This window comes from Rhipicephalus sanguineus, chromosome 6, assembly GCF_013339695.2.
Source record: "Rhipicephalus sanguineus isolate Rsan-2018 chromosome 6, BIME_Rsan_1.4, whole genome shotgun sequence".
NCBI lineage: Eukaryota > Metazoa > Arthropoda > Arachnida > Ixodida > Ixodidae > Rhipicephalus > Rhipicephalus sanguineus.
Window position 1 is genome coordinate 18,879,863 of NC_051181.1, and position 129,930 is coordinate 19,009,792.

General features: G+C 47.2%; 2 protein-coding genes across 2 annotated transcripts; both read left to right on the top strand.

Annotated features, from left to right (window-relative positions):
• The first annotated feature begins 11,843 nt into the window (after nucleotides 1–11,843).
• Nucleotides 11,844–95,449, top strand: LOC125758929 (probable enoyl-CoA hydratase). Its single transcript, XM_049416715.1, has 5 exons — nucleotides 11,844–12,015; nucleotides 25,211–25,378; nucleotides 49,958–50,025; nucleotides 72,807–72,945; nucleotides 95,229–95,449. Exons 1-5 carry the CDS (start codon nucleotides 11,919–11,921, stop codon nucleotides 95,447–95,449), a joined length of 693 nt encoding a protein of 230 aa, XP_049272672.1. The 5' UTR covers nucleotides 11,844–11,918.
• A 20,749-nt stretch (nucleotides 95,450–116,198) lies between these two features.
• On the top strand, nucleotides 116,199–116,636 carry LOC125758820 (uncharacterized protein K02A2.6-like). The gene has a single exon (XM_049416458.1). It carries the CDS (start codon nucleotides 116,199–116,201, stop codon nucleotides 116,634–116,636), a length of 438 nt encoding a protein of 145 aa, XP_049272415.1.
• Nucleotides 116,637–129,930: the final 13,294 nt, after the last annotated feature.

Consider the following 129,930-nt stretch of genomic DNA (forward strand, 5'->3'; position numbering starts at 1 on the left):
CTTCTACATTTCGCCTCCATCGAAATGTGACTGCCGCGGCCGAGATCGATCCATGACTTTTGGCTCGGCACTGTTGTGGCCGCCTCCAGCTTTGGCAATGCCTTGCACTATGTGCAATGCCCGACTCTTTTCAGTTACTGTTTCAGGTGGGCTCTCATAGTCGTTTATTGTCAGTGCTTGACAATGTGTTACAATGACTACACAGTGAATGTGCTTGCACACTTTGAAGTGTATCAGGTGCGCACACACTGCACATTCATTGCATCTCAAGGGACAGCAAGCAGCATCTCCGACTTTTGTCACCGTATACTAAGTGCCCTTTAGTAGACTGAGATGCACAGTCCACGTGCCGTCCTTCGTTTTAATTTGGCACAACCTGCCATTTCATTACCAGATCTGTGGTACCTTTCAACTGCACTCACTTCTTGCCTTTGATCATCTGGATTGCCCTCTCATGAAAAAATGATATGTCAATCCATGAGTGCAGAAATTAGTTTATCAACACGCTTATTTCTCTTTCCCTCCAGCATGCTGTGCTTCATCGTCCGTGCATGCTCTCAAGGTGCATGTTGGTGTTGATACCTGCCCTCGTCCTAAAGCATAGGCCCGCCTTTGAGGTCTAACTGCATAGTTGTCTTGAAGTACTTCAAAATCCCTCAGTTTTTCTTCCTCAGTGTCAAGGAATGATTGAAGATACTTTTCAAATTCTTGCTGGTCAAGGAACTCTAAAAGGGTCGCACGTTGTGGTCACGTCTGGCCTCAGTTTGTTTTTCTACAAACTCGTATCTTCTTCTGCCAATTCCTATCCACATGCCAGGTGCAGAGAGGTTTCTGCTGAGGACACCCATACTGACGACCATGCCTTGCAAAATTGTGAGGCGGCATCAGACATAAATGTCTTAGCAGCCACTTTTTCGTTGATGGCACACTCAAGAGACCTGAGAAAGCTGCCAAGTTTTCCTCATTCATCCTGTTGCAGATGAAATAGGCTATAGTATACCTTATCCCACTTCATCTAGCACTAGAAGAGTGGTCAGCTCAAACTGTTACCCTGTATTCCATGTGTTGAGTCAAGACACACAGTGCCCGTGCCCAATTCTTCTAACAGCTCTTTTTGTGGCTCTGTCATCAAAGCAAGGGCAAAATCTGTTGCACCAAAAGTACCAGTTGGGTCCACTGCACCTTGTGCCTTATACAGACAGACAATGTTTCACCTTTGTCTTACATTGCTTTCACCCACATATCTACACTGACAGCATCATTGGTGTGACACTGTTCAGAGCAGCAATGTGAAACTGCCGTTTGATGTTATGCAGAGTTATGCGTTCTGCCAAATGGCTGGCCTCAGCTTACATGCCCCCAACAGATTTTCTTATATTATTCAATATGGTTTTCATGGGCACACCACGCTCCAGGTCCTCTGCTACGTTGGTTACCCCGTTGGCCTTTTCTTTGTCACTCATCCTCAAGTGCTGAATTTCTGCTTCATGGCCATAATGCTTTCTTTGGTACCTTACATTTATGGTGTATCTTCAGGTGCCGGCTCTGAGTGTTCTCCTTCTTCGTCACAGTAATAAATGAAAGACATATCTTACCGGACTTGCAGGTACCCTGACTTTTTTCTCGACGATTACCATGACCTCCCTTTGGCCTAGCCACTCCTGATCTATTAAGTAGTAGTGGCTCCTCGTTTCCCCACTGGCCAGCTTTTTGGGAGCCGTGTGAAGAACAAACCAACAGTTCGCCTCTTCCTGAGCTTTCCATTCACTGAATTCTGTAATACAATACCACATAGTATCAGAGAGAGACATTAAACCAACGAAAATAGTTCAAAGGCCTTAGACATAGATTACAGGGCGTAGCCAAGGAAGGGTTGGGGGGGGTTCAAACCCCCGAAATTTTTTCAATTTTGCTTGCGTATATAGGCACGCACACATACAAACGCACGCACGAACATACATAAAGTATGGTTGAACCCCCCCTGAAAAAAATTTCTGGCTACGCCCCTGATAGATTAATGTCAAATGTTTTTATTTTGCTCCCTCACTATCTCTGCTTCACAAAAATAATTAAGTCCTTCAGTTACCCTTCATCTCATTCAGTGCACTGATATTCTTTCTGAAAAACTACTGAAGCATATTTTTTGACCGAGCTTACGATGTGCTATCAACGGCAAAAACGACTGGGTGATAAATGCAGTGATGCTACCGCTGCCGCTGCGCAATGCGCCAGACTGCGCCAAAGTGCCCTGGCTGCTACAACCTGCTACATTTCCTCAAAATTTGGCAATTCGGCGCCAAGCCTGCGCCAAAGGGGTGTACTCTGACTTTCAGAAATGAAACTAACTACATGAGGTTCCCCCATTGAGAGCGACATCGCGCTGTACGCGGACGTACGCGGACGTTCTCCATGAGAGTGATGAAAATGGAGACAAAATACAATATAACTCGTTACAACGGATCTGTTTACAACAGACATTCGGATATTACATACCAATTTACGCCGTTATGATGCCGACCTCCGTATTAGTTCCATTGATTGAGCTTCGTTTACAACGGATCTGGTACAACGGACATTCGGATATAATTGACTAAAATTTCAGGCCAGCAAGGTGGTCAGGACTCCTTTAGAGCGGACTTTTCTACCACGGTCATTAACTTCCGACTTCAAACATCGCTTAGCATACTTTCGGGACGGGAGCAGCGCACCGTTGATATCGACGTACCGATTAAGAACGAAGGCCGCCGATCCCCGGTCTGTCAATGATCAGCTATGCCTAGCTGTGGCGACAAAAAAACGGCGCGCAGCGTGCTTGGTGTTGCGTTTGGGACGCTGACACGCGAAATTGCGAGCCGCTGCCACCGCTTCTCCGCGCGGTCGCTGCGCGGCGAGCTTGGCCGGGGGGTCCGCTGCCGATGCGCAAAATGCCCATCCGCGGTTCTGAGGAGCCAGCGGGCAATGCGATTCGTTGCTTGAGACGAAGGACATTACGGTTCTTCGCTTTCGCATGTCCGCTAGCGCGATGTTCTTGCCCGCAAAGTTCGGATTTGGCTCGTACATCGGCACCGTGAACGGAGTTAGGCCTAACCACGACATCTAGTAGAAAGCTCGGTTGCGATGTGCGTGGCCGCGGTGCCCGATGTTTTCAAAGTACGTCATGCTCGATTGCGAGTACAAGGAGTTGTCCCGCGGTGGTCTTCGTCATAAGCTTCGAAGTGCTGATAAGAAGAACCTCAGCGGGTCCAACGAGTCAACGCTATTAGTCGCACGTCTGCGATGTTCGCGACGAGTGCGGCGCGCTATCGTAATCTGATGATTGAGCTTCCGCTTGCAGCTGCCTAACTAAAGCGTTCCAATTATCGTCGACCCGTAAACACAGAACGAGTGCGAACGCGTTACTAAGTACTAAGTAGCGCACTTTTCGACAGCCACGACCTCGCGACGCACAAGCAGCAGACGACGATCCGTAGCGAGCATTAACACTTTTGGCTGCTTCTGCGGTATTACCGCAGAAGCAGCGAAAACGTGTTTGGTACGCTTGTTACTGAATGGAGGAGCCAGCTGAACGGAGAACTTGAACGCGGAGAAATGCTCTTTACGACGAGCCCAAAATGGTGGCGCCCAGTTGTGCCGTTGCCGAGCTATAATTTTGAAAAACGCTTTTTTTTTTATATTCCGCAATTTTCGCCAAGTCGGCAGCCAAACAACGAAATTTTTATAGCACTTCTACGTAGTTTTCGTTGAAGATATCTTGGAATCAGATAGAAATGGGCTACAAAAGCTGAAAACGCGATTTTCCAAAAATCGCATTTTTGGTCCCCCGTTAAAAATAAGACCATGTTTGTGACTCGTAATTCTCTCCGGTTATAACAGACCCATTCAGTGTTTACACGAAAGTCTGTTGTAACAGTACTTGGATTTTACATACTCCCTTTACAACAGACCAAAATCCTCTTCACTATGAAGGTCTGTTGTAATGAGGTTATACTTTATCAATATGGTGTTGTCAAGCGGACGAGGAACTGCGTTTTGTGTTTTTTTTTTTTTTTTTGTAATCGAAGCATCAACTGTAGGCAACATGGCGTAGCAGCAGTCAAGCGACATGCCCATGAAACGGCACATTGATGCTACCAGTCGTCATTGAGACCTTCAGGTGGGCTGCAGCGGCCGAAAAAGGAGAGTGCTGCTTGCACAAAGTGCACAACTCATTTGCCCGCAGCTGAGTGCTGTTGGCTCGGATGTCGACGCTGCTGTGGTCGATGTTTATTACTTTTTTAAGAATTCTTCGGCTCAGAATGAATTGTTGAAGGCAGAGCAGCTGCTCCCAAAGCTAGTTTTGCTGCTCCAAAACGCAATTTTGCCTGCTCCAAAAGCTGCTCCAAAGTGGCCTAAGCCAGTAGCATCGTTAAATGTGACATGAGATGAACATGGGTTTTAACAAAAAATGGGTCATACAAATGAAGAAACAAAGTATACGGCTTAACAGCGGAGGTCATCAAAAGGTATTAAAAAAAGCCTTTAAAGGTTAAAACTTAAAAAGTAAGAACAATAAAAGTCAACAGGTTTTGCAAAAACACAAAATCTTTCTTCGAGAGCACACGTTTTCCAGAGTTTTGTGTGACCTTGCGGAGACCTTGTTGCACAGACTCAAGAAAACCAGTGATGTGCCTCCAAAAAACAGAGATGGGACAAAAACTGCTGTTATCCCATACGTGCACCAAGTGTCACATAGGATTAAGAAGGCTGCAGGGTGCGCAGGAGTCAGTGTAGTGCTTACCGCCCCCAACAAACTTTGGAGGCCTGTGCAAGCGTGTAAACGTGAACAGTGAAAGGCCTGACATGCTGCAAGAAGGACACCACGCGGTTTTTGTCTTGCAAATGTGGCATCGTGTATAAGATTCCGCTCTCTTGTGGATGTGTTTACATAGACCAAACTGGCCAGTGTATTAACGATCGCTTGCGTGAACACGCCAACAATTTAAAAGTCTGACGGCAACATGGCCTTACACTGTGCAGCTTGCGGTTGTACCCCCTTTCTTGACCAGGCTGTCATAGCTCGTGAAATATATGATGCATCATGTGCAGAACAGCTCGGACCCAGCTGTGTCAGCATGCCCTCTGTGTCACTCTCGAAGAAAGAGTCTGCGTTTTTGCAAAACGTTTATTGTTATTCTCACTTTTAAAGTGTTAACCTTTTCAAGGCCATTTTTAATACCTTTTACAGCCTCCTTTTGTTCAGCCGCATCATTGTTTCTTCATTTGGATGACCCGCTTTTTGTTAAAACCCATGTTCATCTCATGTCGCATTTATACACAGCCGTTTTTGCCGTTGATAACGCATTCATGAGCTCGGTCAAAACTTCTGTATGGTATCAAGGGTTTTTTTTCGCTTTGTCGCCCTGTTTCCATGGGCACGTTACCCGCCTGTAATCTTTAGCGAGAAAAAAAAAAAAGCGTAAGGAAGAAAAAAAATTAATTTTTTTTTTGGATAGTCTTGTTCTGAAGCACTCGATGTTACCACGTGATGAGTGTAGTGCATTAAATGTTAGTTGGAAGTAGCGCTCTAGTGTCCTTTTCACTGTCCCTGTCTTGTGCGCTCACCTGTTTCAACACATCATGTATCCGCCGGACATATTTGCTCTGCTTTGTTTTTAGAGGGGAAAACAAAATAGCGACGCAAGCGGCAAGTACTTCAGTGTGATCGAGCCAAAATTGTGAAAAATTTGTGCCTCTGTGGCATACTTGTTTTCTTTTTTTTTTTTTTTCTACGCGACAAGCACATGCGAATTATAACTAGCTGGCACAGTGAATGCACGTGGAAGCGGTCATGTGCTGTACAGCCTCACCACAAAAAATGATAAAAATGCACTGACACTGTCTTTTCCAACAACTATAAACTGAAAGGCTGTTGCTAGGGTTACGTCCAGACGTAACTGTAGTCACCGCTATCGTTACGTCCAGACTAAAGTCCCTAGATTTTTCCCTGTTGAAGAGCAGGGAAAATCTAGGGACTCTAGTCATGTGGCTTTCCACAAACGTGAGTACATTATTTTCCTGTTGCTCAGTGAAGGCCCTCTGCGCCCTTCGGGCGCGGCAACCTAATCGTGGCTTCGCCCTCGCTTCGCGAGTGCGGCCATTTCGCTAACGCTCAATGGCCGGTTGGCAGGGTCACGGTCACGCGCTACTGGCCGCTGTCGCGGCCACGCGCTGTTTAGCCCGCGCAGCCTGCCCCTTCGGGGCAGGCGGAGGCGTACGTAACCCAAGAGCCGCGTCGCGCTTCTCTGGCAAACAGAGTTCAGCAACACCCGAGAAAAAAAAAAAAAAAAAAAAAAACCACCAGCAGCGAGGTTTGAACCAGCGTCCTCGCAGTTCCGAGCACGACACGCTAGCCGCTGCGCCACAGAGGCCAATCGGTTCGGTAGGTCTAACGGGCTGTATTTGTATTGCCACGCTGGACGTAACTTTTAAGACTCGTTATTCTTACGTCCAGACGTAACTGCAACGGCTCGTACCGTTACGTCTAGACGTAACGCTAGACACTCCCTTTGGCCTAACGCTCAATGGCCGGTTGGCAGGGTCACGGTCACGCGCTACTGGCCGCTGTCGCGGCCACGCGCTGTTTAGCCCGCGCAGCCTGCCCCTTCGGGGCAGGCGGAGGCGTACGTAACCCAAGAGCCGCGTCGCGCTTCTCTGGCAACAGACTTCAGCAACACCTGAGACAAAAAAAAAAAAGAAAAAAAAAAGCAGCAGGAGCGAGGTTCGAACCAACGTCCTCGCAGTTCCGAGCACGACACGCTAGCCGTTGCGCCACTGAAGCCTTTTTTTTTTTTTCTTTATTGCTTTGCATACCAAGACTATTTACATACTCACAAAAAAAAAAGGGTAGAGCTATACAATTACAAAGTGAAAATATGAACCGTCAGCACTGAGCTGACTACAATCAAAACTTTGGCATGCGCAGGAGGATGCACCAGAGTGGATTTCACGAGTGCGCCACTGAAGCCAATCGCTTCGGTAGGTCTAACGGGCTGTATTTGTATTGCCACGCTGGACGTAACTTTTAAGACTCGTTATTCTTACGTCCAGACGTAACTGCAACGGCTCCTACCGTTACGTCTAGACGTAACGCTAGACACTCCCAAACTGAAAACAGGGTGGGTACTCACCTTTATCTTTGCGGAACGCCTGCTGGCGAATTTGTGCGCTGCGATGTGGTGCTCCACATATTTTTCCAGTGAAGACAGGCCAACGCCACAAACGTCGCATTTCATGGGAGTATTGACTTTTGCGGCTACTTGACGACACCGACGACACTTCGTGACACGTGCGCGGAGACAGCGCCGGCGGAGGTGAAGACGACACTAGGACACTAGGGACGAAATTCATCAAGCACGTGACATACTAGGCACTCCGTGGCGACACGGGGAAAAGTCAAAACTAACTTAGGGAAAAAAAGTCTTCAAGTGACGTCACACGTGAGTGACGTAGCAGTGACGTCATCTATTGTTCGCGAGAGAGCCCAGACTCCGGCGAAACGCATGTCTCAGGGGGATCGGCCAAGAGTCGGGCGGATCATAAAGTCTGAAAATTTTAAGAGCTAATAGACGTTACTGTATCAATTAGAATGAAGCTTTCTGTTTGGACAGCAAAGTAGCCTGCATCGTTTTTGTCTTTCTCGAAGCTGTGTATTTTGCCGGCTACGTGAGAATTGGAATGGGGCTAAGATGGCCGCTGTCCACTTAGCTGTCTATTTAGCCGTCTATGGTGAGTATTGGAACACACCCATAGTCGCTCCCCGTTGTGAAGGCCCGTCTACGAATGTGGTGGACATTAGTGAGACGATGACTGCAATCTCCGCCCCGTTCTGTCTTAGCTTTCCTGCCTTTTCTTTTTTCCCTTTTTTTTCTCTTTTTCTTCTCCGGCTAGGACGCGATCATGCGTCCACCCGATCAAGGGTACGGCCACAACTCATCATCATCATCAGCAACGGAGAGGGTACAACCGCCTGAGCCGAGCGGTGGCGCCACCATACCGATGCACGAGGCGGAATTTTATGGGCTGTGCAGAAATGCTCTGTAGCCCAAGCAACCCACCTCTCTTGACGACGGTTTCTGCGCACCAGACTACAGAATAGAGTCCCAATCTATTCTGTGGACGAGACTACAGGGTAAACTGCAGCTTTGTCCTGTGAACTAGACCACAAAATAAAGTGCAGCTTTGTTTTGTGGTTTTGTGGACCACACCCATGACCACACCAAAGAGACTTGTGCTGTGGACCGTGCGCACCAGACATCGCTGTAGCCCAATCAGCCCACCTCTCTTGACGACGGGTTTCTCTCACAAATTGGTAGGGTTTATTCTGTGGTCTAATTCCCAGAATAAGCACTGCGCCCTCCTCTCTTGACGACGGCTTCTCTCGCGAATCGCAATATTCGCTCGCAGCTTTGTGAAAAAGTCCGGACCAAGGAGGCCATCAGGGCCGTACCCAGGAATTTTTTTCGGGGGGGGTTCGCGTGTAGAACGGCTGCCATTTTTTAAGATTTATACTGGCTTATTTTCGTGAATAAAACAAGTACATCGCTTACTTGTAATAATTCGATGGTACTTTTCAATTATTTGTACCCAAATAAAGAAATTGGTATGTCAACCTCAAATTCTGGTTAAAGCAAGAAATAAGTTTGGACAATAGCACCACCAAAGCTGGGGACACCGCGACCAACGGCTCCTGATGAAGTAACACAATGTAACCGCGGTACAAAAACGGTATGTATGTGTTACAAGCTGCCACTCTAGCGTCGCCAGCGCAAAGTCGGCGACGGGAATGGCAGCAGGTTAGGTCGTTCCGTACGTAAGCAGAGACAGTAAAGAGATCAGAGACGTGTGAGGGGAGGCGAACCAGAATGTGTAGGTGCCATGCCACTCACCTTCCTTGGGCATTGCCCAGTGGTAAAGGCGTCACTTTGCCCAGCGTTGAACGTAGAACAAAGGTCACTTGGAGTTGCACTGCGGCCACCATCATTTCCCGGCGGCGCATGGGTGTCCTGCTTGTGTTCGTTCTCAGGTGATTCATATAAACCGGTGCATTCTCCTGAGTCGCTACAGAAGTTCGGACGCGCTTGGCTTTCCACCAGTGCTGAGGAGGGCGAAGTTTTATCCTTCTAAGGAGGCGGTTCTTCTCCGTCCGCTTCATCGGTTCGAACTTTCTTGAAGTAAGACGCAAGACTCCTTTGCTTCGTTGTTGCAGAGTGTCTTTTCATTTTGCTGCCGCAATCCTGTGCACGCACACAGAAGTGGCCAGTGGCTCCAAAAAGACGTTTGCGACTGCTTCGACTGCCTGGCGTGAACGGCGGGCGATGTTTTCTTCCTCTCTTATCCACTTTGCAGTGGCTAGAATGTAGAAGTGTGATGAACGCGCCGGCTCCCGCGTGGCGCATGTGTTTTCTGAACGCCGCTACAGCTGGTGTGCATGCAGGCCCATTATTGTACTCCAGCTGCAGCAAACTGGGTTAACGCTACTTAAAGACCTTTTCACAGAAGACTCCACGGGCACTGCATACTCCCCTTAATATACGTGAACCCCCAAGAATGCACTGCCGAAAACATTTGCACTCCCCTGGTACAGTCCAGAAAGGAGGTGTTGCTCCGTTCCTGTGAAAAAGTCACCTTTTCACAGACGGCTCCCTGGGCGCCTGCATAATTCTCTCTGGGCTGCGCTAATTAAATAGCCGTGACCCCCCAAAAATGCACTTTGTAGGCTGTGACGTCAGCCTCTGTACTCCCGCGCGCAGCCCAGCTTGGCGGCGTTTTTTTCTCTCCTGTGAAAGTTGACCGCTGGTGCCGGATTGTGTGCCGGCTGTATCCTCGCTTTGTGCGCTTTGTAGGGAGGCGCATATACCTTCTGTGTACAGAAGAGGTAGATGTCCTTGCGTGTGGTTAAAGTTGTTCGAAGTTGCTCGGATATGCCAGTCTTTCAGTAGATGTCATCTTCGACGATTCGTTTCGGTGGCGAGGACTACAGTTTGAGAAAAGTTTACCCTGCAGCCTGCGTCCTCGGAATGCGCCGCTGAGTTTTTCCGCTTAGGGGTTTCGTTCCCTGGCAAATTTGCGCACGTCGTGTTGGTGTTGCCGTTGCTGTCGAACTGTTTACCTTCACAGAAGGAGACGCGCTTTTCGTAGGAACCCAAAGCCGACACGTGCGGTCCACACAGACGGATAACTTCTCCAGCGGCAATGCCCAAGGAAAGCATCTGGAATCAATAAAGGAGCTGCTACGGGGTGAAAGACGAAAAAAAAAAAAAAAAAGACTCGAAGGAACGCGAGGGCGAAGTGCAAAGCTGTACAAATAGGGCAGGTGCGCGTGCGGGGGAGGGAGCGCTGAGGTGTTCTGGTAAAAGGGTAGGTTTGAAGAAAGGAAGAAGAGGGAAGCAATGCCAGGAAAGTTGCAGTGTAACTTTGGCAGCTGGTGGTCGCTGTGAAGGCGTGTAAATATTTTAGTATCACCCGAAAAGTTAAAGCATCAAAAAAATTTCGGGGGGGGTCAGAACCCCCTCAACCCCCCCCTAGTTACGGGCCTGGAGGCCATTTCCGGGCATAGTACGCGAGATGGAAGACGCTTATGCGTGAAAGGTTCGAAATACGAAGGCGAAGCCCACCTTTGGCATGCTTGCTGGTCTGACATGCCAAAGCAGGTAAACTTGTCGTGAATTGAAGCAGCAAAAGGAAGGCGTATAATAGCAAATGACAGCGGTTCTAAAAATTTCTGGACCTGATCTATCGAGTGCGGAACACTTAAGTCACTTTCACCACAGTACATTTGTGTCATGCAAAAAGAAAATGTGCACTAAGATCTGCACGGGAGACAAATTTTGAGCGATCCCCCCGATTGTGCGAACACAGCCACAGATCTTAAGAACAGCGTCAACGCCACCGCGAGAAGGGAATCATAACGACAAAGGGCGACACTACTAAAATACTCTGGCCCTGATCTCTCGTGTCAGGATACACTTCAGTCACTTTCACCGCAGTGCATTAGTGTCGTGCAAAAAAAAGTGCACTAAGATTGGTAAGGGGCTACTTTAGCTGTTTCTGGAAAGTTTTCAGACATTGACGATCATACGTACTCGTAATTATACGGCGCGTGCAAGTGTATCCAATTAAGTGGCACAGTGTGCTGTGTCTAGTGACAAGTAGGTTCCAGTGACTAGTAGGTTCTCACCAATCTTATTGCGCTTTTTTTTTTTTTGCTTGCCACAGGTGTACTGCGGCGAAAGTGGCTTACGCGTTGCGTACTCGATGGATCAAGGCCAGAAAATTTTATACACGCTGTCATTTGTTATTATTGTTTTCTTTTCGCGGTGGCGTTAGCGTTCTTTTACGGGTGATTTATGGCAGCGCCAATTCAGAAGGATTGCTCAAAATTCGAGTCTCCCGTGCAAATGTTAGTGCACTTTTTCACATGACACAAACGTACTGTGGTGAAAGTGACTTTAGTGTTCCGCACGCGATAGATCAGGTTCACGAAATTTTAGAACCGCTGTCATTTGTTATCATTATACGCCTTCGTTTTGCTGCTTCCGTTCACAATAACAAGTTTCTCTGCGGCTGATATTAATACTGGCATATGTCAAAACATTGGAATCTATAACGCATACGCGTCTTCAATACACAAAACGGCGAGCACATATTGAGATTCGCGAGAGAAGCTGTCGTCAAGGGAGCTCGAGCGTTGACAAATCGAAGTCTTCATGGAGTGGGTTCACAGAATGAGCCCTCAGAGTGCAGCTTTATTCTGTGGACCCTGTGGTCCACAGAATAAAGCTGCACTCTATTCTGTGGTCTAGACCACAGAATAGTCACTGCGTAAAGCGCACGCTGGAGCGGGTTACGGTCTTACTTTTGCCGAGTATTTACGCTTGCACATGAGAAATATGCAAGCACTTCGGTGGACCTTTCATAGTGCTTTGATGCGTTGCTTACGAACAGTACCGTGTCAAGCTCGTGCATCCAGTGACGCAAGTACCGCACACTTCCTTCGCGTTTTCAAACTTACGGTCTGACTATCCGTTTGTTTTATAACAAGTACTAACAAAGCTTGAGGCTGAACAATCGTGCTAACATGTGGCATGTGTAACAATAACATTCCTATGGTATTACTGCTCACGTCTTGTGCGAGGAGCGCTGGGCATTACTGTGCGCCCCCGATCTGCCCCGGTCGCTGGGATCGGGCGGCCGTGATCAGTTGAATCAAAGACTAGCCGCCCTGAACTGACTGCACTGCGTACAGGTGCGTGCGGCTTTCCTAGGGAATGTTTGGGGCAATTGCAGGCTTTGTATGCACGAAGTGGCTGGGGCGACGCTACTGTCACAATTTCTAGTCACAGCACGAACGCGCTGGCGGTGGCCGTCGTCATTGTACGCGCGACTCATGTCCGCGGTACAAAGATGAGCTGGTGCACATGCTCAGTTGTGAAGAGATTGAGTCTTGTTTTACGTCATCCAGCTGCAAGCATAAAGGAATAATAAAAAAATGAATTACGATAACCACATGGCAACTAAGAGTGCAACTGGCAAGGGTTCATGAACAGGCACCTTTGTTTCATCCAGAGCAAACGCATCGCTTTGTACATGAAGGTTTACTTACTTTAAATGCTTGGCTAACCTTTTCGCCACCAAATAGTTTTGTAATGTTTGCCTTTTGCTGGGCATCACTTGCTGTGCAAATAATTTTTGTGTTGCAAAGCGGTGCCTGTCCAAACTTGCTGTTCTTTTGATAACATTTTTCTTCCCTCGGCATACTTTGAACACCCAAGGTGAACGTGGCAAAACTTCTCAATTTCATGACTACAGCAGCACTCGGGTGAAGCGGAGCTGCATATCTTGAACATAAGCCTTTCTTTATGTGCCATTTACTGTTGAAGCCTGCGAATTGAAGTGTCTTTGGCATCTTTTTTTGCTGGTTACTTCTATATAACAATGATAGCTTTGCCTTGAAACTGTCAAAACATTTTCCATCAGAACTGTGGGTAGACACTTGTCTTATAATATTCCAGATAAGCAGCCTAGACACATGGATTACATAGTGGTAGCCTACAATCATAGGGATGTCTTCCCTTTCATAAATGATCCCCATGTAGATACCTTGAGTGCTGACTTTAATTCACCAAATCCAACATTTTTTCGAGTAAGTACTTCCAATTACTGAGTATTAATGTTGTCTTGTGCAACGTTATGCATTTGCAGTGTAACGAAAATGGCAACAATAAACTAGTGCTCACCTTATTCTCCCATTGTTGTTTGAGTTTCTGTGACATATTCGAACATCGTGCATTAATGGGTTGACTTGTCAAAAATTGCTAAACCCCAGACAAGCATGCCAGATGCCTCAGTAGCATATAGTCAAGAATGGTTGCTTGCTGGGCTAGTTGGCTCATTGCAACATATGTAACAGTGTGCAAAAGTGGAAAGAACGACGACAGAGTGTAAAGAGCACTGACGATACCAGGAGTATGTGCACACGAAGTGCCAGCGGGTAAGGAAAAGAAACAAAGCCAAAAGGTAGAATAATCAGCAAGAAATACACAGGGCTATATCGACAGTCTGAATCACCAACTTTATAAAAACCTTAGCTCATCTTTGGTCAATGCAAGCGATGGCATGCTGACACCACTGATCTCCACTAGGAGGAGCTGGATGGCGCATCGAGCACGCGGGCGTGAAGCCACCGGAAGCCGCCGTTTTTGTCCCGGAAAAGAGCTTTTCTCTTCTTTTTTTAAAGAAATACCTGCCTGTAGCGCAGTAAACTGTACGAATCGACCGGAAAGTCGTCAGGGAAGATATTTAGTGCGTAAGTACCTCAAAGCTGCATTACTTTTTACGCGTTTTGTACGTTGCAGCACTCCGCCGTATTCAGACGGTGTCGGCACGGCGTCTGTCATCTTTCGTATAGCGTTCGTCGGCGTCTAAAGTGAGGCGTAATCGCAGAGTTTGAAAAAATTAAAAAAAAAACGATCATAACAACAGCTGCCACCCGAGAATATTTGAATTGCGCGACTGAGACGCACAGGAGACGCCAGCTTCCGGGACAAACAGGAGACCTTCCGGTGGCTTCACAAGCGCCCGCCTAGCAGAGCGGGGATACGCCGTCCAGCCTTTTAAATGGAGGTCAGTGGCTGACACATGCCTCTCCTGCACGAGCAATCTCTACTGCCTGAATTATTTCCCTGACGCACTGGTCTTTGTGGCGATAAACAATGCCACTTTTCTTGAACTTGGGTTTACAAGGCCCAGTACGCCGACGTGTAGACTTATCGCCACAGTTACTGGTGGGTAAGCTAAGGTGGCCCTGGTTACCATCTCTTATATTCTTGTGCGCTATGCATTCGTGTCCGCAAGACAACAGCAAGCGATACACAACGCTCTCGTCACAAGACACAAACCGACTTTGGTGTCGAATACTGCATGAATTTTTTTCTTTGCTTTTGCGTGGGTTCGTTTTCTTACAAAGAACTGAAAGTTTTAGTGGAGCCAAAAACACGACATCGACACCTACACATTTTTCAATCTTCTTCACGTTACGGGACGTCTGGTGAATATACGGGATGACGGCTATTTTATTGCGTGCATCGAATACTGCAACATCATTCTTGTCAGCCTGCCTGACTGTTTCATTTTTTGCAGCAGGCCTTCAGCCAGAGAGACCACAAGGGCTTCCGGGTATCCCGCCTCAGACAGCCGTTTATTTTGAAGCTCTAGTTTTTCCTGGAGGATATGCTCACAAAACTTTGACGGCGCATTAGTGAAACAGTACTTAACAGTGCTACGCCTCACAAATGTGCTTCACAAGATGTCAAGCATGTTTCCAGGTGTTTGATGAAAATCCGCATTAGCGTTGTCGCCGAAGAAACAAATGGCGTCGAAGAAACTATTGTAACCCGAGTTTTTATATTTGTAGACGATTTTCTAATCATCATTGACGCCTATGCAGATTTTCATCAAACAGCTAGAAATGTGCTTGACATCTTCAGGCAAAACCTAACACCTCTAGCTTTGACGCATGAAATGCCAGATAACAATTCCATTAGGTTTTTAGAGCTTCGGCTAAAGTTGTTTGATGATCACATTTGTTAGGGTTATGAACCCAGAGCAAGAAAAGCCTTATTAACTGCTGTGTCAGCTCACTCCAAGCTTGTGAATCATAGCACTGTTAAGTACTGTTTTACTTACGAGAATGGATAACTGGGCTAGTTTGTGGGAACCCATGTTAAGGCAGGTAGCGCAAAGAAACACTGACACAAGCGAAGAATAAGAACAAGCGCCAACTTCAAACTAAAGTTTAGTTCCTGAATCCTCGCCTATTTATCAAAGATCACAACATCACATTGTCACCATGGAAAGAATGACTGATACTGCTGTGGATGTCATGATGCCAGCTCATCTTGATCAGCTCTTATACCTAAAATGATAACAATACTAAAACGCGCAAAACCGCGCAGTCAAACACTGATACAGTCGAAAACATCACAATAAAACACGCATGCTCAGAATCGAGAGCTCCTTTCATGCGGCAAAGGTAGAAGCCAGGTTGGCCGAAAGGAAAGCTATCTCACATGGGAGTAGGCTCAGTGGAGCCTGGCTAACACATACGGAATCGTTCTTGAGAATTAAAAACGCTTCTACGATATTTCTGGACAGCTTGTTCCGGTTCCGGTACATCACAGATCGTAGAAGCGTTTTTAATTCTCAAGAACATTTCCATATGTGTTAGCCAGGCTCCACTGAGCCTACTCCCGTGTGAGAAAGCTTTCCTTTCGGCCAACCTGGCTTCTACCTTTGCCGCATGAAAGGAGCTCTCGATTCTGAGCATGCGTGTTTTATTGTGATGTTTTCGAGTTTATCAATCTTTGACTGCGTGGTTTTTGCGCGTTTCAGTGTAGTTATCATTTTAGGTATAAGAGCTGATCAAGGTGAGTCGGCGTCATGACGTCCACAGCAGTATCAGTCATTCTTTCCATGGTGACAATGTGATGTTGTGATCTTTGATAAATAGGCGAGGATTCAGGAAATAAACTTTAGTTTGAAGTTGGCGCTTGTTCTTATTCTTCGCTTGTGTCCGTGTTTCTTTGCGCTACCTGCCTTAACATGACTGTTTGACTAATGCGCTGCCGAAGTCATGCGAGTATATGCTCCAGGAAACCTAGCACTTCAAAATTGACGGCTGTCTGAGGTGAGATACCCGGAAACCCTTGTGGTCTCTCTGGCTGAAGGCCTGCTGCAAAAAATGAAAACAGTCCAGCAGGCTGACAAAAATGATGTTGCAGTATTCGATGCACGCAATAAAATAGCCGTCATCCCGTATATTCACCAGACGTCCCGTAACGTGAAGAAGATTGAAAAATGTGTAGGTGTCGATGTCGTGTTTTTGGCTCCACTAAAACTTTCAGTTCTTCGTAAGAAAACGAACCCACGCAGAAGCAAAGAAAAAAATTCATGCAGTATTCGACACCAAGGTCGGTTTGTGTCTTGTGACGAGAGCGTTGTGTATCGCTTGCTGTTGTCTTGCGGACACGAATGCATAGCGCACAACAAGAATATAAGAGATGGTAACCAGGGCCACCTTAGCTTACCCTCCAGTAACTGTGGCGATAAGTCTACATGTCGGCGTACTGGGCCTTGTAAACCCAAGTTCAAGAAAAGTGGCATTATTTATCGCCACAAAGACCAGTGCGTCAGGGAAATAATTCAGGCGGTAGAGATTGCTCGTGCAGGAGAGGGATGTGTCAGCATGCCATCGCTTGCATTGACCAAAGATGAGCTAAGGTTTTTATAAAGTTGGTGATTCAGACTGTTGATATAGCCCTGTGTATTCACGCTGATTATTCTACCTTTTGGCTTCGTTTCTTTTCCTTGCCCACTGGCACTTCGTGTGTGCATATTCCTGGTATCGTAAGCAGAATATCAGTTGGATGTCAGCGCTCTTTCCACTCTGTCTCTGTTGTCGTCCTTTCCAGTTTTGCACGCTGTTGCATATGTCGCAGTGATATAGGTTCTTTGACACTTCTGTTTGCAGTGAAGCGAGACGAAATGTGCTTGTTTTTGTGTGCAGTACTTTCTGGATGGAATCTACACCAAGTAGCTTATCATATCAGGATAATTTATTTTTGATGGCAGAGAGTTGCTATGTTGCAAAAGTGCAACCATGCACTCCAGCTCGTTTTTACTATGTGAATGAGTAAGCTGTTTCCTGAGCGCCATCTGACAAAAAGAACAACTGTGACTTCTACAGTGACACTGTTCACCCCAACTTCCTTTCTTTCTAAACCTAGACTCGTACAGACAAATCTTTTCATAATTTGTTTCCACTGATACTATGTAAGGTCAATATAGTGAACAAACCTAAAAGCTTTTTAAGCCCTTCTCCAACAATGGTTCAAATTAAAGTGGACCTCGTGAGATTGCTGTGTAACGATGTAAAAGGGCAACGTTGGGAAATCCTGAGCCTTGAATAAGTGGAGAAAGTTCTTGAAACCCAGAGAATGTGTCCTACAGTATCCTTTGATGTGTCAGGTCAAGAATAATTTTTCAGTTTTGAAGGTGTACTTGAGTATGGGTACTGTTACAATCGGCTCTGGAATTCACCATGGCAGGTGCCATTGTGCGCGAACCTGTCAGTCTGCAGGGGTCCCCATGGGTCGGCGCTCAGACGGAGGCACCAAGCGCCGCATTGTCTTGGAGGGGGGGAGGGGGGGAAGGGCTTTTGCCAAGCGAGCCAGGAATGCTGCCGTGGATGGATTCCCAGCAAAACGAAGGGAAATTTCACGGGGGCCCCTTCTCAGGCTCGGTGTTGTCAGCGTGAGATGGCACCTCGAGAGAAGTTCTCAGCAAACCACTACATTCTTTTGTTGCTTGAACGCAGACATGAAGGTTTGCACGTGCTCAAGTAAGCTGGCTCCCTCTTCCCCGAGGTCAACAAGACCTCCCCCTCCCCTTTCGGACTTCCTCCTTGCTGACGTTCAGGATTGGAGTCGTTGGGTCGTGGCGTGTGAGTTGTGTGTTGCACTGGTGCTCCCCAACTGGACTTCTCGACCCATGAATGTATTGTGTGACTCATTGCTTCCTTTCTGGAGGCCGGACGCCGGGACGGCAAGTCACGGGATTGGCGGGAGCTGCGGACACCGGTTTCAAGGCCCTCAGTGTTGGCAGACTCGGGGCTTTATAAGCCGAAGACTTTTTGTAAAAAGCTTTCTCTCTCTCTTGATATCCCTCATCATGCATCTCTGTAAATAAACCTCTGTCTTCACATGCGACCGCTCTCCTTTCTGCAAAAGGTGGACGATGGGTCCGTTGACGGGGGCCAGCTACCAAGGTCGAGACCCGCCGGACCCGAGTCCCAACGACTGGACGGCAGCGGTGGGATGGAATTAACCCCGACTTCCAACAACTGGACGAATGCAGAAGGATGACATCGAGCTCATCGACTTCGGGAAGCGACCGAACGGCACTTCTGAAATGCACTACGCTGAATCCATGACTGCAAGTGGGGTGGCTGCAGATTTTCTCTGTTGAACTTTACCAGGCATATGCTCTTTGTGATAAGTAAAAGCTGGTAGAGTTTTAACTGTCGTTGTCAACTAGGTTAATGGGTAACTTGCGACAAGACAGAAATCTTGACCTAGTAGCTTTGTAAAGCTTTATCTGTTGTTCACGTCAAGGTTAACTTGTGGCAAGGCAGGAATGTGTGTAGTAGCTTTGCGAAGCTTTGTCGGTCGTTGTAAACTAGGTTAGCAGGTAACTTGCGGCAAGGCAGAAATCTGTGTGGTAGCTTTGTGAAGCTTAGCTGTCATTGTCGTCAAGCTTAACTAATTACAAGGCAGGAATCTGTGTAACAGAGAAAGTGGTACTGGAAATAGCCATGTAGTTGAAATTCCTGCGAAAGCCTATGTTGTTGCTGCTTGTGAGGGGGTTGCGTCTGGATGTTTCTGGCTCCCAAAGAAAACCAGAGCTGATAGAGGCAATTCTCGCATTAGAGGTAGAGGATGATGAGCTTTCAGAATGTGTCGAGCTGATTCGGGAGAGGAAAGAGGCGGAAAGCGCGACAAAGGCAGAAGCTGAAAGAAAGGCGGCAGAAGCAGAAGCTGACAAAGTTTGAAGCCGAAATAAAAGCGGCTGCAGAAGAAAGGAAACGTAGACACGAGGCTGAAATGCGAGCATAAGACAAAGAGCTTGAAAGGTTTCGTAAACTTAAGGCAATGCAGCCGAGTGGTCGGACATCTGTACACGTAACGCACAAAAAATGCGAAAAAGTGACAGTACAGTTTAAAGCCGAAGAGAAGGCTAGCAGAGGTCATGGCAGCAGCAATTTCAAATAGGTAAAGAAATTGGCAGCTGTGGAAGACGCTGCAGTAGCAGTAGAGGCTGTTGAAGGTCAGAGTGAGCGTGACGGGTTGCTGTGCCAGGGGAATGCCAGAGAAACAACTGAGAAGGCTGTGGACGAACTGGCACCGACAACAAGCGAGTGTGTCACGATGGATCTTGCATGTGGTGTGCAAGGTTATTTCGACTTGCTAAGCAAGACCACCAAAGTAAGCCCACAAAGGTACACGGAAGTAGAGTATAGGGAAAACGTGCAGTTGCAAAGAGCTTGCAGGTAGGTGAGCTGCCCTGTACAGGAGTAGACAGTGGCATTGTTCCCGAGACCGTTAAGTTGTCCGCCAGTCTAGCAAATGCAGAAAAAGCTACACTTGTAAATCAGATAGACTGTGTGGGCGAGAGAGTTAACGAAAGCTGCTCGGACGTTGACGAGCAGGAGGCTCGAAAATGAGCGCCAAGAAGCGGCATAGATGGAAGAGGCGTTAAAAAGACAATGCAGCAAAGATTGCAATGCGTTCGAACAGGAGGCACAAACATCGGAGTAGAATCGGGCCTGAGAAAGGTACGCGTTTCTCCGATTGTGTGCAGGTGAGTGTGAGTGCGATACTGTCGAGAAGGGCCCAGCTTTAGGTTTTTCCAGCGATAGCACCGAAGAGTCGGCCCGACAGAGCAACGGAGTGGAGAACCCGAAGGCTTCAAACAGTAGAGAAAGTGGTTCACCAGCACCCTGGAGTGGTAAAACTGCCAATGTCACCACCCAGAGTGAAGTTCATGGTAATCAAAGAAAGGGTGTTCGCAAACAATGCCGCAAAATAAAGAAGCGGACACGTGCAGCGCCGCGAAAGCTTGAGACAGGTGGCACACCACAGCCCGAAAAACATTGGAGTAGGCCATCGGGCAATTCTAGAAAACATCCTTTGTGGCGAAAAGGGGGAAATTGGGGAGAACACTGCGCGACGGAAAGCGCCGTTGACAGGTACAGCTTTGTGGGGGCAAGTGTTCCTAGACGAAAGGCCACGGGAGTGCCGAGCGAGAGCAGTCAAAAGGAGAGAACTCTTTCCCCCATGTTCCTGGTATCCCCTTCGTTTTTGTGAAGGAAGCCGTCTGAAATTTTGAATGAGGCGTGACGTCCTAGTTCAGCTAATAGCGCGCGCTCATTGTAGTCTCTGGCGATCTGGGATGCTGCCAAGACCGTGACCGCCACGTGTACAACTGAAAAATGGAAGAGAGCTGTAGGCTTGTCGGAGAATGTGACACAGAGTTTGTTGAAAGGATTTTTTTGGTGAGGTTATTTTAGTTTTCAAGTAGTATTCTTTTGTTATCTCTGCGACTAGTTTCTTTGGCTAAGCAGTTTTTTACTTTTGGTATTGTTAAGTGTTGTATGTGTTACTGTTATTAAGCCGTTGAAAGCAGTGGCCCACATCAGAGTGAGCTGACTGCGTAAAATGAATTTTCTTTGATATAAGAGCATGTTAGTCATGAAAGAAGGTTTGTACAACTGCTTATTTTGAAAGAGTGGTAGTGTTTGTTGAGGGGAACTGAATTTGACTTGTTTTGGACCTTCTCTGTGCAGCGCAAAGTATTATACCATCATTTTGCAGGAGCAAATGAGCAATTTTGAGGGAAGTTATAGAATAATGTCAAAGCGGTTTTCGAAGGGTTCATGTTAAACGCTGAATGTTGCTGTTTTCTTGCACCACTGTTAGGAGTGACAAGCAAATCTTGTCAGGCGCTCCTGATGCTTACGGCATCGAGGGTTATTTTCATTGCGTGTTGTTTTTCAGAGTGATTTAGGTTCGGATGCGCATTTAGAGGGCTGTAGCTTCTAGGGATGTGGCGTACGGTCAGTGGTGTTTGTTAATGTTACAGCGCTTTATGAATGCGAGTAGTGTAGAGCTAAAGCTCCCAGCAGAACCCAGTGCGTTCTTTATCAGAGGGGCTTTTACTTGAGGACATAACATTGACCGAACAAGCCTGTTCCCTTTACTTTTTTAATTTTCATTGAATGCTTAAGGATCGAGTGATCACTTGAGCTGAGCATTATGCATTATGTTGAGGTTAGAGATACTTTTCAGACAGTTATGAGACTTAGCTGAATCTCTTGTGAAAAAGCTTGAGAGTCTGTCAGGGCGTGACCTACTCGTAGGTGAAAACGGTAACATTTGAAGTTAGGTTTTAGCTTGCGCAAAGAATAAGCACGGACACTGTTTTTTAAAGCAGAGCTCATGCAAAATTTCTTTGTTTTGATTTGTTTGTTGTTTTTATTCACATGTGTCCTGTGTGGGCGAAAGTAAGGAAAGCCTAGTGAGCACAGTTCAGAAACTGGCTTGCTAGATTGCCAGAAGTAAGTTTATTGTAGAGGTAGGCCATCGCCCTCTCACAGGGCTACAGATCATTTCCGCTAAGAACGGCCGCCTGCTGCGTTGATGCCTCGTTTTGCAACAATATATATGTTTGAGGTACGATAGGAAAAGGGGATACTTCTTGGCAGTGCTGACAGCCTGAGTCGAAGCCCCAAACATGAGAGGCAGCCTCAAGGGTTCTGGCATTCTTTTTTTCCTGACCTAGGAAAGGGCTACTGATTATTTTTTCATACTCTTTTAAGGTTTGTTTGCGCTTGTTTACAGACACTGCTATCCAGGGTTTCGAGTTCTGTGTGCTTCCAGTGTCGCTGTTTTACCTTAAAGAATGAGTAAAGTTTGAGTAATGTGTGTATTTCCTTTAAGTGTCAGTAAAGGGGAAAATTGCCTGGTGGAGTTCGGCGGAATTGTCAGGCGCTCACTAGCTGAGTGGTTGTGTTTTCGTGTGCGTATGTGATGTCTGTTGAGCCAAGAATGAGGCAGGTGATGCACTCTGCTTAATCAGTGACAGTCTTCAGCAAGCCTGATGGCAAGGCCGATCTCTCCGGACTGTGGCTGCAAACCTAAGCCCATCGAGGTCTTCCCCCCCCCCCACTCCCCGCATGAGAAGCTGTTACGACCGGCTCTGGAATTCACCATGGCAGGCGCCATTGTGCACGAACCTGTCAGTCTGCAGGGGTCCTGGATGGAGGCACAAAGTGCCGCATTGTCTTGGAGGGGGGGAGGGGGGGGGGGCTTTTGCCAAGCGAGCCAGGAATGCTGCCGTGGATGGATTCCCAGCAAAACGAAGGGAAATTTCACGGGGGCCCCTTCTCTGGCTCGGTGTTGTCAGCGTGAGATGGCACCTCGAGAGAAGTTCTCAGCAAACCACTACATTCTTTTGTTGCTTGACCGCAGACATGAAGGTTTGCACGTGCTCAAGTAAGCTGGCTCCCTCTTCCCCGAGGTCAACAACACCTCCCCCTCCCCTTTCGGACTTCCTCCTTGCTGACGTTCAGGATTGGAGTCGTTGGGTCGTGGCGTGTGAGTTGTGTGTTGCACTGGTGCTCCCCAACTGGACTTCTCGACCCACGAATGTATTGTGTGACTCATTGCTTCCTTTCTGGAGGCCGGACGCCGGGACGGCAAGTCACGGGATTGGCGGGAGCTGCGGACACCGGTTTCAAGGCCCTCAGTGTTGGCGGACTCGGGGCTTTATAAGCCGAAGACGTTTTGTAAAAAGTTCTCTCTCTCTTGATATCTCTCATCATGTATCTGTATAAATAAACCTGTCTTCACATGCAAGCGCTCTCCTCTCTGCAAAAGTTGGTCCCTTGACGGGGGCCAGCTACCGAAGTCGAGACCCACTGGACCCGAGTCCCAACAGTACTTGGTGTTTTGGTGCAAGTTTCCTAGATGCTTAATATGTACTGATGGTATAGATACTTAATAGGTACATGAGATATAGGTATAGATACATAATAGATACTTGAGATACTTAATATGTACTGAGCCATGATATTTGATCAAGCAGCAGCTTCATCATCTCCATCAAAGGAGATGCACAAGGAACGCAAGAAGGAAACGAGAAATACTCAAGGCAGTGGAAATCAATAAATGGAAAGATAACTATGTCAGTTGCTCCTTGGGTCATTTTCTAAAAAAGCGTGCAGATACCTTGGTCTATAATCATATATTGTTTGCAGGTTTTATCAGAAATCATGTCATATCTGTGCACTTTGATTTCTTGTGTTTTTTTTTTTGTGGTCTTGGTCATGTTCACTGCTGTCACTGCGCATGTGCGTATTATTTAATATAAGGCAGGTCTTTCGTTAATGAAGCATCAGTTGCTGTACAGCGCTTGTGTTTGCATCATTTTATGTGTGCGTGATTGCGTCCTTTTGTGTGCTGCTTCATCAAATTTGCTAGATACAGTGGACCTGCACGAGCACTCCTGATAGTTTTCAACCAACCTTTATTTTAAGCAGGACAATTTCTAGGGTTTTATTGTGCAAATGGCCATATGTTCGCTGAGCAAAACTCCAGTCAAAAGGAACAGCGACAAAATTATGATGAAATTATGAGTAGTAGCCCGAAGTGTGTTGAGCCACACTTTTTTCAACAAGCATAATAAGTTGTTTCCTTTTGGTACTTCCCAAAGGATTATACATCTTACTTATAATCATACCTAAGTAAAATTTTAATGTATAAACCATACTTCCAAAAGTTAAGTCACGTAGCACACATTGTAGATTTTTGACATATACCCATTTTACCACAAATTAAATTAGATGCAACGCCAAAACAAATTTTCTACCGCAGTACAGTGATCGTCGCTGTTGCCAGTATAACCAGAAGTGTTTTCCTTCGGCACAAAGTTGCACAGCCAAAGGGTAACTAATTATGCAAACAGGGACTGTCACATATTTTGCGGCATTGGCGGCTACCAGTAATACACTGTTATTGTTAGCCACAAGTATAGCTATATTGTATTTCTTTAAAGGACCCCTGATGCCATATTTTGAAACTCTAGGTGCTTGTGTTTGGTAGTCCCGCATGCGTGGGCATTTCTGACCAATTATGAGTGACGAACGCTGCCTTTAAGATATTTTAATTTGGTTTTAAAGTAAACATGAGTGCTCATCTGAGTTTGGAGCACCTCGCGACATCGCCACTAGTATGACCGAGACAGAGGTCCTGTGTGACATTTCATGAGTAAAACGAGTATTGACGACGTCGGAGAATATTTGCGGGGCGCACACAATACCCTGACTGGCACAATACCCTGCTCTATTGTCGGGCAGCTCTCAACGTAGTTCTGGCTGCTTCGGCCAGGAATGTTTTCTTTGTTTTTTTTTTCAGGGTAGGGGGAAGAGGGTGGGGGACATGTACTTAACAATGCCAAAGCACCTGTGTCGTTTAATTCTTTACCATGTGTGGGGCCCCGATTTGACAACTGCGCTTTCAACGAGATCAAAGCTTGAGTGCACGTGATCTTAGGCGCTCCCCCGCTGTGGGGCGCTAGTTTCCTATGGTATTTCAGCGGGCGTTGTGAACTGACGCAAAATTGTTCTCAATTAACGGCGCTAGCATTAGTCATTTGGTGCATTAGAGCATTTACAACTCAATTGTGGGATTAAAAGACACAAAGCTACAAGCTACAGCAAAAAAGTCGCAGACAAAACTTCGCTGTCAGGGGTACTTTAACCTTGTAATGCCCAATGTTTGTCGTTTTGGTACTTTGGATTCATAAATGGCAAACATAAGCATAGCCAATAAACTGCCAACACTTTTGATAAGCTGGAGGGAGTTTTTGTTGGTTGATATGCAGTTGAGTAAACTAATGATTAGCTGATTGATTGGTGTATTATTGATGTTACAGCTTAAATAACATCTCATTGATTTTCTTGTACAGATGTAACAAGAAATAAAAGTGAACGAGACATTCTAATTGTTCTCTATGTCTGCTTGGGCATTAGAGGCTTAACGTGCTCACTTGCATGCAGGTTGTCCTCCTGTGGTGTGTGACAAGCAAGGGCGCATCCTTCTCGTGGGGTTGAATAGGCCCGAGAAGCGCAACTGCCTCAATGTGGCAGCTGCGCAGCTATTGGTGGAGGCCTTCCGCGAGTTTGATCGTGACAACAGTGTTGATGTGGCCGTTCTTCATGGCAAAGGTAGGTCATTTTTATTTGTAGGTAAAAGTTTTCTGTATTGCGAGGTACGGTGAGTGTCCTATTGAAATGGTTCCTGTGCACTCCAATAATTCCATAGGTCCTTTTGGTTCAGAAATTTACTGGAAATATTGCCGAATCCATAAACTTTGTAAATTTATATGGAAATAAAACGGACTTATTGGAATAACATAACGTTTCGATAGGGCGGCCTGAAGTGAAACAATGATTTTACTGTAACTCGGGCAAGTTGGTGTTATATGGATGCATTCAATTTAAGCTAGGAACTAGCAAGAAACCAAGCCTGTAGACTCTTGGCCTGATGACTAAAGTTTATTCTGAAACCATCTGTCACTACCAAGATAGCTGGTTATTTCATATCATTTCGTTTCATTTATTGACCCTAAGGGCCCGAGAACGGGCATTACATAGGGGGGGAATACAATACTTTGTACAGCAAATATACGGAAAAAGAAAAATGCAATAACAAGCAAACATAATGCAATACAATGTAAAAAAAGCAAACACAGTTCAGTAATGCAAGGTCGGGTAGAGTACAATAGTTGCGATCAATATATAGTACCATCTAGCAAAAAAAAATACATAGAATAAATGAAAATTTGGAATCAGACAACACATATAATACACAGAATAAATGAAAATTTGGTATCAGACAATTCAGATAGCTATGGAAGGACTGCTCCCTAAGGTAAGTTAGTAGGGCTGATTGGAAACTAGTTAATTCTTTAATGTTTGCAATGGTACGTGGAAGGGCGTTCCACTCGTTTATGGACAACACCAGAGGAGAGGGTAAGTATTTGTCAGTGCGAGCAAATAGTGGGCGTACCTTGTGATCTTGGTCACATCGGGCCGAAATGTTTACGCCTGGATGGATGAATTTGAGTGAAAAAGGACTGTATCTAAAGTATATGCTGTGAAAGAAGGATAATCTCGAATATTTTCTGCGTGGTAATATGCCAAGAGTTGTTTTTATGGATGATACACTATGAAAACGTGGAAGCAATAAACGTAGCGTCTTTACTTTGAATGGACTCCAGCAAGTGAGTGCCATATGTTAGAAGCATACTCTTGGGATGGTTTAATGAGTCAATTAAATGCCTGAAGTTTAGTGTCTGAAGTAACCAGACGTACGCGGCGTTTTAAAATGCCAAGCTTACGAAATGCTTTGCTGGTAATTAATTCTACATGATTGTTCCATTTAAGATTGTAATGCAGGATAACACCTAAGTATTTAATGGACGATACCGTTTCAATGGGAGAGTTGTTGATGAGGCATATATTCGGGATTTGATTGGCATCTGGACTGAATTCAACATGCTTGGTCTTTTCAACGTTAATTTTCATTTGCCATTTGCTACACCATTGGGAAAGTGTCGTTAAGTCAGATTGCAGGATTAAAATGTCGCTCTGATTGGCTATTCCTTTATATACTAAGCAGTCATCAGGAAAAGTCGTACGGTAGACTGTATGTTAATTGATATATCATTGATAATATCGTTGAAAACGTGTGTATGGGTTGTGGGAATCGAGCGCGCCCTCCCCTTTGGCGCCTCGTTCCCCAGCTAGCGCGGGTGTTGGCCTCGCGCAGCTCGAGCGCCGGGGACCGCCGCTAATCGGCAGTATGGTGACCACGGCGGCAGCGCCGGGCCTCTTTGTCTGGTGCGAGCCATGCGTCGGCCTCCCGGCGCGCGGGCACGCGTCCGGGCATGCCTCGACATGCTCACATGCTCACGCCACCAAGCTAGCTTACGTGACTGCGCGACGCCTGTCCTCATTGGCCGCCAGTGACAACCCCCTTCCCCCTTGAGCTCGCTTCTGTCTGGCGCGGGCTTGCCCGCGTCAGATGCTCCCAGGCTAGCATGAGAGGTTGACGCGCTGCTCTAGCAGGCGGCTTCTCGTTCTTGTGCTCGACTGCTGCCCTTTGTGTGATAGTCGTAGCGCCGCTGGCAAGCGTACACGATCGGTCTTGCGGAGTTCCCTTTACGGCCTGCAAGCCCGTGACTGTCGTACTGTGCTGCATCTTGGGTTAATAAACCCGTGTTGTTTGTTGACATCCTGCCTCGAGTGTCTTTTCTGTGCCGTGCCGGAGTCGACGAACCTGGCCGTAGCGTCTTTGTTCGCTGCGGCAGTGGAGAACGTCGCGTCCCTTCACGGTCGCCACGTAGGGTAAGCTTTGTGCTAAACCTATCTCCACAGGGTGCACTGAAGAAATTGACCTTATGGAAAAGAAAACTGTGTAATACTCCTTTCACGGTAAAACTGAAAGCATATAAAGCATTAGTGCGACCAAAATTGGAGTAGGCCGACATTATTTGGAGCCCTTGGCAACAATACTTGATCAAAAAAAATCGAAAGAGTCCAAAATTTAGCTTTGCACTTTGTATATTCCGCTTGCTCCCGACATTATAGTGTAACAAATCTACGAAACAGGGCAAGCCTACAAAAACTTGAGCAGTGCAGGATATTATCCAGATTAAAATTCATCTACCAACTTTATCATGGGGACTTCAAATTATCAAGGGATGAATCAGCTAGGACGAATCACAGTAAAGCTTTTAGGCAGCCACCTAGGCACATTAACGTCCACAAGTTCGCTCTCTTTCGTCGCGCAATTTTCCATTGGAATGCGTTATCTGTGGAAGCAGTGAATGCTGCCTCGATGGCTTCATTTACGAAACACATTGAAAGTACTAGTTTTTCTGATGTAAGTGATGTATATTGAAAATACCTTGATTTTAGTGCAATTCAACTGGCTTACTTATATTGAAAATACTTTTAGTTGAGTACAGTTGTGTTGTGTAACAAAAATGTATATGCACAGAACATTGACATGACATTCCAAGTGTGTACTTGTTATTTATGTATTCTTTCAATTATGCCAAGCTATCCAGTGTATTACTATTTGTTGTCTGATTGTATTGTTTGTATTTCACTCCTTCATGGGGCCGAGGAGGGCCTGCAGTATCTGTAAATAAAAAAAAATATAGATTACAAATAACAGCGGCCCTAAAACTGATCCTTGTGGAACGCCCAACTTGACTTGCATCGGTTTTGATATGTAGGAGTCAATTTTAACACACTAAAATCTTTTTGTTAGAAAGCCTTCAATCCACTGAAATGTTTTTTTATCGAGCCGGAGACTACGTAGTTTTGTTAGAAGACGTTGATGAGGGACGCGATCAAACGCTTTAGAAAAATCAATAAAGATTGCATCGAATAACAATGACCTATTGATGGGGTTGTGTAAATCGGTAACTAGCTCAAACAGCTGAGTGTGACAGGATTTATGTTTCTGAAAGCCATGTTGTTTTTCGAAAAGTAGGTTATTGGATTGAAGGTGAGTCATTATGTGGCTGTATAAGATATGTTCGAGCATCTTACAACAAATGGGTCTCAGAGAAATAGGACGGTAATTGTTAGCAATGTGATTGTCTCCAGATTTAAAGCAAGGAATGAAATTCACAATTTTGCAGTCATCAGGAAGGCACCCAGAATCCAGTGACTGCTGAAATATTAGAGATAAGAGGTAGGATGATTTGTCTGATGTCAGCTTCAAAAGCTTTGCGCTGATACTGTCTAGACCTGGACAAGTTTTGCACGGTAGTCTCTCTATAGCATGTGCTACGCTGGTTTCAGTTATCGTGATGGATTGAAACTCGTGCAAAATTGCATCCTGTGGAGGCATCGGTGTTTGTAACGGCAATTCGTCAGAAAAAACCGAAGCAAAATGCTGATTGAAAATTTCGGCGGATTGTTCTACCGACTGTAAGATACCATTTTCACATTTGAGTTGCACGCTGGTTTGCTTCTCTTTCGGGTTTATAATCCGCCAAAATTTGCCAGGTTCGGTCCTCATTAGATTGGGTAGAGTATAGTTAAAGTATTTGTTTTCAGCATCATTTATTGAGCATATTGCTAACTTTGACAGCTCTTTGTAGTTCGCCCAGTCTAAATCATTGTTTGACATCGAAGCTTTTCTAAATGCCCGTTTCTTTTTGTTAATAGCTCTGTTCACGTCACGAGTAAACCAGGGATCATCTGCTTTGGACGAGAGAGTTAATTTTGGCACGCAGTAATCTTCCAGTTCCTTAAGGAAGTTTTTAAATAAAGACCAGTTGTCGTTAACTGATCAATCAGCGAAATCATGAAGGTAACCAGCCACAAATTCCGCAAACATGTGGTTCATTTTGGTAACGTCTGCGCAAGCATAGTTAAGAATTACAGTGGAACTTCGATTATACGACTTTCAGGGGACCGCGCAAAATCGTCGTATAATCCGGGCGTCGTATAATCGAAAAACCGAGAATATAGGCAGTGACGGTCACAGTTGCCCCACAACAGCGGGCACATAATGCCTAAGAAAGTCCGCGGCACAAACCTACGCTGCTCCGAGGAACGTAGATTAAATTAATTGAAAAAATGACAACCACGCATTTTATCGGAGGTGTGAACGAACCTTTATTTCTCACCTTTTAAAAAAATCTGTGATTTTCTTCTGAGAGTTTGCCCAGCCACGACGCATCAGCTTTCTTTCGGTAGCTGCAACATCTGGCAGCAAGTCGCCGATCTCGTCGCGTGCGCAAGCAAACCGCTGAATGTGGTCGACGTAGCACAACACGTCCGCGTAAGTCGGAACGGACGCGCTAGCCTCTGCAGCATCGTCCATCTCTTCCTCGTCGGAAGTTCCCGCAGTGTCGGGACACACAGTTTCGATAATGTCATCCAGCGACACTTCACTACACACTGCAACGTCGTCGTCGGCACCAACATAGTCCGCGAAAGATCCAGGCAGCTCCAAGCTGCCGAACTCTGGTTCGTCGTCAACAGGCACTGCAGCTTCACTGGTAGAACAAGCACCACCTCTGTTAAAGCCACAGTGGCTGAAGGAGTTGGCGATGGTTTCTGGCGTGACTGCGTCCCATGCACTAGCAATGTAGCGCATTGCATCAAGCACAGAAAGCTTCTTATCCAACTGCTTGCGTTCCATGCCCGCCAGCCGACGCTGCACCAGAAACTTCCGATATTTCTGTTTCATGCACTTGATGACACCAGCGTCAAGTGGCTGCAGCTGCTAGTGCAATTGGGGGGCAGAAATACAACTTTCACATTTCTCAAATGCGACATATCTGATGGATGGCATGGCGCATTGTCAAGCAGTAGAAGAATCTTTCTGTTCTTAGCCACCATTTTGGAGTCCACCTGCTGCAGATATGTAGAAAACATAGCAGCCGTCATCCAGGCTTTCCGGTTGAACGTGTACTGGCACGGCAGCCTTTTCAAATTCTTGAAGCATCGCGGCTTCTCAAACTTGCCGATCACGAAGGCAGGAAGCTTTTCAGGGCCGTCTTCATTAGCGCAAAGCAATACGGTAAGAGTATACGTTGTTGGGCTAGTTGGTTCATAATCTTCAAAATTGGCTAGCGCGAAAATCGACAAGGACTAAGAAGGAACACTGAAGTACAGGACAGGCGCTACTCGCAACTAAGCTTTATTCAGAAACGTCTTCCTACATATATACACAGCCGAGTGGCGTGCGCAGGCGCACTGCACATGACAGTCGACAATGCTAATCAGGATCGGGATAACAAAACATATTCGCATTATAACCAAGTGTCTAAGAACAGTCTTTCCTTACTGCGCAGAACAACAGAAGTGTCACTGATACATTCACGGTCTTTCTTTTTAATGTGATAAGCCTCCATTAGTTCCCTCGCCAGCGCATTCCCACTTCTGCCCAGAATTCGAATGCTAGACAGCACTGGTTCACAAGCACAGGTCCTACAATGCGTAGGCAGATGAAAAGTCAAATTATTCTTAACAGAGTGCTCGTGTTCCCGTGCTCGATCGTTGACGTAGCGACCAGTTTGTCTGATATAAACCTTGCCACAAGTGAGTGGGATTTCGTACACGACGCCTACGGCGCATGTCACATAGGGCCGGACGTGCTTTTTTCCGCACGTCGGTTTTTTAAGTGGTCCCGAAATGCGAGGGCATAGCCCAGCCAGTTTATGCGGCGCTGAAAAAACTATAGGTACATTGTACCTATTTGCCACATTTTTTAAATTGTGTGCCACTTTATGCACATACGGCACCACTTCCGGCCTTTTTTCTGCACGAGCAGAGCCAGGCCTCTTCTTCCCCTTCAGTTTCTGAAGGAGGGTTTCGGACACAGCAGTCAAGTTCGAGCAGGGGAACCCAGCCGCCTGTAGGCGCTCAATCTGGCTATTAAAACTATCCTGAGCCAAGTGAACGCAGGACTTTGCCAGCACAATTTAAAAAATGTGGCAAATAGGTACAATGTACCTATAGTTTTTTTCAGCGCCGCATAAACTGGCTGGGCTATGCCCTCGCATTTCGGGAACCGACGTGCGGAAAAAAGCACGTCTGGCCCTACGTCACATGCGCCGTAGGTGTCGTGTACGAAATCCCACTCACTTGTGGCAAGGTTTATATCGGACAAACTGGTCGTTGCGTCAACGATCGAGCACGGGAACACGAGCGCTCTGTTAAGAATAATTGGACTTTTCATCTGCCTACGCATTGTAGGACCTGTGCCTGTGAGCCAGTGCTGTCTAGCATTCGAATTCTGGGCAGAAGTGGGAATGCACTGGCGAGGGAACTAATGGAGGCTTATCACATTAAAAAGAAAGACCGTGAATGTATCAGTGACACTTCTGTTGTTCTGCGCAGTAAGGAAAGACTGTTCTTAGACACTTGGTTATAATGTGAATATGTTTTGTTATCCCGATCCTGATTAGCATTGTCGACTGTCATGTGCAGTGCGCCTGCGCACACCACTCGGCTGTGTATATATGTAGGAAGACGTTTCTGAATAAAGCTTAGTTGCGAGTAGCGCCTGTCCTGTACTTCAGTGTTCCTTCTTAGTCCTTGTCGATTTTTGCGCTAGCCAATTTTGAACAATACGGTAAGACGCTCTTTGCTTCGCTTACCCCCGTGACAGCTCTCTCCTTTGAATGCCAATGTCTGTTCTGGCTGCATATTATAAAATAATCCAGTTTCGTCCGTGTTGAACACGTCGAACAGCTTGTATTCCCGTATCAATTCCGGCAGCAATGCAGTCCACTTTTCTACAGTGTTGGAGCTGACTGACGCGCTCTCTCCACAGCAGTGGCTGTACACAACTCCACTGCGTTTTTTAAAGCGATCCAACCAGCCATTGGAGGCTTTAGAGGAGTCCTGACACAAAAATTTTCGCCCCGCGTTTTTTTGCTGCAATGTGTTGCTGGGGGCCTGTTAGTCATAACACGGCACATCGTTTGCTGCAGCGCGCGACAGATAATTAATTACAAGCTCCTCATTACCGACACAGCCTCAGTTTCGGTTTGACAGAGCTCCAAAAACGGCAAGCCGCCGGGTGCAACTATCACCACCTAGCGAGTGAAACGCTCGGTCACGTGAGCGCACAGAACAGTGACGCATTTCCGCGCGGTCTGTTGTCGTCGGGCTCATCGTCGTTCGATGGCGACAATTTTCTTGCGGCGGGGATCGAAGGAATTTTCGACGTGGCGAATCACTTCATGTTTGACCCGCTGGCGAGGAGCGATTCGTCGGGAAGCGCGTCAAAACAGAAATGGCGGCTACGACGTCATCGTAACTTGTACCGGCTGCAACGGTTACATAAGGGAAGTAGGGGGTCACCTCGGGTCACCTCCGAGGGTGTCGATGCACTAGGTGCGGCCTATAATGCTGGATCGCGCTCGCGAACTTCAAAATTCATATAAAATACCTTCCAAGCTTTATTCGCTGCCGATATTTTGCAGATGGTACACGCACGTACACGGGAATCGATCCAGCAGGCTATCTCGGCCGCGAAATTTTGTGTCAGTACCCCTTTAATGTCGTCAATGCCGCAGCGCAATGCAACTGTCTCAGCCTTGTCCTTCAAAATTGCGCCATCCACGGCAATTCCTGAACTGCGGGCCTGACGCAACCACTCAACGAGGGCCTTCTCCATGGCAGCATATTTGCCATCTTTCGCGGCCTTCCTGTTCAGGCCGAACTTTGCCGCATTTAGTAGGATGCTGTCCTTCTTCGCGAGGATCGTTTTCAGCGACGACTCGGGAATGTTCAGGTCGCGGGCAATGCTGGCCTTTGTTGCTCCGTTCCGCTTCTCCGCCTCCTCGATTATGTGAAGCTTTTCTCCGAGCGTCAGCGGTTTTCGGTTCCGCGACATTGCGAGACGCAGCACTCGCAACCAAGAGTTCGAAAGCTTCCTCGCACACTAATGTCCGAACACAGAAAATTTTGCACGTGGACACAGCAGCTGCGGCGCAGCACAACCAACCGATGAGGCAAACACGTGAAGGAATGGCTGAATGGCAGCACGGCAGTAGGCCTATTTGATTTGCAAGCTTCGACCAATCGCGAGCGGCTAAAACACCCCAGCCCTCTGGTAGCTAGACAGCGGCGAGTTCCGGTTCCCGCGGCTGTCGCAAACGTTGGCTCAACAATCGCCGTTCAACACGTCCGGTATAACGACACGAAATCTAGTGAAAGTTATCGCATACTAGAAAGTGAGCTCGAAATTATCTGCCATGTTATCTGCTCACAACGGTCACTACAAAACCACCCAAAAGAAGAGAGAGAGAAAAAAAAAAAAGGCGACAATGGAAGTGCGCAGTGCAATGCGACAAAACGAATGCGCTCCGGCTGGCTCCGGCCAACGTTGGCTCTGGCTGGCTATGGCCGACCGCGTGTCGAAAAATTGAAGAGGCCCTGTGGTGGCAGCGCGGATACGAACTCGGTTCCTCGGTTTCCCGACTTTTTTCACCCGGCCGCAGTGTGTTTGCGTGCCAGCCCGCGTCATCGTAGGTCTTTTTTTTCTCGGACAGTCCAGCGAAGCGTCGTACGAGGCGGGGCCGGCGTAAAATTGTGTCGTACAATTGAGGTTTTTAATACATTATTTCTATGGGGGTTTTGCCGTGACCAAGCCAATTCGTCGTAAAACGCGGGTCGTCGCAGGACCGGATGACGTATAATCGAAGTTCCACTGTATTTTGGTTTCTTTTGGTTCCCTAGGGCGTGGTACTTATAGAGTGCAGTGTATGGCCTTGTGATCACTTACTTCCTCAAGAACAAGAGCATTTTTGTATTCAGGATGGTTAGTTAGTATCAAATCAAGAATATTTTCGCCTCGAGTGGGTTGTTTTACCAATTGCAACAGGTTATGAAAGTGCACCGTATGGAGAAAATGAAGCAATTCTTGGCGATTACTGTTACCCAGAACAGAAGATGCTGGCCAGTCAATGGATGGATAATTGAAATCGCCGGCCAAGAGCAGTAAGGCATTTAGGAACCTATTTGTGACTTGTTCCAGGGCGTCATTAAAAAGATTCACGAACTCGGGCTGGCTCTCAGGGGGTCGGTAGCATGAACCAAGAACGCAGTGCACGTGGCTATGACTCTTAACTACCCAAATCATTTCAAGCGGTGAGTCGATAGGAACAATAGACTGTTGCAATTCTTGTTTGACAGCAGTTATCACGCCCCCTCCCCGCGACCCCTTCCGGTCTTTGCGAAAAACAGCGAATGTCTTTGGCAGCGATAGTTCATTATCTGCAATATGCTCAGTGAGCCACGTTTTGGTACCGATAAGGATATCAGCATCGCATGTTCGAATCAGTATCTTTATGGCATCAACCTTGTTAAGTAGGCTTCGAAAGTTTGCCAGCAACAATGACACTTTATGCGCAGAAGGTCTGCAGTTAGCCACTTCGGCTGGTCATTTTTGCAAAGATTGTCTTTCCTTAGATACGACGACAGAATCAGATGAAGAGTCGTACCGGTAGATGCCATTTTGCATGTGTAGTGTGTTAAAACGGAGCGAAAAGTGCTCGCTTTCTTTGCGGTTTTGCTTTGCGAAGTCGCGAAGCTTTTTACGTGCTTGCTGTATCTTAGGTGAAAAGTCTTCTTCCAGCCATACTCTTGGTGATGCTAGGTTCTTTAGCTTGAATGCATTGTGCAGAGCTTCAGTTTTTGATTTGTAGTTCAGAAACTTAATGATAATGGGGCGATTGAATCCGCTCCGGCGTTTCACACTGACTACGGGCAAGGAAAGAGCCGATCTGTGCGCGATAGGTGTTAACATCAACACCCATCACGCATCAAGGCATAAGACACTACAAACAATGCAGGCAGGGGATCAGCGGCCAAAAATAAAACCAAGAATGGCAGGCTAGAAAAGTTTGAATGCCTACCTATAACCAGAAAACAATAGTCGATTCAGACACTTTGCTTGCTGGCCACGAAATCCCAATCCGTTGTTGCTTGGAGCACCGTTTTGAATGCTGCGGTGGCGCTCTCGTCGTCGTGATGTTGAAGGCCAGTCACAGCAGTGGATCCTTGCAGCTCAGCAGATAGCTTGATAGCTTGAAGCAGCGCCGAGTCACCCGAGATCGACGCTATCCAAGCAGCAGCAACCAGGCAAAGCTATAACCAGAAAACAATCGTCGATTCAGATACTTTGCTTGCTGGCCGTGAAATCCCAATCCGTTGTTGCTTGGAGCACCGTTTTGAATGCTGCGGTGGCGCTCTCGTCGTCGTGACGACGAAGGCCAGTCACAGCAGTGGATGCGAAAATATTGCCACAGCTGTATCTGTATGCCTGGCCATGATAACAGCAGGATGCTTGAATGTTAGGCCTAGCAGGAACTAAATTGGTGCATTCTGTAGTGATATGCTCTGCCAACAAGAGAGTGGGTGATGGGGGTGTGACACAAGGGTGTCACCTAACTGCGTGTTCACAAAGGGAGCTCTTCGGAAAGCTAATTGTTACAGAATGTGGCCCCTGGGTTTTGATGTATGAAAGTAGTTTGAGGCTCAGTGTTCAACTTCACACAGGGGCATGAGCTAAGCCCACTTAGCACCTTCACCGAGAAGCGCAGCACAAGTAAAATAGCTCTTTATGATTCTCCACAATGTCTTTGTTGTCCCTTCATATTATTGTATCTCCGTGCCGCTTCATTTTTGTCAATATGTATGAAGGGAAAATAGTTAAAAGAAACATGGCACATGACAACAAATCAATGTGTAATGGAATTTTCGTTTTAAGAACTATTATCTCTGTATCAGTTGCATAATTTTCAAGGCAATGTCTGTGAGTGTCCAAGTCGAAAGGATCGGCACTGATCTTAATTTTACACATGGCAGTTTTCATGCACCTAATTGTCTTTTTGTATGTGTATGTCTTCACTGGTAGTGGTCATTGAAATTTTGGCACAGGAACTGTAGGTGGCACCCTTTTCACGTTGTATGTGTTCGAATGTGTTTTCCCTCTTTAATGAAATGTTGGTCCATCATTTGATGATGTTCTCGCAAGTTGTTTTCTATTCACTTTAACCTAAGAAAACTAGAACAAGCTAAAATGAATTGGGATTGTGTCATTGTAAATGCATTATATTGATAATTGTGCTGTGTTGTCATTCAGAAAGCACCTCAGCAGCTCAAATGGAGACAATGATGAGGAGGTGCAATTCTCAGCCTTGCTTGCTGTGAATGTCATTGTGCAGTGACTTCGTGTACTTAGTCTATAACATGTTCTTTTTTCACTACATACTATTTCGAAAACAAAATGAAAATACAAACATCACTACCATTATCATTTGTCAGAAGGACTGCTCTTTTTCTTATGCTTGCCGTTTCCCTTGGCATAATCGAGTTGGTGCATTTGAAGCTTGCTGTTGATTCAGTCAGATGTGATAAGTTAAATTTTGTCACTAGTGAAACTCAACCTACGTCACAATGTTTTGGTTGATTTGCCTAAAGGGGTCGTGAACCACCCCTCCGTGAGAAAACACATCCTGCGTATAGCAGACACTGCTATGAACATCTCAGCCAAATGTTGCAGTCGTGCACTGCAAGGAGAGCTTACAAGCGGAGCACAAAGTTGCCATTTTCTCAGGTGCCCTCTTTTCATATAGAGGCCTGTGCTCACTCTCTTCGGAGCTGCTGGCACCTGGTGTTTGACATCGAAAAACAGCATGCTATTGGCCAATAGCTGACGTACCGTATTTATTCGAATCTAAGCCAATGTTTTTTTTTTTTGAAAAAACGATGTGGGAGAAAGTGGGGGGGGGGGGATTGGCTCAGATTCGAGTACAATGATTAAGTTTTTTTTTTTCTGGCCTTGCGAATTTCAGGGGTTGGCTTAGAATCGGGGCTGCCCTAGATTCGAGTAAATACGGTAAATCAAGAGTTGTGTTTGTATTAGATGCGCTTCTTGCCATGGGGGTGCCGGCGCCGCGCTTCATGGTCTGCTAACATGACACAGTGTGCCACACTCACACAGGAATCACAACAGCAGAGAGCGACCACGTTTCATAGCACGTGGTCATGGTGGTGACGCATGCTGAGGTAACTTCTTTCCCTCTTGCCATTCCTCTCTCATCGTGATGAGAGAAGAGAAAATGCACTTAACAAAGCGCGCGACAAATCTGCGTAACTCCACTCATTCTTGACAGATCCAAGAAATTTTTGCGGCAATTGATTCGTGAACCAATCAACTCCAACACCAAGGTCATTTGATGATTACTTAGAAAAGTGGTTCATGACCCCTTTAAAAGAAAATTTTGTTTCACTTCCTTAAACAGAGCAGTGCAGCCACACATCCGAGGAAATTACATTCATAACATAGTGAATGTCAGTATATGACCGTGTGACATTCGAATCAAATCAAATCAAATGAGATTATTGAGACGTGTTTACAAAAAAGCCGGCAGATCCCATGCAATGTGGGAATAGAAGTAATGCGAAGCAGCCAGCAAACAGCTGCATATATTTTCTTGTTTGTCATTGAGGCAAAAGAAGTCATTCATGTCGTGACGTCTATAGTTCACTATATATCGCAAGTTTGCCATGAATGCATGCACATACAGTTTGGTATATGCCATGGTAATGAAACATGCATTCTGGTACATATATACGATTCGTGATCTGCTTTATATTTGACACGCACTCAGGTCATGCCACATTGATTTTGGCATATACGGTAAAACCTCGCTGATACGAATCTCGCGGGGTTACGAAAAATATTCGTATCATCCGAAATTCGTATCACCAGAAAACATGGAAATTTAGTATGCGACAAAAGAAAGTTGACATACGTGTGGGATGCGGGTCGTTGAAGGAGGGATCCCAACATAAAACGAAACGATGTTTATTAACGTAGTAGCAGCAGCAGGGCAAGCATGCCGATGCTGCGCTTCGGAAGGTTAGAGAAACAAACATGAAACCAAGCTTGGTAGCTTGGGCTATATAGCCAGCAGTGGTGACATAAGCCTCCGACGAAACTGCGTGGCGCTGTCTTTTATCGGAAGCGTGTTGCAGCAAGTAGCTGTGTCACGCCGGGCTAATCAGTGACGAGACGGAGGCTGCATAGGTCGGTGCGCAGTGGTTGCCACATCACCCCCCCGCGGAGTGCAGAGCCCTCAGGGTCTGTAGAAATCTGGGAGGCGTACCAGACGTCCAGAGCGTGTCATGAAAGGAGTGGGCTGCGACGTCGGTGGCTGTGGAAGGACGCCAGTTGAAAGAGTGGCGCTGCCAGGTTCGTTCGCCGCGATGTATGCGGGCTTGAGTCGGTCAATCGAGACGCGAATGTCGTTCTCGTTCAAGCGCAAGATGAAGTTCTTGTCGTCGCGATGGACGACTAGATAGGGTCCGCTGTAGGGTGGCTGGAAAGGCCGGCGGACGGTGTCGTCGCGGAGGAAAGCATGCGTGCACGATGCTAGCTCTTTGAACACAAAAGGTGTGGGCTTGCTATGGTGGGCTGCAAGGGACGGGCGTAAGGCAGCGATGGTGCGTTGGAGCCGGGCGACGAAGTCGGTGGGGTCTGACGTCGTAGTGCTGGATGGCAGAGCTGCGAGAAATTCACCTGGCAGACGGAGTGGTTCCACGTAGACAAGCTCTGCTGGCGTAGCATGGATGTCCGGCTTGAAGGTGGCGCGAAGACCGAGGATGACAGCTGGGATGGCCTCGAGCCAGGTTGAGTCCGGGTGGCACATAATGGCGGCTTTGAACTGTCGGTGAAAACGCTCGATCATTCCGTTGGTGCAGGGATGGTAGCTCGTGGTCCTCAAGCGTTCAAACCCGATGGTCAATCCCAGGAGCCTGAATAGGTGAGACTCAAACTGTCGCCCTTGGTCGGTGGTTACGCGGCGGGGAGCGCCGAAACGGGCAATCCAGCCGTAGAAGAAGGCCGAGGCGATGTCTTCCGCGGTGATTCCCTCGAGAGGCCATGCCTCGGGCCATCGAGTGTAGCGGTTGATGGCGGTGAGGCAGTAGCGGTAGGGTCCTGCCGGGGGAAAAGGTGGACGTGCTCGAACCGACCTGAGGGCTGAGCGAGTGTTCCGAGTCGGGATGTGACGTGCCTGGTGATTTTTGCACGTTGGCAGTGAATGCAGGAGCGCGCCCACGTGCGACAATCCCGCTGCATGGAGGGCCAGACATAGCGGTCAGCCACGAGGCGTGTAGAGGCACGTATGCCGGGATGGCTGAGGTTGTGAAGCTGATTGAAAAGACCACGGCGATGGCACAGGGGCACGTAAGGCCTGCTTCGTCCTGTCGAGATGTCGCAGCAGATAGTTCTTGCTGACCCTGGAATGGGGACTTCTTTTAGCTGAAGTGAGGACGTGCCCTTGAGAAGTTCCTGCAGCTCGGCGTCCGTGGTTTGAGTCTCGGCGAGGATGTCTGCTGTTATTTGCACCGAGCTGATGGTGGCCACACGTGAAAGCGCGTCGGCGACCATGTCTTTCCCGCTGATGTGTTGGATGTCGGTGGTGAACTGCAATGAACGAGAGTTGGTTCTGCTGAACAGGCGGGAGTTTATCGCGACGTTGAGAGAAGGCGTACGTTAGAGGTTTGTGGTCGGTATAGATGGTGCAGTGCTGCGCTTCGAGAACGTGGCGAAAGTGCTGCACTGCTTCGTATATCGCCAGAAGTTCTCTGCAGTAAGCTGGCGAACTCGTACGGGCAGCGGTCGTGGTTTCGTCGGTGGAACTGGCCATTGAAGGGCTCACCTTCCGAGCTGAGAGTTTCCTAGAAAAGAATGCCAAGGGGTGCCAGGTGTTGTCCACGCGTTGCATCAGGGCGGCGCCAACGGCGAAACCAGAGGCGTCCGTGAAGAGTCCCAAGGGAGCGTCTGGGACGGGATGGGAGAGGAGCGTGGCGGTGCAGGGAGCAGTCTTGCATTCCTCAAAAACTTGCACCAAAGTCGGTGTCCACGTGACGGGTTAGTTTCCACGTAGACCAGCCAGGACATCATGAAGGGGCGCCTGGTAGTCGGCGGCGTGCGGTAAGAAGCGTCTATAGAAGTTCAGCATGCCGAGGAAACGGCGAAGGTCTTTAGCGGTGGTGGGTTGAGGGTACTTCTGCAAGTCGGAGATGCGATCAGGCAGGGGTCGAGTTCCCTCTGACGAAACTTCGTGGCCGAGGAAATGGACGGTGGAAGTGCCGAGCGTGCTCTTCTGGACGTTGACGAGCAGGCCGTGGTCGTCGAGGCGTTGGAGCAACAGACGAAGGTGCCCGTGGTGTTCTTCGGCGTCACGTGAAAATATCAATATGTCGTCAAGATAGACGAAGCAGAAGTCGAGGCCACGGACGACTTCGTCGATTAAGCGCTCAAAGGTTTGCCCAGCGTTCTTAAGGCCAAAACTCATGAAGGGAAACTCGAACAAGCCAAACGGGGTGATTATTGCAGTTTTCGTGACGTCGTCCGGGTTGACGGGTATCTGCGTGTAAGCCTTCACCAAGTCTAGCACGGAGAAGACGTGGCAGCCATGAATGCGATGGGCGAAGCCCTGTATGTGGTGGACTGGGTACCTGTCCGGGATGGTGCGTGCGTTGAGGGCACGGTAGTCCCCACATGGTCGCCAGCCAGCGGTCTTCTTCGGGACAAGGTGAAGTGGCGAGGCCCATGGGCCGTCGGAGCGACGGGCGATGCCTTCTCGGAGCATGGCTTCGAACTCTGCCTTGGCTATGCGCATGCGGTCTGGGGCAAGGCGACGGGCACGGCAAAAAACCGGGGGGCCTGGAGACGTCCGGATGTAGTGCACGGTGGTGTGCTGCACTTTGCGTGGCAGTCCGCTTGGGCGCGTCAAGCCGGGAAACTCGGCGAGGATGGCATGGTACGGCGAGTGATCATCGACACTGTGGACCTTGATGCTTGGCTGTTGGGCGGTTGTTCGCTGGCCTGGTGTGGAGTGTCCCATTGTCGCGTCGATGAGCCGGTCGTTGCGGCAGTCCGGAAGGAGGTTGTAGTGAGCCGGGAAGTCTGAGCCGATGACTGGCTCGGCGACATCAGCGATGACAAAGTTCCAGTGAAGGTCGCGGCGTGAGTTCTTGAGCTGGATGTGCAGGCGCAGCGAGCCGTACGTCTTGATTGTGGACCGGTTTGCCGCGCTGAGCTCGAAAGATGTCGGCGGGTGAGGGCCTTGAAGGTGGGATCGCGGGTAGCAGCAAATGTCGGAACCGCTGTCGACCAGGTAACGCTGCTTCGTGATCTGGTCGGTGACGAAGATGCGACGGCCTCCGGGTTGGCAGCTTGCGGCCGTCTCTACGAGCTGCCGTTGTTGTTTTCCGCATGTCCCATGGAACAAGGTGAACGACATTGCCGAGCTTTGTCGCCGAAGCGTCGGTAGTAGTAGCACGGACCGTTGATGTCAGGTTGCGGCAATGAGGTGGTGTTTCGGTCGCGGCTTGGTGAATGGCGGTGCTGTCGCATCGGAAGACGTTCACCCAGGTGTTGCTGAATGGAGGCGAGCCGTCGATCGATGTCATTGATGCGGCGCGCAAGCTCCGTGGTGTTCAGCGGTGCGGCGACAGCCTGGGTGGTGGGCGACAACTGCGGTAAGGAGGCCTCGGCGACGCGATCAGCGATTTCCGCAAGTTCGTCGAGAGGTAGCCTGACCTGTGCTTCAGGGTCTTCAGGTGTTCGTACGCGTTAGCCGTTGGCAGGTTTGCGAGGATATCCCGGACCTCGTTGGCGTAACGTGCGTCCAAGTGGGCGACGACGTAGTCGTAGCGGGTCTGGTCTTGGTTGATGTGCGCCAGGGAGAACTGGGCCTCGACCTGGGCAAACCAGACCTCGGGTGAGTCCGCCCAAAATGGCGGAAGCTTGACAGCAACACGCCAGGAAGCAGCGTGCGGGATGGCTTCTGTAGGACTTCTGACGTCCTCAGGGGGCCGGTGCGCACGGCCTCGTTTGTGGAAGCGTTGCGAGCTTACTGCTGTTGCTGGGTCAGTAGTTCCTGTTGGAGTTGTTGTACCTGATGGCGGAGAGCGGTGAGGTCTTCTGAGTCGGCCATGGCGGTGCGGTTAGTTCGATTTCCGGGTCACCAGATGTGGGATGCGGGTCGGTGAAGGACAACATAAAACATCCCAACATAAAACGAAACGATGTTTATTAACGTAGTAGCAGCAGCAGGGCAAGCATGCCGATGCTGTGCTTCGGAAGGTTAGAGAAACAAACATGAAACCAAGCTTGGTAGCTTGGGTTATATAGCCAGCAGTGGTGACGTAAGCCTCCGACGAAACTGCGTGGCGCTGTCTTTTATCGGAAGCGTGTTGCAGCAAGTAGCTGTGTCACGCCGGGCTAATCAGTGACGAGACGGAGGCTGCGTAGGTCAGTGCGCAGTGGTCGCCACATACGTTTTGATTTAGTGTTTCTTAGGGCCGCAGCGACGTCATGAACAGCTCTGAATGATTGCCAGTAAGGTTTTTAGACGTCAACGATCATACTTGTACTCGTAAATATAGGGTGCATGCGCACGTGTGTAATTATGAACCAGATGTGTTATGCCGTGTGACCGTTAGTGGCCCCATCCTAATCTTACTACGCTTTTCTGCATGACACTAAAGTACTGCGGCGAAAGTGACTTAAGAAGCGCTTTGCACACGATAGATAGAGGCCAAGCTCCTTCGCCAAGACCGTCCGCTTCGTCTCTTGGGGTCTTCGTCCACGTTTCATGAGACTTCATGACGGACCCGCAGCCCAAGTTTCAGTCTTGTTTCGTAGAACGTCTGATTGTGGCGACATGGCTTGCATCGACGTGGCAGGCACGTATACGTGTTAAACCAAAGACGCTGCTGCCTCGAGCACCGGAGCACAAGCCAACGCGTCGAAAAAAAAAAAGCGCGACGTCAACGTCATCTGTAATCTAAACGCTAAGGCGCATAAAGGCCTCCGAAATTTGCACGTGCTATCTCGGAGGCAACGACGCACCGTTCATGGTCGCGCCGCTCGCATGCCCGCACCCGCGCGTGACTAACCGCGTCTTCTGCGACAGCGCGGGCCACACCTGTTCGTACCTGTGCGCCAGCGTACGTTCGTATCAAACGTCGCGGAGTGCAAATCGGTTCGCAACAACCGTACTCCAACACATTGCAGGCTAATGGGCCTTGGCTGGGACCACAGAAAAATTCGTATCACCCCGAAATTCGTACGAGCCGTGATCGTATTACCGAGGTTTTACTGTATCCAGCTAACAAAACGGCCGCGAGCGCGCCATGAGCGTGGCGTCTAAATCATGCCTTAACTGACATGCGCGTCATGATTGTCATCGATATTAAATCCTGGTATTTATGGTCGCAAGACAGTCACGTTGCACAATACCAATTTTGGTGTATATCAAGCTAGCGAAACGGCCGCCTGCGCACCATGAGCGTTGCACGTAAGTTGTAATATACATGACATGTGTGTCATGATTTTCATATAAACTCCTGTTATTTATGTTCGTCACACAATCATGTCGTGCAATACCAATTTTAGTGTATATCAAGCAAGCGAAACGGCCACCAGCGCACCATGAGCGTGGCACGTAAGTCATTTTACACATGACATGCGTGTCGTGATTTTCACATTAGCCCCTGTTATTTATGTTCGTCACACAGTCATGTCACGCAATACCAATTTTGGTGTATATCAAGCTATAGCGAAACGTCCACCAGTGCACCATGAGCGTGGCATGTAATTCATGCTGTGTATGACATGCGTGTCATGATTTTCATATAAACTCCTGTTATTTATGTTCGCCATACACTCTTGTCAAGACATACCAATTTTGGTATATATCAAACTAACGAAACGCCGCAAGATTACCAAGACTGTGGCATGTAAATCATGCTGTACATGACATGCATATCATGATTTTCATGTTATGACCAGTCATTTATGTTCGTCATACAGTCATGTTATGTCGTAGGCGGCTAGATAGGCGGCTAGATAGATAGATAGACAGATAGATAGATAGACAGGTAGATAGATACGCTCAAAGAAGTTCGCTAAGAAATGCTTCGCATTTAAAATGCGCACATAATATTTGGACCAATAGCCTACGTGGCTAGTAGCTGGTCCAGTAGAGAAATACATAAAGGTTAGCAACACTCATGATTGGTCATGAAAATGATTGGTTTTATACATATGGAAGTTTCAGCGATGTACAGTCTATGTATGAAAAGGTGATTACAATTCACTAGACAAGAAAAAGCGTTTACAAGAAAGGTGAAAGTTACGCATAGTTTTTTTTTCTAGAGGCACAGTGTTCCAAGTTACAGCTCCGAAGAATTCTAACAATCGTTCGCCATAAACATTGTTACAGGGAGGAAGATTTAAATTTAACTGACTTGTTTGCCTGGTGTTTGCACGCGGGTAGTTGAATATGGTGTTGGGTAGAGGAAAGTTTGTGTCCAGTATTTTGTGAACTAGGCAAGTTGCCTTTTAATTTCTTAGTGCCGTAATTGAGAGCTAGAATATGAATATTATTGAATAGGATGCCACTGGAGTAATGAACGGGGGAGAGTGTTATTATTCTTAAAGCACGTTTTTGTAACTGCAGTATAGGTCTTAAATAAGTCTTGTATGTTAGACCCCAAGCCTCACAGCAATAGCCAAGGTGTGAATGAAACAGAGAAAAGTATATGCAACGAAGTAGAGAGCGAGGAGAATATTGGCGGGAACGGACCAGTGCATAACAGCTAAAAGCAATTTTTCTACACGCAGCATTGATCTGGTCTCTCCAGTGCAAGTGATGGTCAAAAATAACTCCCAAGTATTTGAATGTGTCGACCCTATTCAGAGTTTGGTTGGCCAGAGAAATATTAAGGCTGCTGTAGTTGACTATTTTCTTGCTTGAGTGAAATAAGACATATTGAGTTTTCTCAGTATTTATGGCTAGCCTGTTTTCTGTAAACGACTTATTTATTATTGCCATTTCTTTCGATATAGCATCTTGCAGTGAAGGAAGTGAGTCACCTGAGTAAAGTAACGCTGTGTCATCAGCATACATTAAGACTTTTGTGAACCTAAGAGCGTGTGGTAGATCATTCACGTATAAAGAGAAGAGAACGGGACCTGGAACCAATCCTTGTGGTACTCCGCATGTGACATCAGCAAAAGTAGAGCAATACTTGTTAATTACTACTTGCTGTCTACGTGCGTGGAAATAGCTGTGGATGAATTGAAGCGCATTTCCAACAACTCCATAAGACTCTAGCTTTTCGAATAGTCTAGCATGACAGATTGTGTCGAATGCCTTTCTTACATTGAGAAATATTGACACTGCAATGTCCTGCTTGTTTAGAGTGGTGTTAATGAATTGTGAAAGTATTGCAACGGCGGTTGCAGTAGATCTACCTGCAATGAAACCATGCTGCTGCGGGCAGATAATGTTATTGTTTTCAAGGAATGCATTTAATGGTAGCACAATGAGTTTTTCAAATAGGATGTTCACTGTACTGAGAATAGTTATTGGTCTATAACTACCCAGGCGGTTAGGGTCACCAGATTTGTACACCGGAATGACCTTACCAACTTTCAATACGTCTGGGTAACAGTTCTTGCTTACTGTGTGATTAAGCATGTGGCAAAGGAGCCTGCACAAGATATCAATATTGTTTTTCAGAATCCTAACCTGGATACCGTCGGGTCCAGATGCCTTATTCGCAGATAACTTTCCTACGATTGATTTTACTTCATCAAGTGTTATTTCATAAAAATGAAAGTCATATTCAATAGATCTTTCAAGCCTGGTTTCAAGCTTTCAAGCTTCTGTGTAATGAACTGGTATGCATCAGAGAAAATCAGGTCCACTCTGTTATGCCAAATGTATTGGATATCTGATGAATGCAGCAAGGTGGGCACATTGGTAAAAATGCATGATGTAAAATATGAGTACACAAATGACTTGCACGAAGGAAAATGATGTAGATGGGTCAAGTGCTGACTCTGTCTACATTATTATTAGTTTTTGCCATCTTTTACGCTCTAGTTATTTTATGTTATTGGTGCTTTGTCTGTACAGGATTTTAGTTAACATTTCAGTACGAATTCCTTGATGTCATACCCCCTTGATATGTACGCTGCAGTACAGCAGGTTACTCAAAATAGCAAACATTGATGGAAAACAGTGACTGGGAAAAAAAATGACACTGTACATAAAGTTGGTCTTTACTTGTTAGCAAATTAGAAGTGGGATTTCGCAAAAGTGTGTGTATTCCTGTTCCCTATAATGTGAATGTGGAGGCAGCATTCACAATGTATTTTTAAGCACCTCTTGAGCTATGGATCGGTAGGCTTTGTGTTAATGGAACTGTGATGGTGCTTTCGTACTAGTGAATGCATCGACGAAGGCAGTGCATAGGAAGAGATACAGCTTGTTGACAAAGGCAGCTCTAACTTTTAAAACTTTGTTTTATTGTTTGTACAGTTGCCAGATGAATGTTAGTTCCCATTGGTTTTTAATGCTTGTCAAAATACTAAACTATACTGGAAATAAGCTGGAATGGTTTTTGAAGGGACACTAAAATGTTTTTGACTATAGGCCTAGTGCGCTGCAGCTTTGAACCGAACAGGCAGCGCCACTAGACGTCCGCGGCGGAAAAGTTGGGATTGTCGTTCGTTGCTCCCGGGCGTGCAGTCACGGTAGAAACGCATGGCTCCTCGCCGAAAGGACGTAAAAACGTCGTAGAAGTTCGGTACTTTTTCGTACTTCTGTGTACATGGCTGGCACAACAGCTGTAGGAACACCGTTCGGAAGCAACTGGCTTTAAAATTCTGCCGGTTACCACAGAAGTCAGACGAAAGTGACAGACAACTCTACCGCAGCTATGCGGCGCATAAGCAACACCTCCAATTCCGTCTGCAAGTGTCCTCACTCTCTTGAGCTTTTTTTTTTCGCCTTTTATTATTTATATTAAGTGTATACACAAACTTACAAGGTCACAAGGAAATAGGAAGATAGCAGGCTCACAACGGCCACCTAGAGATGCAAGGTGCCTGTCTGCGTCTTCTGCTCTCACGCGTGATTTCTTGCCAGCCAGAACGGCAAGTAGGGGTAGCCGGTGCTGAATCAGACACGCATTTGCAGCGTCCTCTTCGTTGGGAACGAAAATAGTTCGATATGACTCAGCTCACGTAGAGTATTGAAAAATCAAAAGCTCACCTCCACTCGTACGTTGTAGTCCACAGTTTTCAATTGCACTATGCATTGCATTTCCCAATAATGTCGGAAGATTCCATCACGCACATCAATTCTTTCAGACCACACACTGACCACTCGCATGCACTTCATACCAAGTGACGAACAACTCCTTTTGAAACACGTTTTTCAATTCTACAGAAACCGCAGAACAACACACGATCGTCCCTTCTTGTCCTCACGTTCACGCGCGGGCTGGCGATGTGCTTTCCTAGCAGACGGCAGCCAGTGAAGAACTGATGGGCGCTTGCAGTCTCACTGCCTGTAAAAATGCGTGTGCGCGCGCGCCTGTGTGCGTGTTGTGAGCGTGTTTGTGTGTGTGGGGGGGGGGGGTCTACTGTTCCCCGAGTGGCGTCCAAAGGACGGAACACAACTTGTTTCCGGCGCAAGCAGCTGTGTTTTCTCTGCTCCCCCCCCCCCTTTTTAGTAGGGCTCGCAATTCGGTTTTCGGCGAAAAAAAGGACTGAGGGGGGGTCAGTCTTTCTCAAATGACTTGAGGCGAAAAGGGGACGAAGTTTTGTGGAACGCTTACTTTAACAAGAGTCGCTGCATGCTGGTTTTTCGACGACAGCTTTAAACGGCTGTAGTTTGAGAGGTTTTTCAGACAGGAAGCAAAACATAAATAAACATAAATTAGCACAGCGTATTTGTATATGCAGACAAAAAAAAAGAACTACGGTTGCCGTTCGTGGGGAACAGTGGCCGCCGTAACCGTCGCTGCTGCCTTGAAACATACAGACGGGCCAGTAGGCGACAATCCTAACAGTGCGCCGCTGGCCCGACAGAGGGCGAGAGCGCCACCATACCAGCTCTCGAGGTCTATATTTGACAAATGCATTCAGCCGGTTCCATAGGTTCTTCGGATCATTAACAGAATGATTTCAGCATTCTGCATAAGGTGCATAATGTGTTGTTATCTTCTGAACATGCACGTTGCTATTGATCGCAAGGTGCCCCCACGCTGAGTTTACAGCCGCCCCTGTTTCGGGACGTCACTCGTTCAACCAATCTCATTGGCCCCCTATTTAGCAAAAGTGATTGCCTATATTTAGTTTGTAAAGTAAACACAGCATGCACAAACGTACAAGCTTTCATTGCTACAATGACAGATGTATCTGTGCACTGCACCTTTAATCAACAGTTAGTCCGGCTTGATTCCCCCCTGGTCGACACCAGCTGTATCAATCCCCACAGGCAAATGGGATATCCATTAGTACATATAATTAGCTAATTGGCATGACAGTACTTTCCTTCTCACTGTGATAATGCATCATAGTTTTGGAACAAAATTGCACGGGCTTTTGCAATGCCTTTCCATGCTGCCTGGAGAGCATTCCCGCATTAACAATGTGTGAGTGCACTGAAAGCCATGTATCCACAGCAGTTGTCCATTACTCAGGTGACTTGTATTGAAGGGATGCTGAAACAGTTTTGACGATTTTGTATAAATGCATTGAGCCAGTAAAGCAAGTTGTAAGAATCATTTGCAGACCTATATAAGCTCCCTGCATCAAGTGTGTAATTTTTACAAGAGTTTAAACGTGCGAATCTCTACAGATTGCAGTGGTTCAGCCAAACAAGTTTTCAACTTGGTGTGTCCATTCTATGTAGAATTGTTCCATTATACGTAGCACCGGCGACCAATTCGATTGCGTATGTCCAGTTTACGTCACTGAACCTCCGCTGGACAGCAAGCATCGTCTGCCTGTGTTACAACAGTAGTACCTTTAACAATGGTTTTTCACAAATATCTCTGTTTTAAACACAGGTAGTAAAGACTACCTGTGTTTACTTGTACGAGAAATCATAGACTTCTTTTGAACCAATGCTTGCTCAAATATTGGTATTTCAGATATGGCACAATCATACAAAAATCATCATTTTTCATCTGAATTGTACTTCACATTTAAATTGGTGTTTTGCTTCCACACAGCCGGTGAGGTTAAGGTATATCCAAAGGAAAGAGTGTAACAAATGTTCCCAGTCTGCTTTTGCCTATCGCCACGATTAGTGTCAGATGTTCTTCGAGTGTGGTACGTACTGTCAAACGTTTGTATGTGTGGTTCCACTGCAGGGGGCAGCTTCTGTGCTGGCTACGATCTGTTAGAACTCGCCGAAGACAGTCCAGAAGAGTGGCCTCAGGTAAGCCACAGCAGCTTGTTCTACTTTGAACAGACAGCTGAACTCACTCGAACTAGATACATAGTTGGTTCACATAAGCTTGGAAGGAAATGCAAGAGGGCTGCTGAGACCCACCAGACAAGCAGATGGCAAGGCAAGATAACTGCAAATGGTATTCGCCCTGAGACCTTTGAGTGACGCACTCTCGCATGTGACGTCAGCAGGAGGACTTGGATGCCGCTCTTTGCGCGCGCTCGCTACGTGAAGGCTGCTCGACGCTGCCGGCCAGTCTGTCCTGCTTCAGTTATTGAAACATTAGTGGGAAAGTTCTTAAAACAATTTGCACTGAATGTTCAAGCAAAATGATCCACGAAATTGAGCGCAGTTGCTGTCAGTAGCACGTTCAGCGTCAATTGCTCCTGATGTTGTCTGCTAGCCATCGATATGTACATCTGCATTTATGGCGTGAATTTCTTTTTCCTGAGTGTTCTATAGGTCGGCAAAAAAAATTGGAGCTCACTCAGGCTCACTCACAAAATATGTTCTGCTCTGATGACTGACTCGGACTCAGACTCACCAAAATTTTTTCTCAACTGGACTCCCTCGGACTCAGACTCACAAACACATTACTCAGCCGGACTCGCTCAGACTCAGGCTCACGGCTTGACGCGAGTCTGAGTGAGCTTGAGTGAGTCGACTCATGAGTCCGTTAGCGTAAAATTAGTCGTTTCTATCATGGTGTGAATGCTCTTTAACGCCAATATCTTACATAATCGGTGCTCTACGATATGTCTTTTGATCTTGTACCGTCAAATAGGAGTTATCAGTGGTTTCAGTGCAGGAAGGGCATTTTTTATGAAGTACGTGACTCACAGGAAATAATTTTTCTGAAGAATTTCCCGTGAAAAAAGTTCGCGCGGAAGGTAATGCCCCCTAACTCACGCCTCTGATCAATGAATAATGAGGTGGCGCATGAACGCTAGTGCGTTGAGATATGTGTAATAAGCTTGAGTATAAATGTGAGCCGATATAAGGCTCATAGTAATCCTGAAAATGAGTAGATACGCCCATAGGTCGGCAATGAAAGCTGGAGCTCACTCAAACTCACTCAAGAAATATGTCTTGCGCTTAGTGTTCACTCGGACTCAGACTCACCAATATTTTCCTCAACTGGACTCATTCGGAGTCAGACTCGCTAAAATTTTCCTCAGCCGGACTCACTCGGACTCACTCACCAAAATATTGCTCACCCAAACTCACCCAGTCTCAGAATCACGGTCTGATCTGAGTCTGAGTGAGTCGACTCATGAGTGAGTTTGCCAACCTATGTCTATGACCGTGGCTCACTCAAAATTACTTGCCAGCCTATTTCTGATCACTAACTTCAGCCTTCGACTTCCGTGTCTGCATCATAGCACAATGCTTGTATACAGCGTGCTGCGCGTTTTCGGTTGCCAAGCCTGCCCGATCGGTTCAATTCCGTTGTTCGGAGTTTTAGCATATGACAAACAATGTGTGATGTCATTCAAATAAGTTAAGAGACCGTTACAGGCCTTTGATAAGATTCATGTTTTCAGAAGCTGCTGTGTAAGCGCGTTGTAAGTACTTAAAATTTGAACAAGGCAATAATAAGGTTGGGAGCATGATGAACAAGGGGATGCACAACGGTGATGTTACGAAATAAAGAGAACCAAGAGGGGTGCAGAGCATGAGCAGCAGCCATGGGCACTGGCTCGTTTAGTTGTTCTATTCCTTCGCTATAGCTAGACATCCGGGTTCGGCTCTTTTCTTTGTCCTTTCGCTAAATTCTGGCGCCGAAATCTGCCCAGTCATCTTGCACTTGACCTTCGACAATGGAATAACGCGCACACCAAGTGCCGCTTCTTCCGAACAGTCATCACAAAGGGTCTGTCAACGCTCGATGCCCTGCTCGCAGATTTTAGCACCCCGGCTGGCAAGCTCCAGGAGGTCCTCGAGCTAATCGTGGCAAACAACGCCCGACTCATCAACTTTGACAACGAGATACAGGCTGTACTTACTGCCTACGAGTACGACGAGAAGGTGAGCTACACCCAAACGAGAGTTCGCCTCGCAACCGAGTTGTGTCCTCCAAACTTTCCTGCCCCCTCCGTCTCGACTGCAAGGCCCAACAACGCGCCGTTCACTATGAAACCACAGCATGCCGCCATTTCAGCATCGACTTCAGCGTCAGTCTCTTGCATCACACAAGCTCAAGTACGATCATGGTCTCACGATTCTGAGTGCGCCCTGGAGTGTGCACTAGGAAAACAAGACTTTGATTTAGGCGAGTTGGTACATGCTTAGCTGGGGAAAAACAGCGCAATAAAGGACGAGGACGCAGGAACACAGTAGACTGGACGAGCGCCGAACTTACAACTGACATCTTTATTGCACCTACTGCTCGTTTTTAGAACGCATCAAACCGAGCACGCCATTCCAATCAAATCGCCAATCAAAAGCATCGGGTATGCAAACTACATATTCACTGAAAGCTAACACATGTACATGAATTTGATTGGCGATTTGATTGGAATGGCGTGCTCGGTTTGATGCTCAATAAGGTTGAGAGCTGGGCTAGTTGGTGACTGATCGTTATGCCTATATGGTTAGGTAGCGCACTTTCGACGGGGACAAAAGAAACAGAAAGGACACGACACTCGCTACACTCGCAACTGAATTTATTTCAGGAAAAATACTTCAATATATATGCACCCAAGCACCCCCGAGTGACACAGAAATGAACCAACCCTCAATATCACCTGATTAAAGACAAAATTTGCGCACTGCTGTGAAAGGATAAGTTATGCACGTGTGAAGATAAACCGACAGTCAATGTATTCTTATCTAGGACCAAACTATCTGTGCACACTCAAGCGATACAAAAACCAAAAGTTAACGAAACACGAGCAGCTTGTACACTATAAAAAACCATGCACAATCTAGGGTTATTGCAAGACGTTTCAACAAGAAATCAACACTCGCTTAAAACGGAAATAGGAGCAAGAATGAGGGCACAACAGAAGCATTCCTACAATTTAAGGCCCTTCCAGGAACGTGACTTCCCGATGACTTAATGAAACTGATGGTTGACTAATGCAGCAGTCTTTTCGCTTGTTAATGTGAAACGCTTCAACTATTTCCCTGGTTAGTTGGTTTACATGATGGAAAACGATGGAGGTGTCATCAAACAGTGGCAGACAGCCACATTGAGAACAGTGTCCCTTTATGTGGGAATGATCATTTTTTTCCAAGGCCCTCTTATGTGGAAAAGTATACATCGGGCAAACGTGTCGGTGTTTGAACACCAGGCTGTCAGAGCATAAGAGGGCCTTAAAAAAAAATGATCATTCCCACATAAAGGGACACTGTTCTCAATGTGGCTGTCTGCCACTGTTTGATGACACCTCCGTCGTTTTCCATCATGTAAACCAACTAACCAGGGAAATAGTTGAAGCGTTTCACATTAACAAGCGAAAAGACTGCTGCATTAGTCAACCATCAGTTTCATTAAGTCATCGGGAAGTCACGTTCCTGGAAGGGCCTTAAATTGTAGGAATGCTTCTGTTGCGCCCTCATTCTTGCTCCTATTTCCGTTTTAAGCGAGTGTTGACTTCTTGTTGAAACGTCTTGCAATAACCCTAGATTGTGCATGGTTTTTTATAGTGTACAAGCTGCTTGTGTTTCGTTAACTTTTGGTTTTGTTTCGCTTGAGTGTGTGCAGATAGTTTGGTCCTAGATAAGAATACATTGACTGTCGGTTTATCTTCACACGTCCATAACTTATCCTTTCACAGGAGTGTGCAAAATTTTGTCTTTAATCAGGTGATATTGAGGGTTGGTTCATTTCTGTGTCGCTCGAGGGTGCTTGGGTGCTTATATATTGAAGTATTTTTCCTGAAATAAATTCAGTTGCGAGTGTAGCGAGTGTCGTGTCCTTTCTGTTTCTTTTGTCCCCGTCGAAAGTGCGCTACCTAACCATATAGGCATAATGATCGGTTTGATGCGTTGTAAAAACGAGCGGTAGGTGCAATAAAGATGTCAGTTGTAAGTTCAGCGCTCGTCCAGTCTACTGTGTTCATGCGTCCTCGTCCTTTATTGCGCTGTTTTTTCCCAGCTAAGCATGTACCAACTCGCCCAAATCAAAGTCTTGCTTGAGAACATTTCTTATACGATGGGCTCTTTTCTATCTGCAAATGTTCTCTCCGACCCCGCTATTACGTGTGCGAACCTGATCGCCATTTCCACCTGCCAGTCAAGGGTGATAACCTACTGCATCAAGCAAAAACTAGTTCCAAACGAAGTCCAAGCGCTCTTCGGCTTAGTTAGGCCGTCATGGGGCCATTGCAGATGCGAATGCAAAATACTGAAGTCCGAGTATTGGAGACAAGTACTCCTGCTCCATGATTGGCTTCGTGAACTCGTGGTAATAGGGGAATCGCCATGGAAGGAAGCAAAACGCCTGGAAGAATTGAAGCGACAAGCTGCCGCTTCAACTGAGTTTTTTTGGCATCGAGCCCTTTCATCTCTTCGAGCTCGGGAAAAGAAGACAAGTATCCACAGCAGCAACGTGTCTGTTCTTGGAAACGTTGACGTTCCAGATGATGAAAGTGTTAAACAAAGGGCCAAAGTTCTGTGCTCCACCTTCTGGAGTATGATGGCCATGGTCTGGCAGGTTGCTGACCGGTGTGGTGAACAAAGGAGAGAGAGCGTCATTGTGGACGGTGTAGAGTGTTTGAAACGATGCTCTGCCATCAACACCATGAAGAAGCCGCCTCTTGCAAAAGTGTCCAGCACCCTCGAGGATCGCGGCATCGTTCTGCTTCAAGCTGACAAGGAAGGTGGTTTCGCAGTGTTGCCGAAAACACTGTTCAAGGAAAAAACTATGCGCACGATGGAGAAGAATTTCAAGCCGGTTGCATTTGATCCGAAGAAGCAGAAACGCCGTGCCCTTCAATTCTTGGATGACCTCAATTTAGTCAACCTCGGACTACAAGCAAAGAAAGAGGAAAATGGCTTCCTTGAAGTATTCTTTACGGTGAAGACTCACAAACCTGGAACCCCCCTTCGAGCCATTGTGTCTGAGAGTGGAACGTGGCAGTGCCTTGTCAGCCGGTACCTGCAGAAGAACCTTCAAGGCCTGGTGAGCAATGACCCGTTCATAGTGCGTAGCTCTTTTGAAGTTGTAGCATACTTAGAAAACATGAGTCAGGGTTCGTACTGTAGTGTACAGCAGTACCGCCAGATGGCAGCGCGGCATGTACTGCTTTCTGTAATAAGGGCTGCCAATAAACCTGACGTCACTTGTCCACCCGGAGCCTCGGCTGTCGTGTCACTTACTCGCCCGATGCGCTCGACATGGTGTCAGATGTGGGCGGAATTCATCTTCGCTGATCCCGTGCTTGCATCCTCATGACACGGCCCCGTCGCCGCCGCCGCCGCTGCTCTGCCATGACGACTACCGGTGTTGAGGGCTCCGCCGGGATGTCGGCCGCTCCGTTCTTGCAAGGCATGGCCTAGCTGCGTCCACCGTCGCCGTTCGACTTCGACAACCCCAGCTCATGGCCTACATGGCTGCTGCAGTTCGAGGACTTCTCGTTCGCTACCGGACTTTACGTCGCGCCGGCAGAGGTACAAGTGCGCTCCATGCTTTACTGTATGGGCCCGCAAGCCAGGGTTGTCCTCGCGTCGACCACGCTAGGCGAGGCGGATATGAAAGACGTCGCCGCCGTGAAAAAGGCTTTCACCGACCACTTCGTGCACCCGCCGAACGAGCTGTATGAGTCAGCGCGGTTTCACCGCCGTACGCAGCAACCAGGTGAAACGGCCGACGCATTTTTTACGGCACTCCGGACAATGGTCAAGTCCTGCAACTATCCGTCGCCCGACGTCGAAGAGCGGCTCGTCCGTTTTCTCGTGGGCTTGCTCGACCGGGAACTCTCGGACAAGCTCTGTCGGAACCCGAAAATGACGCTACATGAAGCGCTGACGTACGTTCGTCAGCACGAAGACGCAGGTAACGAGCGCAGAGCTCGTGACTCGGCAGAGGCATCTTCGTTCGCCGTCGACGCCGCTCGCCTTCGCAAGGGAAAGCAAGCGCCAGCTGATAAGACAACGCAACAGCTGTGCCCATTCTGCGGACGAGCGTCACACCCTCGCGCCGACTGTCCCGCTCGCAGTGCGTCGTGCAACTTTTGTCGCAAGAGTGGCCATTTCGAAAGCGTGTGCCGCAAAAAGAAGCGCGTAAACGGGAAGCACACACGGAAGCCTTTGGCCAGCTCCATCGAGTTGCATGCAGTTGCGGGAGAGCGCCCGAACGCGAAGTTCGTCGAGGTACTCGTCGATGGGCGCCCACTTTCCTTCAAGGTGGATTCCGGCGCCGAAGTTTCAGTTGTACCCAGTACGTTTTCCGGCGTCCCGTCGAAGCTTCAAGACCCCAAGAGCGAGCTGAAAGGCCCAGGCAACAACATCCTGCCGGTCATAGGCACTTACGTTGCTACCCTGTCGTGGCACGGAAAGCCAACCAAGCAGCTTCTCTACGTCCTAGCAACCAAGACGGTCCCGCTGCTAGGCTTCCCAGCAATTCAAGCCTTGGGCGTCTGCACGTTTGTCGATGAAGTCGCGAGGACTTCACAGCCCACTGGCGACTTTTGTTTCGATCCCAGTCTCTTCCGAGGACTTGGGACGCTCCCCGAAGCCTACACTATCAGGCTGCAACCCAATGCTACGCCTTTCTCGTTGAGCGTACCCCGGCACATTCCACTCCCTCTTCGCGATGTTGTCAAGACTGAGCTAGACAAGCTGGAAGCGGAGGGCGTGATTCGTCGAGTGGACACACCCACTGACTGGTGTGCTGGGCTGGTTGTCGTCCCCAAGGTCTCGGGCGGCTATCGGCTGTGCGTGGACTTGACTCGCCTCAATAAGGTGATTCTTCGAGAGCGTCACATGCTCCCTACAGTGGAACAATGCCTCGGATTGCTCGGAGAGGCTACAGTTTTCTCCAAGTTAGACGCCACGTCAAGCTTCCACCAGGTCAAGCTGTCCCCCGAGTCCCAAGAATTGACCACATTTATAACCCCGTTTGGACGCTATTGTTTTCTCCGGCTGCCGTTTGGGATCACGTCTGCACCGGAATACTTCCAGCGGCAGATGTCCCGGATCCTCGAAGGCCAAGCGGGTGTGGTGAACATGATTGACGATATCCTCGTGTTTGGGAAGACACGCTCTGAGCATGACCGCCGTCTCCGACAAGTCATGGACCGGCTAGCAAAGGCAGGAGTCACGCTCAACCGCAAGAAATGCTCGTTTGCGACTTCGAGTGTCAAGTTCCTTGGCGTCATGGTCAGCGCGGAAGGGATTTCTCCAGACCCAGACAAGATTGCAGCGATCCAAGCCATGCATCCACCCGAAGATGTTGCAGGGGTTCGTCGCCTGCTAGGCCTCGTGAACCACATCGGACGCTTCTTACCGCACGTTTTGGAGGTGACTGCGCGATCCGAGCACTGCTGCTCAAGAACTCTGCCTGGACTTGGGGCCCGGCGCAGCAGTCTGCCTTCTCCGAACTGAAGACGCTACTGTGCTCAGACCTCTGCGTGGCACGCTACAACACCAAGTACAAGACCACGATCTCAGCTGATGCCAGCTCCTATGGTCTCGGGGCAGTACTCCTCCAAGAACAGCCGTCCGGTGAGCGTCGAGCCGTCGCCTTCGCATCGCGCTCCCTCACATGCACGGAACGCCGGTACAGCCAAACAGAAAAAGAAGCTTTGGCAGCCAGCTGGGCGGTACAAAGGTTCGAGGAATACGTCCGTGGACTCCAGTTCTTCCTCGAGACGGACCATCAACCGCTAGTGGCGCTCTTGGGTTCCATGGATGTTGACCTGCTGTCACCACAGATCCAGCGGTTTCGCTTGAAGCTCGTGCGTTTCCAGTACCAAGTACTCTACGTACCAGGGAAGCTGCTGGCAACAGCCGATACGCTTTCGCGCGCACCGCTGGACTCCCCTTCATCCAACCGAGTGAATCAAGTAGAGCTCTTTGCCCAAGAGGTCGTCCGCTCCTTCCCAGACATTGTCTCGTCGCAGCTCGAGCACCTGCGCCAGGCCCAAGCCAACGACGGCGAGTGCAGCCTGCTGCTTCAGTACTGCGCCAACGGCTGGCTTCGGCAGTCCCACTTGCCTCTCCTCCATGTGAAGAAGTACTGGCAGTACCAAGGAGACCTCAGCGTCTGTGAGGGACTGCTTCTGAAAGGGTCCCGCATCCTTGTGCCGTCTGCCCTTCAACGCCACATGCTCAAGCTTCTCCATGACGGGCATCAAGGCATCAACCGATGCAAAGCTTTAGCTCGGGAGTCGGTCTGGTGGCCGGGCATCAACAACCAGATAGAAACACTGGTTTCTAACTGCCACACATGTGCCGAAACCAGGGTGCAGCGCTCAGAGCCCATGCTGCCCTCAACCACTCCAAGTCGACCCTGGGAAGAGGTTGGCATCGATCTTTTTCATCTCAACGGCCAAGACTTTGTTCTTCTAGGTGGATTACCGGTCACGTTTCCCGGAAGTCATCAGTCTACGTTCAACCACAGCACTTGCGGTCATCAACGCCATCAAGAGCGTTTTTGCACGCCATGGCATTCCGAGACTGGTGCGCAGCGACAACGGTCCTCAGTTTGCTGCGAAAGAGTTCTCAGCCTTCGCCAAGTCCTACGGCTTCTGCCACGTCACCAGCAGCCCCCATTTTCCACAGTCGAATGGGGAGGTGGAACGGATGGTGAGGAGAGTCAAAGACCTGCTGCGGAAGGCGGATGATCCCTACCTGGCACTTTTGGCATACCGGGACACACCTGGAGTAAATGGAGTGAGTCCTGCTCAGCTGCTCATGAGTAGGCGCCTACAGACCCGGCTGCCAAAGACGTCGCACCTGCTGGAGCCAGCCTGGCCTCCTTCGGTCACAATCACTCAACGTGACCAAGACAACCGAAGGCGCCAAGCGTCAGACTTCAACTGAAGGCATGCAGCTCACACCTTGCGGCCTCTTCAGGCGGGAGAACAGGTCTGGGTGCGAGATGTCAACTCCCCAGCAACCGTCTTAGGGCCAGCTCAACGCCCGCGCTCCTACGTGGTGGAGACTCCGACGGGTGTACTTCAGCGTAACCGAATGCACCTGGTGCCAACGACGGGAACCCCCACTGCCAACCCTCCTGGAACACCAGTGGCGGATCAGCCCGAGATGACTACAACACCTGGAGCTGACCAAGCAGCACAAGACCAGCAAACCACGTCACCTCGGGAAAGCACCTCCACTGCAAGGAACCTCAGGGTTCTGCTGCCACGCCACGCGTCTCACGGTCGCGGTACGGCAGGAGGATCCGCAGGCCGAAAAGACTCGACCTGTGAACATTGTTTTGTTTCGGACAATGAGTTCTAGTGCAGGTGCATGTGTTTTGTTAATGTTTACCGTGGGGAGGGGATGTAGTGTACAGCAGTAACGCCAGATGGCAGCGCGGCATGTACTGCTTCCTGTAACAAGGGCTGCCAATAAACCTGACGTCACTTGTCCGCCTGGAGCCTCGGCTGTCGTGTCACTTACTCGCCCGATGCGCTCGACACGTACAGTGGTTTTTCTATAGATATAGAAGACCTTTATTATTCAATTCCTCATCATGAGTTGTTCAGAGCGGTTCGAGGCAAGATTGACGATTTTGGAGAATTAGATTTTTCAAATGATGTGGGCCTATCAAGCAACAACTTCCTGGAATTGTTAAAGTTTTATTTAGATTCTACGGTTGTACAGATGGAAGACAAGTTCTATGTGCAAAGGAATGGTATATGTATCGGATCCTCGGTGGCCCCCATCCTGTGCGACATCATTTTGTCTGTGCTTAGCGCGTGCATTAGATCGAGGTTGCAAGACGGAATTGTCGTGAAAATATGTAGATACGTTGATGATTTTTTTATTGTCTTGAAAGGAGCTGCAGGCGAGAACTTCAACCGCAGTATTGCTGACGTAGTTAGTGTTTTTGAGGATGAAAGCGAGGGATTAAAATATACCTTTGAAGTCCCGCAGAATGATGAACTTCTGTCTTTGGATATTAGGCTGCGTTTCTTGCATGACCATATATGCTGGGAGTACCTTCCAAGGTCAAAGAAGGCGCTGCTTCGTTTTGATAGTGCTCACTCCAAGCTAGTTAAGAGGGGCAGCTTTCACAATCAAATTGCCCGGCTCAAGGAAGCTGGCTATCCCTCGATGGTGATTTCAAGTGTTTGTGAAGCGCTGCTGCAGAAAATTAAACGACCAGAACGCAGCACTGCAGCAGAGAAGAAAACAAAAAACGTCCATGTGATTCCATATATGTATTCACCGGATGTCCCACAACATAAGAAGAATAGCGTCCAAACACAACGTTGAAATGGTGCTTTCTGCACCCTGCAAGCTGTCTAAATTATGTGCGATGACAAATAAAGATTCACGATGGCAATGCACTACGAAGCACAGAACGTGCTACACACGATGTGTTTGCAACATGGTTTACAAGATACCCGTTACTTGTGGACGCCAGTATATAGGGCAGACCGGAAGGTGTTTCAATGAGAGAGCGAAGGAACACAGTCTGAATGTGCGTAACAAAACGGGAAGCTTTCTGGCAGAACATTGCAAACAGTGCGGATGTGCGCCCACTTTTGAGAACACGCAATTTTTAAAGAAGGCAAACAACTAAACAGAACGTGAAATCATGGAAGCGTTTTTTATCAGGGAAGCAGGAGACAGTTGCATCAGCGAGCCATCTATTTTGCTCACTGACGCTGAGATTCAGTATCTCAAAGGTTTCATTTGAATCATTTTCTTTACCAAGTTTTTTGTTGGTCATCCTCTAACTTTCCATCGACTCACTCTCAATCACTGTTACCGTATATACTCGCATAATGATCGCACTTTTTTTTCAAAAAAATTGACGCCAACTTCGGGGTGCAATCATTACGTGGGGTAAATTTTCCGTGAAACAATATTCTGAGCACCGAAAACGCAAAGAAGTCGCTAATCTGAATTCTTACGATAGCTATCATGAACATAACCAAAAATAAAAGTAGAGTAAGGCTTACCTTTGTAATAAAATGCACGCATTACACAGGAGCTACATGCATGGTACACTGCCCTTTTATTTTTGAACTCTCTGACCCCCTAACGTTCATTCTGAGTCCGAAGCGTCACTGGCGTCAGTGTCGTCGCCGCACGATTCCCTGTCGGAATCGGCAGTGTCTTCACTGTCCCACAGACGGTCATCTTCTGTCCCGTCGAGCGCGTTGGAAATGCCAGTCTTCTTAAAGCTCTTGACGACCACCTCGTCGGAAATGGTACTCCACGCTTCGAGAATCCATGAGCAGAGGACTTCCACGGAGGGTCTCCTGATTTTGCCACTTGGCGTGAAATCGTGGTCGCCCGCCGCCATCCACTCTGCGTACAGCCTCCGGACGTTGTCCTTGAACGGTTTGTTCAGTGACACGTCCAGAGGCTGTAGCAGCGAAGTTAGACCCCCAGGGATCACTGCAATTTCCGTGCGCCGCTCCTTCAGCTCGGTACGGACACTGTCAACGAGATGGCCCCGAAAGCTGTCCAGCACAAGAAGTGAAGGAAGCAGAAGCGCTCCTGCTCTTCGCCCCCAAACCGTCTTGATCCAATCGACCATGAGGTCTGCCGTCATCCACCCTTTTGCTTGAGCGCGGATGTGGATGCCACGGGGAAAGTTTCCCTTCGGAATTGTTTTCCGCTTCAGAATCACGTACGGCGGCAGCTTCCGCCCGTCTGCCGTCACTGCGAGCACCACGGTGCTCCGCACCACACGTTTTCACGAGCACACTTCGAGCACCTTTCTCGTTCACAGTAGCGCTTCGAGGCATGTCAAACGTCAACGGCGTTTGGTCGGCGTTGCCTATCTGTGACAGCAGGAAACCGTTCTTCTGGCGTATCCTCGTGACGAACCTGTGAAAATCGATCACTTTGTCTTCGTACGCGGATGGAAGTCGCTGGCACAACGACGTCCGCCGCCTCAGCGACAGTCCATTCCGCCGCATGAAACGTGTCGTCCAGTCGGAACTGGCGCGGAAGTCCTTTGTGGCTATTCCCAGCCTCCGGGAAACTGTGCGCGCCTGCGTCCGTACCATGTCTAACGACACGGCACAACCGTCTTTGCGCATGTCCCTCACGTATTCGAGGACTGCCTTTTCGATGTCAGGGAACTTGCCCGTTTTGGGTCCGCGGAAAGCCCGGCGCGTGCTGTTCGTAGCCATGAGCTTCTCGCGCTGTTTTTTCCAATATCGGATCCGGATTTCGTCGACGCCGAAATGTCTGCCGGCAGCGCGGTTTCCGTGCTCTAGCGCGTAATCAAGTGCCTTCAGCTTGAACGCGGCAGTAAAGCTCGCATACTGCCCCATGGTGAAACGGTGCTTCAACAGACGATCACAAAGCACAGCCAAAAAAACGTGGTGTCGAGTGACGCCGTGACGAGCGACTGGGATGGCGGCGACACGGCTTTTTCAGGAATTATGGGAATGCGTCGGCAGCTTGTTGCTGCGGGATGACAACAGGTCGACCAACAGGCGGCCGCCGCTGTAACAGTGCGGGATAGCAAAACAAACATGGCGGCCCACACAGCGAAGCGACCGCATTTTTTTTTCCTTCTTTTCGTCAGTCACGGTGGTTGTGAGTACGTCACGCGCATCAAAACAGTCTCTTCTGTCTAAATAAGGAATGCTTTCATTTAAATCAGTAAATTTATGGCATTAGCGTAGTGATGCCTGCTTTCAGATCACAGAAACAAAGATGGGTGCGTTCAGCTGCCACAGACATAAAACACATGGCGGGCATTCAGTGAAAACTGCGGCATTTGCCTTTACTGCAATCCTAAATGGCACGTTTCCGCCAACGGTGGGCAAAAATTACGAATATGTTTGGTGCGTGCAGTTCACTTGGCGAGTTTGGAAGAGTTATTAACGCAACATTCGACAGATGATAAACGCGATGATCATCGGCTAGACTTGGCACACGACATATCGATGCGGCAAGTTCGGGGTGCGATCATTACGCGGGGAAAAAGAAAAATCGAATTTAGACGACAAAATTTAGGGGTGCGATCATTACGCGAGTGCGATCATTACGCGAGTAAATGCGGTATTGCGGTAAGTGAGCCTGTGCCTCGAAAATGGATTGTTGATTGTTAGTTTGTTTTTTGTCGGTTTTTTCTGTTGCTTGTTCATCCTTGTTAGGAACTGCTTTTATCGGTTTGTCACTTTTGTTCTTTTTATATGAGTGTGGAAGATGCATGCACACGGTGTAATTCATGTACACGTGTTAGCTTTCAGTGAATATGTAGTTTGCATACCTGATGCTTTTGATTGGCGATTTGATTGGAATGGCGTGCTCGGTTTGATGCGTTGTAAAAACGAGCGGTAGGTGCAATAAACATCACAGTAGACTCGTCCAGTCTACTGCATCCTCTTCCTTTATTGCGCTGTTTTTCCCCAGCTAGTAAAACAAACACCGTCAGCTGAATCGCACCCGTTGCCTCAGGCTACGCAGGTGGGCTCCAACGTGTCTGTCAGCTCCCCAAAGACATTGCAGCCAGCCAAAATGTGAGGTACCACTCAGTGGAACCACGATTGCACAGCCTGATGCCAGCAAAGATGCTGCAGTGCTGTCCAGCTGCTGGATGATGTCAGCAGAGCCCCAGCTGACACATGCGTTGTGGCTTCCGTTAGGTGCAGCGCCTGCTTCTCTGGTGTCCACTATGGCACTGTCGCCCGTGTCTCTGCCACAGCAGGCTTCCTTCAAAGCTCACTTGTTTTGTCGCCTACCTCTGTCGCTGTGCCGCCAAAGATTAAAACTGACGGCAATGAGAAGCAACCGAAAAGGTCATGCTCTTCGAAGTCTCACTTGTCAAACAATGAGGGACCAACCTGCAATTCCGAGATGACCAGGACCAGTTCAAGTTCTTCTGACAACAAGAAGCGTCAAAGCCATCAGGATGAGTTTTTGCATGGTGTTAAGGTGCCCAGTAGCTTCAAGCAGGGAAGCAAGCACACCGGGTCTCAGGACAAGAAGCGAAAGATGGCAAACAACGTGTCAGCAAAGTGCTTTGGACACAACAGCCAGAATGGATCATTTCCCGCGCAAGACAAACTGCCACCTTCCCAAGCTTCATCGTCATTGGCAACGCCTTCCACTGCCCCGGGTAACACCTCCTGGTAGGTCACTCTAAACCCCACATCGCCGTTTTCTCATACGCCATAACATGCACTGTTCATCTCCAAATCACAACCAACGTCCCCGCCACCAGCTTTGTCATCGTTTTAAGACGTTTCGTCGCTCATCATGGAATACCGTCGTGGTGGTAACGAATCATTCGCATCACCAAGGACACAAAGTCGCAGTTGATCGGCAGATCCCGGTGAACTGTGCACACTTATGCCTTTGCACGTCCTGCTTGGTAAATGGGCAACCTGCTTGCCGCAAGATTCCGGTGCCGCAATCCCTCAATCAACAGGCGTCAATCTGAGACCTCGAGTGTTACATCAACAAGAGCTAACAGATCATCCGTGGAAGCGCAGGAGTAAGGAGCACTTGCTGCTTCAGTAAAACTTATTTTGGGCCTAGTTGGTTCATAATCCTAGAAGTACATTTACAGCGCAAACGTAAAGACGCACCACAAAGAAAGAAACGACACACACAAGCGCTGTGTGTGTCATTTCTTTCTTTGTGGTGCGTCTTTACGTTTGCGCTGTAAATGTACTTCTAGGACTTGCTGCTTCTGCATTCGGCCCATGAAGCAGCACCCAAGAGGTTATCACGACCTCAGGTCAGCGACGTTGTCCTGGTGCACGATAACCCACCTCAAATACTGTGGAAACTTCCTCCCGTAACAAAGCTGCTTCCCAATCGCGACAGCATCGCACGAGTGTGCTGCCTGACACTGGCGTCTGGCTACTTAAAGGGATCGGGAAAAGAAAATGAAGCTGCCCAGTTGTAATTTTCCCTGCTTCAACAAGGATTAGACATGCCGATTCCGAAATATTTCGGCGCTATATGCAGTCTATAATTAATGACGCCCGTTTGAAATCGCAGTTTTCTTGGGCTCCTAAACGACTATTAGAATAACAGAGAGCTGAGCTAGTTGGTAAGTATTCATTCTAAAAAGACAGGGCGTGCAAACAAGGACACAAGAAAGAAGTCAGGACACCACAAACGCCGTTCTAACAACTGAAGAGACGCACAACGGCTGAAAAGAAAGAAGGCACGAAAACTTATCTGCGCATGCCCATGCAACAGGCGAACCTATCAATCCTGCACGCGTGGCGGTCTACGTTGAAGATAACTGTTAAGGCATTTGATTTCATCTTTATGCAAGTTAATCGACGGTTGGCTCACGCATGCGTTACCACTATTCTCGATATGCCATGCTTCTATCATCAGGCGCGTTTCTTCATTTCTATGACGGTACAACACTGCGCATTCATCGAATTTTGGCGTGCACTTACAATCTCGGCAATGTAAAGATAGATTAGAAGGTGAGCCTCCTGTTAGCGATCTCTTATGTTCCAACAATCTCTGGTTTATGCACCGGCCCGTTTGTCCTACGTAGAAGCGACCGCAGCTGAAAGGGATCTTATACACCACACTCGTACGGCAATCAGTGAATTTGTTGGTGTGTTTTACGAAACACATATCGGTCCGCTTCTTGTCTTTTACTCGCTCATTCTTCCTCTGCACAGCGGCGCAAATCTTACCTAGCTTATTGGCAGCCGTGAAAACAACATTAACGCCGTATCTACTTCCTACTTTCTTTAGCCTGTGAGACACGCAATGAATGTACGGCGTTTGTGGTGTCCTGACTTCTTTCTTGTGTCCTTGTTTGCACGCCCTGTCTTTTTAGAATAAACGACTATGCAGCACACCGGCCGCCATAGGCAGTAACGTGTGACGTCGCGCTAAGGGAAGTTATAAACACAGCGTTAGCTTTTTTTGCTCTAAAATAATAGATTTATAGGAACCTATAAAAGAAACAAATAACACAGCAACTTTTGCGCTCTGAGTTGTATACTGTGCAAGTACAGCACTTGATCTTGTAAATTGTAATTGTGATTTTATAGTTAGTAAATGAACCTGGACGATGAAACGAGTCGAGGTATAGTATTGAATGGACGCCCAGGATTCCGAATACACATGTAGTTGACAATTTTCGAAAAACGTTTCACGACCCCTTTAATTAAGCGCCCTGTTCAGAAAGGTTACCATCTCGAAGGAAGTAACACTTGACAATTTTTTTGGCCACGGCAGTGTGTTACAAAATAACGAGAACGAAGGGGCGTAGAGCACGAGCAACAGCCACAGGCACTGGCTCGTTCAGTCGCTTCCATTCCTTCGATGTAGCCAGACGTCCAGGTCCGGTTCTCTTCTTTGTGTTTCGCTACTGGTGATATGAAATATTGAAAGGCTTTGCGGCGTTCTTTTATGCAACATATTTTACTCCTTACGTCGATAAATCGACGTTTTCTGACTCTTTCATAGTCATCTGAAAGTATGCTGAACAGAATTAGTGTACATACTGAAATATTGGCAGCGCGAACTAACGGGACACAGAAGGGGAACACAAACAGGCGCAGTTTCCCGTTAGTGTGTCCCGTTAGTTTGCGCTGCCAATATTTCAGTATGAACCTATACCAACTTGCCCGCCTTTCAACACTTCTGCAGAATTAGTGTAATCATACTAACATAGATAAATACAAAGCTTTCACATAGGAAAGTCTTAATGAGATGTATTTGCACCCTGACAGAGTGAGGTGCGACTGTAGGAAATAATATTCTTGTTACAGCACGTTAAAGAATAGCAAGAAAGGGGCCACATGGAGGGTGGCCCCCTTTGGCCGATTTTTCCTACTTTTTAAAGCAGAGCATTGGTCCGTGCTGAGTGAACAGAAATGATCATCATCATGAACTGGCGCACACTCTCGTTGTCCTCCTCTTTTTCTTCTGCTTGGCTCTCAGAGCACATGCGCCGATTTGTCTGGCACGGGATGCAGTAACTCTGATGGGCGAGAGAACGAGTACAGCAAGAGTAAGAAAGTGATAGAAAGTGTGCTCAATTCATTTATTTAATTAAAGGGGTCATGAAGCACCCCTTGAGCTTGTTGAAAAAACACATCCTGCGGAAAGCTGACACGGCTATGAACTGCTGTTCCAAATATTACAGTCGTGCGCGCCGCGTAGAGGCCACAAGCGGAGCGCCAAGTTGCCGTTTCCTCAGGCGCCCTCTTTTCAAACAGAGGCCGGTTCTCACTCTCGTCGGTGGGTTGGGCGTCTGCCAGTTTACGTCGCGGATCTGCCTGTTTACGTCGCAAGAGACATAGCATGCTTATTGGCCGATAGCCGACGTAAATCGAGAGCGGCGTTCGGATCAGACGCGCTTCTTGCCGCGGGGTGCCGCCACTTGCCGGCGCCGCACTCGCGCATGCGAATCACAGCGGGAGAGCGATCGCGTTTCATGACGCGCGCTGACGTAACTTCTTTCCCCCGTGCCATCCCTCCCTGCCTAGCTTCCAGTGCGCTCGTCGGCACGAGAAAAGAGAGAAAGCGCTGGGAGCGTGCGCCAAACCCCCGTAACTCCGCTCATTCTTGACGGATTCGAGAAATTTTTGCGGCAATCGATTCGGGAGGCAGTAAACTCCGATACTGAGGTCATTAGATCATTACTTGGAAAAGTGGTTCATTACCCCTTTAATTTGCCTCTATGAGTAGCCATTATTGCTGTGTCTTGACTGTTTTCTTATCTCTTCTTTGTAAACTTGTGTTGTCCAATTTGGCTACCAGCATCACTGCCTCTGGATTCTGTGGATGTCAACTCATTCGCTTGCATTATTGCACCCATTGTGTGGTTTTTATGTGGCTTTTGTTTTTATTTTTTTCAATGAATGCCCATCAACCATTAGAATTATGGCGCATTTGGCAGGAACTTTATAGCTACGCAGCTGGATTTTTATTTGTGGATAATTTTTATTTGTGTGTGCATACCAGTGCGTATGCAGAGGCGCGCGGCGCATACGTGGCCAACATGCCTCACGTTATCTCCGGCGTGCCACGGGAGATACGCAGCCACGCCTTCTTGGAAAATAAACTAGTTCTTGTCCCAAACTTCAAGGAGTGTAGGTGTCTTCTTTTCGCTCCTCCGTGGGGCGAGTAAGCTACAAAGTGGTGACCCGGACGTTTGGAAAAACAGCAGCCATGTCAGACGAGGAAGGCACTTCAAGCTCATCCACAACAAACACCTCGGAGTTAAAGCTTCCTCATTTCTGGCCCAAAAACCCCAGGGTGTGGTTCAGCCAAGTCGAGGCCCGCTTCCAGCTTCGACGCATCACATCACAGGAGTCGCAATACATCCACGTCGTTGCAGCACTGCCACCTGACATCGCTGACGCCATAGACGATGTGCTCGCCTGCCCTCCATCGGAGAAGGCCTACGACGAACTAAAAAGCACCGTCCTGAAACGTCTTGAGGTGTCCGAACAGAGCAGGCTGGAACAACTCCTGTCTCTTGAAGAGCTCGGTGACCAGCGCCCCTCGCAACTACTCCACCGAATGTGTCAGCTACTGGGCCAACAAGCATCAGAGGAGTGCCAACAGTCATTGCTTCGCGAGTTGTTTTTGCAGAGACTGCCACAGTCAACACGGATGATACTCGCTAGCTTGGACGACGTGACTCTCGAGCGTCTGGCTCAACTCGCCGACCGCATCACCGACTGCACCGAGCCATCAAAAATGTCTATCGTTGCAGCGGGAAGGTCCGAACATGCAGACCGGTTAGGTCGCTTAGAGGACAGAGTTGACAAACTGGCTGCAGCAGTCGAAAACCTCGCCCTGTCCAACAAACACTGGCCCTCACGGCATCGTTCGCCGTCCGGTGCTCGAAGCCCGCAGGACTGCGGCCACTCAAGCGAAGCAGAGCAGAGCGTCTGCTGGTACCACCGCCATTTCAGAGAGCAAGCCACTCGCTGTACCCAATCATGCTCATGGACGGGAAACGTGCCGGCCAGTCGCTAACGGCGGAATGTGACACGGGCCATCGCTCAAGCCGCCTCTTCTTCGTTGTCGATCGCATCACCGGCACACGCCTCCTTGTCGATACCGGAGCTGAGCTATCTATCCTACCAGCAACAGCTCAACATCGCCGACGCGGCAAGTCCATTTCCAGCCTAATTGCAGTCAATAATACTGCTATTGCATAATATGGAGTTCTGTCAGTGACGATCGACATTGGACTGAGTCGCACATATCGATGGCTCTTCGTTGTGGCCGATGTCAGAATTGCCATCCTGGGAGCGTACTTTCTGAGTCACTTCAATCTTGACGTTAGCGTTCGCGATCGTCGTTTCAAGGATAACGTCACTTTGCTCGCTGTTGTCGGACTGAAGTCTGATCTGTCCTCAAGCGGCATTTGCACTTTCATCCCAGAGTCAAACTTTCAAAAGATTCTGGCTGAATTCCCTGAAATCACCAAACCTCAGAACACCGAACTGCCAATAAAACACAAGGTGACGCATCACATTGTCACCACTGGACCGCCTGTCACCGCTAGACCTAGGAGACTCGCTGGACAAAGACACAAAGTCACCCGCCGTGAGTTCGACCACATGCTCCAGCTTGTCATTATTCGGCCTTCTTCCAGCAACTGGCCTTCTGTGCTGCACATGGTGCCAAAACAAGAGCCTGGTGACTGGCGGCCTTGCGGTGATTATCGCGCACTCAATGCTGCGACAACGGCAGACCAATATCATCTCCCTCACATCCATGATTTCAGCGCTCGCCTCACGGGAACTACCATCTTCACTAAGCTGGATCTGATGGCCGCTTATCACCAGATTCCAGAAGAACCAAGCGACATCCCGAAGACGGCCGTGACAACACCTTTCGGCCTCTTTGAATTTGTTCGTATGCCGTACGGACTGAAGAACGCGGCACAAACGTTCCAGCGTTTCATGAATGAGGTCACTCGCGGACTGCTCTTTGTCTTCGTCTACTTAGACGACATTTTGGTCGCTAGCAAAACGCCGGAAGAGCACGAAATTCACCTGCGGCTCCTCTTCAAGCGTCTTGACGAGCACGGTCTGGTTTTGAAGCCCCAAAAGTGCATGTTTGGTGTTGAAGCACTAGATTTCCTAGGTCATCGAATCACCTCGCAAGGAATCTTGACGCTCAAATCACGGGTACAAGCAGTTAGGGAATTTCCCACGCCTACCTCTTTCCGCAAGTTGCGCGAGTTTCTCGGGCTGATCAACTTCCATAGGCGCTTCATCCCATCCTGTGCACACATTCTACAGCCGCTAACTGACTTGCTGCGCCGGGACACCAAGAGAACACCCGAGTTTCACTGGTCAGCGGAGCACGAAAAAGCCTTCCAGGACGCCAAAACTCAGCTTGCCTCCGCAACACTTCTGATGCACCCGGTTTCCCTCTCGCGAACGCAGCTCATGGTTGACGCTTCAATGACGGCAGTGGGAGCAGTGTTGCAACAATACGACGGCAAGGACTGGAAACCGATAGGTTTCTTTTTGAAATGTCTGAAACAGGCGGAAGTGCGCTACAGCACCTTTGGAAGAGAGATGCTGGCCATTTATTGCTCCGTAAAGCATTTCCGTTTCTTCCTAGAAGGTCACACTTTCCACATTTTAACGGACCACAAGCCGCTGACATATGCGTTCAAGAACAACAGTTCTTCATATTCGGAAAGAGAACTGCGCCAACTTTCTTTTATTTCTGAATTTTCCACGTACATCCGCTACATAGCGGGGATCGGAAATCAAGCAGCCGACGCACTCTCCCGTATTGACACCATTTCAGCGTTCGTCGACTTTGAGACATTAGCCGCCGCCCAACGGGAAGACCCAGAGCTAACCGAGATGCGGCAGAATCCACTGTCACTGGTGCTCGCAGAGATCCCACTACCATACACAACGACTATGGTCACATGCGACACATCGCAGAAATCTCCAAGACCCTTCGTCCCCGTCCAGTTTCGGCGTGCAGTGTTTGACAGCCTTCACGAACTCAGCCACCCAGGAATCCTCGCGACGCAGGGGCTCGTGACGGACCGCTTTGTGCGGCGAGGCATTAACGCCGACGTTCGACGCTGGGCGAAGACGTGCCGAACATGTCAAGCAGTCAAGGTGACTTGTCACACGCGCACAGCACTTCAAGCATTTCGGCCACCAGAGTGTCGTTTCAACCACGTCCACTTGGACTTGGTAGGGCCTCTTCCTCCTTCCCAGGGTTACAGATACCTGCTCACATGTGTTGTGTCGACCGATACTCATGGTGGCCTGAGGCGACGCCGATTCTGGACATTGCAGCCCGGACTGTCGCACAGGCGTTTGTGGCCACATGGGTCTCTATGGCTGCCCACTGCGCATAACAACTGATCGTGGACGACAATTCCAGAGCAACCTATTCTCTGCGCTGGCAAGGCTCCTGGGAACACGGCTCCAGTACACCACGGCTTACCACCCAGCGAGCAATGGAATGGTGTAGCGTCTGCACCGTCAACTGAAGGCATCTTTAACGGCCAAATTGGATAGAGAGCACTGGGTGGAGAAGCTCCCTCTCGTTCTTCTGGGTCTGCGTACCGCGATAAAAGAAGACCTCGGATTCAGTGCAGCAGAAATGCTGTGCAGCTCTACAATCCGACTACCACGAGAATTCTTTGATGAGAAACCAAGCACTACGCCGACACCTTCAGAACATATGGAAAGGCTACATTCCTGGTTGGAGCACCTGCAACCACCAAAGCTGCAACCTGCAGCTTTGGTAGCGCCACGCGTCATGTGTTCGTGTGACGGGACACAGTGAAAGTGCCGTTGACTCCTGCGTACGACGGGCCCTTTTGTGTGCTGTCGTGGTCGCACAAAACTGTGACCATTCGTGTTTGCAACAGAGAGGACGTCGTTTCTCTCGACCGCATGAAACCGGCTCATCTCATAGACAAACTCGCATATTTGCTAGTTTTTTTTTCACCCTGGCTCCGCGGTCTGGGGGGGGGGCCTCTTGTAGCGGGCACTGATGCTGGTGATCGCGATAATTTTTATTTGTGTGTGCATACCAATTCGTATGCAGAGGCGCACGGCGCATACGCGGCCAACATGCCTCTCGTTATCTCCGGCGTGCCGCGGGAGATACGCAGCCACGCCCCTTTGTGTTGTCGCTTTCGAAGCCTGTTTTTCTTCGAAAATAAACTAGTTCTTGTCCCAAACTTCAAGGAGTGTAGGTGTCTTCTTTTCGCTCCTCTGTGGGGCGAGTACGCTACGGATTAGTGGGCACACTAACAGCTCAGATTCTGAGCAGAGGATTCAACGAAATGAAGATGATTAAGCATAAATCATAAGCTCATACAATCAATAATAAACATTTGTCATGGACTGTTTCATGTGTTGTGTTTTGTACTTCAAAATAAAGAAAGAGGTTCACACAGGCTGCACCTTATAATTCGGCCTTAAATCTAGAAAAGAAGTTGCATCCTTTATGCATGTTTTTGTACAGTAGATTTAACCTGCTTCCTGTTTTACAGATTGCCCAACTGTGTTTGCGTAATGGGAAGTGCTGTGTTTTGACGTTCCCTTAGTGGTGAAATTCAAACTGCAAAGTTCATGGAAAGCCAGGCGAATGTATGAAACTAAAAAGAAAAGGATTAGCTAGACACCTTGATGTGTCACGTATTGCTGTTTAATATTCAACTATCTTTTGTTGTGCAGTGCATACCTGAGACCAAGAAGCCAACAGTTGCTGCAGTGACTGGCTATGCAGTTGGTGCAGGCCTGGAGTTGGCACTGTGGTGCGATTTGCGGGTTGTTGAGGAGACGGCTGTCATGGGCCTCTTTGGACGGCGCTTCGGTACGGTTGTACAGTTTAGGGCAAGCAATGACTCTGCTAGAACTTCTCCGAAATTAATAGACTCTCTTTGTTTGCTGATGTAGGCGTTATTCTAAAGCAGTGATGGCTGCTTGCAGTTACAAAACAGGGAGAGTTGGTATGGTTCCATACTTATTGGACAGCGGAAAAAAAACTGACACAAAAACAACACAGGACAAGTGCTCATCCAGTGTTCTTCTTTCTGCATGCTCGTACTGTTCTCTTTTGTGTATAGTTTTTTTTTTTGCCACTTTCCATTATGTACCGTATTTTCCGGTTTATAAGTCGCACCCTTGTGTAAATCGCACCCTCCTCAAAATGACAGTTTTTCCGAAAAAAAAAAACATATATAAGTCGCACTGATGCATAAGTTGCACCGGTGTACACGAGGTACCTGCTCATCTGGCCACCGACTTTAAAGCATCGCGTCGTGAGAATGCAATGCAAAAATGCATGCTTGCAGCGGCCGCCGCTTTTACAAGTTTCCAGCTCTTGGCAGACACGTGTGCGAGCGCCTTCCAATATACATAAAAACAATACTTTCTGAAGTGTTATTATTATTCCAATAGCATGGTGGCGTTTAATCAAAGCCATCGAAGTCTTCCTCCGAGTCGCTCACGAACAATGCAGCTACTTCTGGTTGTAGTACTGCTGGCACATCACTGTCGTCCTCTGACTCGCTCGAATGGGACTCTCCAACATCGCCATTGGCAGCGCAGGGGATCAACCCGGCCTTGCGAAAGCCCGCCACAATGGTCTTCTCAGAAATTGACTCACACCTATTTTTCCACTTCGCCGAACTCTGCGCGTCTCATGCGCCCCGTTTTTGTAAAGCTGTGCTCTCCCTCCGACATCCATGTTTCCCACAAACGTTGCAGAACCGCCTTGACAACCGCCCGGCATGACAAAATGCTGAAGCATTTTGTCATGCCGCCGGGTATAATCACTGGCATACAGTTTGAACTTATCTTTTTCTTGACAATGTCGGTGATATGCGGCCGCATACTGTCCATCACCAGCATTCCTGGTTTCACGTGGAAGAATCCATCTGGTCGACGTGAAAAACAGCGGTCAAGCCACACACTCATCATTCCCTCACCCATCCAACCCTTTGCGTTCGCCTGAATCACCACTGTAGAAGGGAAAATATCCTTCGGCAAGGTTTTTTGCTTAAAAATAAGCATGGGAGGCAGCTTTGTGCCGTCTGCGCAGTAGGCGAGCACAACGGTGAAGTGGGACTTCTCATGGCCTGTTGTGCTCACCGTGACAGTTTTCTGGCCTTTCTCGGCGACGCTTCTCCCAAGCAGGATGTCGAATGTCAGCGACACTTCATCTATGCTGACAATGTGGCTCGCGCTGACATTCTTCTTCGCAACTTGCTCCCTCACGAATGAGCTGAAGGTATCCAGTTGCACCTGAAAGTCGTTGGGCAGCTTCTGGCACGCTGTCGTCCGGGCTCTCATGACCAGCTGATTCCGCTGCATAAAGTGGAAACACCACGGCGGACCACCATTAAATTCTGTAGCGTTGGTCTCTGCTGCCAGAGCCTTCGCCTTCAGGCGCAGCTGCACTGTTGACAGCCCTCTTCCTTCGTCTCGCTGTTGTAGCACCCACGTGCGCAGACTATGCTCGAGGTCTGGCCAGAGTGCCTTCTTGCCGCGGTTGGCTTTCTTTGTTGACTTCATCATCTGGAGGATGCTGTGAGCCCGGATTATTTTTTCGCTGGCATCAAATTGCCTCCCTGCTGCTCGGTTTCCACGTTGCTCAGGAAATTCAACTGTGCACAGCTTGAACTTGGCGTCATAGCTTCGCCGACTTTGCTTTCCATGTGGCACCATGGTTAGCGAGGCTCTACGCTACGACAAACAACACACGCAACACACGCAGCAACAGCGAGTGCAATGAAGACACTATGGCAGACGGAAATGACAGCATAGGAAGCGGCTCTGAAATCCAAACTTGCTTTCTATAATTTATAATTTAAAAAGTACCTCCACATTGTCACCCTTCTTTGATTCTTTTTTATCTGTGCAAAACTACATCAGCGGCATTATTTCTAGGGAGTTAACTTACCGTTAATCTTATTTTCTTCTGAAACGTGGTTTCTGTGCATGGCAGAAGTCGGCGCATGGTGAAGCGTCATTTGATGCCCGCTCAACGCAAAAAGCATGGCCACAGTATTCAAGCCACCCAAGCCACGGCACCCAACCCGATTTTGGCTGTATATAAGTTGCACTGTAGTAAGCAGTGATGGAAGTGCTGCTCCAATTGCTCCAAACTGCTCCAAAAGAGAAATGCTGCTCCATGCTGCTCCGAAGTGTAATAGTATTTGTTAGTAACTGCTCCGGACCTGCTCCGAAGTGGCGCTGGTAAACTGAAAACAATGAACTTTAAGCACATGATCATCCAGCAAGCCTAAACAAAACAAGAAACAAGCTGTCTACTATCGCGGACAATGAAGAGAAGACTGCAGAGCCAAACTACGCGTGTGCTACCGCTGAAGAATATGGCCCCACATTTGCGTCCGTGTTTTCTACGTGAGAATAAAAAACAACATTACTCCATTTTCTGTGGGACACTGTTTGAAAAGAGGCGCAACACGCACCAACGAGATATAAAATTTATATTTGTTTTACTTTACGCAGTGTCATTTCATGTTTTTGTATGTGTGAAAATGTTGCACCTTTTACGTGCACCTCACAGTGAAAATAGCGTTTTCATCTTCAGGTGAGCGCTTGTCACGCTCTAGCTTTTCCAGTGACTCGCCAAAGGAGCTTGTGACGAATTTCACTAACAAATGGCTGTCTAAGCAGACGAAGCAAATAGTATGCAATGTCATTATTCACCATGGCCGCTCGAATAATCGAACAACCGTCACTGGACAAATGGAAGGTTCACAAACTAAAACTAAATTCGAAACGCGTGCCAAACAGGACTACTTCACGGACCAGTACATGTGCAGTAGCTCCGCCCCCGTAGCCGTTCCTTCATTGCCGAGAAAAGTTTGCCAGTATAGTCTGCTAGTATGGAGTTTCTATACTAGCTCCATACTAGCATATCGACAATTCCACAAGCAGTGGCATTGTTGATATACCCATATTCGATTTAGCTGTATATTTTTACCTAACAGGCATACTATTTTGGTAAAATATGTGTGAGATTAGTTCGATATCTTACTGATTACTAACTGCTGGTGGGACGACGTGTGATGTGTGACTGATCACATTTATCACTTTTGTCAGCTCCGGCTTCATTTTTGCCACAAGAAATGGCAAGGCTGTTTTTTCAACCTATCCACACTTAGTTTCTTGTCTTTTTTTTTAAATTTTACTCTGGTGAAATATGAAAATAACAGATTGCTTTGCTCTCTTACTGATTATAAACTGTTGTATGTGATAGCAGTTTTCTTTATGATTTGGGACTTAGCTTTATCGGTTTTATATCATTTGTGCCGCAAGTACTACCCAAAAATTTAAGTGTGTAGCTCATCTTACTTAGTGTTCAGTGACCACCCATCTGGTTAATTATTTGTTTGTTGCAGTTTGCAGTGATAATTGCAGTGCAATGTGTTTACTAATAAGTATTAATACTTATGAGATGCTTAAATAGTGCTTTAAACTGCAGGAGTCGTTCGGAATATTTTGCCATCTGCTCCAAAAATGCCAATAGCTGCTGCAAACTAGCATTTTTTCTGCTCCAGAATGTGCTCCAAAAAGCTAAATGTCGCTTCCATCACTGTATAAGATGCACCGACGAAAAATTCAGAAAGAATTTGCAGCTTGTACACCAAAAAATACCATATGCTCTGTCTAGGCCATAAGAATGCAGCTGAATCCACTTCCACTTCAATGCTGGTGTTAAAGGGACCGACAACCAGTTTTAATGGCACCTGTTTTCTTTAGCACAACGGAAAGCTTACCGGTCAGAGTGTCTGATCACAGAATGGTAATGTGGAAAACGCTGTGAAACGTTTGTAATCAGAATTTTTCTATCTGCCTTAAAAATGAAGTCATATACACACGGGATCACAGTTGCTGCAAACAATGAGCACGAGAGCGATTCGTGTTCGAGCGCGGCGGTTTACTGTGCATGCGTGCACTCCGCGCTTATGCGCCGTGGCCTGACATGTTCCACTGGCTGCCGCAAAGGCAGCGCCGCTTCTTACCGTGCAACTCCTTTTACCTTGTAAGCAGCACAGAATAGGTCTGGGATGGATAATAACATACATACATACATACATACATACATACATACATACATACATACATACATACATACATACATACATACACATACATACATAATTTTGAGGACTAATTATGGCACGCCTGACAGGATCAGACTATGTGGCTACGTGCAGCAAAGTGATCGACTCCATAATCCCGCTTCAGGGGCTCTTCCGCTAGGCTGCGTGAGATACCAGTTCCTTGTTACATATAAACACGATTTAAAAATATAAATCCTACTCATAACGTGAAAAAGGTGCTGGAATCTGTCACCATATTTCACGGTTGTTTCATTTCTAGTAAGATCTAATCACACGTCCTGGCCAGTTGTCGGTCCCTTCAACAATACGCTGGATACAACAATGAGCATCCCGCTTCATTGTCAGCTTTCGTGTCTTCTGTGGTGTAATAAACCATAAAGTACATTGCTGTCGTGTCACATTATTCGTTTGTTTAATCTGCCTATTGGGTGCCATCATGGAAGCAAAAGGTGTGCACAAAATGCTGGAAAAGAAAAAAAAAGAAATGGCATGGGAGCCCCTGCCACCCATCTGATACGACACCACACGTGCTCTGCTGGTCGTACAGCACTTCCCTGCACGGTTAACTCAATGCACTTGCTTCCCATGTTCCTTCCACCCCTCCAAACATGGAGGTGACACTTACTGTGCGACGGTGAGGGGAAGTGAACGTGCTTGAGCACTGTACAGGAGGCCTGATTTTACGGCCTATGTGGCAACCACCGTCAGCCTTTTCCTCGGCCACTTCCGCCCTCGGACGATGCATCTTCCACCGCTTTAAGCTTTCTTTCAATTCCTCCTTACCTCATGATGCTGCGCCGGGCTCCCTTATAGGCTGCAGAAATAAGCATAATTTCCTCTCCCTAACCACTGTTGTTTTATGGCCTGGGCCCACTTTATGAAGCCCGAGCACTGCCCGAGCTCGTGATACGAAGCCCGCTCCGGGCCTGGAAAAGCGTGGCCGAGCCCAGCTTGAATCCATCCATCCATCCATCTCCAGCTGCCACGCAGTACACATTGTAAATAAATGCATTACAGGTTGAAAGAGCGTATGCTTGGGCATGTTGGTAATTCATGTTTCACTTTTTGAGCGCACAAAAGAACAGGGACGAAAAACGACGCGGACACAGCACTTACTTCCAACATATGCTTTATTTTCTACAATGGTAGATATATATACAACAGAAAGCAACGCACACAGGCGCATTGTACAGGAAGACTTCATGTAAAACCACAAATAAGTATGTGTGATAAGCAGTCAAACAACCGATACCGGATTTTTTCTTCTTTACAAGATCAAGAGGTCATTCCTGAATGTCACTATCGTCGAGTCACCCTGTGGGCCTTGCTTAGAAAGTCTAGTTCTTTTTACAGCGAAAGCTGTTATGACATCATTTCAACGGCCATTTTTGGCACCGTAGTTGTCCGCTGCCGCCGCCGTTGTCTGTAACCGCTATTGCAGGAAATAAGAAAAAAAAAGGAAATAAGAAAAAATTTTCAGGATGGAACGAGGTTCGAACCTGGGCCCTCTGCGTGGGAGCCCAATATTCTACCTCAGAGCCATGCCGGTGCTTGAAACTGGCTTTGCAAAAAGACCCCATACAGGCTTCATGTCGGGAAGGAACCACATTAACATATTTAATGTAGCGTGGTAGAAGATTAAAATAACAACCAAGCGTCACACAACGCGAATTCTGTAACCAGGCGTCACACAATGCGAATTGCACAACGAGTGGGTTGTTGAATGCTTCCAACCCATTACAAAGGCCTCTGCAATGACTCTTCATCGTCATCAGCCACAGCATCAACAAAGTGCACACAATGCCTTACAGGTGTTTAGCAGCTACCATGGTTCTCCACAGAATGACGAAAGATTTCATAGTGGCCGCTTCCCTACTTCACAAAAATTATGATGACTTATAGCGTAGTGGGTTCCTCGCAAGTGCACTTCTATTGGCTGCCAAAGAAGCCCATCAGGCTCCCATGATCCATTTCCTCAGGGTCTCAGTAAAGTTAATTCCCTGTCTCTTTCTCTCTCTCGCTCTCCGTTTCTCCGGTAAACGTATGTTATACAAGCGTGGTGGGACAGTGAAATAACGACTGGGCGTCACACAATATGAATTACGTAACTAGTGGGTTGTTTAAAGCTTCCAACCCATTATAAAGGGCTCAGCCATAATTCTTCATCGTCATCAACCGTAGCATCAACAAAATGCACATAGTGCCTTACAGATGGTACCTCGCTTCTCCGCAGAATAACGAATAATGTTGTGGTGGGTGTTTCCCAACTTACCAAAAATTATGATTTGTGGCGTAGTGGGTACGTTGCTAGTGTACATTTATTCGTAGCCACAAGAGAGTTTATAACGGGCTCTAGAAATGCCGCTCTTCCAGCTTTCGCTGTGACTGTGCTGCGCTTTCCGCGCAGGCCTAGCATTTTTTGGATAGGTCAATTGAAGGTGCACTAATGCACGTGTCTCCCAGACTTGCAATCTTCGCTGCTCCAATTATCTCACGTGTTGTTTGTGCCTGGCTTCTTCCTATTGCAGTACACTGCGAATATATGGGATCGCACCCACACTTCCATAGGCCAAATGTCCCACGGCTCGAGTTGGCAAGTTATTTGCGTGCTCACGCAGCCTGTCATTGGCACACTGTCCCGTCTGCCCTATGTATTTCTTGCCACAGGACAGCGGTAACTCATAAACGATGTTGTTCTCACATTTAACAAAGCTTTCTTTGTGCTTCTTCTGGCACCTGGGTTTTTCAGAACCACTGTAGGAGGCCTTGCACAGATTATAAAGCTTGTTTGGTGCTGAAAGGACGACTCTTACGTTGGCATTATTCCCTATCTTTTTCAGCCTACGTGAGACATCATGAAGGTACGGTGTGACGGCGCATTTCTCCTTGACAGGCTCCGTTTCAGGTGAAGCATGCTCCTCACCCTCGCGAGCGTGTTTGACAGTCTTGAGAAGACCTTCCGCCACAGATGTGACGACATACTGAGGAAACCCCGCCTTTTTCAGGCGGTCAGCTTGTGCCTGGAAACTACACGAACACTTGTGAGGACATGAGCAGCGAAGCGCATTCATTAGGGTTAATGAATGCCTCGACCGAATGATCCCTGTTACCTTGTAATGCGCAGCTCCCGACCAACGATACCTTACGCAAAAAGGCGCCTCCAGCAGCTGTATATCGTGTGCACTATCTTATGAATGCAGCCCAACATGAACATTTTGAGCGCTTCTTTGGTGCTGTTTCAGGTGCGACTGCGCACATTGCGAGGTACTCGAGAACTTCAGCGAGGAGGAGTGCTTCTGCTGTCGAGAGATGGGAGACCCTATGAGTGCTGCGCAGCCTGAAGGATGCATCACAGAGCACCCGTAGTTCCACCTCATGTGTAAACATAGCTGTGCTCTGTGTTGCGTACTTCGAACAGTTTGTTGACCAGTTTCTAGATTTTAAACTGCATTTCACCGACACCATCATTTGCTAGTCATACAACCCAAGGTCTAACAAAAGCCTTACAAGAGCACACACTCCTAACTCATGAAACGAGGCATCATGTTTAGCTTCCTCTCAGCCCTACAGAAATCCTGTGCACACACGGTTGTAGCCAGTTTCAACAGTCAGGTTGAGTGCCTCGTGTCCACTGGTTACCCAGATTACCTAATCCGCAGCACTTCTGCAAGCCTACGTGAGGAAATAAAATCTACTGAAAGGGAACAGCAACCCTTGATTCAACAACCACCTTAAGCCATATTTGCATTGCCTATCACATAACATCAAAATGGTAGGAGAAAGGCGCGGTATTTGCTTCATGTTTTTAGTGCCATGCAAGCTTAAAAAAGTGTGCCCTCTGCTGACTAAAGAAAAAAACTAGCAAGGCTCGTGCACAAAGGACCACAAAAATGAGTACACAAAACACATGTCGAATGTTATTTATTAAATTCCTTTGCCCTGTGGTCGGTCGTACATTGGTCAAACTGGCCGCTGCTTCAATGAACACGCGCAGGAACACAAGCCATCCATGCGCACTGGCTCGGGCAGTAATCTTGCCTTACAATGCAAGAACTGAGACAGCATGATCTGTTTTCCTCAGCTGGAAAAAACTAAATCCCTTTCTAAGGCAAAAAGGAGAACAGAAAGAGAGGTCATTGAGGCTTTCTTCATGCCAAAAAAACAAAAACAAAAAAGGAACTAAATTTCTTAGATGGTCACATAATGACCCTTCTGAGATTGTAACACGCACGTGGTCTTGCCACATTTTCGCAGCCTGTTGTTAGATTATTGCTGAAATTGCTCTCTGTCAGCTCTTATAAGTGTTCTACCTTGAAGAAATAAGCACAGTTGAAAGTCTGGGCTTCATGTGTGTGCGTGTTATGTTTCTAACGTGTCGTCTTCTTCGCAGTTTAAAAGTTGTTCTAAATTTATGAGCCAATCATCCCAACAACATGCCTTACTTAAGAAGAAGGATTGCTCAATGATTACTTGGAGACCCATGAAAGGCATCATTCGTAGGCTGGAGGCAACACTAGATCCAGAAAACAGCAGTGCTGTGGCCAAGTTAATGTTCCCCTTCGGCTTGTTGCCAACGAGAGGTTGACATCGCCATGTGTACGTGTGTGTTATAGGGCAGTCGACTCTTGCTGTGATGCGAGTCTTGGAGTGTCCAAGCTTCACAGTGCAGGCAGTGGAGAGGCATGTGTGGCAGAGGTTCAAGAGCACCATCAGACATGTATGAAAGATGATGTAGTAAGGCTTCCGTATCCACACCGTCTGAAAAAGAATGTGCAAATTGTCAACTCTCACTAATGAAAAAAATTATACATAAAAAAAGGCTGTGCAGTCATTTATTAGTGGAATTGCCATGCTCCTGTAGACAATATTACTTGCCATCCAATATGCACTAATGCCATACAACCACCTGTTCTGTTTACATTTTTTGAGTGCCATCTGAGTCTTGCAATATGAGTGCTAGGGCTCTGTTCAAACCAGGGCCGTACCCAGGAATTTTTTTCGGGGGGGGGTTCGCGTGTAGAACGGCTGCCATTTTTTAAGATTTATACTGGCTTATTTTCGTGAATAAAACAAGTACATCGCTTACTTGTAATAATTCGATGGTACTTTTCAATTATTTGTACCCAAATAAAGAAATTGGTATGTCAACCTCAAATTCTGGTTAAAGCAAGAAATAAGTTTGGACAATAGCACCACCAAAGCTGGGGACACCGCGACCAACGGCTCCTGATGAAGTAACACAATGTAACCGCGGTACAAAAACGGTATGTATGTGTTACAAGCTGCCACTCTAGCGTCGCCAGCGCAAAGTCGGCGACGGGAATGGCAGCAGGTTAGGTCGTTCCGTACGTAAGCAGAGACAGTAAAGAGATCAGAGACGTGTGAGGGGAGGCGAACCAGAATGTGTAGGTGCCATGCCACTCACCTTCCTTGGGCATTGCCCAGTGGTAAAGGCGTCACTTTGCCCAGCGTTGAACGTAGAACAAAGGTCACTTGGAGTTGCACTGCGGCCACCATCATTTCCCGGCGGCGCATGGGTGTCCTGCTTGTGTTCGTTCTCAGGTGATTCATATAAACCGGTGCATTCTCCTGAGTCGCTACAGAAGTTCGGACGCGCTTGGCTTTCCACCAGTGCTGAGGAGGGCGAAGTTTTATCCTTCGAAGGAGGCGGTTCTTCTCCGTCCGCTTCATCGGTTCGAACTTTCTTGAAGTAAGACGCAAGACTCCTTTGCTTCGTTGTTGCAGAGTGTCTTTTCATTTTGCTGCCGCAATTCTGTGCACGCACACAGAAGTGGCCAGTGGCTCCAAAAAGACGTTTGCGACTGCTTCGACTGCCTGGCGTGAACGGCGGGCGATGTTTTCTTCCTCTCTTATCCACTTTGCAGTGGCTAGAATGTAGAAGTGTGATGAACGCGCCGGCTCCCGCGTGGCGCATGTGTTTTCTGAACGCCGCTACAGCTGGTGTGCATGCAGGCCCATTATTGTACTCCAGCTGCAGCAAACTGGGTTAACGCTACTTAAAGACCTTTTCACAGAAGACTCCACGGGCACTGCATACTCCCCTTAATATACGTGAACCCCCAAGAATGCACTGCCGAAACATTTGCACTCCCCTGGTACAGTCCAGAAAGGAGGTGTTGCTCCGTTCCTGTGAAAAAGTCACCTTTTCACAGACGGCTCCCTGGGCGCCTGCATAATTCTCTCTGGGCTGCGCTAATTAAATAGCCGTGACCCCCCAAAAATGCACTTTGTAGGCTGTGACGTCAGCCTCTGTACTCCCGCGCGCAGCCCAGCTTGGCGGCGTTTTTTCTCTCCTGTGAAAGTTGACCGCTGGTGCCGGATTGTGTGCCGGCTGTATCCTCGCTTTGTGCGCTTTGTAGGGAGGCGCATATACCTTCTGTGTACAGAAGAGGTAGATGTCCTTGCGTGTGGTTAAAGTTGTTCGAAGTTGCTCGGATATGCCAGTCTTTCAGTAGATGTCATCTTCGATGATTCGTTTCGGTGGCGAGGACTACAGTTTGAGAAAAGTTTACCCTGCAGCCTGCGTCCTCGGAATGCGCCGCTGAGTTTTTCCGCTTAGGGGTTTCGTTCCCTGGCAAATTTGCGCACGTCGTGTTGGTGTTGCCGTTGCTGTCGAACTGTTTACCTTCACAGAAGGAGACGCGCTTTTCGTAGGAACCCAAAGCCGACACGTGCGGTCCACACAGACGGATAACTTCTCCAGCGGCAATGCACAAGGAAAGCATCTGGAATCAATAAAGGAGCTGCTACGGGGTGAAAGACGAAAAAAAAAAAAAAAAGACTCGAAGGAACGCGAGGGCGAAGTGCAAAGCTGTACAAATAGGGCAGGTGCGCGTGCGGGGGAGGGAGCGCTGAGGTGTTCTGGTAAAAGGGTAGGTTTGAAGAAAGGAAGAAGAGGGAAGCAATGCCAGGAAAGTTGCAGTGTAACTTTGGCAGCTGGTGGTCGCTGTGAAGGCGTGTAAATATTTTAGTATCACCCGAAAAGTTAAAGCATCAAAAAAATTTCGGGGGGGGTCAGAACCCCCTCAACCCCCCCCCTAGTTACGGGCCTGGTTCAAACTTATCTATGTATAATGTGAGACTGTAAGCAAACTTATGCTGGGAAATGCTTAAAGGTGTGCGTGTATTCAAGTTTTGAATTCGAATCGAATAATTTGATTCGACTTTCGAATAGCTAGTATTCGAAGTTTTGAATAATTTGGCAGGACGAATACTATCTAAAACGTGACAAAGGCCACATGGTTAGGGCGGGGTGGCTAAAACTAACACTAAGATCATTACAGCAGGCCTTTCATTAATACTTTTACCGATATACTGGTTCAAAAGCGAGTGCGTGTTTATTTATAAAGGAGATTATGTCATTTCCCACTGTCAAGCCCTTCACAACTTCTCTTACGAAACGATGGCACAAACTTCTTGCGTAGTTTGGTCGCGCATGCCTCAAGCGCCGTAAAACTAACTGTTTAATAATGCTTATACACATGTTATTCTAATTATTGTATAATGAACATATGTAAACCCACCCCTTATGTAATGCCCATGTTGGGCTTTTAAGGTAATAAAATGAAATGAAATGAAACATCCCGACTTTGACCCGTGAAACGCTCGGCCATTGGCTTCACATGTGAAAATTTGTTCACGCTGTGTAGCCGCCACTGCCGCAGCACACCACTCGTTTAGAAACTCCCATCGTTCCATTGCACAGTTAAAACGCTGCTGTGAACGGGCGCCCGAAGATTTTTGGGCCGGGGCACTCATGAAAATGAAACACAACATTACCGTTGTCAGATGAGCCATGTTACGCGACCATGTGGGGAAAAAAAGAGACTAGCTACCGTACCCCCTTCTATTAGCCGTTAGGAGGTTAGGAGTGCCTCTGCTGACTGGAATGGCGGCTCTTCTATCAACATGCCTGCATGCCCATAAAAGCAGAAAAAAAAAAGAAACCTTCCGAACAAGCGTGTAATAAAGCTGTCACTGCACCGTAGAGTCCCTAATTTTTTGTTTGTCTTGCCGTAACTGGCGGTACACGTTTCGTGTAAATAAGATATAGAAATAAGGGTAGCCCAGTGAGCGTATGTTTTCAACTGCAGGAAACACTGTAATGTCACGGTGAGAGAACCTGAAGCCAGGTCATGTGGAACAGGTTGTGTTTATGCATGACAATTTGTAGGCTTTCGGTAGCAGTCACTCACCACGTTATGTGTTCGAGGACATATAAGCCGATTTCATTTCTTTGTTCTTTCTTTCAATTTTCAATAAATCTTTTGTATTCGATATTTTTGGCCACTATTCAGCACTATTCGATTCGAACTCGATTCAAGATGAAATTTCACTATTTCCACACCCCTAGAAATTCTATTTCATCCATTCCGTCTATGTGACACTTGGGCTAATGTAAATTAGTCAGAGCCCGCTTACTCGTCATCCTCATCGAGTCCAGGGTCCAAGCTGACTCGTATGGATGGTATGTGGAGCCAGTGGTGTCCATATTGGTCCGGACAGGTGGTAAATTAGGTGAGGAGACATAGTTGGTCTCAGGAGCGGTTTGCTGTTGTCACTTTTATGGTGAGGATGTCAGTGACACATCGTCAATGTTAATCTGGAGGCCCTCATATTTTTTTTCTTTTATAATGAGGTTCACTTGAACTCTACGTATAGCAAAAAGGTTGACATAAATGAAACATCAATCATAACAGTATGAAACGTGAATGGGAAAGTTGATGAGCTCACCATTTTTAATTGTATGAATGCTATGAACTTCATACTACTGTTAGCAGAAATAATGCGCACCTGTGTGCTGTGACATTCACTATGCAAAGTTTCCAGGCAGTTAATTATTGAGTACAGCGGGGTTACTCAAAGCGTTACAGCACGTGTAATCTTTGGAACAATGTTTAGAGCTACCAATAAGGGAGAAAAGTGGACACAAGACAAACTGTTTTGTTTATCTTGACCCCCTGGTCTGACTGCTTTTTCAAAATGAACCAGTACCGTGCCCACTTTGCAACTATTATCTACTTTTCCATGCACAACACAACAGTTCTGAGATTATGGTGGTGTTATTAATATGACATCCAATTTCTTTTTCTTGCACATTATGAGGAAGCATGATCACGTGAACTGGGCTTACAGGGCAGTCAGTGAAGTTGAACACACTGCCTCAAAGTGGTGCCAGCCATGAGGAAACAGTGGGAGAAACTGGGCCTAGTGGATACAACGTTAACCTGATTGATGGACAGAGGTTTATTGAAGAGACTTGAAATGAAGTTAGACAGGAGCCTGCTTATGTACCTTCATGTTCCTAAAATAAGCCATTAAGTACTTGACAATATACTATAACCTGAACCTGGGTTTGAAAACATAATGCTTCCATTTGGTCATGCTGAAAGAGAATGAACATTTCAAGTTTCGTGCACGAAAGTATTAGGAGACATCTTTTCATTGTCATAGAGTTTAAACATATAGTCATGGCCAATGCATTGTACTCACCAACACTTATGCCTCGCACATGAACTTGCGCACTTTTATCATGCCCAGTGCTGCGGCCAGTTGTGCCACTTATTGCAGAGCACCGGGAAGAATCCTTTTGCTTCAGCAATCCACTGGTATTGACAGACAGGCAGCACCTATAACAGGCCCTAACCACGTAGGGAAGCATATGTAGCACCTACAGCTGCCAAAAGACAGCCTTTCAATGCAACCTCTGTAATGAACATTATTAAATGCAAAGCATTTCTTAGCGAACTTCTGCGACTTTGAGCGTGCGTATCTGTCTGTTTGTCTGTCTGTCTGTCTAGCCGCCTACGACTTTGTGGTCTCCTGGCCGTTACGTTATTGGGATGTATACCGAAATTGCTATGGCATAACATGACCATATGACAAACATAAATGACAGGTAATAACATGAAAATCATGACGTTTATGTCATGATGAGCATAATTTACATGCCACAGTCTTGGGTGCTCTTGTGGCCGCTTCATTAACTTGATATATACCAAACTTGGTATTATCTTCGTCATACACCAGAGTGTATGACGAAGATAAGTGACAGATCCTAACATGCAAATCATGACATGCATGTCATGTAAAGCATGATTAACATGACATAGTCTCGGGGCCCTCGCGACTGTTTAATTAAATGGATATATATATATATATATATATACAAAAACTGGTATGACAAAACAATTCAGTATGACGAACATAAAGGACAGGTGGTAACATGAAAATCATGACATGCAGGTCATGATTGGCATGACATACCTGCCATGCTCATGATGCGCTCGCAGCCGTTTCGCTAGCTTGGCATCTACCAAATTTGATATTGCGTGACGTGACTGTATAACGAACATAAATGACTGGTGATAACATGAAAATCACGACATGCATGTCATGTAGGGCATCATTTACATGCCACGTTCATGGTGTGCTTGCGGCCGGTTCATCAGCTTGACATACACCAAAATTAGTAGTGTGTGGCGTGACTGTACGATGAACATAAACGACAGGTGGTAACACGACAATCATGACCTGGCTGTCATGTAGGGCATGATTTACATGCCACACTCATTGTACTTTCATGGCCGGTTCGTTAGCTTGAGATACATCAAAATTGGTATTGCGTGAAGTGACTGTACGATGAACATAAATGATAGGTGTTAATATGAGAATCTTCACATGCATGTCATGTAGGGCATGATTTACATGCCACGCTTATCATACTCTCATGGCCGGTTCGTTAGCCTGAGATACACCAAAATTGGTATTGCATGAAGTGACTATACGACGAACATAAATGATAGGTGTTAATATGAGAATCATCACATGCATGTCATGTAGGGCATGATTTACATGCCACGCTTATCATACTCTCGTGGCCGGTTCGTTAGCCTGAGATACACCAAAATTGGTATTGTGTGAAGTGACTGTACGATGAACATAAATGACAGGTTTAACATGACTATCGTGACATGCATGTCAAGTAGGGCACGATCAAGGAGGTTTAAAAAAAACTTCTGGAGTGGAGGTCCCCTATACGCGCCCACGCGAGCGGGTGAAGCCTGGGAAACCGGTTGGCAGCCATCTTGCTCCAGGCAAGAGGCAGCGAGCTTGCGCGCGGGCAGCGTTATCGGGAGCTTCCGCGGGGGCGTTTCAGCATGAGAACGGGTCAGTTAGTGTCACTTATCTGACCAACTTTTTTTTTTGTCCTGCAAGATTGAAGAAGGCAGTTTTTTACGCCATAGTTCATGGGCTGAAGCGTACCTGACAACACGTAGAATTCGCTTCCAGCATTCGCAAAGTAAAGCACATGGTGGAGTTAATAAGTGGTAGATAAAATTTTATTCAGCCCCGGCTTTTATACAATTTCAAAACAAAAAAGAAACATACAATGTGGTTTATACGTGAATCGATAAAGCAACAAGTAACACAATAACTTCAAAATGCATCATAGTGCAGACAGTCACGAAACTAACCGTATGAAACACGCGTCCTTAAAAACTAAACACAGCAAAAGAACAGATATGAAAGCAGATTAATTGAATAGCTTGCTGCAGCTCTTGTTTACGCTCTTTTACAAATTTTTAAAAATAACAGTCCTTGTCAGCCACGTTGTTACTGCACTCAGGGAGTTTTAAATGCGAAGCATTTCTTAGCGAACCTTTGGCACATTCAGCGTTTCTATCTATCTATCTATCTATCTATCTATCTATCTATCTATCTATCTATCTATCTATCTATCTATCTATCTATCTATCTATCTATCTGTCTGTCTGTCTGTCTGTCTGTCTGTCTGTCTGTCTATCTATCTATCTATCTATCTATCTATCTATCTATCTATCTATCTATCTATCTATCTATCTATCTATCTATCTATCTATCTATCTATCGATCGATCGATCGATCAACCATCCATCCATCCGTCCGTCCGTCCGTCCGTCCGTCCATCCATCCATCCATATGGCTGTCGGGTCATGACATGAATAACGGAAAAATCCTGTCACGTACGTCGTCAATTATAGCCGTTTACCACGGGCCGCGGTGTACGGTTATGTGCTACAGGTGACTGACAGTTTATATCTACCCAGGAACGGCGAGGACAGACATTAGTAATTTAAATGCGAGAGCGTTAAGAAAAACTGACATCGGCAGCGTTGACCCGACGAACGGAAAGAATAAATATTAGGATCACAGCAGGAATCGAACCCAAGCATTCTGCGTGGCAATCAAGTATTCTACTACAGAGGCACGCCAGGTATATAGTTTGGAGAAGCAGCCTATGCAGGCGTAACAGCGGTGCAACGTCAAGTGTGGTTGTGGTGCTGACCATCTAATTTTGCAAGAAAGCAATACACAGTACGTATGTACTCCTACAATACCGGCGTCATATCAGTTTAACGTCTGTGGTTCCAGTGTTGACTCCGCTTTTATAGCAGTGTAATAAACATTACATTTGTATTCCTATGATTCAGCAAGCTACATTGAAGCATTGCTCGACCCCAGAGGAATACATTAACGAAAGTTACGTATGATATCCACATAGTTGCACCATAAAGTGCACATGGTTTCGATAATACTGACGTATGTACTCTGACGTGAGAGCTGACGTTACGTTGCACCATAAGGTTACCCTTTAAATGCCAGTGTTGTCGGCGTGCCTGGTAAGCCCACGATGTGCACACAGCTACACTTACAAAAACACGTTGATCCACATTGTAACGTTTGGCTCAAAGCCATAAAATACAGCATAGAAGTACTCGCTGACTGCTTCGCATGAAACCGATTCCCACAACGCATGGGATCTGCCCAATTTTTTCCGCTCGATTTCTTTTGAAATGTGGTGAAGTCTGATTTTACAGCGAAAGCTGTTGTCAGATCACAACGGCAGTGGGGTAGTTGTCTCCTGCCGCCGCAGGTGTCCGTAACCACTATCGCGCGAAGTAAGAAAAAAATGAAATAAATAAAAAGGCTCAGATGGGATTAGAACCTGGGTCCTCTGTGTGGCAGTCGATTATTCTACCACAGAGCCACGCTAGTGACTGGAACTCCTTAGCAAAAACATCCTTACAGGCGTCATGCCGGGAAAGGAATCGCGTTAAATGTGTAATATTATAGCGTGTCAGAAGAGTAAAATAACGACAATGCTAATTTCGCAACAAGTGACCGTGTTGTTAATTGCTTCAAATCCATTACAAAAGGTTCAGCCATAATTCTTCGTAGTCATCAGCCACAGGCAGCATCAACAAAGTTCACATAATGCCTTACAGGTGTGTAGCGGATACCTCGCTATCTGCAGAAAGATCAATAATGGCATAGTGAATGCTTCCCTACCTTACAAAAATTACGATTTGCCGCGTAGTGGGTACCTTGCAAGTTTACTTGTATTGGTTTCCCCAAGGGAGTTTAGAAAGGGCTCTAGAGAGGCCGCTCTTCCAGATTTCGCTGTGACTGTGCTGCGCGCTCCGTGCAGGCCCGGCTTTTTTTATGTACAACTTGGCAATATTCGACAAATTGTGAATGTGGTTATCGAGTGAATCGCAGTCCAACAAATGAGACATCCACAACACTCGCTTGTCACCAAAAGAGTGGAGAAATTCGCCATCTGTGGAACTTCCGCGCGGGCTCAAGCGACGACCCACACGTTTTCTGCCTGGAGCAATATGGCGGTCGTCGGCTTCAGCGGCGGCGCGCCGCCTCCACTCCAGAAGTTTTTTTAAACCTCCTTGGGCACGATTTACATGCCACGCTCATGGTGTGCTCGCGACTTCACTTACCTCTGAGTGTATTTCCATGGGGCAGCCGACTCCATCATCCTCAGCAATGTCCATGTAGGAATCGATGGTCTGGAATGCAAATAATCTTTGCTGCCATGACAGAAATTCAGCCAGTTTCGAGTGAACTGCCACATTTCTATATGCACAGAGGAGTCAAGCTTAGTTCGGACTGTTTTGTACCGTGGAGTACAAGATATGATACCGTAAACATTGCCAGTACCACTCTGTGGCTTCCAAAGGGTGCAGTGGTTACGTCATCCTGCGACCTCTTGCTCTCTGCAACACAACTGTCCTGGAAAGCAGAACCAATTCTCTGTTACACACATGAAAAGTTTGAATTGTTTCACATTGTTGGACGTCAAACACTCGTTCGGACCTTTGTACAGTTTTGTAATGCACACAGTCTCTTAATGCACTTCATCCCTGCAATAGACTACGTCAGCTCATGAGGACGACCTCAACTTACCCCAGTTTGGATTTCCACAGTTACACGTACCTGATCTGTTCACGTGTTTCCTGCAACCGCTCGCAGTCACGCATGAAATGCCGCAAAACAACGCCTTGCGTTTTCCTGACATCAGAATGTTCTTCGAGTGAGACCAGGTCTGCTGGTCGTACGTGCCTAGGGCCAATAAGCCGCTTCTGCCGTTTTCCTTGGGCCACTCCAAGTTAGTTAAAGGGACACTAAAGAGTAAACGGAAGTTGATCTTCGATGGTAGATGATCTTATTACGATTACAACGGTACCAATGTTACGGCGAGCAGAGCTTTCGTAAGCGAGAAAATAGCGAAAAACCGAAGGACGGGTGCTGACGCCCCTTCGGCTTTCCCGCACTAGGCGCTGATGACGTAAAAAATCACAAACGCAGAGAGGCTGTGATTGGTTGACAGTGATTTAATGCTGCTAATAGAAACGCCTGATTACATTTCTCTTAAACGTCTATAAACAGTACTCGGCTCCTATTTAAGCCGTGCCACTCAAGGAAGGACAGATTTAACGCAACTAAAATAAATAAAGAAGAAAAAACGGCATGGCGCTGCGTGCGACCGTGATGGTTTCGGTTTTGCTCCGCGCACAGCGTGCATGTTTCGCCCACTTCGCCAGCGCCGCGCTTCAGCGTTGCAGTTTCGTTGGTTTTGTTGCGTGGCTTGTTAAGTTTAGATTGATAATACCAAAATGACAGGCGCCGGTGTGCGTTGGCCTGTCGGCCGGAAACCTTTCCCACTGGTATTAGCACTGCGAGGAAGCATCGAGCCCGTCATTTGCCTAGAAGGTGCTTGGTAAGCTTGGTTGAGTGAGTGAGGCGGCCTGTTGCGCGGAAGCCCGATGGGGCAGCCGCGAACGCCTCTTTCTGCGCGGCGTTGTGAACGTGAGGCGGAGCCGCTGAAAGGGTTCTTATCACGCAGGGCCCGTCTTCACATGAACACATGCAGCTCAAGCGTTTCCAGGTGCTCGAGACAGTGGCCGTCATGGAAGATCCCCGAAGTCAATGACCCTCCGGACCACTGTCTGGACTCGACGCGTACCTCGTCGGCGGGGGTTCTCGGAATCAGGTCGCCAAAGCGTGGGACTTGTACATCGTCATTGCGTGGTGCATTTGTATACCCTATTGGGCATCTCGTCCATGCTCACCATCGGATGATACGCTAACGTGTTCTCCTCCCTGGAAATATCGGCTTGAAGGCAAACGATGTGGACGATGGTGTGAGCCGGCTGTACAAACGGCCCAAGGCGTTTGCTCAAGGGCAGCGGCAGTGTCGACCCAACTATCGTTTCATGTGGTGCCGCGCGATGAGCCCCGTCGTTCGCAATGGCTCAACGTTTTGCCCATTATTAGACGGCAGAAGGAGCCAGAGAAACCGATGCTATGTTCTCTGCACTTATTGCCATTGGATTATGTGTACAATCTTGCACTCGGGAAGGCTCTCGGCGTCTCGGCGTTTTCTTGACATCAGAATGTTTTTCGAGCGAGACCATAGTCTGCTGGTTGGGCGGGCCTAGGGCCAATAAGCCGCTTCTGCCGTTTTCTTCGGGCCACTCCAAGTTAGTTAAAAGGGGCATTGCAAAATTAACCCTAATGAATGCGCTTCGCTGCTCATGTCCTCACAAGTGTTCGTGTAGTTTCCAGGCACAAGCTGACCGCCTGAAAAAGGCGGGGTTTCCTCAGTATGTCGTCACATCTGTGGCGGAAGGTCTTCTCAAGACTGTCAAACACGCTCGCGAGGGTGAGGAGCATGCTTCACCTGAAACGGAGCCTGTCAAGGAGAAATGCGCCGTCACACCGTACCTTCATGATGTCTCACGTAGGCTGAAAAAGATAGGGAATAATGCCAACGTAAGAGTTGTCCTTTCAGCACCAAACAAGCTTTATAATCTGTGCAAGGCCTCCTACAGTGGTTCTGAAAAACCCAGGTGCCAGAAGAAGCACAAAGAAAGCTTTGTTAAATGTGAGAACAACATCGTTTATGAGTTACCGCTGTCCTGTGGCAAGAAATACATAGGGCAGACGGGACAGTGTGCCAATGACAGGCTGCGTGAGCACGCAAATAACTTGCCAACTCGAGCCGTGGGACATTTGGCCTATGGAAGTGTGGGTGCGATCCCATATATTCGCAGTGTACTGCAATAGGAAGAAGCCAGGAACAAACAACACGTGAGATAATTGGAGCAGCGAAGATTGCAAGTCTGGGAGACACGTGCATTAGTACACCTTCAATTGACCTATCCAAAAAAAAAGTAGACTTTCTAAGCAAGGCCCTCAGGGTGACTCGACGATAGTGACATTCAGGAATGACCTCTTGATCTTGTAAAGAAGAAAAAATCCGGTATCGGTTGTTTGACTGCTTATCACACATACTTATTTGTGGTTTTACATGAAGTCTTCCTGTACAATGCGCCTGTGTGCGTTGCTTTCTGTTGTATATATATATCTACCACTGTAGAAAATAAAGCATATGTTGGAAGTCAGCGCTGTGTCCGCATCGTTTTTCGTCCCTGTTCTTTTGTGCGCTCCAAAAGTGAAGCATTACAGGTACAGTTGTGGGGACAATTGTCTAACATCAGCTGTGGTGGTGGTGCTTGCCTAACGTTAATTGGGGTTGCAGTGTTGGCTATCCTCTTTCATAACAATGTAATAAACATTACATATGTACTCATGTAGTCAGGCATTGCTCAATTTGGCAGGAATATGCCTGTGAATGCTGCTAATAATGTACTATCGCGCTCAGTATGAGCTACATCATGCGAGCGCGTGGCCGAGCTCTCTGCAAGGTTGTACGGTGGCGCCGGTAATGGCATATTTTCGAGTTATCGGGAGAGAGTTTGGCTGTTCCTGCGAGCGCGCATCGCCTGCACTTGCTTTCACCCTCGCCCTCGTTCTTGCCCTGCGGTGATATCAGCTTCGAAAATGATAACTTCGAGGGTGAAAGCAAGCAAGTGGGGGTGATGCGCGCTCGCACGAGCAGCTGAACTCTCTCCCGATAACTCGAAAATATGCCATTACCGGCGCCACCGTACAACCTTGCAGAGAGCTCGGCCACGCGCTCGCATGATGTAGGTCATACTGAGCGCGATAGTACACATCAGCATACCGTAGCGTGCACTTGTAGAAGAACTTGTTTTTGGGCGAGTTGGTGCTTTAGTTTGCTGAAACAGTTTGGCGCTCTTCTGTCTCTTTCCTCCGGCCCTTTTTCATGGTCCTAGCTTCGCACCACTTACGACATGTTCAGCAAAGCGTGCACTTGGTTTCGATAAAACTGACATCTGTGCTCCAATGTGAGTGCAGATGTTACGCCAGAGCATAAATTACCCTTTAGTTGCCAGTAAGCATGCAGTATGCACACAACTAGTTGAATTACACAAACATGTATATCCACTTCTCATAATGCTTAGCTTAATGCCAAAAAATGTGTCTTAGCCAGCTACTGGCTGATTACTTTGCATGAAATCAATTGTCACAATGCATGTGATCCACTGGAATTTTCGGTTACAGAGCTTTGCTGGTTACAGCATGAATATATGTGATTTTGGTGACTGATGTTTTAAGCTGTGAATACAGCACATTGGCAGACAGTGCACGCATGAATCTGTTGAGGTCCTTCTGTTCTGCCTGTTCATCCTTTATATCCTTGCATAAGTTGTGTACAAAGTTCAAGGTGATACAATTTTAGGTGCCAATGCATCTTGCTTGCATTGGCCTGCAGGAGTGCCACTTATGGCTGGGGGTTCAGCACGACTGCCAGCCCTGATTGGCCTGTCACGCGCTCTGGACCTTGTCCTGACTGGGCGACCGATCTCAGCAAAGGAAGCCCATGAGATTGGCATTGCAAACCGCATTGTGTCTTGTGGAACTGGTGAGTGCACATTGTGTTGCCCTTGGTGCTCTGCACCCATTGCTGTTGTGAAAATGGCACGCCTCTTTTAAGCTAATTTCTTGGAAAGTTAATTGAGGATAGAGAGAAGACTAGTAGTAGTGAAGACTAATTTAGGTACTGTAGGGTGCTTCATTGAAGAGGCTTCTTATTTCTTTGCTTTTGTGTCTAAAGAAGTTCGAGGGCTAGTTTCTTTTTGTTAATTGTAAAATGTCGTTAATAGTTAAGGGTAATGAACCGGTTTGACAGTTTGTTTCTGGCTGACTTTTCCTCACTTTTCTTTTTCCTGCCTGTGCAGCGTAAAACACAAATGTACACCATCACCTAGCAGTCATGGTAGTGCAGCCATTTATATCTCTCCTGATCTTTCTGATCGGACACGACATGATTTACACTTATCTGTAACCAATTGCAAGTCAGTTTGGATTGAAATAGCTAATTGCTCTCCTATGATCGCAGAGGTTTCATATTTGGCTGCATTTACCGATCTCTTTCATCTTCAGTTGTAGATTTTCTCTAATCTTGATCATATTTTACATACCATTTCAGCAGAGAACAAAACTCATTATAATGTGTGACACTAGCATTAACCTACTCAATGACACATCACCTATCGTTAATTACACCAGTATACTGCAAAGCTACGAATATGAATGCTTAATTGATGTTCCTACACGAGAAGTTGTTAATGGTGCCGGGACCAGAGCACTGCACGGGCCTTGATTCTCGGCTCGGGCTGGCCCGGGCCCGCCACTCGTTGAGGTTTGCCCCCCAAAACCCAGCCCGGTGCATCAAAGAGAGAACCGGGCCCCGCCCGAATCCGAGGAAATATTTCACCTACTCAGCCTGGCCCGGCTCAATCACAGATCGGGCCCGAAAGGGGCCCAATTCAATAATCTAGGTGGTGTTGCCCGAACATGAAGCCAACAGCAAGGCATTTTAAGTAGCGAATATCTATGTTTTGTTGGCACATGCTAAGCCAAGAAGTACGCTTTAATCTACGGTAATTCCTTGTACAAAAGGGCCTCACTATGGTAACAGTTGACCAGACATAGTGGGTACGATGAACAGTTACTGTACCTATTAAGGCGAAAGTCTCATCAAGTGAGAAAATTGACTGTCAGCGTCCCTCTTCGGCGGCATCAACACGAGTGATGCAAAAAAATCACCATCACGTCATGATGTCACAGATTACCAAAATTTGTGACGCCATCATGATGTCACATAACCTGACGTCAAATGATGACGTCATCACATGACATCGTTGCCTTGGACTGCCTCCGTGATTGGCCCATCAATCACGGAGGCAGTGCAAAACCAGGTGAGGTGTCGAAAGCTTGCAATGCCTCCAATCCTGGAGGCAGTGCGAACTAGAAAGATTTCGGGAGGAAGAACAGTAAATTGACTGAAGAAAAAGAAGATGGCCGTCGCCGCCTTCGAGTCATCTTAGGCAAATGCAAATAGCAAAATTTTGAGTGCGAAGCGAATTCGAATATTAAAATGTGAGTGCGAGTCGAATTGAATTTTTTTCGAATAGTTGTCGAATATTTTTTAATACATCGAAGTTAAATTACAGAAAAAAAGTTTCAGAGGATCCCTAAGCATATTCTTATGAGATAATAACATGAAAGCATTTCTTTTGGCTAGAATGAAGCAATGCAGAGGCCGAATGGAATTTACTTGCATGATTTGGTGCAACCAATGTGGTGTTGACAATACTGTACATGTGAAAGGAAAAGACTGTTTTCTCAACCTCTTCTCCTCCTTCAACTTTTGTGGAGGTCCAGCTGATGTGGCGGACAAGGGCGCGCTCCCTTCGAGTCCGAAGTTCCTAATCTGTCCCATAGACATCAATGTATAAGAACATCTGAAATTTCGGACGCTGAAGCTCTTTGGCGTCCAATTTCTCTGACCTTCTGCCCAAATTTCAGGTCCAAAACGGCATTAATTAAAGCCCCCACCTCTGCCGTGTCTATCATCTCGTACGTTCAAACCAGCACTTTCGTGAGTCAATCTGTTTGCGGCCATAGCAGAGTCCGAAAGGCATAGTGAAAATCTGAAGAGGCCACTGTCACGGTGCAGTGCAGTGATGTCTTTATGGATAAGCACTGGAAACGCACAGAGGAGTGGTGGCAGCAGGCGGCAGGTGCGCCCAACCCGTATGCATCTTCAGCTAACTGCTCATTATTGTGCATGTGGCAGTGGTATGTGTGCGTATAACCCGAACGTGCCGCGCTTTATACTTTATTTCTTTGTGTAGGTGTTGGGAGGTTGGCTCTTGCTAATAAACATGTTATTGAAGTACAGCCTAAAATGTTATAAATAAATCTAACAGCTCTCTTTTCAATTTTTTCCATTTCGCTGATATTTTTTCCAGTGTTAGAGTACCAAATTATGGATGCATAATCTAAAGTAGGTTGAACAATTGCCTTAAATGCAATAAGGCGAACGGCGGGAGTGGAGAGCTTGAGAGCTCGTCTAAGATAAAATAGTGTGTAATTGCACGAGCTTATTACAGTGTTAGTATGTCTCGTCCAGTTAAGGAGTACTGCCACGAATTTTATAAATTATCGGATTGTTGCTCTAAATAAAAATACTGGTGTCAATAAACCTAAAACGGGTATTGTGGTGCCTGGGAATGCATCATATATATTTTAATTCGTCATCAGCCTGTCTATGCCCACTGCAGGGCAAAGGTCTCTCCCATGTTCAGCCAATCAACCTGATCCTGTGCTTTCTGCTGCCACGTTATACCTACAAACTTCTTAATCTCATCTACCCACCTAATTTTCTGTCTCTCCCTCACGCGTTCGCCATCTCTTGGAATCCAGTCAGTTACCCTTAATAACCACTGGTTATCCTGCCGACGTGCTACGTGCCCGGCCCATATCCATTTATACTTCTTGATTTCAACTACAGTCGAGCCCGACTATATCGAACCCGTTTATATCAAATTATCCCGTATATCGAACAATTTCTAAACACGGTAAATTTACATTGAGAATATATAGCAAAAGTTACTGTTACATCGAACGAAAATAGCAACGACAACCGATATATCAAACTCCATGTGCCTCAAAAGTGCCCCAGCAAGTTGGCTTTCCCTCGCGGTGGCGGGGAAAACTGCCGGCGCCAGCCTAGAAAAGTGGTTTAGACCCGGTTGTGCACGGGCGAACACCCCCCTGCAAGAAATGATCCTGGCCCGTTCGCAGCGCTTACAGCCAATCAGAGGCCGTCGTGCTTTCTCCGAGGCGCGGATCTAGCGCGGAGGCGGTAGAAGTGAGCGCCATTTTTTCTTTCTTTATGCTTGTGTGCCTGCTGCTGCCTGTTTTCCTCGAGTCCTCATTCAGCGTGGTCCGTGCTGGTGGTGTTGCCTGTCGGTGCTCTGTGAACTTTATTGGCGCGCTGTCGTCATGGCTTGTGCAAAGAGGCAGAATTTGCCGTTCGCCGCGAAACTCGAAATCATAAATCGGGTCAAGCGCGGTGAAAAGAAGTCCGACGTCGCCGCCGCGCACGAAATTCCAAGGAGCACCTTGAGTTCCCGGGAGCTATCGACGGATCGACATTCGACGAGTTCATCAGTGCGGACGATGATGTCGCAATCATGGGTGAGCTACAAGATGAGTGCTACGTTGCAGACGTCGTGCCGACTACGAGCCAAAGCGACAGCAATAAGGAAATTGACGATGGTCCATTGCCTACATCCTCCGACGTGATTAGTGCACTTGCGTTAGTCCGGCGCTATTGCGTGAATGTGGAAGGCTGCTCCGACTCGTTGGACAACGTGGAGGCGTGCGTGCTGTCACAGGCAGCGAAGTCGTTGACACAGAAGAAAATCCAGTACTATTTTGTTCCAAAGTAGGGCACGCAAGTAAGCCACCATATTAATAAAGTACTTTTCTTATTGTTATGTGCCTTTGTGTCAAAATACTATAGCGGGCCTATATCGAATTATGCCATATATCGAACTAATAAACGTTTTTTGGCGAGTTCGATATACCCGGGTTCGACTGTATGATATCCTTAACCCTCGTTTGTTCCCTGACCCTTTCTGCTCTATTCCTGTCTCTTAAGGTTACACCTATTATTTTCCTTTCCATCGCTCGCTGCGTCGTCCTCAATTTAAGTTGAACCCTCTTTGTAAGTCTCCAGGTTTCTGCTCCGTAGGTAAGTACCGGTAAGATGCAGCTGTTATATACCTTCCTCTTGAGGGATAGTCGTAGATTACCATTCATGATTTGATAATGCTTGCCAAATGAGCCCCATCCCATCCTTATTCTTCTAGTTATTTCACTCTCATGGTTCGGCTCTGCGGTTACTACCTGTCCTAAGTAGACGTGCTCCTTTACAACTTCCATTGTCCCGCCACCTATCGCAAAGCGCTGTTCTCTGCCAAGATTGTTCCACATTACTTTAGTTTTATGCATATTAATTCAGACCTACTCTTCTACTTTCCGTATCCAGTTCAGTAATCATGAGCTGTAATTCGTCTCCCGCGTTACTCATCAATGCAATGTCATCAGCGAATCTCAGGTTACTGAGATACTCTCCATTAACTCTTATCCCTAATTCTTCCCAATCTATGGCCCTGAAAACCTCCTGTAAATACGCGGTGAATAGCATTGGAGAGATCGTGTCTCCCTGCCGTATGCCTTTCTTTATTGGGACTCTCTCGCCTTCTTTATGGAGGACTATAGTGGCTGTGGATCCGCTGTAGATTTCTTCCATTATGTTTATATAGGCTTCGTCGATGCCCTGATTCCACAGCGCCTGCATGACTGCTGATGTCTCCACCGAATCAAATGCCTTCTCGTAATTTATGAAGGCTATGTATAGGGGTTGGTTGTATTCCGCGCATTTCTCTATCACCTTATTGATAGTATGAATACAGTCTATTGTTGAGAAGCCTGTACGAAATCCTGCCTGGTCCTTTGGTTGATTGAACTCTAATGTCGTATTAATTCTGTTAGCAATTACTTTTGTAAATAGCTTGTAGACAACGGACGGTAAGCTGATCGGCCTGTAATTTTTCAGGTCCTTGACGTCCCCTTTCTTATGGATCAAGATGATGTTGGCATTCTTCCAAGATTCTGGTATCCTCCCCTTCGAGAGACACTTCGTATACAGGGTGGCCAGTTTTTCTAACATAATCTCTCCACCATCTTTCAACAGGTCTGATGTCACCTGATCCTCACCAGCGGCTTTGCCTCTTTGCATTCCCTTTAGGGCTTTCTTTACTTCTCCTGTCAATACTGGTGGGATGTCAGATTCCTCTGGGATATTACTGCTTCTTACGTTATCATCCTGACTGTCTTGGCTGCTGTACAGATTTCTGTAGCACTCTTTCGACTATTCTATCCATATTGGTTGCGACCTTGTCTTCCTTGTCCCTTAATGCATACATCTGATTTTTGCCTATGCACAGTTTTGTCTTCGTAGCTTTGAGGCTTCTTCCGTTCTTTAGAGCATGCTCAATTCTCTTCATATTATACTTTCTTATGTCAGCTACTTTACGCCTATTGATTAACTTTGAAAGCTCCGCCAGCTCTATTTTGTCTGTTGCATTTGAGGCTTTCATGGCTTGACGTTTCTTAATGAGGTTTTTCGTCTCTTGGGATAGCTTACCAGCGTCCTGTCTAACGACTGTACCCCCGACTTCCACTGCACACTCCTTAATCATACTAGTCAGATTGTCATTCATTGCATCAACACTAAGGTTGGTTTCCTCGGTTGAAACCTATTCTGTAGCGAAACTCTGAATTCCTGTACTTTCCCTCTCAGAGCTAGTTCATTAATCGGCTTCTTGCGTATCAGTTTCTGCCGTTCCTTCCTCAAGTCTAGTTGAATTCTAGATCTTACCATTCTATGGTCACTGCATCGGATCTTGATATATTTTAATTACCGCTACCTTAAAAAGACACTTTCGGTTTCGATATCGAGGGGGCGGCTTCTCAGTGACGTTTCATATCAGTATGACGTCATGGGGATACAGAAACTCATGACGTACTAGCGGCAAATCCGTCATCTGCTCGCGGTGCACATAAACAACGATGAGTGAACTGTCGTCCAATGAGCCTGACAGTGATTTCTGCGATTTAGGCTGCATGCAGGTCGCAGAACTTGCAAACTCGGGGGAACTGTCTTGACTCGTCGGGATAATGTCAGTGGAGTGACATACCCATAAGGCCAACGAGGACGTTTTTCCGCTTCCGGCGACGGTGGCGGTGCCTGGGAGCAGCGGTACTTGACTGGATTCCTGAAATCAGTTGGAGGCGAGCCAATCCGAAAGGAAAAAAATCCAATATGGCCGCGATTGTTTGCGGTCGCTTGCTCGCTCGTGGTGCCGCCGGTCCCGCAGCCGCGATGTCCGTTCGAGCGTTTACGCACTAATTGCTACTGCACTGTCTTCCGTCTTTATTGCCGATGTACGTATGTAATGTGTGCATTTGTTTTTCCGCTTCATTGTAGCTGCTGTGGTAGCATGACGAATGGTGGCAAGCGGCGCCGTCGCGGCTGCGCGGCTGCTTAGCAGCCGCTTTCGGTGCTCGCTCGAGAAGCAAAAAGTGCATATAACTTTCTTCACATGACATTTTATTGAAGTAAACTTCAATTGCTGCACGTTTAGGCAATGTTAGGGCTATAATATCAGTAATAACCACAAAAGAAAACGAAAAAGATTCGAAATAATGCTGTGGTAAAACCTGACTTGAGGAATGCGTACATCGAGCACGCGTACAATATAAATAGGATACAAAAATGCATAATACAATCACATAAGCAGGGTAAGCATATAAAGAAATGCTACATCAGCATAAATAAGTACACATACGAACTGTACAGATTACGTTTAACAGCATGAAGCGAAACATTTCCGCGCATTGAAATATATCATAACAAAACAAGTTGTTCGAATGGCTGGTTCATACTGTGCAAAAGATGATGATGCAACGCAAGCCAAAGAGAACAAGGGGTACAGGAAAAACACCTTTTCCTGTACTTCTTTTTTTTTGCCCTGCGTTGTGTCATTGCCTTTTGCACATACAGTTGATCCTGGATATATCAAACTCAGATATATCGAATTATTGGCTATATCGAACAGTTGAGACATCTCCTTGAATTTCCCATGCAAAAGTATAGGGCTGGTGCACAAGTATATCGAACTCCCGCACAGCGAAACATCCGATATATCGAACGCTGCGCCGCGCCAAACTCTAGGGAGTGCAAATGTTGGTCATTTTTGGCCGCATTCTGTCAAGTTCCAATCATTCTTCGCGCACAGGTGACTAAAAAGGTGGTGTCGTTGCATTACGTTGATCTGGTTGGTTGCGCAGCGCTTGCGAGTGCACTGGCTTGTTTGATGCGCGATCTGTAGGCTGTAACGCGCGTGCATAGTGTTTTTAAAGGGGCCAATTGCCGAAGGCACCAAAATGAGATGAATGCGGAGATACTCGGCAGCCTCGTCGCACTGTTCGCATTCCCTTTGCTGTTTGTTCGCGCACGATGGCATGCGGGCCCGAAAAGCATGGCCTTCGAGATCCGCAACGTCGCGACGTATTTTTGGCGTTTTCGGTTATGAAACACACATCTCGGAGGCTACGCTTTTCTTGCTTTTCGCACCAAAGCAGCGGCTGCTTGCTGCAGAGCTGCAAGTGCCATCGCCATCGCCAAGATGTAGACAGTGGGGACTTGTTCTTGTTCCTTCGTTTACAGTGTTCTAGAAGTTTGTAGTGCGCTCACTGAGCGGCGGAGCGTAACGCACTTCATATCGCCACCGACAGGCGGCGCGGCTCGCAGCATCACCTGAAACTTTCCGGCGGGTTGCAGGGCACGGCTAGCACGCGTTGCTGCTTTGCGCGCAAGCAAAGTCAAAGTTACGGTGCGCAACTCACGGAAATTCTTTTGATGCAAGTTTTCTATGTGTTGTGAAATAAGTTACTGTCGTTGTGACTGATTTACGGAGGGCGGGCAATGTTTTAAGCGGTTATTGCATAGATAAATGCTCCTCCACGCAGCCGCTGCAATAACAGGGTGTGTAGTTGGGGGCGTTAGTTTTCTTTTTTTTGTCCTGCTGATCGATACGATTTTCAATGCACTTTCGCCACTGTAGCGATCATAGCGACTTCACTCCCGCCTTTCGAACCCCACTATGCCGAATATAAACGCCTTATTCTTTTTTTTTTTTTTCATATATATGAGCTGGTCTGTGTAACTAACCCACTTAATGTTCTTTTTTTTTTCGCGAATCAATAATGGGCGGAATCACTCGGCTCCTTATAAATGTATCTGCACCGTACTCTTAAAACTTTTTTTATTTGCAGACGTAGATCGTACAAGGTTACCAAAAATGCAGTTGGGTTCGTATGCCCAATGAAAAAAAAAAAATTAAACATAGTTATTAAGGGTACATAACAAGTAACATGCATCACGTGTGTACACATATTTTTATTGCACCAGTTCTTCAGCAGTGCGGATAAAACAGGACACGAAGGAACGCTCGACAGCGTCACGCGCTGAAAAACTGATTTTATTTACACAAAACCCTGTCTATGTATGCGCAAATGTTTGCCATATCACAATATGGATTAACAATGTAGAAATTGTCACTCGTGGTCGAACAATAAACAGATGCAACAAACGTGTATGATCATCTGCTAATCGACAACGAAAATGAAAAATAAAGGACAGCAAGAAACGCCGGCGATGGTTGCAGTCGACAGCCGACGACAACGTCGATCTACCAGGCACTGGGGCATCCCAAAGAGAGCCCAATCCCTTTGGACCTCCATCGCTTCCTAATGAGAGCTACTTCAGCCCCCCTCTACATCTCCTTTTCCTGCACATCTCTATCCAGCCCGTTTCATCCGTCAGTATAGTTCTGTGCTTTGGACTTCGATAGCGAAACAAGCAGCGATGTACCAGCGTTCTTTATAATCTTTTAAAAGTACCCCTGACCCCTCCCCCACGTTTTACCAAAGCACGAGTATGGTTTTGTTGTCACCGCCCTCGCGCGTTTCCTTGCTTTTATTGTTGTCGCACTTGGCTCTGCGGTCCCTCCCAGCTTCGTTGGGTCCAGCTGTTTTTTGTTGTCAAACGCTGCCCCAGAAATTTCTCTGCACGTACGCTGCATGCTCTGTGCACGACTGCCTGAGGCTGTAAAAAAGCGCGTCCCTCCCGTCAAGATGCAGCAGCGGGCCGTCTTTGAGACAGTTGCGATTTGCGGATAGACACAGATGCCGATCCTTCATAAAAACAAGCATATATAAGTGCAGTAAAGCGGCACGCATGGTGCTGACAAAGGTCCTTCAAACGAATGAACGGCGTGAACATGCGCTGCAAGGCACACACAAATGGAAACAGTAGCTTCAACTACTTGGGTCAGTTAAAAAAAAAAAGAATAAAATGCTCGACCCCCTCCCCCCTCTTTTTTTTGTGATCTCTTCTTGTGTCATTGTGGTGGCCCTCTCCTCGCCACCAACCCCGCGTTTGTTGATACCCCCACAACTACAGCGTAACCAGCCCAACCAAGGGGACGGGCTTCACACCCTGCAAGAGTTTTCAGGAGAAACTGGCGGCAGCGCCCCTGGCAGGCGCTCAAGCTGTCGAAGCGGAGAGGGCCGCGGCGGCGCGGCGCAGGGATACGGCAGTGAGCCCACTGCCCCATTCTAGTACACTGTACTTCGTTGTTTGTGGGCTGCGTTGTCTCTTGCGGCTCGAAGACTCGTGTACTTTTCGCTTCATTCCTGACAAAACCTCATTCGGGAGTCGAACTAAACAGTGAGCGCCTCGTAGCGATAAAATGATGACTGGTGCATTGAACGACGTCAAGCAAAGCACCGTCATGAACTGTTTCCTTGCGGGCTTTGGTGCCAGGTGGTTGGGTGCGTCATGACCGCTGACAACGGCGTGCAGTGCCTTAGTGAATTTTGCGACTAAGCATATCCGGGCGCGCTCTTGGACGGGAGTGCAGCAAGCGACTTCATTGGTGCAGATGACGACATCGCTGTTTCTAACTGTGTCGATGCCGCGATCAAGGCTGACGTTGCCGGTGCCGCGTAAGTGGACCCGTGCGGTTATGAAGATGTCAACGCCGCCGCTAAGTCAACACTGCTGCTAAACAACCTCTTCGCTCCAGAGCTTGCATTGGCGTCCAGCGTCAGTCACCGCTGTTGTGGCGGAAGGTGCTGAATTTGCTTATTTGAAAAGCTTCAATGATATTTACGACGACTTGATGAACGGCGCGCAGGAAGCAAGACTAGTTTACGGACTATTTTCGTGCGAAATAAAGTGCGGTAACTTGCAAAAGAAGTTGCCAGCTTGTTATTTAGCATACTAGTTGTGAGCGAATCGTCATGTTAGTGCTTGTTACGAATTCCGGAAACTGTTTGGAGACCTGCAATGCATTAATATAAGCCTTAAATACGCATATTTTATATTTCGAATGATCGATATATCGAACTACTTCGCGATCCCTTTCGAGTTCGATATATCCGGGATCAACTGTATACACACACACATACTTTTGCATATATGTGCACTTAACAGTCATAGCCTTTGGCTCATGTAGACGAACCCACGGAACGTAAGTAGATCAATGTCATAATATGCTGCAGTGCTACAACATATTATTTTGTAAAAGCAGTGAGACAAATCTACCATTTGGCTTGGCTATCCCTGATCATGTTTCCCTCCAGGTAAATGTGTTGCAGGCAAGCACACGTGATGTGAACAGGACTCGCGATGCTTTAATTTTTAAGTAATAAAGGGAGAAAAATGCAACAAAGAGTGGTCAGTTTCAGAGGTGACCTTTGAAATTTGTGGAAACATTGTGGTTGTGACTGGTGCACAACAGGAATGATCACAGGTCATTAGTTAAATTCGAAGTTGTGCGAAATACTCAAGGTAACATGAAATATACACTAATATAAGCATCATGTCAAAGAAATAAGTAGAGTAAAGTGCAAAGTTGAACGCAGCTTCCCTATTATTTTTCTACCAAGTATCATGTTGGATCCATCACAATGCCAGAAGATTTTCTGAGCAGTACTTAAATTGCAGATGGGGAACGCTGCATAGTTTCATCATAATGTGTCACCAACTAGATCTGTATCCCTTGTCATTCGTTGGTTCAGGAAGTGGAATGTCACAGTTTGCAAAGTTTAGCTAAATAAGAAACACAGTTGCTCTACACAAACAGCACATTGTGAATAGTTTCAGTGAGTATGGATGCATGCTTCTATTTCAAACTAACATGCATGTCAGCCGAGTTGCAGCTTCTGAACACACCCCTCTGGAATCCTCACAGAGCTGAGCACTTCATCAATGTATCTTTTATGCCTGTGAATAGCTGACACCATCAGTTCTTTGCAGTGGCACAACAGTCATGACCAGAGGTTTGTAATTGAAAAGTGATAGAGCCCCTGGGTGCTGAAAATGTTTTGGACTTGGTGAGCACCTGAATTCATGCATGCTTCAAACTTCGTGGCCCGTCACAGTGGTCTAGTGGTTACGGTGCTCAACTGCTGGCCTGAACGTAGTGGGATTGAATCCCGGCTGCATATCAATAGATGCAATATGCTTGAGGCCTATCTGCTTAGATTTAGGTGCACGTAAAAAAAAACCCCAGGTGCTCAAAATATCTGAAGCGCTCCACTACTGCACGCTTCATATTTGTATCATGGTTTTTGGACATAAAACCCCTACATTTTTTATTAATCAACATATTTTTGCAACGTTCATTGTGAATTAATCACACTGTTACTGTTTATAAAGACTGCTTCAGTGTAAAACCAGTCAGCATTATATAAATTTTAGCATTTTTTGGGAGGCTGGATGTTTGATTGCCTTCCAAACCATGTCAAGCAAACAGAAAGAAAGCAGAACGAGCAGGGTTTTTCAGTGCCTTATGGGAAGTGTTGGCATTTCCCAATACTAAAGCAATCCAGAACCTCTGGTCATAATACTCATGCTAATAAGGGCACAGAAGGCTTCAAAAAAATACAAAGTTAGTCGGTTAAACTTGCATAATACAAAAGTAACGCAGCAGGAGCAAAAGTAGTCAATGCATTAGATACAACCATAGCAGAATTATAAATACACATATATAAATATACACATAAAAATGTACACATAAAATATACATATATTCATAAAAAATGTGTACATATATACATAAAAAAGAAATAGTGCAACACATCTAAAAAAATGGATAGGAAATGGGTGCAGAAGGCTGCACTAGAAATCCAATTTACATAATCATGTTCTAGAAAGGCACAGGATAAATTTAGCCTGCTACTTTACGTTTTTTCGTGGCATCAGCACTGTGCCTTGACTTTGTTTCTTGTGTGTTTCTGTTTACAAATGTAATGTGCCAATGTAGCCTTGTGCGGCAGAATATTTTAAGAAATTTCTCAGTGCAGCCAACTGAACAGAAAATAGCTTACCAGATTGGCATCCTTTCCACCAGATTTTTTCACACATTGGAAAAATGTGCACAATAGTTGATTTCATGTCTGAAGGCTAAATCCAATTCCTTTATGTAATTCAGACATGATTCAGAGGTTGCTGCAATGGAACCAAGGAGTTTCTGGGGTTCACCACTTTCCTTGAGTAGTGCAAAGAATTGGTGTCGTCCACGGAGAGAGCCACCATCCGCTTCAAGGACTGTTCTCTCGCATGTGCATTCACTAGTCCTCAGTTCAAGAAAGCTCTTCACAAGAGTACCAGCGACATGGTACACAACATTTTCATATACCATGTCAGTGGCATCTTGTGAAGATGCCTGCAGATCGGATGAATCAGAGGCCTGCTGCGTGCTGTGGCTTATGGTTGGTGTGCTGCTAGGTGACAACAATGTAGATGCACTCTCCAAGTTGGTGAGGAAAGCAATTGCTGTCACCTCACAGTTTCCTTGAGAAAGCTTGAAGAGCTTGCCAATCCAAATATGTTTTAGAGCCGCCATGAATTGGTACACATTTGGTGTCTCATTGCAGCCATGTTTTTGACGAATGATTCCAAAAAAGTTTTCTAGGGGATCTTGCTGCAATCGACGTGTGAAAAGATGAGTGAAATCAAAGTCCTCCTTTAAATCAGTCCACAGCAACAACAAGGCTTTGATTGTAATCTGCCAACCTTTAACAGTGTGCAGCTGCTTGTCTCGAGGACTACCAAAGTGCCATTGGGCAATCCAACTGATGCACGACTCAAGGGAAGCATGGTGTTCCAACCCATCAGTCATTGCATACCGCAACTTGTCGTCCTGATTTTTTAGGGTCGAACTGTTCAGGCTGTCAAAAAGCTTATCCATTCTTTCTGTGAACTGAGCTGTAAATTTAGCATCAACAGGAAGCTCTTGAATGGCAATGAGAGTGAGGAGTGCCACAGAGACAGATTCACTGAATACTTGTGTGGCATACTTCACTCTTATGTCAGCAAAGGGCGTCCTGCAGATATGTTGCTCTTTGAGCTTCTTTGCCAATCTTGTTTTTAGATGTTCAGTTGGTGTGTTAGAGGCGTGATCTACGTTGCGAGTATTTTTGTAAAAGGTTTCAATGTACGCCCAGTCAACAACCTCGGAGCCAATCGTGAGCTTGTGTTTTCTCAAATTATTCCGCGCACATTTTATCAGGTGTGGGATGTCAAACATGAAGTATAGTTTGCAGTTGTTGACAGTAAAACATGGTTCATGGAGAGAATGGATCAGCATTCTTGACAGGCTGACACTGTTTGAACCTTGATGACAGATGACCACTTTTACCAAAATACCTTTTTTTTTTTTTCAAGCTGCATAATTACATCTAATAGCAGCTTGTGCACTGCAAGAGCTGACGTTGCATTGCGGGACACTGCAAAGGCTACTGGCTGCATCCAACTTCTGGATATGCCAGACACAGCCATTAGAACGGCTGTATTTGCCACACGAGAAGTCCTTGTGTTTCTATCATATGTGTAGCCAATCACGATATCTTTTGATTGATTGTACACCAAATGTCTTTTCAAGACTATTTCATCGAATAAAAGACAGCATGCTTTGTCTTGTAGAGGCCAATCTTTAATGATTGATTCTATTGCATCCATGGCACCTGGAATGATACCAGGTGTCATTGGGATGTCTGCGAGCCAGCGCCTGAGCGTCCGCACATGTGACAGGTGAAGCATTTCTCTGAGGAAGCGGTGGGCCTTTGGAGAATTAAAGAACAAATTGAGTGAATTGTTTCATCCGTTTGGACCAATGTTTTTTTTTATTTTGGAAATGTACCAAGTCTGATTTGTGCTTTAAGCAGTTCAGAAAGGTCCTTTGGCAAATCCGGTTCAAGCTTGTGTAAAGCGTCCTGCTGCGTTACTCGCCTCGCCTCATGCCTTTTTTTCATCCGATCGAGTGCCTTGCGGTACCTTTCACTTCGTGAGTGAAGTGTTAGCAGCTTCTTTTTGGTGCGAGGGATGTGCACTGAGCTGCGTTTCCTTTGCCCACTTTTTGGCGTTTCTTGCGTCTGCTCCGTGCTGCTGCCCTCCTTGGAAAATTGGAGGCCGCTCGGACCAGGCTCAGCCGAAAAAAAAAAATAGACATGGGAGAATGCAAAGGTATAGGCTTTCATCACTCCTGTAGAGAAAGAAAAAAAATCACGAGTAAGCTATCAGGGCGCAATCACAGGGCTACTAATATACGGACAACTATGTGCTGCCATGTCATTTTTCATTGGAAGCGATGTGTATTCTGCGATTGAGACAGGAATCATAACTGATTTTTACATTCCAAGCATTTCATCTTCAAAGAATCATCCATGACCAAAGAAATATCACAGAAAGCATTGCAAAAATGAACATTTCATGAAATGCTGAACAGAGGCAATGACATTTACAAAGTGGAGGATTTTGAATTATTCATCTCATAAATAGCTATCCGGGCTACATAAGCCACATTTACATGAATGCACACCTTGTGCATCCTATTCCGCTGGCCTATCTCGCAGAGCTACACTCATCACAACAAACCGGACAGCACAATTTTCACTGTGGACCTTGTAGGTCCAACTGCACCCACCTTATATTTGAAATATAAATAATTGTGCGAACTAAATCACATGGTTGCAGGCCCTGAACTATATACATGGTTTTGTCAACAGTATAGGTTGTGACAATATTACGCAGGCTTAGGTGTCCATATCTAGCAGATGCATGCAGGATGTGTACTTTGCGATAATTCTTTCTCTCTCTTTTTGCACTTACCATCACTTGGTGTGAAACCTGTGACGGTGGTGTGGGCCTTCTTGTGGGTGTGCTTGGCGAAGCGGCTGTTGAAAAATAAATAAATATGCTATAAAAGGCTTGCAAGCACGTATTTTAATAACCTCACTTTGCATTGCACGTGTGAATACTGAGCAAAGACTTGTGGAGCAATTTTCACATGTGCCTGAGAAAAACTACTCAGTGTTTTTACAACTATGGAATGAGCTCAACAAAGAAAGCACTGAGTCTATGCAGTGATGTACAAAAAGAAAAGATATCTATACCACGCAACAAAGCTTTCTTGCAGGGAGGTTGGTTTGTTGGAACTCATAACGAGCTGCACAAACACTAGAGGAGTAAGGACGGAAACAGGACAGAGTACAGACTATTATTTTTTGCAAGCTATTCGTGCAGTATTACAGTGGCACCACCAACCAAATATTCTGTACGCTTTCATTCCAAGCAGAAAGGTGAAACAGATCCTTCTTCGGTGCACCTACCTTCCACACTAGGGGGGAAGTCTCAGCAGCAGGGACGGCAACTCGCTTGCAGTAAACTGGTTGTCTGCAAATAAAGTACTCGAACTAAGTCACCCTATGGTGAAAAAACAGCTAGTAGACGTAAATACACTTGCAAGCTTTTTAAAGGCATGTCACTGAGCATAATAAATGTGCTTGTTTTTAATATCCGCTAAATTATAACTACAGATAATTACGTATCCAGACAATATTCTCTGAGTTAGAACTTGATATATGAAACACAACTCGATCGAGTTCTTGTTTTTCCACTGCTTTTGCGAGTCGAAACGATATTGTAAGCTATAAGGAATTAAGGTGTGTAGACGCTAAGCGGAAGAAAAAATACAGAAAAGTGAAAGGGTGGCGTTGGGGATGGGTCCAGATTAGAGAGGGAAAAAAAAGTGGCCCCGCGCGATAAGCGCGGCCTGTTTCATGAACATCCAAAACCGAGCTTGGCCATGCCTTCGCCCGTTGGAAGCATCACGAGGGAGTAATGAAGAGAGAGGTGAAACTGTTTCCGGGAGCTTCCCGAGAGCGAGAAGGGGCAGGTGGGTATCACGTTTGGTTCAAGGTCCCCCGTCGAGCAGCGCGGCAAGGTGCGCCGAAGGGAAGGAATGAGGACAATTTGCGGTGACAAAACTCAGCCTTTTGCAGATTCTGAAAAATGACCTCGCGGACCCCCATTTGAAGACCACTGTTCTAAGAATGCACGGTCTGCATTATACACTTAATCTGCTAACGCTTGTATGCAGATCAATCTTTGGGCAGCTGGAATTCCTTTTGTCAACTATACCACTTCCTCGCTCAAACAGGAAAATTTCATGCTGAGCAAATTATTTCCCAACTGAAGCTGGAAAAATTTCCATCTGGAAATACAACTTCCCAGCTGAAACTGGAAACTTCATTCAATCTGGAAATGGCTTTCCAGTCGGGAATTATTTCCATATACATGCTGGAAATACGATTTCCAGCCTTGAATGGTTTTCATTACCAGCTGGAAATACAATTTCCAGCTGGGAATGGAAAATTTCCAGCCTGAAGAGCCATTTCCAGCTGAAAACCAGGCTGGAAACCCGATTTCCAGCTGGGAATTCATATGCCATTTTCATGTGGGAGCTGTCGTGCCAGCAAAGAAAAGGTCAATATTTTACAGAGAAAGCTGTTATGAGATCACAGCAAGGGCCGTTTTTGGCGCCGTAGTTGTCCGCCGCCGCCGGTGTCCGTAACCACTATCGCTAGAAATAAGAAAAAAAAACACGAAAAGATTTAAAAAAATTCCAGGATGGAGCGAGGTTCGAACCTGGGTCCTCTGCGTGGGAGCCCAATATTCTACCTCAGAGCCATGGCGGTGCTTGAAACTGGCTTTGCAAAAAGACCCTATACAGGCTTCATGTCGGGAAGGAACCACATTAACATATTTAATGTAGCGTGGTAGAAGATTAAAATAACAACCAAGCGTCACACAACGCGAATTCTGTAACCAGGCGTCACACAATGCGAATTGCGCAACGAGTGGGTTGTTGAATGCTTCCAACCCATTACAAAGGGCTCTGCAATAACTCTTCATCGTCATCAGCCACAGCATCAACAAAGTGCACACAATGCCTTACAGTTGTTTAGCAGGTACCACGGTTCTCCGCACACTGACGAAAAATTGCAGAGTGGCTGCTTCCCTGCTTCACAAAAATCACGATGATTTATAGCGCAGTGGGTTCCTCGCAAGTGCACTTCTATGGTTGCCAAAGGAAGCTCATATGGCTCCCATGATCCATTTCTTCAGGGTCTCAATAAAGGTACTTCTCTCTCTCTTTTTCTCACGTTAGCGTATGTTATAAAGCGTGGTGGGAGAGTGAAATGACGAGCGGGCGTCACACAATGCGAATTAAGTAACTAGTGGGTCCTTTAATTCTTCGAGCCCATTACAAAAGGCTCAGTCATAATTCTTCATCGTCATCAGCCGTCGCATCAAGAAACTGCACATAATGCCTTACAGATGGTACCTCGCTTCCCCGCATAATGACGAGTAATGTCGTGGTGGGTGCTTTCCAACTTCACCAAAATTATGATTTGTGGCGTAATAGGCACGTTGCTAGTGTACTCGTATTAGTAGCCACAAGAGAGTTTATAACGGGCTCTAGAAATGCCGCTCTTCGAGCTTTCGCTGTGACTGTGCTGCGCTTTCCGCGCAGGCCTGGCGTTTTTTTTGAGCTGCTGCGGGTCTCGTACCTATATGCACTACTTCGTAACCTTGTAAAGCCGGAAACGCCCCAAGATAAAACGCTCGGCGAGATACTGGCCGTACTTGGCAGGCACTACGCCCTCACCCCATCCGTCGTGGTGCAACGGTTTCGCTTCAATTCGAGAGGGCGTTCCGAAGGAGAAGCAGTCAGCGACTTTGTTGCGGCGCTCAAGTGTTTGTCTGAGCACTGCAATTATGGAACCGAACTCAACAACATGCTAAGAGACCGAATTGTATGTGGCATAAACAACGCAGCGGCTCAGACGCAGTTACTCGAGATTCCCAACCTCACATTCGACGACGCAGTGAAAACTGCCTTGGCGATGGAAGCCGCTAAAAATGATGCCGGTGAGCTGTGTCAGGCAACTGCAAGTAGTTTACCGGGTTTTCCAACTCACCGGATATCGTCCGCGGCCAAGAGCATGGCGTGTTACCGATGCGGCGACAGAGGTCATTTAGCATCACAATGCAGGCACAGCAAGTCGCAGTGTCACTACTGCAAGAAAGTGGGGCACTTGGCAGTCGTCTGCAACTTGCGGAAGGCCGAGGCATTCGCGAAGGGAAACGTGTCTGCTGCGAGAACTGTACCGCCATGATCAACACGTACCGCACAGGTAAACGCTATCGACGACGCTGACGTGCTTGATGTTCCTCGCAGTGCTGACGTTTTTGACATGTGACACCTGAGAGGTGAGCCGACTGTGCCGCCTTTCCTTGTCACCGTGGGAATGTTTGGGAAACCGTTTCCGATGGAGTTGGACACCGGGGCAAGCGTCTCCGTAATGCCGGTAAGTTTCAACGGGCCTTCCCAGAAATGAGTCTGGAACCTTCAAACGTATTTTTGCACGGGTTTAGTGGGTAGCTCGAGCAAGTCAAGGCCAAGGCAAACGTTCGCGTCGGGTACAAGGGGCACGAACGGGTCCTTCCGTTTTACCTCACGAGTGGCACTGCTCCAAAGTTGCTTGGGCGCAACTAGTTCCAAGCTTTGGGCATTGGCGTCGAAGGATTCAAACAAATTAACCTAGTGAGTGATGTCTGCGAGTTGATTGCTTGTTTTCCTGGGGTATTTGCAGAAGGCATTGGCACACGTTCAAGGGATTTTCTGCCAAAATTCTTGTCTCCCGATGCAGTGCCGAAATTCTGCAAACCAGGCCTCTGCCGTTTGCGTTGGTTGACTTCGTAACACGGGAGATCCTGAGGTTGCAGCATGAGAACATTCTCATTTCCGTGAAGACAGCCAAGTGGGCAGCGCCGATTGTGCCTGTTCAGAAAGAAAACGGCACAATAAGAATTTGCGGAGATTTCAAGCAAACAGTCAATGTTGTGTCGCTCATGGAAACTACCCAGTTCCGCGTGCTGAAGAGCTGTGGGCAGCCATGTCGGGAGATCAGAAGTTTACAAAATTTGACCTGCGAGACGCCTACCAGCAGATACCTCTGGATGGAGAAAGCCGTGAATACGTGACCATCAACACACACATGGGTCTCTTCCAGTATGCGCGCCAACCTTTTGGCGTTTCAGCCGCACCTGCTATTTTTCAGCGAGAGATGGAAACTCTGCTTCGTGGTGTGCCGAAAACAGCTGTGTACTTTGATGACATTGTTATTACAGGCATCAACGACAAAGACCACTTGGAAAATCTGACGATTGTCTTGCAGAAACTTCGGGAAGTGGGCCTTAGGTTAAAGCTAGAGAAGTGCGTTTTCTTCGTTCCCGAAGTGGAATACCTGGGCCACATTATATGCAAGCAAGGTCTAAAGCCCGACCCCAAGAAAGTAGAGGCCATCATCGATGCGCTCGAGCCCCAGAATGTGAAGGAGCTTCAAAGCTATCTTGGGCTGCTTAATTTCTACAGACGGTTTTTGCCAAAAATCTCACCAAGACTGTTCCTTGCATCAGCTGCTTTTTGATGGGGAAAGGTGGAGCTGGGGGAAAGAGCAACAGGAAGCATTCATCACAAGTAAAAGGCTCTTATCAAATGCACCTGTTTTGGCCTATAACTCTTCTGAGAAACCGCTTGTGCTCAGTTGCGACACATCATCGTATGGTGTGGGTGCAGTCTTGGCACAGACCAAAGCAGATGGAACCGAAAGACCTGTAGCTTTTGCTTCACGTACTATGCTTGCTGCTGAGCGGAACTACAGTCAGACTGACAAGGAAGGCCTTGCTTTGATTTTCGATGTGCGCAAATTTCATCAGTACCTGAGGGGACGGCCCTTCACTGCTGTAACAGACCACCAGCCATTGTTAGGACTTTTTGTTGAAGTCGAGGTGTGCCAAGCCAGGCATCACCGAGAGTCCTCAGGTGGGCACTCACTCTATCAAGCTATCAATTCAAGCTCGTCTACAAGCCAGGCAGTATGCTAGGCCATGGTGATGGACGCAGTCGGGTACCTCTTCCCGCAACTGAGCTTCAGGACTATACGCCTGCCAATGTCTTCATGATAGTACAAACATACCCGGATGTCCTGTCACCTGCAGTCATTAGACGTGCTACGGTAAGAGATCCCGTGCTGTCACAAGTGGCTGAGGCTGTCCTGACCGGGAGTCCTCTTCCGGAGGGTGGAGACTGGGGGCCTTATACTACAAGGACCAAGGAACTTAGTCTGCACGATGGATGCCTCGTGGGGAGCCCGTGTCATCGTTCCCCAAGTCCCTGCAATCTCAAGCCCTTAAGCTGTTGCACGCTGGCGACCCTGGAATTAGAAATCAAAGATTGCTAGGTCTGTGTGGTGGCCTGGAATCGATAATGACATGACAAATCAGGTGCGGAGCTGCCCTGTTTGCCAAGCGCACCAGAAGTCTGCCCGGAGGATATGAATTATGCCATGGCCATTTCCTGACAAGCCCTGGTCCAGGATCCATGTTGATTTTGGAGGTCAGTTCATGGGACACTACTTCCTCGTGATGGTGGATGCTTTTTCCAAATGGGTTGAAGTTCACCCTGTGCCATCACCATCTGCAGAGGCCAGAATCTCTGTAATCAGGACTGTCTTTTCTCAACATGGTCTGCCAGCCATCATTGTTTCAGACAATGGGCCAGCATTCACCAGCATCCAGTACGCTGACTTCCTGAACAGGAATGTCATCCATCGCATGCTGGTGCCTCCTTATCACGCTGCTTCCAGCGGGGCTGCAGAGCGGGTGGTGCAGACCATCAAAGATAAACTGAAGAAAAGCACACCAGGTGATTTCAGGACACAAGTGGCCAGGGTGCTCTTTCACTACCGTTCAACGCCTAACAGGCCGTGTGCCGTGTGAGTTGCTCCTGGGGAGACGAATCAAGACACCCTTGGATGTCATGCGCCCAGGTCTTCGATCGTCTGTTCAATTGAAGCAGATAAAGCAAAAACTGCATGTGGACAAGGATTGCCGCATTGCGCCAACAATGGAACCGGGTGCCCCAGTGTTCACCAGGAACTTCCGATCAGGCCCACCATGGGTACCTGCTTCTGTTAGTGGTCCTACGAACTGCGCCTAATCTGAGGTTGTATTACAAGATGGAACTGTGTTGCACAGACATGGGGACCACATTCGCCCCAACCTCGTACAGACACCACCACCTGCAAACACTGTGCCTCTCGACCAGCCAGCTGAGCAGCAAGCAACAGATCCTGCGGAGCCTGCAGGAGCTGCTGCTGAGCCAGCCACAAAGTCAGTCCCACCACAGAACTGGGCTACCACAAGCAGTCATTCCATCGGGAGGAAGCCCTGTTCCACTGCGAAAAAGTTGCCGAACAAGACGCCCTGTGAACCGGTATTCTCCTTGATAAGAACTAAAGGGGGAGGAGTGTGACAATTGATACTGTGTGCTGCACAAGCTGTAGCGCCACCGGCTACTATCGCCACCAACTACTGCAAGCGGAAGTGGGAGTGAGGAGAACAGGGCTGGGGCAGGTTGAAAGGAATAAACAGTTCATGTTGTGTTCTCAGGGAGCTCGGGTCTCGGCTCCACTTGTTCCGGCTACATGTAACAGCTAGCTTGAGCAGAGATTGAGCCACTAATGAAAAAGAGATCTAGAATTGAACAAGAGTTTGCCTGTATTCGAGTGAATTCATCAATGATTTGCATCAAGTAAAAAAACGCTATATCGATCATTCTTTCAACAATTTTATAGTTAGGTTATTGCAAAGAGAAAGATGGCCAGTTAACATGCGGCAAATTAAAATCTCCAGTTAGAATTATCTGATCCTCAGGCTTCACATGCGCAACAAGGTAATTGTGTAATTCATCCAGAACTTCCATGGAGAAATTGGGTGGACGACAGTGCGTTTTGTTCGGGGGGGGGGGGGGGGGGGCTCACGTTGCAGCGCGACCTCCTCATTGAATTTTTAGAACGGCTAAGTATATGAATAACATTTATTTATTTATTTATTTATCTATTTATTTATTTATTTATTTATTATATCCTCAAAGGTCCCGCATGGGACTTTACATGAGGGGTGGGCGTCATATAATGGCGGTATCCATGAAGGTGTATGTTAGGATGTGGTTGAGTCTGCTTCCTGGATGGCATTTTTGAAGCGCGCAAAATCGCGGATGACTGCTGCTTCGTTCGGAAGGTCATTCCAGTCTCGGGCGGTGCGCAAAAGGACTGCTGAAATGAGGTGGTGTGGGCACGTGGCGGAATCACAGCATGTGGATGACTTGTGCGATCAGGGGCTCCGGAAGTATACATGACGTGTGGGGGCGACGTCCGTGGGTTGAATGTTGCATCGTGTGTATGTGATATATATATATATATATATATATATATATATATATATATATATATATATATATATATATATGGGTCATTCCACGCCAACTGTCCCAGTCTGGGCGCTCGACAAAAATCAATTTCTCTGAAAAAATCTGAGAAAATTACACACATATAGACATTAGTTCTACAGTATTCTCCCAAAATATTTTAATCGGCAAAAATTTTTCGGGCACGTGAGCGCCATTTGAACTTCTCGATATGGTGGAAAAGCAGGTACGAAAGAAAAATTCGCTATATATGAACCGTTTCACGCATTCATTTGAAACTTGCTTTTTTGTGTTTTTAGAGCAACGTGCTTTTATTATAGGACAGTTGCTTAGAGTACCTTTATATTTTTCACTCCTTGGCGCGTGGGTAAAATTGAGTAAATTGCTGCGTTTTCGGGAATTTTTTTACAAAAGACGATTGCAGACTAAATACATCAATTATTTTTATAGAACTCTCCATAAAACCTACTATCTCCTAAAGTTTTTGTTTTGCCTGTGTGTGGTGCACAGGTTCTAAAATATAATCCTGAACTTGGAAAAAACGCTACATTGGCCTATGTTCAGACGTCTGTAGCACCCTAAGGTGGTCCAAGAAAAAATAAGCATAAAAGCGCGTACGATTGAGAATCGCAACACCTTCGTCCACAGGAAGTTTAATCGAAGTAGTTTTTGTTTTAGTCAAGAAAAAATTTTTTGAAGTTTAGTCCCACCATTGCATTATTTTGCTATGGGGCAGTGCAAACCGACTGAATTTACTGCATTAAAAAAGAGGTAGTGTATTTGTAGCACATGGTTTTCAGCTCCTTTTGTTAGTACTTTATAATGTATATTACATATCAAGGAGATAAGCAGAGGTAAAAATATAACAATACCATTGGCTTATATGCCGAAATTCCCCAATAATGAATCGCGTTACTTATTGCATGTGGCTCTGAGAATCAATTGGCGTCAAAATTAGTTAAGTCTCAAAGTTCATGTAAACCGGAGAAAGGAGGCGTGAGCGTGGTCATTTATAGCGGATCCAAACGGAGTTCATCAAAGTATTCCGCAACGAACGGCACATGATGTGGCAACGCGCCGCATATTCATGCATTCCGTCCGTCGTCCGTGACATTACGGGCGGGATATGCCAAGCTATTTTTCACATCTTTATTTGGATGGTTGCAGGCAGCAGGTTTTGGTTAAAGTATAATTTGTCTGTCTGGTAACATGCATTGTTTTACAGCTGTTATGAGATCAGAACAGCCTATTTTCGTGGCGTAGTTGTACGGCGCCACCGCCGCCGCCTCCGGTGTGCGTAAACAATGCCAAAAGTAACGATTCATTATTGGGGAATTTCGGCATCTAAGCCAATGGTGTTGTTATATTTTTACCTCTGTTTATCATCTCCTTAATATGTAATATACATTATAAAGTACTAACAAAAGGAGCTGAAAACGATGTGCTACGAATACATTACCCCCTTTTTTATGCAGTAAATTCAGTCGGTTTGCACTGCCCCATAGCAAAATAATGCAATGGGGGGAATAAAATTCAAAAAATTTTTTCTTGACTAAAACAAAAACTACTTCGATTAAACTTTCTGTGGACGAAGGTGATATGATTCTCAACCGTATGCGCTTTTCTGATTATTTTTTCTTGGACCACCTTAGGGTGCTACAGACGTCTGAACATACGCCAAGTAGCGTTTTTTTTTTTTCAAGTTCAGGATTTTATTTTAGAACCTGTGCGCCGCACACAGGCAAAACAAAAACTTTAGGAGATAGTAAGTTTTATGGAGAGTTCAATAAAAATATTTGATGTATTTAGTCTGCAATCGTCTTTTGTAAAAAAATTCCCGAAAACGCAGCAATTTACTCAACTTTACCTAAGCGCCAAGGAGTGAACAATATACAGCTACTCTAAGCAACTGTCCTATGATGAAAGCGCGATGCTCTAAAAACACAAAAAAGCAAGTTTCGAATGAATCTGTGAAACTGTCCATTTATAGCGAATTTTTTTTTCATGCCTGGTTTTCCACCATATCGAGAAGTTCAAATGGCGCTCACATGCCCGAAAAATTTTTGCCGCTCAAAATATTTTGGGAAAATACTGTAGAACTAATGTCTATATGTGTGTAATTTTCTCAGGTTTTTTCAGAGAAATTGATTTTTGTCGAGCGCCTCGACTGGGACAGTTGGCGTGGAATGACTCATATATATATATATATATATATATATATATATATACGCGGTTTCCGATTACCAATATGACGCGACTGCCAGGTGAAATATTTTCAGATTTATCGGCTGCTGGGAGAATAGACACTGCCGATCTAGGTCGCTCACAGCCTATTTCTTGTTTTTTGCCTCACCCAAAGTCTATATCGACCAGATGACGCTGATACCATCTTATGTACCGACAATAACACGTTTACGCGGAACATCAAACGCGAAATCTAGAGCTGTATAAGCAGAAAAGGAAGTCTGGTTGTAGCTTACCGCCTTATTGAAGCCGACAGTGAGGTCGATGTTCTTGATCATTCTCTACCTGCTTGGGCGTGTGATATGCGCAGCCAGTTAGGGAAAAACGAACACTAACGGCAAATATGAAGTTCAGCTGGAATGAACAGGGGTACTGAAAAATGCGTGCAGTTTCAGTTGGGTGTGAAAATTCACGATAAACGGCAGCGCACGCTGGGTTAAGACAGAAACACAAAACACGAAAAAAAGGACGACACAAGCGCTGAACTTCAACTGATCTTTATTGACCACCACAGTTGCTTAAATAGCATCTTGTTGCGCATGCGTGTAGCATCTGGCATAGCAAGTTCAATAGACAATCCCATGAGCAGCAAAACCCAGAAGCCGCGATCAAAGCACAAAGCAAAAGCGAAAGATTACAAAATAAAAGACCCGATAAAACCAACAACAAAAACCAAACCACATCACGTGTTAATACCTAAAAACTTCCGCTCTTTTGAAGATAGAGCAACCGATGGGCAGCTAATGCAGTCTTCCCTCCTTTCCAGAATTTCTGCCGCTTCTAAAATTTGTCATTGTCATTCTGCCGCTTCTAAATTTGGCATTGTCATTTCTAAAAAGTAGATCTTTGTTTCTGTTGACTGCAGACAAAGAAGGAGGGTTTGCGGTGCTTCCTAAGCAACTATTCGACACAAAGGCATCAGCAGCGGTTTCGACGGTCTTTTCCAAGTTCCCTGAGGTTGATCTGAAGAAGGTAAAATCAAGGGCGATTAAGTTATGCAGCCAGTTCAAACTGGAAGCCCTTAAAAAAAAAGTATTAGCGAAGGCTCAAAGTTAAGCTTAGATCTATTCTTTTTCTGCAAAAACTCACAAACCTGATTGTCCGTTGAGGGTTATTGTTTCTGAGAGCAATACCTGGCAGAAGCAGTTAGCAAGCTTCTTGCAAGAAAAATTAAGGATTTTACCTATTAATGACCCCTTCAGAGTTAAGAACTCCGAAGAAGTAATTCATTTTTTAACTGAGCACTCTCATCAAGGTCACCTAGCATTCTCTATTGACATAAAAGACTTGTATTACAGCATACCGCATGATGATCTAATGACAAGTGTCAGCGAATGCTTAGACAGGCACGGCGCTACGAAGTTTCAGAACGAATCCGGGATCCATTGCAGTCAATTTTTAGAATTAATTTCTATGTACCTCAAATCCACCTTTGCAGAATGGAATGGTGACATTTACCTACAGAAAAACGGAATTTGTATAGGATCATGCATAGCCCCAATCCTGAGTGACCTGTACCTTGCTGTACGCGACAAGAAACTTAAAGAACGCCTTGACTATCAAAAGGTTGTCCGTGTTTTTAGGTACGTTGACGATTTTTTAGTTCTGTTATGTTATGACGAAGAAGGTTTTGACAATGCCATGTGCAGCACTATTGAAGTGTTTACAGAATGCCTCAGGCCCTTGGTGATCACTCATGAGGTACCTAAGAATAATTTTATAAGATTTTTAGATCTTGGTCTGTACTGCTCTGCCGATCATGTGTGTTGGAGCTATGAACCGAGAGGCAGCAAACCAGTTCTTCCATATCATTCGGCCCATTCGAAGCTAGTAAAAAGAGCAATTGCGCGGTCATGTTTTCATCATGCCCTAGTTAAATCGTGCATCCACCGATGTGAGACAAGTTTTCTCATCCAGACCCACCGCCTTCGTGAGTCAGGGTACCCGATGGCCCTTCTGGCGTCAGTGGCGGAAGTACTGCTTAAAGGCTCCAGGAGCGGTTCCGCCGCAGCCTCTGGTGGCAACGACGCTCGCTTCCGCCCAGAAAAGGTTCTTGTGATTCCCTATGTCCACACTGTGTCACACAACCTACGGAAACTTGGCCGAAAGGTTGGTTTGGACGTGTTGTTCTCTGCGCCTGTGCGGCTGTCAGCCCTTTGCAAAAAGGCCAATTCGCAGAGCAAACAGAGGGAAGCATGCTCGATAAAGCACAGGAACCCTTACGTCACCTGCACCGAATGTGTCGTATATTCTATACCGCTGACGTGTGATAAGGTGTACGTTGGCCAAACGGGTAGATGCCTCAATACGAGGCTCACAGAGCACAGTTATCACTGCTCCAAGAAAGATGCAGGCCACCTTGCCATTCACTGCAGGGACTGCGGCTGCGCACCCATGTTGGGCAACACGAGGGTGGTGTGTAGGGAAAAAGGCAAAATTGCACGTGAAATTTTAGAAGCGGCAGAAATTTTGGAAAGGAGGGAAGACTGCATTAGCTGCCCATCGGTTGCTCTATCTTCAAAAGAGCGGAAGTTTTTAGGTATTAACACGTGATGTGGTTTGGTTTTTGTTGTTGGTTTTATCGGGTCTTTTATTTTGTAATCTTTCGCTTTTGCTTTGTGCTTTGATCGCGGCTTCTGGGTTTTGCTGCTCATGGGATTGTCTATTGAACTTGCTATGCCAGATGCTACACGCATGCGCAACAAGATGCTATTTAAGCAACTGTGGTGGTCAATAAAGATCAGTTGAAGTTCAGCGCTTGTGTCGTCCTTTTTTTCGTGTTTTGTGTTTCTGTCTTAACCCAGCGTGCGCTGCCGTTTATCGTGAATATGACCAACCAACTAGCCCACAAGTACGTTTTAAGTAGGGTGTGAAAAGATGACTCATTCGTGGTGATATTTGCAAGCAAAGGCCGAACATCATTTACTCAATTTCTTTCGCCCCAGACTCGGCGCTGAAGAAATGTCTTCACGAATCTTGTTGCTCTCAGCGAGTTAAGGCGCAATGATACGTCGCCACGTGAATAAACGGCCGCTGCATGGCAGCGGCTTTCGTGATTGCCGCTATGGATGTGGTTGCAGACTTTGAACATCGCAAGGAAGATCTCGCAGTGGAAGCAGGATTGCATTTCAGTGAGTCTGCAATGATCCTCCGTCGCGGTGGCGGCAGCTCTTTCTGCGTACGAAGCCTGGCTCCAACAGACGGAAAGCGAAGCCTCGTTTTCGTCAACGGCATGCGAGGCGTCCAATTGCCAAATACTGCTTGTGTACACGCGTATTTCATTTTGCGTTTTAGGGGCGAAGCTCCTTAAGGCGGCACCCGTTCGTCCCTCGTAGTCGTAGTCGTAGTAGTCGTAGTGCGTAACCAGTCTTACGCTTTGACCTCCAAGGTGGTGCCGGTGGGAGATTTTTCCTGTGCGTTGTTGAACAATAAAAAATTCGCAGCGTGCGCGTTAACTAAAAGCCGAATTCTTCTGTATCTCATTCCCCATTAGCAGCCATTGGCATGTTCCAGTAGGAAACGTTAGTAGAAGTAGAAGTGTAAGTGTTAGCTAAAAGCCGACTTCTTCTGTCTCTCATTCCCATTAGCAGCCATTGTTTACCTCCAAGGTAGTGCCTGGTGAGATTTCTCCTGTGCGTGATTAAACAATAAAAATTTTGTTCAAAACGCCGTTGATTGATGAAATAAACCAACGAAAGACGCCAGATGTTTTGTAAAAGCAAAACGAAAGAACGCCAGATGTTTCTAAAGCAAAACGAAAAGACGCCAGCTGCTTAACGAAAGACGCCAGATGTTTTCTAAAGCAATGGTTTTCTAAACAATGAAAATTCACAGCGTACATGTAAAATTAAAGTGAGCTGCAAGTCGTCATAAGTCATCGAACCTTTAGTATAAACGCGCCCGATCTCACGTCGGTGATGATGTACTGGGCAGAATTCACGGAAGATTCACGGTTTACCGATGAACCTCCGCAGCTTCGCCCACTCATCATCATTCACTCCGTGGATATGCTGTGATTTTTATTTATGGCGAATTGCCTCTTGGAGAACTCGAGCAGAGGCGCCATGCAGTGGAGAGAGGAGCCATGCAGTGGAATGCGGCACGCATCCGAAGAGCAGGAGGGAGGGTGCCAGTGAGGAGAAATGTACCATGTGATCAAAACCATCGAGGCACCATAGTTCTCTGCGGGAAAGCGGCCGCACACGTGTGTGAAATCCGACGCAGAATCGCTGCGAAGCTCGCTCGTACAAACGACGTCAACATCACTGCGGTAAAATCTACACCTTGGCTGCTGTTATCACCACCGCGCTCACCGGCAGAAGCAAAATAAAAACGAATGAAGAGGATATGACGAGGAATAGCTCTCGACAAATCCCAACCGGACTGCGTTTGTGATCACAACGAGAAACATGGACGGGCGTTAGTACATATCCTTAAGTTTTTCGATATTTTCTCACTTGTTAAAGCTCAGTTCACAGTAAGAATGGCATGAATGTGATCGTAATAAGATAATTTGCCACTACAGTTCTACTTTCTGCATCTCTTTAGTGTCACTGTACACGAGGCCCGCCACTGGAGACACAGGTACTGGATTCGTTGTGACGTGCTAAGTTGGATCACGTGATGCCATCTTGCTTCACGGAACCTTGCTGTGCGCCACAAATAATGCACCACGCATGCAACGGTGCCGAGTGTAATTTCACATTTATGGTTTTAACTCAAGGATAACGAACATCACGACGCATGGCTCATAAAGTTTAGAAAGGGCAATGAACCGAAGTCCCGCGCACGTGTTTGCAGCAAGCACTTCCGAGAAGACGACTTTGTCTGCGAACTAAAAACGCAAATGTTAATTTGGTGCGCAACAGTGAGTTCACAAGTGACAACTCCACCTTCCAGTGAAGACGCCCACACTAGCGACCCTCCCCAGGCCTCGAAGTCTTTTCAAAAATTGCTTCAGGAACGTCATATAATCATCGCCCATCGTACTCACACTGATCTGGGAACACGGCGTTGGGTACCGATCCACAGAGAAAATTGAGGAGGGGGGAACGTACTTTGATAGAAAAAAGCAGTCTGTGAACGAGTTACTGGTTAGAAAAAAAATGCAAGAAAGAGGGAAAGCCTATGCTTAATTTTTTTTCAAATCGTCAGTTTGCCCCGGCATCTGCCCTTTAAAGCTCGCCGTGTTCTTGGAGGCTGACACGCCTGAGCTTCTAGATCGCAACCTTTCAGCAACAAAACTGTGGGCCGCGATTGCCTTTTCCGATTTTCCCTGCAGTCATTATGTGCGGAAGAATGAAGGTGTCATGGTTCGAACGGGAAGAAAACGAACATTTCAAGCGATGAGTTCAGTGGCAAAGCTAGTAGGAGGTTTGAGATGTTCAACCCCTCACACCCCGAAATTATTACAATTTGTATGTGTCTGTATACGCGCACCCATACAAACACACGCAAGAACATAGATAAAGAGAGGTCAGACCCCCAGAAAAAAGTTTATGGCTACGCCCCTGGGTAAGTTCATGGTTAAAATCGTGCTTAAGTGTATAGGGGTTCTACTTTTTGCCACAAGCATCAACACAAGCCGCGCGTGCGAACCTGTGCCTCGTTTGGATCACACCGCGCACTAGAGGAGTGTAGTTACTCGCTACTAGTGCTACGCAGCAGCCCTAACAGTCAGAGCTGTGACCCCCTAGCTATCCCGCGGTTCGCGTGAGTTGCGACCGCGGCGGGTTTCAGACCAGTGGGAACAGAGACAAGTCTTTCAACTGAAGGTGTTTATTCACCTCAGATGCCAATTGCAACAATAGATAGCAAGCACATCAAGTTAACACCTCAGAGGCGGATAGTTCCGCACTACTGGGGGAAACAACAACAAAATAGCAAGCGCACGTCGAGGGAATGATAAAGGCTCATCTCACCTCGCGTGGCTGCTTTTGCACTCCGGTCCGGGGCGGTGGTTCGCACTCCATGGCCGGAGCGCTGCAGGGGTTGATGGCGGCGGTGGTGCTCACGGCTTGGGTCCGATGTGGTCAATCACACCGCCCAAGACCGAAGACCCCGGGGGCCCCCAAGGAAGCGCGCGCGTTCCTCGGGGCCTGGAGAGGAGTCTCTCCAGAAAAGGGCAAGGAGGGAAAACGGGGCATCTCGACTTCGGCCAGGGAGCAGGGCGCGAAAGGCTGCGGGAGCGGCACAATGCCCTCTCCTACGAAAAAACCCCTCTCGCCACTGCGCGTACAAACGTAGCGCGAAGCCGAGGTGCCGCCGCGTTGAAGACAATGGGTTGCGTGTGCAACCCCACATCCTCCCCTCCTTAATTGAACCCTTTAGCCAAAAAAAAAGAGGACCGCCATTACCAGGGGCTTTCTAAGAGGGGGGCTAGCGACTCCACCAGAAACACGGCGACGTCCGTGTCGATGAGGGAGCCGCACGGAGACGCAGATCACAGCACCTTTGTCGCTGAGTGATGGCACTGGGGAGGCATGACAGCTGATGGGGGCGCGACAGGAAACCAGGCAGCTCGGACTGTGCACGCTTTTGCTTGCCTCTGGCGTCGATCGCTGGCTCGCACTTGCGGGCCCGTGCTGTTGAAAGGGGGGGGGGGGGCACCCGGCTTTGGGCTCGATTCTGGTGGCCGTCCCGATGTTAGATGTCCGCTTGTGGTGGAATGGTTCTTTCTTTTTCTGTTGAAGATTTCTCCGTGCCGCGCGCCTCCGCTGCTCTGGGACTATCGGCACGCAAAGCAGCAAAGAAGGCGCCGACCCGTCCTCAGCGGCTCGCCACTAGTTGCTCAGCAGGGGTCCGCTCCGCTCCTGCGGCCTCTCTTCCTCTTTTTTTTTAAGGCGTTAGGAGTCGAAAGTCCCTCGACGCTTGCGGCTGGCCGGCTGCAACCCCCGTTCTGCGCAGAGGGATACCACGCTCGTACCGCGGGTGCACCCCGTAGTCCGGTCGCCGGGTCTGCAACTCTTCGCCGGGCTATGCAGTGGTTCCGCGAATTCTTCTGTGCACCGAGGCCGTTCGGGACCGGAAGCTGTTTTGCTGTTTTTCTTTCGCCTTGACTCTGGCTGCTGCTGTAGGCTTTGGTGTCGCCGCTCTCTGCTGTAGGACGCTTGCGTTGACGGCATCTGCTGGCGAAAACGTTCGTTTCGGCTTGGCTGCTGTTGAAATGCTGCCGATGGGTGATCTGCGACTCGAACAATAAGTTAGCCCCTCTCTTACTCTCCGAAAAAGCAAGCGCGTGCTCGCTCTCGAAGGCTGCATGCTAGATATCAGAGGAGCGTCCCGTCCGATATCACGCATAATAAAGCCCCTACGAACCGGACAGAGTCATTTCTGCCGAGATCGCAAGTTGTAGCGTCGCACTGAGCTCGTACGTCGAGCCGTGCCTTCGGATGCCACTGCCTGCGGGCGCGGGGAAGCGTTTCCCTCGGGCCACTCGTTCTCTCTGTCATAGTAGGGTTTGAGATCACAGACATGCACCGGTCAGCCGATCGGCCTTAGCGTCAAGTCCGTCAGCTTGTACACGAGAGAAGAGACAGTCTCTCCTACCCGGTACGGTCCTATCCACTGCGGTGCCAGAGAACCTGAGAATTTCTTACTGGCATCGCTTAGGACATGATTGCGCTTCAACACCAGGTCGCCCACTTTTTACTGACGTCCTGATGAGAGCGGTCATACTGCGTTTTCTGCTCCGCACGAGCAGTGCTCAGGTTCCGTCGCGCTTTGCACAAAGCCTTCGTCACCTTCGCGCGCAGCCCAGCTGCATAATCAGCGCGTGCTGACGAAGCAACCAGTGCCATGCTGCATTCCGCTAGAGTATGTTCTACGGCATTAGGCAGCTCCCTTCAAAGATTGAGGGTGGCGGGGGTAAAGCCAGTCGAGCGTGTTCACAGTAGCCCTGAGAGCAATTGTGCGTCCCCGCAATTTCAACGAGCATGTGCTTGATGTTGCGGTTCCCACGTTCAATGAGACTTGCCTGGGCACATTACGTGGCCGTTCTCCTGCGCTTAATGCCGAAGGCTACGCAGGAGTGCACGAAGATTTCGACAGAGAATCAGGACGAATTTTCCGTCATAACCTGCTTTGGATATTCGAATCACGTGAACACCTCGATGAGCTTATGCACGAGTGTGCGTGCCAACGTGCGGGAAATCACCGCTTTGAAGGACTCATGTGTATCCTTCTCCGCGGGGATTTATCTTAGCAAGGAGTGGTCAGTTCTCAGCGGACAGGAATCGAAAGTAGGAGGAAACGCGCTCACAGCGTTACTAGCTGCTTCAGAGCGCCGCGCACTAACAGCAATACCAGCTGCGTCAACGTGCGCCGCGGCCGCGCCGCCGGGCTCCCGGAGCCCATCAAAGACTTACAGAAGTATTTACAAAAGAGATCCTGCCGCTGTGCCTCTGACGACTCCCTTCGGCTAAGCAAGCTTTCCACTAAACTGACGCAGTCGTAGTGGTTAGCGTTCTCGTCCTACGAAGGTGGGTCGTCCGCCCTTCGTTTCGGACCGTCGCCGTCGAGCATTGTAGCAGTTACTCTGCTCTCAGGCTGAGTTTCAAATTATCAGAATGAGTAGTAATGTTACCCCTCCTGATAACATTGAGCGTCGCAGCAGTTACGTCGCTCTCAGGCTCGGTGTCGGGCAAGGTGATTTGAGTAGTAATGTTACTCTTCTCACAGACAACGAGCGTACGCGAAAGTGCGTCCGCTACACGCTGTTCGTTCTCCCTCTGCAGCGAACAGTAAGTCGTATCGCTGCAGGAGGGGTGCCCATCGCGCTAGCCAGCCGCTCATACCCCTGCTCTGTGCTACTTCTACTCCCTTTGGCTAAAGTTCGCCTCAGGAACCGAATGTGCAGTAGCCGTTACCGCACCTTCGAACTGTTGCTTATTGGCAGCATCCGTGGCAGCAATTGCAACGGCTGTAAGTCAGCCCTGTCTGCTGCCATGGTTGTTCGTGTAGTGGCAGTCACTGACACAAACTGACTCGCTCTGTCGTACCACTGGCCCCACGTCGGGCGCCAAATATAGGGGTTCTACTTTTTGCCACAAGCATGAACACAAGCCGCGCGTGCGAACCTGTCCCTCGTTTGGATCACACCGCGCACTAGAGGAGTGTAGTTACTCGCTACTAGTGCTACGCAGCAGCCCTAACAGTCAGAGCTGTGACCCCCTAGCTATCCCGCGGTTCGCGTGAGTTGCGACCGCGGCGGGTTTCAGACCAGTGGGGACAGAGACAAGTCTTTCAACTGAAGGTGTTTATTCACCTCAGATGCCAATTGCAACAATAGATAGCAAGCACATTAAGTTAACACCTCAGAGGCGGAGTGTTCCGCACTACTGGGGGAAACAACAACAAAATAGCAAGCGCACGTCGAGGGAATGATAAAGGCTCATTTCACCTCGCGTGGCTGCTTTTGCACTCCGGTCCGGGGCGGTGGTTCGCACTCCATGGCCGGAGCGCTGCAGGGGTTGATGGCGGCGGTGGTGCTCACGGCTTGGGTCCGATGTGGTCAATCACACCCTTCAGCGACAAGACCGTGGGCCGCGCTTTTGCCTATCT

Coding starts and splice junctions, on each gene's coding strand:
- LOC125758820 (XM_049416458.1), top strand. CDS start 116,199: ATGCCATGGCCATTTCCTGACAAGCCCTGGTCCAGGATCCATGTTGAT.
- LOC125758929 (XM_049416715.1), top strand. CDS start 11,919: ATGAGAAATATGCAAGCACTTCGGTGGACCTTTCATAGTGCTTTGATG. Junction 25,379..49,957: donor GGCCGTTCTTCATGGCAAAG/GTAGGTCATTTT, acceptor GTTCCACTGCAG/GGGGCAGCTTCTGTGCTGGC. Junction 50,026..72,806: donor GTCCAGAAGAGTGGCCTCAG/GTAAGCCACAGC, acceptor TTTGTTGTGCAG/TGCATACCTGAGACCAAGAA.